Consider the following 144,179-nt stretch of genomic DNA (forward strand, 5'->3'; position numbering starts at 1 on the left):
TTGTCAGAACACAGCATTATAGCATGCAGGTAATGGAGACACAGAAGGCAGATTTGGTTAGTTCACAGTAATATTAAACCGGCAGATGGAGGTGTGCAGAGCCAGTTCAGAAGGCAGATTGGATCAGTACATGACATGGTAGTAGGACAATAGACAAGTGGAGCTGGGCAGAACAAGGTCAGTTCAGAGCAGATACACAGGTCAATCACTTAGCACTGACTGCTAGGTGAAGACCTACTACAAGCGCTTAGGGGACATGACTCATTGGTTTATTAGTAACAACCGCGCAGATTGTTTAACCGTATGATGAGAGCTATGTATCCACTTCAGCCTGTGCGCAACCTCAGAGAGTTATATCGCTGGGCTAATCTATTAAAGTGAGAGGCATAAATCCTAAACAAATGTTTAGGTAGTGCATTATATATAAATACAAAACAGGTACAACAGTCTACAGGTAAATATTATTTATTTATTAACAGTTTCTTATATAGCGCAGCATATTCCGTTGTGCTTTACAATTAGAACAACAGTAGTAGAACAAAAACAGACAGACACAGAGGTAGGAAGGCCCTGTTCGCAAGCTTACAATCTACAGTATATGTGTGTACCCTTAGCTACTCCAGAACAGATGGTGTCCCAACCTCCTAAATTGATATTATAATACAAGATTCTTGAAGAGTATTCATTAACACTTCACCTAAGAGAGATATCATTCAGCCACCAATGGATTAACTGAAAGATTTGTTCAGACATTCAGAAAGGCTATCAAGGCCATGTGGAAAGTACTTAACACAAAACTGACAATTTCTTATTTGTTTATTGAAAAGCTGAACATGCTACTACAGAGCAAACACCAGCAATGATCATCCTCAGCAGAACCTGCAATGTCATGGAGGGCCTGATTCAGAGATGTACACTAATGCCGCCACAGTTGCTAATGTGTATGCAGCGAATGTGGGAAAATATGCAAATGCCGCAGTGATTCTGTACCCATTGTATGGGCGAGCAGACAGCGTCAGAGTCACTGAAGGAGAGAATGAGGACAAAAACAAGGAGTGCACAGGTGGTAAAGATAGTGGGAAGAGGGCCCTGCCAACAGCTTACATTCTACAAGGATAGGGTAAACAATTGGAGGGCGAACTGGGAACTATACTAGGTGGGTAGGAGGAAATGAGAGGAATTAAGAGGAGGGATGATGGGCATTAAGGTGCGTCTTAAAGGAGTATTTAAAGCTGGAGAGACTGCAAGAAAGGCATGCATGAGGAGGAACAGACCAGAGTAGATATTATGTGGCACTCGGAGGAGGGTCAGAGAGTTTGGGAGGGAGTGTGGACAGAGATGAGGTTGGAGGTGTATATGGGGGAGGAGTGATTAAGGGTTTTATATGAAATTGTGTGGCGTTTGCATTGGATTCTTAAGGTGATAGGTGGCCGGCGAAGTTTCATAGGGGGAGGCAGATGCAGAGCAAAGACATTTCACAGCCTTAAGTATAATTTGGAGTGGGAAGAGGCCACATAGAGGGATACCTGAAGAGAGACGATTACAGTAGTCAAGATGGGAGATGATGAGTGCATGGAAGTTGCATCTGAGGTGAAGAAAGGCCGAGTCCTAGCGATGTAACAGAGATGGAAGCAGTAGGACTGAGAGATGGCCTGAATGTGGGGAGAGGAGAGAGTGCAGTTGAAGATGACGCTGAGGTAGTGGGTGCAGACGAAAGGGTGACGTAACTGACGTTATTAATCAAGAGGGAGAGAGGAGGTGGATAAATCCTGGAACAGGCAAAGGGGACAGTGTATTGATAAAGGGCCTAATTCAGGTTGGATTGCATTGTGCGATCCATTCGTAAATTTTGAGACACAGATGCGGGCACATGCGCAGCACCCGTCCTGCGCATATGCCCACATTTTCTGCAGGGAGTGCAGAAAATGCGATCACCTCTGCCTGTCAATCAGGCAAAGGTGGTAGCGGAGTGGGGGTCAGGCAATGTTCCATTACCAGGGAGGAGACGGAGCATTGCTAAGGCGGTGCAGCGCGAACGGGGGCGGGCAAATGGGGGCATGTTGGGGGGCGTGATCACGGTGGCTGCGTGACGTCACACACAGCCGCCGTGAACGGGAAGATGGCGGCAGGAGGCTTCCTTAGTTCCTGGTAACAAGCAGAAATTGCGATTTCACAATTTTTCACAATTTTTGCTTGTTCAACGGGCAGGGGCAAACGCAGGATTTATTCAGGGGGGTTTCCGTGGGTGTGTATTTATATGTATGTATGTATGTATGTATGCATGCATGCATGTATGTATGTATGTATGTATGTATATATATACACATACATATACACACACACATATATCAGATGCAGTTAAAATGCCGACTGTCGGGATCCTGCCATTCAGGAGACCGACGCCGGAATGTCGACAACCGGTGAAATATCGAACAAAATCCCGACATCCACAGGGTATTCCACTCGTTTGGTGGGTCCAAGCCACCAACCGAGTGGGAATATAGCATGTGGCGAGCGAATTGAGCCACCGGGTCCGAAGTGCGGCGACCGCATCGAGCCCACGAGGGGACTCGCTGCTTCGTTTCCAACAGACAGGATGGCGCTGACGGTATATCCCATGTGCCGGTAAAACATACAGGTTACATACACATATATATATATATATATATATGCATATATATATATATATCTATATCTATATATATCTATATATATATATATATACATACATACATACATACAGTATATATAACATACACATACATAGTACATACTTCATGTAAAGTATAAATGTATGGTGGTATACATACCACCAGGGGCTGGGTGCGGGAGTTCTGTGAGGAGGGAGGGAGCTGTTGTGGCTGAGCTTCCACAGCCAGCAGCTCCCCCCTGGACTTTCACTATGCAGAGAGCTCAGCTATGTAGTGTAGCTCTCCGCTGTAGCAGCTCCGATGGTCGCGAACGCGGCTTTTGCTGAGACGGAGACAATGCTGTCTCCGTCTCATTAGTAAAACTTTTGGCTCATCGGGGGGGGGGGGGGTTTCCAGGTACTCAGAAACCCCCCCTGCGTGCGCTACTGAACGGGGGGAGGTTCCGGTCAGCATGCTGGCGCGATCCAAAGGATTGCAAATTCTGCTTTTTAGCAGAATTTGCAATCCTTACTGAATTAGGCCCAAAGTGCAGCCATTTGTGTCTACTTTAATTACATTTTCATTGCATTGTAATTCTCACCTAAGAAGGGATGTTTGTTATATACAGTATGCAGACTGTTTCATACCTCTGGGGAGGTGTTTTCCTGTGATGTTCAGGCTCTCCCTATAAGTTTTCCATTGTATATTAAGCATCAAGCCTTATGGCACAGTCAATCTCTTGTTAACATGTTAACATACTGTGACATTATAGTGGTATTAAAGAAACCATAACATTTATACAATATAACATTGCAATAATGGCAAAACTGTGGGCCCTGTAAAAGTAGTCCCACAAGTCACAAGCACATTCCAAAATAATTATGTAAACACAAACTTCATTGCAACCATCTATTTCATACCCTCCAACTGTACCTTTGTGGCAGGTACAGTACCTTTTTTTTATGGTCTGTACCGATTTTTGGCTCTCCAAACTTCCATTGAAAGTATGGGAAAAGGGGCGTGGCCACTCCACTTTACCCGTGTCCACACCCATTATTCAAATTTGTACCGATTTTTATGTGTACATTTTTGTAGGGTATGCTATTTGTAATGGGCTGCGTCACACTCACAAGCAGGGACTGCTGGCAACTTTCAGCCTGGGGGGCAGACTAAAGCAAGTGGGCCAGCTTTTCAAAGGGAATGCAATGCAAAAATGGCCCTGGAATACTTAAATTACACTGGCCCGGGGGGCAGATGGCACTCTGCCCCCTGCCCAGCCAGCCCCTGCTCACGGGTGTAGTAGGGTATGCCGGTGGCCGGGCTCCCGGCGACCAGCATACCAGCGCCGGAATCCCGACCGCCGGCATACCGACAGCTGGGTGAGCGCAAATGAGCCCCTTGTGGACACGGTGGCGCGCTACGTGCGCCACGCTATCTATTCTCCCTCCAGGGGGGTCGTGGGAGAAAAGATGTCGGTATGCCGGCGGTCGGGATTCCGGCGCCGGTATGCTGGTCTTCGGGAGCCCGGCCGCCGGCAAACAGAAGACCACCCCCTGCTCACAAGCATCTATCATGACCCAAGTAAACACTCACTACCTGTAGAGATAACCCTATACATAAGCATACACTGCAAAGAACTACTTTTGATCTCAAGATGAATACTGATAACTTTGATCACCTCAGAGACTCAAGTCTGTACTGATAAAATGACATTACCACAGCAAGAAATGTGAGTGAGAATTTCTGTCTCAATATATACTTTATGACTCAATTCCCAATGAAACAAAGCTCTTGTTATGACTTGTATTTGTTTAGATGTAATTAACATGTATGTATGGAAGTACTTAGATCTCACAGGTATTTTTTTTTTTACACTTTAGTTTTACAGCTTATATTCATAGCAAGATCTTCTTTTTATCTTATTCTCACAATGCTCTTTGACATTATAGCAACAGGAGGACAGTATTACTAATAATATAATACAATGCCATGGTCATTTGTAAAACACCTGTTATATTCTTCGTAGATACAGCCCTTCCCTGCATTGAATACATACTGCTCCCTCCCCCACATGCTCCTCCAGCTCCCAAGTGGTGTTTTCATGGAGGAGCGCGCAAGGACAATGTATATTATATATATATATATATATGTATATAGTGTACAGATAAATATATACTATATATATATATATATATATATATATATATAATTTTTTTTTTTTTTTTTATTTTTTTTTGCTAAATAGTGCAATCACACTGCTGGGAACATTGGCAGTGTAATTACTGAAAGATGAATGGAAGGTGGACAGAGTTTCAGCCGGCTGCAGGGATTGGGTGGATCCCTCTGAGATGGCATTATATAATGTAGGCTTTTGCAGATTATTTTTTTATGTTTTCCTGCTACCTGAATAGCAGAAAATGTTAAAGTGCTGTAGAGAGTAAAGGCTAGCTTTCTACCGTGCAATATTGTAGAAGCGGGCTATTAACGGAGTAGATAATTGCATTATCTTCTCCGTCAACCCTTCACTAAATAGCGGGATTACTTAAATAATGTGGAAGCGCTCGTTTCGACATGATTTCAGTAGAAGTTTGCTTGCTGAATAGAGCCATTGAACTGATTCATACTGTAGTAACCTGCAGTGGAGTCTGCAAGGTGGTAGCTGGATAAGGATGCAAATTCAGGCACTTCTGACACATGTAATAAAATGTAACTGAATTGTTTGCTGATTTCTTTATTTGTTAGTTAAGATTTTTCTTGAATCAGTGACTAACAGCTTGAGCAGGCGGCATTTTTAATAGCTGCATGCTATACCTGGAATCACACAATTATCTGTCAGGACACAAAGCTGGAGGGACCAAAACAGCACATCTGCCTATCTATCACATCTTAAAGCTCTTCCTTTATATGACATACCACATGTGATGTAGGTGTCATAGATCAGTACCAATGAAGTTTTCTCTCTATGTGATTTCCATTTAGCTTGGTTAGACCTCCGACTTCTTGATAATGATTTATACTTGGAATGGAACATTACAAATCCCATGGTCATTTTCCAGATTACTATAATGACATGCCTGTGACTTGCCATTGTTAGATATTTATCAGTCTGATGTCCCTTGAGCAATGAACCCAATATCCCTGGTGTATCCCTGCAGTGTGACATGCAGTCACTGTCAGTGGAAGAACTTAAGCGGTTGTTGTACGACACATTCTGTGAGCACCTGTCCATGAGAGACATTGAGAACATCATCCTGACGGAGGAGGCTGGAAACCTGGGTAACAGAGGGGATTGTCCCGTCGATATGGAGAGTAAGTGTTATTAACATGTAGCTAAACCAGTGAACTGTGCCCTTAATTATTGACTGTTGCAATTTTCCAGAATCATAACTCTCAATATAATAAAAGTAAACCTGACTGAGATCTGTACAAAGAGTCACCCACTAGCTCTCAAAGGGGACATAACACATTTTAAAAGTCTAACCTCACATCTGCTAGTACCATTCCTAGTGTAAACATCATGCCACTTTGGATAATGAAACAGTCCATAAGCTCATCCATCCGAAGGTGATATTAGTGGTGGACGGGAGCATATACTTTTAAAATAGAAATTGATATAAATGCTTATTGTACAATATATTTACCTGAGATGCTCTATTAATGGGTATCTAATGAAAATGTGTCCACTAAATGCACAATTACTGTAGTCAACTTTCCTTTGACCTTGGTGCATATGCAATAATGCAGTAACACAATATCACCACTGTATCCTTTAGTCAGTATAAACCACTCTCAAGAGTTCACCTTGCACAGTTATTTCCAGAAGAGGGGATTTCTTTTGGTCCTTTGGTACACTCAAAAATAAAACAAAGAAGAAAGCCTCATAGTGTATCACACCTTCATGAGTTTCCCAATCAAGGTCACACACTGAGCCTCCCACCAGAAATGATAGTCCACAATCAATGTAAACAATATTACACTATTGGGAGTTTCTTTCTATTCTATAAATACAATGGAGGTATATTATGAATGTATTGAAGGAAGGCTGGTGACCATAATAGGATCTTATCTGCTCCCATGAATGCGATATTGTCTACATTGATTGTGGACCATCATTTCTGTTGGGAGGCTCAGTGTCTGACCTTGATTGGGAAACTCATGAAGGTGTGATACACTATGAGGCTTTCTTCTTTGTTTTGTTTTTGAGTGTACCGAAGGACCTAAAGAAATCCCCTCTTCTGGAAATAACTGTGCGATGTGGACTTTTAAGAGTATTTACTGACTAACAGCGCCAAAGGATACAGTAGCGATACTGTGTTACATTGTATGGTATTTTGGTAGTGTGAGGTGAAGCTACTGCACCTCTGTGTCCAAAGGGCTGCTGAGGAACGTGCACACTTATCTGTTTTTACATTTTGTTCGCAATAATGAAGTAGTTATAAATACTGATGGAACTTGCTTACCTTTGTTTCAGCTTCCCCAAATCAACAAATCCGCCAGACCTGTGTACGTAAGAGCCTGATCTGCGCCTTCGCCATCGCCTTCATTATCAGTGTGATGCTAATAGCAGCCAATCAGGTCTTGCGCAGTGGTATGAAGTGACCACGTGGGGATACCAAGCCATGAACTTTGATGTACTTTCAGGAGATTCTCCTGCCTTTTCCCCACCCATAAAACGACTACAACATACAGAGAGGGAACCACAAAGACCTTGAAAACTTTGGGATACCCCCTCCAGTGTCTGAATGTGCATGGGAGGATTTGCATGGAAAATGCATGGGCATTTAAATTGTCAGGTGACCATCTGTGCTTTCAAAATCTGTGACACGAAGGGACTCTCTCTATATATAATAGGTGTATATATGTATACGGATATATAACTCTATATTTATGAGCAATAACACTTTTGGTCGATAAAGGGTTAACTCTGGTTGCTGGGCACAGGGTCAGTCGGGTTAATAAGCTCCTGCTAATGTGTAAGCTTTTCTACACTGCAAAATGAGAGGCAGCATGAAGGTTAATTTGTCTTCCCTTCCCCCCCGTCATCCGCCTTAGCCCCTAATATGCTGAATGGTTTGATGTTAAATGTAGCTCTCCTTATTTTCCTTCCACACATCTCTATATTGAAATAACTGCTTAGAGTATAATTGGCCCAATACCCTGCTTGGACTTTATACCTTGTGACACAGGAAGGGGTGGGGGGGATTGCGGTGAAGCCCTGATCCCCTTTGCTGCAGTTACATTGGCTACTGATAAGCTGCAAGTGCTTCAAGAACAAGAGTTGATATTGTTATTTTTCAACCCAGGAATGTTCATCATAATGAGAAATTGTCTGTATGCAGAATATTCACCAGTTCTCTATTTTACTACTGATTTCCATCTCCACATTCCTTAAGAACTCACCCCACTGCATCTGTGTTACATTTTCCCTTCCATGTCTTAGATTAATTATGCATCTCTCGCTCATCTAATTTACCTCTATTAAGTTTTCTACATCTCTGTATCCTTCTACATCAATGTTGGTAATTTACTTCTGCATCTCCATCAAGTGTTTCATAATTATTGTTTTCTCTCAGCCATATGTCTTCCTTTTGTCTTCTGTATACTCCCTGAAATAAGTTTGTTACCTTATTTGATCGGGGATCCAAATTATGTCTTATGAATCACCTTCACAACGTGTAGATTTCTTGAATGTTGTACTTCTCATTGTCTACACATATGTATGGTATTGCTAATAATATACAATTAATAGGAAATTGGGTACAAAATACAATATTAAAACATGATTAATAATAATTTTATTAGTTGCTAATAATCCAATAGTGTGCAAAGAAGGGACCATAAAGGACTCACCAGGAATGGTCTGATGGCCCATGTTTTGGATCCTGACTCATAGGGGTAAGGTTTGGCCTTCATCTTACTCATTGTAGCTTGCCTCACCTTTTTCATGCCCACCTCTGTTTTTCACTTGCTACTCCCCATCTTGACGACATCTTCTTTCTCCTGTATTCCCTCATCTTCTATGTAAGTATTATTCATCACAGTGAATAGCCATTTTCTCCTCCTCTTACTTTGTACTCCCTCTCACCTAGCAGTAGTCATGTCCATGTCTATTTGATGTTCCTATATTGCTCTATGTTTGCTGTATGTAATCTCTTTAGTACACTTCCAACCCATGGCCCATGTTTCTATACCCAGACCACTCTTTTCTTCCATTTTGCCTTCTTCTGTGTTCTTTTTTTCACCACATGTCATCAGATTGTGGATTCTTTATTTTGTCTGAGTGATGGGTCTGCCTGCATAGTGTGAAAGCACAGAGTAAAAGGTTGGAGTTCTTGAGATTCCATACGCACATTTCGGTATCACATCGCACTGCAGGAGGTGACCATTTGACAAGCAGTCGAGTATATAAAAGGATTGCAATTTGATGTTCTTTTTATGCAAGGCACTTTGGTGGTTATGTCTCACTTCAGGGGTTATATAGCCTATATTTCAGTGCACATTATATGTGACATTGTAGATAGCCCCTCCAGCAGCTATGAGCCATTCTGATTCCCTGCACATAAGACTAATCTGCTCCCTTCACGCTCACTTCTTGGCGGAAGTTATTGTTTCATCACAATGAGAGACGGGATAATGAGATCTCAGAGTGACAGCCTGCAATAATCAGCTAATGCTGCATTCATCCCACAGCCCTCGCTCACCTCTGCTCTCACCACCTGTCTCTTTCATTACCACACCTCCTGTCCTCTTCATTCTCGCTCCCGCTTTTGTCCTTCTCGTTCCTTCTTTTCTTAAATATTTGGATGGCAAAGTCACAGGAAGATGTAAATCTCATTTTCATGTCTGCCAATAACATGAAGACAACCGATAATAAAGTTACACCTCTTCTTCCTGACTTACACACTTTCTACGCTCTCACATTTCATCACTGATATATCTTTTGCTAGGTCCCCCTCTGGACGTTATTTCTACTCTGCTGGCTTTCTCCTCCACTTACCATATATTTCTTGTTCAGACGCATACATTATTATACATCAGCTGCTACAGCCATATATGATGATTTAGAATATACCAAAGTAATGCATTACATGTTACCAGGGGGTGCAGCAAGAAATGCATGTCATTGATTTGCTTGGTACTGTACATTAAATGACACACAGACAGATGTAGCAGTGATTTGCGTAAGGTTGGAGATGCTCAGGTTTGTCATCTCCCCTAGGGACATCATTCTTTTGACTACCATATATCCATTATACATTGTACATAATAATCCATATTTATCTTTTCTTGTCATGGCTGATGCCAACATTGTCCACTTCATCTGATCTGACAAATGTTTGCACGTGGACCTCATGGTTTGCTGGCTGTGTTTGTCTAATGTCAGAAATGACATACCACAAGAGGTGTAGAGGTGTACATTCAAGAGTCCTTCAATGTTGCATTGGATAAATATATCTAATGATCTAGATCCCAAGCAACTTCTTTCATCAACTACCTTTTATTTTTAAATAACAATTCCGCCTGTGGCCCATGCAAGCATAACATTGTGCTATTTCTCTCTTAACATTAACATAATTAATGGTAAGTAATAGAGCCAGCTATTGTTACCCCCTTTGCCCCCCAAAGAACATGTTGTTATAGCTTTTATATTAGTTAAGAAGTAAAAAGACAAAATAATCTATATAGACCACAGGTTCTCAAACTCGGTCCTCATTACCCCACACAGTGCATGTTTTGCAGGTAACCCAGCAGGTGCACAGGTGTATTAATTACTCACTGACACATTTTAAAAGATCTACAGGTGGAGCTAATTATTTAACTTGTGATTCTGTGATGAGACCTGCAAAACATGCACTGTGTGGGGTCCTGGGGACCGAGTTTGAGAACCTATGATATAGACGATATATATATAAAAAAAAACTATGTGACTTTATATTTAAATAAATGAAAACTACAAAATATTTAAGGAAAAACAAGATTTGTTAATGATAATACTACTTTTTAGAATCTTTAGGGTCTACACACCAAAGGACAAGTGCAATTGCAAAAGACTATGGGGCTGATTCAGAAATGGGTGCCATCACACATCTCCATCTTTGTACACAGCGGCTGTGCAGAATTATGCTAAAACTGCTGCCGTATGGGCTCAATGGGCAGTTGCCCAAAGGCCCCAGAAGTATAAGGGCCCTAGGCTGATAGCTGAGGGTCCCTTTTCCCAGGGATACCAGATTTTTCAAAATTGGCCCTGGGGAACCAGAGATATCCAACTCAAAGCAGTGGCCCCTATCCGAGCCTGTTAATCGTTACCAGCCAAATATCTCGGGTTCTGTCTGACTTAGAGTTTTTCTGAGGGTATACTCCAAAAGTTAGGACTCTCCCCTTTCTGTGGACACTGGCAGAGTGTCTCTACTATAACCAGAACCAGAGATATCAGCCTTCCTGCAGCTGGTCCCTGCTCCAGCTCCTCATGCCTGGTATGTAGTTTTATATTTTCATTGGTGGATTGCTCTGGCTCCTGAACTCTGATCCCCAAATCCCCAATACCTTCTGAAAGGCGGGACTCTCTAATTTTTTTACCCAACTGAAAGCTAAGAAATCTATTTAGAGGACCTGGAGACATCTGCAGTCAAGCAAGCTGCCCTCCCACCGAAAAATGTTGACTATTAAGCCCACTCCACTATCCACCCCTCCCCTGTGTATTAAACACCCTATACCACCCTTGAAGTCATGTACCGGGGCCCCTTCATTTAGCCCAAATGCCCCCTTCTACAGTTTAGTGTTCTCCTTCCCGCCCCATCTCCCGCCATCTGTGCAGTAAAGCAGTAATTATCAGAAATTACTGTTCCAGGTCCTACATGCTCAGCGGAAGATAGAACAACCACTGACATGTCAGTCATGCTGCGGCTTTTAGGCACTATGACCAGATCCGCACATGCAGAGGCGTTACTAGAAGTGTGCGGACAGCACTGGGTGTGACTCCAAATGCCACTCCTTCTCAGCGACTAGGAGATGGGTGCTGTACTGTGACATTATCCTGCATTGCCCTGCTCCTGTCACTGAGGATGAGCCAGTAGTGTTTCTGGGACAGCCCAGTATCTCCGGAAATGCTGGGCACACCACTAAAGTGACAAAAGCAGGGTGTGTGGCATGAGGCCATACCACTTCCTGTAGGGCCACACCACTTTGGGGCATGCCCACCTCTAGTGATGCCACTAATGTGCAGTGTGGCTCCTGCACATGCGCAGATCAAAAACCATTGGCCATCTTCAAAATAGCCTCCACCGGGCATACGTCCACCTGCTGCTGCTGAGTATGGCAGTAAAATGGTGATTGTAAGGGACAGGAAGAGGAGATGGAACAACCTAGGACTTTTCAGTACTAGTCACGCCATTTGTCCCAGTCCATATGCGCCTACTATGCTTTGAGGTATATGTTTGTACATGTCATACAGGTGTATGATTAGGTTGAATTTATTAGTGCAGTGGTGGTAAGTAATGTTTTGTACTGAAGCAGTACAAAACAAGTTACCGAGCAGTTTTCAAATGAGTACCCCTACTGTGGGGTGGGTTATTTTATTTCTGTGCAGGGTAAATACTGGCTGCTTTATTTTTACACTGCAAATTAGATTGCAGATTGAACACACCACACCCAAATCTAACTATCTCTGCACATGTCATATCTGCCTCCCCTGCAGTGCACATGGTTTTGCCCAATTGCTAACAGAATTCCTGCTGCGATCAACTTGGAATTACCCCCCATGTGCACTGCAGGTGGGGCAGATATAACATGTGCAGAGAGAGTTAGATTTGGGTGGGGTGTGTTCAAACCGAAATCTAAATTGCAGTGTAAAAACCAAATCTAACTCTCTCTGCAAATGTTATATCTGCCCTCCCTGCAGTGCAGTGTGCACATGGTTTTGTCCATATGCTAACAAATTTAATGCTACGATCAACTCTGAATTACCCACAGAGACCATTGTACTGCCACCCATTGAACACTTTTGAATCCCTGGCCATCCCTTTCCATCTTAAGAGTGGAAGATTCTTATATAATATTCTGTCTGTTATCTAACAGGCTGTACCTTTCTACTGATTGGCTGGTTATTTGTCACCACGCATAGTGCACCATTCAAAGAAAGTACAGTATTCTTGTTTTACTGACAGCCCGCATGCACAGTAAAATATAATAAACTGAGAATCTAGCCGGGACAGGGAAAGCAAAATTGCACTCTTCCTCTCTCCAGCGCCTACTTCAAAGGAATAATGGCAGCTAATTTTTGCAGTAACTGTGTTAAGCCAAAGTTAACACAGTTTGGTAAATTGACTGCACATTGCAATCCCCATAACTTCCTATGGAGGCGGCAAACTCCAATGATGAAGGCACTACGTGAGAAATCTACCTGTTTTGGGAATAAACAGTGATAAAAAGGGGCTATCACTGCTTAGTAAATATACTCCACAGTATGTAAACCTTTGCCCTAACTAAATGACTTTCACTACCTCCATTAATGTCATTAAGTCTAATACATAAATGCCTTGTTGTCAACCCCGCAAAGCATAGCCATATAATGAAGCAGATTGGCCATAGGGCTCACCAGAAAGATTCCTGGTAGGCCGACGTGTCTGTGGAGCCTGTTTTGCGTGTTGTCATGTGGCTTCATCCCCCACATTACAGGTGGCCCACCACACTCATTACACTGCATTGTCCCTATTCATTCTGTTATTCCATCTCTGCAGTACTGCCATCCAGTGATGCTGCCATGGCTACACGGTATGTTATACTTCTTGTGCTGCCCATGTCGGCCCACTTTTAGTTCCCAATCTGTCCCTGGTCTCAGACACAACTGCAGCAAAAGACGCCAGGAAGGCCGCAGCTGCGTACAATCAGGCCCTATGAGGGATCCGGCCCCTCTCAACAGACCCCACCCCCTCAGACCGCACCCCCATTAGGGCTGCTTCCATACATTTCCCTGACTGGGTTTCCATCCTAATCCGCCCCTGGTATACGGTGCAGTAAGGTTAGATCTATACTGCAGTCATCTTAATACTAAATACTCTAGCCACTGGCACATGGGACATAGCTGTTTAACATAAAAAAAAATGATTAATGGTCCTTGAATGTTAAACAGCCGCAAATCAATGTATTCCTGGTATATTTCCGTTATTGTAGCTGAATAATTTATTTTGGTTCAGGTATAATTTCTTCTCCCTTTGCTTACAGCTGTAGATGCATTTTATTCTCCTACAGAAAATGTATTATCTATGCAAAATGGACGCTTATTTTTCATGTTGTTTGTATACTGTGGATATGTGTGAAACTGTCCTCTCCATTATATCCTTAATGGAAAACTACAGCTAAAGAACAAATTGAAATTGTCCGATGACCATCATGTTAATGAGCAGAAAAAGATCTATTCATGTGCATAGACTGTTTCCCGCACAGATGATGTGTACCCATCAGCTGCACACAATGGAGGCAGTCTATCAACTCATAAAGAGCTGCTGCAGGGATGGGCCACCAGATATACAGGACCGGCCATACAGGTATACAGAATGTATCCGCATCAGACCTAGAATCAAGTTATTTAATAGATTATATCAAGACTAGTTGTAGTAACAATACTGAGAATATATGGGGAGGGTGCCCTTTGGAATAAGACATGGTCCCATATAGAAAATAGAAGAAAACAGCATTCTAATATAGGTTCTTCATTGGAATACAGCTTTCCTCTCCTTTTCTTTGCCTTAAAGGTTGTAAGGGCAGGGGTTCAGCCTTCAAAATAGACTCACATTACACTTAATTCAAGAATGAAAAAACAGCCTCACATGCCACTCAGATCTCATACTGTCTCCACTATAGACTCACTTTCCTTCAGACTCTGCTTGCCATGAAATACTTCACCTGCCCTTCTCCCATTCCACTGACAGCGACACCCCTCCCACCCCCCAAGCCACTCTCTGGCTAATCTGCAAAATTACTTTTATGATTGGTGGAGCGCAAAGAGGTAGGAGTCAGAACACAAGGGGCAGAATGTGCTCCCTCCTCTTCCCCATTGATTGGTTGTGTTAAATATACTCCATACAGTGCACAGAAAAGGGCACACAATGCAGGAGTCTGCTGCTTCCAATCATTCTCATTCTCACTTTCAAAAGGAAGCAGAGAATAATTGAGATCTTGAGCAACATATTATGGGCCTCAGTTCAAGGCAAGTACTTCATAAATATTTGCTCATAAAAACTTCTATGAAAACGCTACTTCCTAGAGCATTCTCATGTTGGCTCAATACACAAATGGAAAATAAGAGATAGGTACGACTTATCCGGCGCTACTGTCTGGATGGCATCCTAATTTGGTTATCCTGGAATATCTCTCTGTGTGGCAGGTTTATATCCAAATAAACCCAAAAATAATAAAAAAAAGTAATATAGTGAAGTACAATTTTTATTTATTATCAGTATATCAATATATCACAATTAAAATCACAAATTTGCTCCACATATATGCAACTGTCGTCTAGGTGGCCGTGATAAATGAGAGGAATATGAACTGATGCATACAGTTCATAATCAGCATGTTAAAAGTGAGTCCCGGGCTCCCACAGATCTCAATCGCGCTGGTTTTAGTCCCCTGGGTCCACCAGTCACAGCCACTGCTGGCAGCCACTTGCAAAAACCTCCGACGCATTTCGACCCTGGCGCTGGGGTCTTTTTCAAGGAGTCCTTATTGTGTAGATATGGAGCTGTCTTCCGGAATGCATTTTAAAAGATGCATAATCCAATGGGGCAGCGCCAGTCACAGCTGATCTCTATACACTACAGCAATCTCCTACAAGTCCCATGATCCTTAACTGCGATCGGCATCCACTCCCATAGTAACACTGTGTCAAATCTGGTAACTTCTCCCAATATGTCATATCTGGTTATGTTTTCATAGTGATATGACGACACTGTTTATTCCCTTATATCCAGATCTATTAGTCCATCACTAGTTCCCGAATTGTCCAAATCTCATCTCCCCTCAATATCTTCAGTATATATAAGGATCCAAATAGCAAATAGTTTCGATTATATATATATATATATATATATATATATATATACACACACATATACACACACACGCTGGCATGATTTTAAATGCCTAAAGGGGAGGTTCCATATACACTAAAAACTAGTCATATAAATCAGTATCTACAGTGCATAAACTATACCAATAACAAGGAGAAAGATATTAACAAAGAATAAAGAAGAAGGGTATATAAATATAGATAGATAGATAGAGAGATAGATAGATAGATAGATAATAAAATCATGAATAAAAACGCTACTTATAAAAACCATTTGATCTCAAAATCGGAGTTTAACCCCCCTGGCTTAAAAGTTCCTAATTCAACGATTAACTTCATTTCAGCTTTTGCCAATTGGCTGGCTAGATCCCTTTGTCTCTAATGGCCTGATACCCATTTTAAACCAAAGAACCTTTTTATCTCATCGGGGTCGAAACGCGTAGGAGGTTTTTGCAAGTGGCCGCCGGTGGTGACTGTGACTGGTGGACCCAGGGGACTCAAAGCAGCGCGATTGAGATCTGTGGGAGCCCGGGACTCACTTTTAACACGCTTATTATGAACTGTATGCATCGGTTCATATTCCTCTGGTAATTTCATTTATCATGGCCATCTAGGTGACCTTTGCATATATGTGGAGCAAATTTATGATGTTAATTGTGATGTATCGATATACTGATAATAAATAAAAATTGTACTTCACTATATTACTTTTTTTATTATTTTGGGGTTCATCTGGATATAATCCTGCCACACAGAGGAATATTCCAGGATAACCAAATTAGGATGCCATCCAGACAGTAGCGCCAGATAAGTCATACCTATCTCTTATTTTCTGTATACTGTGGTGGAGGTTTGAGGAATCCTCTTTTTTTTGGTATAGAGCAATCTGGTTGCACACTGCTAAAAAGCGCACTTGTTTTAGTCTCATTCTTTCCTTCTCAATACAAAAATGGCGGCCTCCATTGTGTGTAGGAGACAGGTACACTTTAAATGTTAATTCCACCTTAATAGTAGATATTTTGAAAATATACTCATCACCTGCTTAACTCTTTATGGAGCTGTCCTATGAGACCACCTCCTCTGTGCTGTTGAGGTCCATTTTTCTTTTGAGTCTCTGCCACAAAGAAGTCGATATGAAAAGAGGCAGGAAGCCATCTTTTGGCTCCATCTGCTGGTTCATCATGGCACCACATTCGGTTGGCTCTAGGACCTCAAATCGACTGAACTTAAAGGAAGGAAACAACAACTGCTCTAGCAGAGGACAAAATAGGAATTAACTTGTGGCCTACTCACAAATCGGCTCTGCGTTGGGATCTGATAAAACCCTGGACCCCAACAACATAGGCAGAGGGGGAGTCTTGGGGGAGGCACATTCATAATTCAGTTAAAAGGAAGCAAGGGGTCACTTTTCAAAATTTCCATTGTAAGGTTGAAATTAACCTTTAAGCACAGAAGTCTGTTTAAAATAGACAAATGCAGTGCATTGAAACATTGGTCACATTAAAGGCTCCCTATGTGTCTTCTATTACTCTGTATAAAAACATGCTGGGACATTAATAAAAGTTGCAGAATAAAAGTGTCTAATAAAATGTCACAAATTTTCGCAGACAGTGAAGCATTTCTATATGGCGTAGCAAATTAAATCAACTGTGCTGCAACAACTGCAAAATTAAAAAGGGAATTGCTTATGTGTAAGGTGCTGCTCTAACTGTAGAGCATAAAAAACTATGCATGCAACACCTATAAAAGGGAGTACCATGGCCTAGATTTATCAAGCTTTGGAGAGTGAAAACTTGCACGGTGATAAAGTACCAACCAATCAAAGAATAGCTGCCATTTTACAGGCTGTGTTTGAAAAATGTCAGGAGCTGATTGGTTGGCACTTTATCACCGTTCAATTTATCACTCTACAAGGCTTGATAAATCTGGGCCAATATATGGGAAAAATATGTCTTATAGAAGGAATATGTATAAGAATACATAAATGATCCAGTCTATATGATAACTGAAATGCACTGGTCATACTCGTACATTGTTTTTATGACTACTCGTGGACCACTTGTAATACTACATACACCACTTTTATATTGAAGTAGTAAGAAAACAAAACAAGGGTTGCGAAAGCCAAAAATGTATCAGCATAGAGTGGTCAGTTTGGTCATACTCAGAAATGTGGCTTCATTCTTTCAGTCAACTCATTTTAATGGCAGGTCCAAACTCTGGGAAATGAGCCATAAGTGTGGCCAAACACTGACCATTATGGAGTTGAGCGTCGTCATCTTCTGGCCTTCTCTTAGCATATTACAACAAACAACACTCTTCCCCCTTCATTTGCACTCTATTAAGTCTTGTGTCTGCAGTTTCTTTTTTCTGTGATGCCAGTAAGCAAGGTCTTCCCTCCGGTTCTAAGTTTTTAGGTCACTGTGGTTCATCTGGTTGACAGCAGGTAGGACTTGGCCTTCAAATACTCAGCAGAAACTCATCATAGCACTATCATCACATCCGCTTTTAACGTGATTATGCAATTTATAACATCATTTCTCATTTTAATGGGGGCATGCCATATTGATTTCCTTAACAGCACTATTGTGAACAAAGACAACTTTCTCTAAAATATTTTTACTGTTTATGGAGATATGCCAATGTTTCCTGAAATTGTTAGAATAATATACGTAACCTTAGATGTCAAAAACAATATGATCAGTAATACCTTGAAAGTCACACTGTGTGTGATGTTTATTACAATGTCCTATAATAGCTAGGGCTAGTTTTCAAAATATACGTATTTGTATCCTTTTCTGTAAATGTAAGGGCTCCTACACAACTGGACATCCAGAAAGTATACTTTATTAATGCATGGTGTTCCTTCTTGTTTATAGCTGTCTAGCCATTGCCATATACCCCCATTATATTGTGAGCGCATGTGAAAATACCTAGTATGCAGAGGCGGAACTACCAACAGTGCAGGCAGTGCCTTGCACTGGGGCCCGCCACTGTCCAGGGGCCCAAAGCCAGAGTGGCATGTAATGAGTCAAACTGACTCATTACATGCCGCCTGGCTGCCGCTCTGTGCTGCCGCCAAAGAGCGCACCGATTACGGGGGGGGGAGAGGTGGAGGATGGAGCCGCAGCAGCGCTGTGTGATTGGTGGAGGCACTGCTGCTGCTGGCCCTCTCGTTCACCATAGGCTGCCCTCCGCCGCTGTGAATGCTGGGATGCGCTTCCCAGCATTCACAGCGGCGGAGGGCAGCCTATGATGAAGGAGAGGGCCAGCAGCAGCAGCGCCTCCACCAATTGCACAGCACTGCTGCCGCTCCCGAGTTCCCCTCCCTCCTCCTCCTCCTTCTTCTCCCTGGCTGCCCGGGATCTGCCAGAAGCTGCACGAGGAGCCTGAGCCGGCGGAAGCAGTAAGTATGTCTATTCTTTTCTATCTATCTATCTATCTATCTAGTCTGCCTTAATGTGTAAAAAGGGGGACTGTCTGCCGTAATGTGTAAAAAAGGGGACGCTGTCTGCCATAATGTGTAAAAAAGGGGGACGCTGTCTGCCGTAATGTGTAAAAAAGGGGGACGCTGTCTGCCGCAATGTTTCAAAAAGGGGACGCTGTCTGCCGTAATGTGTAAAAAAGGGGACGCCGTTTGTCGTAATGTGTAAAAAAGGGGACGGTGTCTGCCATAATGTGTAAAAAGAGGGACACTGTCTGCCGTAATGTGTGAAAAAAAGGGGACGCTGTCTGCCGTAATGTGTAAAAAGGGGGACGGTGTCTGCCGTAATGTGTAAAAAAGGGGATGCTGTCTGCCGTAATGTGTAAAAAGGCAGACGCTGTCTACCGTAATGTGTAAAAAGGGAGACGTTGTCTACCGTAATGTGTAAAAAGGGAGACGCTGTCTGCCGTAATGTGTAAAAAGGGAGTCAGTTTGACTCATTACAGCCCCATGGATGCAGCAACATTAAGGCAGCCTAAGCCCAAACAACCAAAGGATAGTGTCCACTCCAAGTAAGCCCCTATAAATAGGTTACATTCTCTTATGCATTTCAAATAGAAAAGTAGTAATAGACTGCCTTTCTCTGCATGGTTGTAATGCTGAGAGGACTCTGGTCTCTGGGCCTAATTCAGTTCTGATTGCAGCAGCACATTTGTTAGCTAATGGGCAAAACCATGTGCACTGCAGGGGGGGGGGGGGGCAGATATAACATGTGCAGAGAGAGTTAGATTTGGGTGGGGTGTGTTCAAACTGAAATCTTAATTGCAGTTTAAAAATAAAGCAGCCAGTATTACCCTGCACAGAAACAAAATAACCCACCCAAATCTAACTCTGCACATGCTATATCTGCCCCCCTTTCAGTGCACGTGGTTTTGGCCATTAGCTAACAAATTTGCTGCTGTGATCAGATCTGAATTAGGCCCTACATCTTCTTATAGGGTGTAGTATGGTATGCTGGCGGCCGGGCTCCCGGCGACCAGCATACCGGCGCCGGGAGCCCGACCGCCGGCATACAGACAGCGTGGCGAGCGCATAGGAGCCCCTTGCGGGCTCGCTGCGCTCGCAACGCTGCGGGCACGGTGGCGCTCTATGCGAGCGCGCCACGCTATTTATTCTCCTTCCAGGGGGGTCGTGGACCCCCACGAGGGAGAATATCTGTCGGTATGCCGGGTGTCGGGATTCCGGCGCCGGTATACTGTACGCCGGGATCCCGACATTCGGCATACTGAATACCACTTTTCTTATAGTATGTGTGCAATAAGTGATTTAAAATATTTGCAAGTAAAGGATGAAAATGTGTGCCACAAATGTGTTTCCCGGCTTAGACAAGTATTGAAAGTTTAGTTTCTCTAACGTCCTTGAGGATGCTGGGACTCCGTAAGGACCATGGGGAATAGACGGGCTCCGCAGGAGATAGGGCACATTAAGAAAGACTTTGGATTCTGGGTGTGCACTGGCTTTTCCCTCTATGCCCCTCCTCCAGACCTCAGTTTTACACTGTGCCCAGAGCAAGATGGGTGCACTGCAGAGAGCTCTCCAGAGTTCTCTGCCTAGAAGCATTTTTGTTTGGATTTTTTTCTACCTTTTACTACTTTTTCACAGGGAGCACTGCTGGCAACAGGCTCCCTGCATCGAGGGACTGAGGAGAGAGGAGCAGACCTTCTTGTCAAAGGGGGTAATTCCAAGTTGATCGCAGCAGGAAATTTTTTAGCAGTTGGGCAAAACCATGTGCACTGCAGGGGAGGCAGATATAACGTGCAGAAAGAGTTAGATTTGGGTGGGTTATTTTATTTCTGTGCAGGGTAAATACTGGATGCTTTATTTTTACACTGCAAATTAGATTGCAGATTGAACACACCACACCCAAATCTAACTCTCTCTGCACATGTTATATCTGTCCCCCCCTGCAGTGCACATGGTTTTGCCCAACTGCTAAAAAATTTCCTGCTGCGATCAACTTGGAATTACCCCCAAAGATAGGCTCTGCTTCCTCGGCTACTGGACACCATTAGCTCCAGAGGGGGTGAACGCAGGTTCTTACTGGGCGTCCACCCCCGGAGCCGCGCCGCCGTTCTCACAGAGCTAGAAGTACAGAAGACAGAAGTCGTCAGGCGGCAGAAGCCTTCAGCTTCACGGAGGTAACGCACAGCACTGCAGCTGTGCGTCATTGTTCCCATACACCTCACATACTCCGGTCACTGTAAGGGTGCAGGGCGCAGGGGGGGGGGGGGGGGGCGCCCTGGGCAGCAATATAAACCTCTGCATGGCAAAAAGACTATATACATGTACAGGTGGGCTCTGTACATGTATATAAAAGAGCCCCCGCCATATTTTACTAAGTTTGAGCGGGACAGAAGCCCGCCGCCGAGGGGGCGGGGCTTCTCCCTCAGCACTCACCAGCGCCATTTTCTCTCCACCGCACTGCTGAGAGGAAGCTCTCTGGACTCTCCCCTGCTTACACACGGTGAAAGGGTGCTTAAAAGAGAGGGGGGGGGGGGCACATAATTGGCGGTTTACATATTATACAGCGCTGCTGGGGAAAAACATTTTGTGTTGGTCTCCAGGGTTATTGCGCTGGGGTGTGTGCTGGCATACTCTCTCTCTGTCTCTCCAAAGGGCCTTGACAGGGATACTGTCTTCAGGAAAGGGGTTCCCTGTGTGTGTGTGAAGTGTGTCGGTACGCGTGTGTCGACATGTTTGACGAGGAAGGCTCGCTTAATGTGGAGGGGGAGTGCTTGAATGTCAGGTCGCCGTCGGCAACGCCGACACCGGAATGGGTGGATATGCTGAATGTCTTGAATGCAAATGTCAATCTATTGCATAAAAGATTAGACAAGGCAGAAGCTAGGGATCAGTCAGGTAGCCAGTCCATGCTCAGAAGCGCACCATATCCCAGATCGATGACACAGATACCGACACAGATACTGACTCTAGTGTCGACCATGAAGATGCAAAATTACAGCCGAAGGTGGCTAAGGGTATACGGTACATGATTATTGCCATTAAAGAGGTTTTGCATATTACTGAGGAACCCTCTGTCCCTGACACGAGGGTACACATGTATAAAGGGAAAAAGCCTGGAGTCACTTTTCCATCCTCATTTGAATTAAGTGACTTGTGCGAAAAGGCTTGGGAATCTCCGGATAGGAGACCACAAGTTCCCAAAAGGATTCTCATGGCGTATCCTTTTCCACAAACTGATAGGATACGCTGGGAATCTTCGCCAAAAGTTGACAAGGCGTTGACACGTTTGTCCAAAAAGGTGGCACTGCCTTCTCAGGATACGGCTTCCCTCAAGGAAGCTGATCGCTGATCGCAGGCAGGAAATTACCTAAAAGCACATTTACAATCATTCCGGTACTATTGCTCGACCGGCTATGGCGTCGGCCTGGGTTTGTAGTGCGGTTGTGGCGTGGGCAGATTCCTTATCTACGGAAATTGACACCTTAGATAGGGACGCCATTCAAATGACCATAGAGCATATCAGAGATGCTGCCTTGTATATGAGGGATGCTCAGAGAGACATTTGTTTATTAAGCTCCAGAATAAATGCTATGTCTATTTCTGCTAGGCGGCTCTTGTGGACCCGACAGTGGACGGGAGATGCCGATTCAAAGCGGCATATGGAGTCCTTGCCTTACAAAGGGGTGGAGTTGTTTGGAGACGGCCTCTCGGATCTTGTCTCTACGGCTACGGCTGGTAAGTCAAATTTCTTACCTTATGCATACAAAAAAGGCACCTCATTATCAAATGCAGTCCTTTCGTTCCAATAAAAACAAGAAGGTACGTGGATCATCCTTTGTTGCCAGAGGGAAAGGCAGGGGAAAAAAGCTGCACACAGCTAGTTCCCAAGAGCAGAAATCCTCCCCTGCGTCTTCAAAGTCCACCGCATGACGCTGGGGCTTTCCGAGGGGAGGCAGATCTGGTGGGGGCTCGTCTTCGGTTTTTCAGTCACGTCTGGCTTCACTCGCAGGTGGATCCCTGGGCATTAGAGATTGTTTCTCAGGGATACAGGCTGGAATTCGAAGACTTGCCTCCTCGACGATTTTTCAAAACGGCTCTGCCGGCTTCCCCGTCAGAGAGGGAGCTAGTGTTGGCAGCAATCCAAAAATTGTATATTCAACAGGTGATTGTCACAGTTCCTCATCTCCAGCAAGGAGAGGGATATTACTCAACCCTGTTTGTGGTCCCGAAACCGGACGGTTCGGTCAGACCCATTTTAAACCTGAAATCTCTGAACCTGTACTTGAAGAGGTTCAAGTTCAAAATGGAATCACTCAGGGCGGTCATCGCCAGCCTGGAGGGGGGGGATTGGATGGTGTCCCTGGACATAAAGGATGCTTACCTTCATGTTCCGATATTCCTCCCCCGCATCAGGCGTTCCTGAGATTTGCAGTGCAGGACTGTCACTACCAATTTCAGACGTTGCCGTTTGGGCTTTCCACGGCCCCGAGAATTTTCACCAAGGTAATGGCGGAAATGATGGTGCTCCTGCGCAGGCAGGGGGTCACAATTATCCCATACTTGGACGATCTCCTCATAAAGGCGAGATCTCGGGAGAGGTTGCTGGACAGCGTGTCTCTGTCCATGAAGACGTTGCAGATACACGGCTGGATTCTCAATAAACCGAAGTCCCAGCTAGTCCCTACAACGCGTCTGACCTTTTTGGGGCTGATTCTAGACACAGACCAGAAAAAGGTTTTTCTTCCGATCGAAAAGGTTCATAGCCATGGTCAGGAACCTATTAAAACCAAAAAAGGGTTCAGTGCATCATTGCACGCGGGTCCTGGGGAAGATGGGGGCTTCCTACGAGGCCATCCCTTTCGGCAGGTTCCATGCGAGGACTTTTCAATGGGACCTCTGGGACAAGTGGTCCGGGTCCCATTTACAAATGCATCAAAGGATCACCCTGTCTCCCAGGACCAGGGTATCTCTCCTCTGGTGGCTGAACAGTGCTCACCTACTAGAAGGTCGCAGGTTCGGCATTCAGGACTGGGTCCTGGTGACCACGGACGCAAGCCTCCGAGGCTGGGGAGCAGTGACACTGGGAAGAAATTTCCAAGGTCTCTGGTTAAGCCTGGAGTCTTGTCTCCACATCAACGTCCTGGAGTTGAGGGCCATATACAACGCCCTGCGTCAAGCGGAGGAATTGCTTCGGAGAAAACCGGTTCTGATTCAGTCAGACAATGTCACGGCAGTGGCTCATATAAACCGCCAAGGCGGGACAAGGAGCAGAATGGCCATGACAGAAGCGACCAGGATTCTACGCTGGGCGGAAGGCCATGTAAGCGCGCTATCAGCGGTGTTCATCCCGGGGGTGGACAACTGGGAGGCGGACTTCCTCAGCAGGCACGACCTGCATCCGGGAGAGTGGGGACTTCATCAAGAAGTCTTCGCACAGATCACGGATCGTTGGGGACTGCCTCAAATCGACATGATGGCATCCCGTCTCAACAAAAAGCTAAAGCGGTATTGCGCCAGGTCAAGGGACCCTCAGGCGGTAGCGGTAGACGCTCTGGTGACACTTTGGGTGTTCAGATCGGTCTATGTGTTTCCTCGTCTTCCTCTCATGGCGGTTGAACGCCGGATCCTAGCGGAAAAAGGGATTCCGGAGGAAGTCATTCCTACCCTGATCAAGGCTAGGAAAGATGTGACGTTAAAACATTATCACCGTATATGGCGGAAATATGTTTCTTGGTGTGAGGCCAGAGCTGCTCCTACGGAGGAGTTCCATTTGGGCCATCTACTTCACTTCCTTCAAACAGGAGTGACTTTGGGCTTAAAATTAGGGTCCATAAAGGTCCAGATTTCGGCCTTATCCATTTTCTTTCAAAGAGAATTGGCCTCTATTCCTGAAGTACAGACCTTTGTGAAGGGGGTGCTGCATATTCAGCCTCCCTTTGTGCCTCCGGTGGCGCCTTGGGTCTTAACGTGGTGTTACGTTTCCTCAAGTCACCTTGGTTTGAACCACTCAAAACTGTGGAGTTTAAATACCTCACATGGAAAGTGGTCATGTTGTTGGCGTAGGCTTCGGCAAGACGTGTTTCCGAATTGGCGGCTTTATCACATAAAAGCCCATACTTGGTTTTTCACGTGGATAGGGCAGAGTTGAGGACTCGCCCTCACTTTCTGCCAAAAAAAAGGTCTCATCTTTTCATGTGAACCAACCTATTGTCGTGCCTGTGGCTACACGGGACTTGGAGGATTCCGAGTCCCTGGATGTAGTCAGGGCTTTGAAGATTTATGTGACCAGAACGGCTAGAATCAGGAAGACTGAAGCTTTGTTCGTTCTGTATGCGGCCAACAAGGTTGGCGCTCCTGCTTCAAAGCAGACTATTGCTCGCTGGATCTGTAACACGATTCAGCAGGCGCATTCTACGGCAGGATTGCCGTTACCGAAATCGGTTAAGGCCCACTCCACTAGGAAAGTGAGCTCTTCTTGGGCGGCTGCCCGAGGGGTCTCGGCATTACAGTTGTGCCGAGCAGCTACTTGGTCGGGGACAAACACCTTTGCAAAGTTCTATAAGTTTGATACCCTGGCTGAGGAGGACCTCCTGTTTGCTCAATCGGTGCTGCAGAGCTATCCGCACTCTCCCGCCCGTTTGGGAGCTTTGGTATAATCCCCATGGTCCTTACGGAGTCCCAGCATCCTCAAGGACGTTAGAGAAAATAAGATTTTACTTACCGGTAAATCTATTTCTCGTAGTCCGTAGAGGATGCTGGGCGCCCGTCCCAAGTGCGGACTTCTTCTGCAAGACTTGTATATAGTTATTGCTTACATAAGGGTTATGTTATAGTTTTTCGGTTGAACCGTGGCTATGTTGTTGTTCATACTGTTAACTGGGTAAGTTTATCACAAGTTATATGGTGTGATTGGTGTGGCTGGTATGGATCTCGCCCTTAGATTTACAAAAATCCTTCCTCGTACTGTCCATCTCCTCTGGGCACAGTTTCCCTAACTGAGGTCTGGAGGAGGGGCATAGAGGGAGGAGCCAGTGCACACCCAGAGTCCAAAGCTTTCTTAAAGTGCCCTATCTTCTGCGGAACCCGTCTATTCCCCATGGTCCTTACGGAGTCCCAGCATCCTTTACGGACTACGAGAAATAGATTTACCGGTAAGTAAAATCTTATTTTCTCACACAAATTAAGGAGTTTATATCCTGGATAGTATATGTATTTTTTAATAACAGAAAACAAAATGCTAAAAAGGTTATGACCAAGGTGTTCAACACTGGCAGAGGATAACAATTAATGTTCTCACTATGGGGCCATAATTAACTTTTTGTGGGGGTCTATTTAATGTGCTTTTACCGAGAAATGAGTAAAAAATAAAAGGGATAGCTAGAGGATTATCTTACTTCCAGGTTCAGACCTGGCCATGCTGCTGTGCATGCTTGGCTATCTGGCCCGCATGTGCAGTGTGAAGTGGCTGCAATGGGCATTAGAGTCAACTACAGTCCAATAGGGAGGGCATGCAAGACCCCTCTCCAAGCAGGCTGCTCCATAGAGGTAAGCATAGTAATGCCATCTTCAGATGGAGTTACCTAACCAGATCAGCTCCAAGATGTTGTGGTTTTTGAAGCTTGATAAATTGAAGGCAAGCGTTTCATCTGTATTAGCTCATAAACCAATTCTATGGCAACACTACTTCTTGGAATTCTCATCAATATTGGTTTAATACAAAAATGGCTTTCTCATTTTGTGTAGGAGACAATTACACTTTAAATGTTAGTTCCATCTTTATAGTATATGCTGTATATTAAAAATATACCCACCACCTGATTACCAAATGACAGAGTTCTCCACAATATCAGCCCCCTAATACTGTTGAGGTCCTTGTTTCTATTGAGTCTCCGCAACAAAGAGGTGCAAATAGGCAGCAAGTCCTTCTTTGGCTCTATCTCCTGATTTCATTATTGCACCAGGCTATTTTAGGTCGCTGCAAGATACCCATTGTTGGTTCTAGGACCTCAAATATGTCGTACTTGCGCAATGATGGAAAGAAATTGTTCTAGCAGAAAACAACATAAGAATCAGCCTGTAGTCACTGTCTACTCACAAATCATCTCTGCATTAGGATCCAATAAAATCATAGACCGCAACAACAGGGAAAGGGGGAGTATTGGGGTCGGCACATTCATAATTCAGTTAAAAGGAAGCAAGAGGGTCACTTTGCGCAATATCCATTATAAAGCTGAAGTTAACCTTTAAGCACAGATGTCTGTGTAAAATAGACAAATGCAGAGCATGGAAGCATTGGTCACTTTAAAGGCTCCCTATGTGTCTTCTGTTATTTTATTCACCAACGTTCTGGGACATAAAAAATGTCAAATAAAATGTCACACATTTTCCCAGACAGTGAAGCATTTCTATAAGATCAACTGTGCTACAGCAACGGCAAATGCTAAAAGAGGGGATTGCTTATGTGTAATTTAGATTTTTAGAGCTTGTTAAATCGTACTACTGCAACATCCCCATACATTGCATGTGGAAAGTATTATGCTGCAATCTGCCTGTATGATTTCATATATATACCTCACATGCCTTACTTAGATCATTTGGAAACTGCTATTTCCGCATTGTGTTTGTGACTGAAGGGCTTGGTAACTAGACTCCCTAGAAGGAATTTTTTCAGACACAGTGAAAATTGTTTCTAGTGCAGAATCTGTGGAAAATGAGAAACTATCTAGAAAATGTGAGTTGGATAATGTAGACATCTCATTAAAACAAATATTAGGTTTAACTGTTACAGCTGCAGATACCTGACCAAAAATCTCTTTTGAGAAGTCTAGTCAAAAATACAGTGTTTTTTTCTCTCCCAGGGTCAGGGATGTAGTAAAAATGTCAATATTTACAATGGCAACATTTTGACATAGGTATGTCTAGAAATGTCGACATTCCGCATAATCCAGCAGCACAGAGAGAGTTAGGGTAAGGCTATGGTAGGGGTGGTTGAGATTAGGCACTAGGTGGAGGGTTAGGGTTAGAGTTTAGCCACACTTACCGCCAGAAGCGACACAGGATCCACCAGAAGTCACCCTGACGCCATCTTCATCATATTGACAGCGCCGACATGATGACTGTCGACAAAATAAACCACATCTGTTTTTCCATATACTGGAAAAATGGAAATTTATTTGAAAAAAAAACCAAAACATTTTTTAAGCTAAAGGCATTACATTAAAGTGTCAGTATCTAAAGCTCTTAGGTTACGTGAGGAGCAATTGCAGATGGAAATACAACCTACAGAAATTAAGTATTGTACAAAAAGGCATTGACTTCTTATGTAAGGCGTCTATGGACAACATTGCGTCTTCAGCTAAGATTCTGTATACATAACTATTGGAGCAAGCAACTCAGTATTGCTCCAGAGTAAGGACAGCTGCTCCGAAAAGCAGCCCTGGCCCTGCGATCCTTGACACTGCTACTGAAGTAGCAGTATACTTACCCCTACAGAACCAGCCTAATGCGCATACAAGACCTGACCGCAGGCAAGCTCTGATAACTTTCCGTTTCCTGTCTACTAGCCAGACACATCAGGTCTTTAATAATGAATGGGCTCATTTCTAAAAACATGCGTTTCCACATGTGTAATGGATGATTAATAGTCAAGTAGAGGAGCCCTTTGGCTACATCACTGGATGGTAGATGCTCAGTCTAATCTTCCTTATGTAGGGTTCTATTTTTTTATTGAAAGCTATATACTATGATGCAGAAATATTCCGGAGAAAGTTCTCATCCAATTGCATCACAGCAAAAAAAGATAGGTCCATTCAACCCTCTACCTCATGTCATCAGTTCAGCGATGTGCCCAGTTCTAATCTTGGAAGATGGTATAGTAGGCAGAAAAGGTCTCTGTCAGGCAGCGGTGTTGCACCTTCAAAAACACAAATGAAGCTACAACCAGGGACTCTCGCAATGACTATAGCCAGAATCAGAAAACTGTTTTACTAGGCAAAGGAGCTGTACAAAGGTATACGTAAGATAAAATACCAGTGTGTTGTCTTAAGCCCAGGATATCCCAGGGCTTATGTGCCATGTTATCCATTGGCAAGATGTCTTCAGTTATATTTTGCATTATGTTGATCCTAAGCAAACACAAGATGTAAATGTATACTTTCCCAGTAAGCCTTAGCATGGGTGGGGGGTGAAGTTAAAATGCAACCTGCAAATCACTGCCATGAGGCGGCAGCACTCCAATTATTGTCAGTCAAGGGGGGGGTTCTAGGTACTCAGAACCCTCCCCCCCCCCCCCCCCACCTTGCATACTTCTGCCTATGCAGAGTATTACCCATTGCCCCTGAGTGCATGGTTTCGTAGCTATCAACAATATCAGCATACAGTCCTATTCTTGTGGAATCAGGCATAGTTACATGTACACACAACTACATAGTGTGCAATTCTAGCTCTGCGTCCCCGTAGTTGTGCATGCTTGGTTCTTGCCCAGCCACAGAGTGAAAACACACATGGTAAATTCTGCAATGTACCTGTATGCAACTCTGTATCAGATCCATAGTATTAAAGGACCAAAGATCTTTATTGTTCAATCTTAGGTGCTTACTATACTACAGCACAGAATATTTATAACAGTCAGGGTCTTCTAACTCACTTTTTATCTAAACAGCTTTTCAATATCTCGAGATAGCAAAAATAGGAAAATGGAAATACAAGGTCTGATCAGATCTGCCCTGCAATCTGATATTGAAAGAACTACAACAAAGATAAAGAATCAGACTATCTCAGGTAAGAAGCATCTGAGAGAAATAAGTTAAGACTGCCAGTCTGAGCAGTAAGAGTCCTGAAATTAGTCTCTGTTCTGTTTATTGGGCAGGATGAATGGATCAACAGAATATCTGTTACAAAAGCAAGTAATCCAAACAAATGTGTTTCTAAATAAAAAGTTGCCACTGATTTATGTCATTATTCCGCCTCCGTTCTATCCTCCAAGTAGCAAGCCGGGGGAACAGTAAGAAGGTTTCTTCACTTTCTTCTGAAGCTCCTGCATTTCCCAATAACCAAGTGTTTGAGTCTTCAATCAATAGTCTTATGGAAGCAAGTAGGAAAAACTCCATAAAATATTACATGGTTTGGAAACGTCCATTTCATGGTGTGAACCCTGGACTGAATGAAAATGTATAGTTCTCAAATCTCTGATTTTCTGCAGGATGTACTCGGCATGGTACTTCCTTTATCCACTCTAAAGGTACAAGTATCAGAACTGAATATATTCTAACCAAAACTGGCTTCAGAAGAATTGATTAGGCTTTTTTTATCCAAGCAGTAGAAATAATTTGTCTTTCCATTAGATCATTTTGTAGCTCCTGGGGATCTCAACTTAGGTCAGATACACACTACACCAATATTGCCCCAATTTGTTGTTTGTGTGCAAACCCGGAATGAAATCGGGCATATCGGGCAGTGTGGTTACCAAATTTACGCACTTCCATGGTCATTAGCTATGTCCTCAAGTTGGCCCTGCTGCAGTGTCAACCAGAAGACATTGCTAACGATGGCATGCTGCTGTATGCAGCATGGCATCCTCCGTCTCTCCCCTGTATCGACAAGTGTGTATGAACTTGCCGATGCAGGGTCCCATCAACTGCTAGATCAGAACGATGTGTAGCTGGCTTAAATATTAAAATATCTGATGTTCCTGAAGTTTTTCTGAGATTGACTCAACAAGAGGTACCAAAAGTACTAAGGACACATTCAGCTACAGCGTAAGCAAAATCTTGAGTGAAGAAGGCTGTGGTCTCTGCAGTCTGGGCGTCATTACATACCTATTCATGTCATTATCAACTGGATCTGCTATCCTCTACTGAAATATTCTCCATGCTACCACAGCCTGGAAAGTACAGTGCATCTGGAAAGTATTCACAGCGCTTCACTTTTTCCACATTTTGATATGTTACAGCCTTATTTCAAAATGGAATAAATAAATTTTTTCCAACACAATACCCCATATAATTACAATGTAAAAAAAGTTTTTTTTAGATTTTTGCAAATGTATTTAAAATAAAAAAAATGAAGAATTCACATGTACATAAGTATTCACAGCCTTTGCTCAATACTTTGTTGATGCACCTTTGGCAGCACTTACAGTCTCAAGTCTTTTTGAATTTGATACCACAGGCTTGGCACACCTACCTTTGGGCAGTTTCGCCCATTCCTCTTTGCAGTACCTCTCAAGCTCCATCAGGTTGGATGGGAAGCAAGTAATTGTAAGGAGAAATTTACCCAAAGGTAATTTCACTCCTGGCGCTAGATGAGGGGGTTCACCACAGCTGCTATTATACACAAAGGGGTTGGTCAGACCCCCGAACAGCAATTAAAACACCAAAAAAAGAAAGTATTAGCGCTTGTAGGTCACAAATGAGAAGATAGGTCACAATGAATCACAATTTAATAAAACATGTTAAAAACTGCGTGCTAAGCACATATAAATGAAAAAACAATAATACATAAAGTGAGTAGTGCTCCTCCCGATTGTAAGGTTTTTATGGAAGAAAAGTTCAGAAAACCTGTTCCGATAATTAGTCCCCTTGGACTCTGAGAGCCCATGCAAATCACAACTGTGAATAATAGTTACCACCAGCGTCTCTCAAGGTTTTTAAGTGGAACTGCGTCCACATGTGGCTTTTCCTCGATTGGTGATGAAATGGAGCTTCCACGGTGTGAAAGGAACTCTCTTTATAAAAAGTCCATATGCTGTTACTTGGTGGGGACTTGGTCCACGTGAAGGTCTTCCAGTAGACAGATAGTGGGCACAAAGCGGCAGGACTCACCAACGCGTTTCGTTGCGTTTGAGCAACTTTTTCAAGGTGCTTACAGTCCTGCTGATCAGGGCCGTCTTTTCGTATGGGCTCAGTGGGCTCTTGCCCAAGGGCCCCATGAGTATAAGGGACCTAGGCTGATAGCTGAGTGTCCCCTCTTTCCAGGGGTACCAGATTTTTGAAAATCGGCCCTGGGGAACCGGAGATATCCGACTTGAAAGCAGTGGTCCCCATCCAAGCCTGTTAATTGTTCTTCCCAGCCAGATATCTCGGGTTCTAGCTGATTTCTGAGGGTATAGTCCAAAAGCTGTGACTCTCCCCTTTCACTGGACACTGGCAGTTTGTCTCTACCATGCCCAGAACCAGAGATATAAGCCTTCCAGCACCTGGTCCCCGCTCCAGCTCCACACGCTTTGTATGCAGTTTTATATTTTTGTTCGTGAATTGCTCTGGCGCCTGAACTCTGATCCCCAAGTCCCCAAATCCTCCTGAAAGGTGAGACTCTCTAGGTTTTTATCCCATTCAAAGCTAAGAAATATATTTTCAGGAACTTGAGATATCTGCAGTCAAGCAAGCTGCCCTCCCACTGGAAAATGATAAATATTAAGCCCACTCCACTATCCACCCCTTCTACAGTTTAGCCCCATCTGTGCAGTAAAGGAGTAATTAGCAGAAATTACTGCTCCAGGTCCTACATGCTGAGCGGAAGATAGAACACCCCATACCACCCCCGGGACATCAAAGCTGCCGCTGATAGCACCTCCCACCCCTACCGCTGGAGGATGGGTAGGGGGCCCAGTGCATTGCTGTGTCCAGGGGCCTACACTGCTGTTAAGACGGCCCTGCTGATGATGGTGGTTTATAAACCCTCTCAATATGGTTGCTCCTTTGCATATGTGATTGACTGTGACCATCTATTATCATTATGTGACCAAATAATGACAGACACTAGGGGTTAAAATAATATTATACCCCATATAATTACAATGTAAAAAAAAGTTTTTTTTAGATTTTTGCAAATTTATTTATAATAAAAAAATGAAGAATTCACATGTACATAAGTATTTACAGCCTTTGCTCAATACTTTGTTGATGCACCTTTGGCAGCAATTACAATCTCAAGTCTTTTTGAATTTGATACCACAGGCTTGGCACACCTACCTTTGGGCAGTTTCGCCCATTCCTCTTTGCAGTACCTCTCAAGCTCCATCAGGTTGGATGGGAAGCGTCGGTGCACAGCTATTTTTAGATCTCTCCAGAGATGTTCAATCAGATTCAAGTCTGGGCTCTGGATGGGTCACTCAAGGACATTCACAGAGTTGTCCTGAAGCCACTCCTTTGATATCTTGGCTGTGTGCTAAGGGTCATTGTCCTGCTGAAAGATGAACCATACCCCAGCCTGAGGTCAAGAGCGCTATGGAGCAGGTTTTCATCCAGAATGTCTCTGTACATTGCTGCATTCATCTTTCCCTTTATCCTGCCTAGTCTCCCAGTTCCTGCCACTGAAAAATATCCCCACAGCATGATGCTGCCACCACCATGCTTCACTGTAGGAATGGTATTGCCCTGGTGATGAGTGGTGCCTGGTTTCCTCCAAACATGATACCTGCAATTCATGCCAACGAGTTCAATCTTAGTCTCATCAGACCAGCGAATTTTGTTTCTCATGGTCTGAGAGTCCTTCAGATGCATTTTGGCAAACTCCAGACGGGGTGCCATGTGCTTTTTATTAAGGAATGGTTTCCGTCTGGCAACTCTACCATACAGGCCTGATTGGTATATTGCTGCAAAGATGGTTGTTCTAATGGAAGTTTCTCCTCTCTCCACAAAGGAATGCAGTAGCTTTGACAGAGTGACCATTGGGTTCTTGGTCACCTCCCTGACTAGGGCCTTCTCCCCATGATCGCTCAGTTTAGATGACCAGTAAGCTCTAGGAAGAGTCCTGGTGGTTCTGAACTTCTTCCATTTACGGATGATGGAGTCCACTGTGCTCATTGGGACCTTCAAAGCAGCAGATATTTTTTTGTACCCTTCCTGTTAGGTAACCCTGCACAGCAATATAATGTTAGGGGCACCACCAGTGTGGTACTAGGTGACGTTGTTGCTCTTGCGCAGCAGTCATTTAGCCTCCTGCAGCCAAAGACTTCGACTATAGCAGCTGCCTTTCCCAGGAGGATTAGGTCCGCCCAGTCCTCAGATGCCCCCAGGTTTTAATGATAGATAAGGCTGCTGTGGGAGGCTGGGCAAGGCAAGTAAGAACTTATAAAGCCAACAGGGAACCGCAGGATTTGCACAATGGTGTGAGGTGGCAGGATAAGGCAGATTTAGACTAATCCTGATGACTAACAGGGTACAGAAACTGATAGTAAACCACCAAATATAATGCGATTGCTAATGGTGCAATCACTGGATAGTGACTAGGATACCCACACCAATGGAAAGGATGGGTAATAGCCAGAGAGTGTAAACTAGACACAGTCACAATAATATGGCTTGGCGGACAGATAAATAAAATAATAACCAGGACTTAGCTTCACTGGATGACTGGGTTCCTGGGACAGACACGGGCAGCAGTTGATTTAAATCTGACAGGATGCACATGGACTGGGTCTGGGAACCAGAATGAATCTTTCCACTGGGACTTGATTGGGATCTTCCAGTATTGGTAATCCAAACGGAATCTTCCTAAAGCTGGTAACTAGGCAGTATATTCTGGCAGGGGAACAGAACAAGATCTTCCAACAGGGCCGGCAAGAGAAATCTTGGGGCCCGGTACACCAATTCCTCCGGGGCCCCCCACCCTGCCTTGACTCCCCCCCCCCCCCCCCTTATAAAGCACAAAGTCGCTGTAAAAAAATTATAAATATATATATATATATATATATACACACACACACACACACACATATACTGTATATATATATATATATATATATATATAAAATATACAGTATATATATTATAATTTATACATATATATATATATATACATATATATATATATATATATATATATGGTCCTTGTATGGGCGGCATACAAGGACCATATACACAGATGCAGATCTGAGGGGAGGGCACCGGAGCAAGGTGAACGGAAGTCCGGAGTGCCAGGGACATTTTTTGCATATACACACATTTATATAGAATAATATGGCAGTACCTTGACATAGTATACAGTATGACAGGCTGTGAGGGTGCCATCCAGGCACGTAGGGAGCAGGGTTGGACAGAGGTAGTGCTGCGGGCAGCTGCTATAAGGAGCCCTGACTCACACAGTCAGTGTAGCCTGTGTTTGCTGCTCTGCAGCCCGGCTCTTCAGCGGCAGCGGCAGCAGATCGTCAGACAGGGACGGGGCGGCAAAGAGGCATGCCGCAAGCATAATGAAGGGCAACAAAGCGAAGACCAACCAGACCAAGCAAGTGATGGGGCCCCCCTGAAGCTCGGGGCCCGGGAGGGTTGTCCCCTTTGACCCCCCCTGTCGCCGGGCCTGTCTTCCAAATAAGTCCACAAAGCAGAATCTTTCAACTGGCTTCCTTGGTCAAATGAAGGGCTCTGGATAAGCTACCACTAACACAGACTGCTCAGGAGGAGACCTATTTAAAGGGAGTTAATTATCAAACTGAAAACAGCTGAATGCTGCAAATACAGCCTGCTTGATAACAGCCAACCCCCTGTCACAGTGAAACTCAGCCCAATCTGCTGCAATTTCTAATAGTCCAGATCCAAACAGCAACCTGAAATAGCCGGCTAAAAATGCGACGTAACTGTCACTAAACAATGGCCGCAACGGCGACCTGTGACACTTCCACAGATTTGTCCCTCGAGACAATCCTGTTTCGTAGGTCTACAGACAATTCCTTTGACTTCATGCTTGGTTTGTGCTCAGACATGCGCTGTCAAGTGTGGGACCTTATATAGACAGGTGTGTGCCTTTCCAAATCATGTCCAATCAATTCAATTTACCACTCCAGTTAAGCTGTAGAAACATCTCAAGGATGATCATTGGAAACAGGATGCACCTGAGCTCAATTTTGAGCTTCATGGCAAAGGCTGTGAATACTTATGTAAATGTAGTTTTTTATTTTTAATAAATTGGCAAACATTTTTCACGTTGCCATTTTGGGGTACTGTGTGTAGAATTTTGAGGGGGAAAAATAATTTATTCCATTTTTGAATAAGGCTATAACATAACAAAATGTGGAAAAAGTGAAGCGCTGTGAATACTTTCCGTATGCACTGTAACTCAAAGACACTGGAACAAGAGGAGATCCTACATAATACATTCAAGTCATGTTTTGAAAACTACCTGTGTCTACCTATCTAGAATGTGGACCGTTAGGTCAACATTGTTAAAATGTCAACAAGCAGCATGTCGACATTTTCAAAATGTCAGCATGTGAAAGGTCAATATAAGGGTTATGCTGTGGGAGGGTTAGGTTTAGGCATAGAAGGGAGGTTATGGTTAGTCTGGGAGGGGGGGGGTTAGGCACTAGAGGGAGAGTTAGGGGTAGGGATAGGGAGGAATACTCAAAGTGATGATCACATGACCATTAGGACCCAGAAACCATGCTTGAGTCGCTGCAGCCGTCAGAAGCAGGTAAGGGCTGTTCGGCCAATATGTCGACTTATCACTGTCTACAAAGTGAATGTCTACATTATAACTGTCGACATATCATATCACACCCTTAAAATGGATGCTATGGGGTCTAAGATCCTAATAAAACAAGAAATTCTATCACTGCTCATTGTGGCAACAGAAAACCTTCATTCTGGCTCTACAGTGCTCATTTCCCTGGTTGACACTGCAGAGCCAGTTACAGTTTCACCCCTAATTGTAAAAAACAAAATGTAAAGTTTGTTTATAAAAAATGTAAGTAAACAAATGACAAAAAAAATGGAATATATGCTTTGTTTTAGTAATAAACACCCACAGGTAACACTGTTCTAACATGGCATTATGTATCTGTGGGGCCTGTTTTGTGTGTTGTCTAGTGGCCCCACCCCCCACATGACAGGCAGCCCTCTGCACTCAGTACACTGCATTGTCTCCTTTCATTCTATTACACCATCTCTGCAGTACAGTACAGCGACTCTGTCATCCAGCGATGCTGCCATGGCTACACAGTGTGTTGTACCTCCTCTTTTTCAAAATGTTACAGGGCCGCTTTTAGTTCCCAATCCGCCCATGGTCTCAGACAAATCTGCAGCAAAGACAAAGGAAGGCCACAATTGCGTACAATCAGGCCCTATGAGGAGGGATCCCACCCTCAATAGACATCACCCCCTCATCAAGTTGCACCGCCATTGTGGCTGCTTCTATAAATTTCCCAGGCTGGTCTTCCATCCCTATCTGCCCCTGGGTACTTGTACTACTACTGTTCATGATAAATAGGTTTCCCTATGCCAAGTAGAAGGCCCCACTGAAGCCTACTGCTGGTGATAACTGATATTTATCACCACGAGATGATTTGATAAATTGGAAGAAGCTCAAAATCCTGCAAAAACTCCAGGATTGTAGGACTTGTTTCATTCATAAATAGACCCCAATGTTTGTGCGGGATTCCCTTGTGTGCTGGTATTTCTCCCACCATCACAAAACAAACTGGTAAGTGGCTGCTGACTGAATTGAGCAAAATGAACGTGCGTGTATGTGTGTTTAGAGAATTTAGTCTGAGCTCTAATGGGGTAGTGACTGATGTGCGTAATTAACTATTCCCTGTGCAGTGCTGCATAATATAGTAATTCTACATAAATAAACAATAATAACAATAAAAGCATTTACATAGATCTCCCTGTCATACCATTTAACATTGCATCAGATTTCAGGGGGTGAATTTATATGCACCTTTATGTTTATTGTTTCTTTGTTACATATTAAAAGGATTGGAAGAGACCGAATACAAAGCTTCCAATTTGTTCCAAAAATAGGATCATTTTTTTCACCTATATTTGTTTGTAATTGTCTAGATGAGTATTAGATGCCCAATCCAATCCTGCCTAACTATAAAATGCACTTCATTTTCAAGACATATTTAATATTGAAGAGAATGGATTAGGATGTCTATTCATCAACCAGATTGATTCCCCCGAATGTCCCCCTTCCTCTCCAAACATCTAATATACCCTCTCAGCTATCATAAAATACAACTAATTACAAATTAGAAAATAGTAGCAAAATTCTTAATTACCATTAATAACTCATACTCATTAATTATTGGAAGACAAGTTGCTCATTTTCTGCTAATCTAAGCCCTGTCGAATACACATTATCCATGACTACACAACACAGATGTTCTTAGAAGAATCTTTTTATACAGTCTTCATAAATGTTTGCCTTCAAGAATGGCAACCCACAGACAAATTTAATAAAGGTAGAGTTTAAACTATTTAAAATTGCATAGTAAGTGTGCGTTTTAGCCACTGAAACACAACTTTACGTAAGATCTATTTAAAATTAATCTTTAGTGAATTTACCTGAGTTTCCACTTTATACCTAATGTAGCTCAATGTACATCTCTAAGCTAGCAAGGGGTGTATGTATACGGCCCAGCTACGCTTGACATACAGTGCATCCGGAAAGTATTCACAGCGCTTCACTTTTTCCACATTTTGTTATGTTACAGCCTTATTCCAAACTGGAATAACTTAATTTTTCCCTCCAAGTTCTACACACAATACCCCATAATGACAATGTGAAAAAAGTTTTTGGGAAATTTTTGCATATGTATTTAAAAAAAAAACCTAAGAAATAACATATACATAAGTATTCACAGCCATTGCCAGGAAGCTCAAAATTGAGCTCAGGTGCATCCTATTTCCACTGATCATTATTGAGATGTTCCTACAGCTTAATTGGAGTCCACCTGTGGTAAATTCAGTTGATTGGACATGATTTGGAAAGGCACACACCTGTCTATATAAGGTCCCACATTTGACAGTGCATGTCTGTGCACAAACCAAGCATGAAGTCAAAGGAATTGTCTGTAGACCTCCGAGACAGGATTCTCTCGAGGCACAAATCTGGGGAAGGGTACAGAAAAATATCTGCTGCTTTGAAGGTCTCAATGAGCACAGTGGACTCCATCATCCATAAATAGAAGTTCGGAACACCCAGGTGTTCCATCCGAATACTCGCCCTTGTGGCTGGCTGGCCCCTCCCCAGCCACCTTATTACAGATACCGTGCGATCTGTCACTCCCCTTGTGTCATGCACAGGCATTAAACTGGCTGCTGTTGAAGGAATCCAGGTTCAGGAAGCACTTGCAACGTAGTCGTCTCCCGCGGAACATGAAGGATGAGGGGATGTTCAGAGAATGGAAGGTCAGAGAGTTTATCACTTGGGGTGAAAGGGCAATACTTTTGGCAATACTGTTTTATCTGCTAAGTAGTAGACCTCCAGTTAAATGACCATGTCATGTTTGAGGCATAAAGTATGTCAATTGGGGATGCCCTATAATCATGTTCTAATCTTTAGATTATTTGTAAAAGTACATAGGACATTTAAAAAAAAAAAAAAAAACTATTTGCAAAGAGATCCTTCATGTAAGTAAAAAAGAAATCCTTTAGTGTTGGTTATTCAGTTGTGACACAGGTAAGAGCAAAACGTTATACAGTATATGTGAATGAAAGTATCTGTAAGCATAGCACAAATGGGTAGGGATTGAAATGCCAGTGAGCAGGATGCCGGCAGTCAGAATACCGACTGCAGCATCCCGCTATTCAGAATCCCGACAGGGGGAAGGTAAGTATAGTTACCTTTCCCCAATGGTCCCCTAACCCTCCCTTGCAGCAGCCTAAACCTACCCCCCCTCTCCACAGCCTAACCCTCCCCATGGGTGCCTAAACCTAATCCCCCCTTCCCGCTACCTAAACCTAACCCTCCCCCCCTTCCCACAGCCTAACCTTACCCCTCCCCGGGGGTGCCTAAACCTAACTCACCCTCTCCGCATCCTAACCCTAACCATCCTCCCGCAGCCTAAACCTAACCTTAATCCCCCCGATGGCTTACCTATCCTGCAGCCCGACATACGCTCGTCCGGGATTATGGCACCGGGCTTGTGACCCTATTCAGGATGCTGGTCTCAGTATATGTGTAGTTGGTCGGAAACTTGTGTGTTACATGGTATTACATACAGTATGATGGGGAAATTGATACACATGTAAGAGCAGGGGTTACATGTACAGTACAGGTAAAATAAAAACAAACTTCACATACAGTAAGGTGGTGGTGGTATCACTGCAGTGCAGAGTGCTATTTGGTAAAATATTTCTGGGGTGGTGGTGCTTGCAGTTTTCTACCCTCATCACCTGCCTTGGGGGGTAATTCTGAGTTGATTGCAGCAGGAACTTTGTTAGCAGTTGGGCAAAACCATGTGCACTGCAGGGGAGGCAGATATAACACGTGCAGAGAGAGTTAGATTTGGGTGTGGTGTGTTCAATCTGCAATCTAAATTGCAGTGTAAAAATAAAGCAGCCAGTATTTACCCTGCACAGAAACAAAATAACCCACCCAAATCTAACTCTCTCTGCACATGTTATATCTGCCTCCCCTGCAGTGCATATGGTTTTACCCAACTGCTAACAAAGTTCCTGCTGCGATCAACTCAGAATTACCCCCTTTGTCCCATTTAGTCTGTTTTATTGCAATGCAGTGTTTCTAGAATTGTCAATTTACATTATATTGTAGTTTTATCAGTGGTGGAGCTTTCTCCTAATAAACAGTACATTACTAACACTGATGGAGCACTGCAGAGAGAGGTGTCTCTCTAGAAGCTGTAGGGGGCCACTTCAAAATGTTGCTAAGGGGCCCGCAAAGTTCTAGTTCTAATCACACCCCATGACACATGCCACACCCCCACAATATTGGTCACACCTCCACAACAGTCATACCCCCACGGTGATGGTTACACCCACCGCGGCGGCATACAATAGGCCCTTCATATATTTCAGCTCCAGGCCCATGTGGCCCTTAATCTGGCACTGAGCATAGTGGTCGCACCATCATGCTGTGGGGATGTTTTTCAGTGGTAGGAACAGGGAGACTTGTCGGGATAGATGGAACGATGAATGCAGCAATGTACAGAGACATCCTGGATGAAAACCTGCCCCAGAGCACTCTTGACTTCATACTGGGGCGACGGCTTATCTTTCAGCAGGACAATGACCCTATTAACACAGCCAAGATATCAAAGGAGTGGCTTCAGGACAACTCTATGAATGTCCTTGAGTGGCCCAGCCAGAGCCAAGACTTGAATCCGATTGAACATCTCTGGAGAGATCTGAAAATGGCTGTGCACCAATGCTTCCCATACAAACTGATGGAGCTTGAGAGGTGCTGCAAAGAGGAATGGGCAAAACTGCCCAAAGATAGGGGTGCCAATCTTGTGGCATCATATTCAAAAAGACTTGAGGCTGTAATTGCTGCCAAAGGTGCATCAACAAAGTATTGAGCAAAGGCTGTGAATACTTATGTACATGTGATTTCTCAGTTTTTTATTTTTAATAAATTTCCAAAAATCTCAAAAACACTTTTTTCATGTTGTCATTATGGGGTATTGTGTGTAGAATTTTGAGGGAAAAAATTAATTTACTCCAGTTTGGAATAAGGTTGTAACATAACAAAATGTGGAAAAAGTTAAGCGCCGTGAATACTTTCTGGATGCACTGTAAGTCTGGTGCAAATACTACTTTTAAGCCAGACACATTGTTTATACAACTTGTATTTAAAAGTGAATTGTTGGCTCAGGGCACCTAAATGTAGTGCTAGTACATAAGTCCCAGAACCTAGTTTCATTGTTAATAAAGCCTCTTTGAGATGATTAGGAATTGTCTGCTGATAATGCTGATTATCTTTACAGGAATAAAAGCTATACCTTAAACACACCATAAATACACTTTAAACCTTTAGCCGCTGCGGCCGCTATACTTAATTCACACTACGCACCTTTTACGCTATTAGCGTAAAAGGGTTCCGTAGTGTACGGACTTTGTGTACACACGCCGCGCTGACGGTACAAAGTACTCACAGCGCATACACACCCAGAGATACACTTTAAACCTTCTACAGCAATGCTATGCAATAATAGTACACTTTAAACCTGACTAGGGCAATGAGGACACAACACCAATTGTGATTTTACCGCTGGGTTCCGACACCACAGTGGATTATTTCTGAAAGGGGGTTTACAATACAAATTATACACTACAATACAAAACAATATAACAGAATAATGGCTACAGTCAATGTACATACGTGAGTGGATTCGCTTGCGCAACCCGGCCGGTCCCCGGTCATCTGATAGATAACTTTGTGAGTCTTGTGTGTGGCCAGGCTGCAGCAGGCTTTATTTATACAATTCTTCCAAAAAGCAATACAATGGATACTGTAATCCCTTTGTCCATTGGACACACGAATGCACTTTTACAGTACAGGAGAGGTCATAGGTTGATAGGAAAAGGTAGGCGATGTCTTTCTCAACTGCTCTTGTGGGTGGTCTCCTCAGGATTCCCGCCGCATACATAATATACAGTAAATACAGTTTATATCTATATTCTGTTTCTGCACATAACTATCCGCAGGAACATGCGATCTTCCGCAGACCAACACCGGAATGTTACCCTTAAAATACCCTACAGCTGGGTACCAAATACCAGCTTATAACCTTAGTCTGTCCCCTCTTATCCTGTAAAGGTGAATCCCTTTGTTCTGCAACCATTTAAACAGCTATAACTTTCTGATGTGGTGCAAGGAGACTATGTGTACATTGTGCACTATTTGGATTAAATATGTAATGTGTTCTGATGGCCCTCCATGTGTACACAAACTCTGCCGTAAATACCCATACCACGCGCCGATGTGCAGGACCGCGGGAGCGACGATACGCAAAGTGCGTACATGTGCACGCACTGCAGAACAAGTGCACGCGCAGTGGGCATGTGTGTGCAGTTTGTACGTGATGTGTGTTCTGTAATATTTTTCGACTTTGACAGTCCACCCTTTGGCAGTCACCAATAACTGCCACTCTCTAATCACTAAACAGAAAAATATCAATACAATATCTACAGACGATTGGATGGTCGGAGGAGAGTTGTAGGCGGGAAATGTATGACCTAGTGGGATAGTAAAAAGCATGTATGTATGAATCCATGTCTGAGGGGCATGTATCATCGTGCCGTATATGTTCTAGATAAGCTTCGAGGTATTGCGAAGTATACATTAAATTCTTCTTATCCCGTATTAAGGGTCTGTAAGTGGGCCGACAAACACTACCGAGCTCTTATCGGCTTCTTGTTCCCACAAATGGGGTGCACATTTAGTTGATGATACATGGAGGGGGAACATATGTGAGTGCTAATATATGTGGATATCACCTGTCGACTATGTGTGTCATTAACTGAAGGTTGTAGAGATGAAGATAAGACACATATCTAAAATACATTCACATAACATTTACATAAACATTCTTGGGTAGGGCTGATGTCTTTTCCGGATGGGTGTATCTGGGCAGAGGGGGAAACAAAGGAAAAACGGGTGAAAGAAACAGGCCATGGAATTCATTTGCAATCCTTATCATAACACTGTCTCTATGGATAGGTCGTAAATTAAATCTGCTGCTATGACAATGCCCTCGCTCCTTAAACTCATCAAATTTGTGCCGTGCTTGCGCCGCGTCAGAATTCGAACACACCTAAATATCAAGCCAATAATTATGACGACTCCCAGGATACAAAGGAGAAACTTTACTACACTCATAATAACATTTTGAGCCCACTCTCCTAATCCTGAGAACCAATTTCGTGGGTTCAACCATGAGACCCAGCCGGTCAGCTCATTACCCACAGCGGTCAGGGTAAGGTTGTGTCTCCTTCGGAACTCCCACTTCAATTGCAAGATATCATCCATCTTTTGATCGATAATCTCTGTGGGGTTGTCAGTGCTGTTTGTAATATACGTACAGCACTTCACACCATACTGAGTTGCCAAAGTGACACAGTACCCACCCGTCACGGCTGTGATATAATTAAGGACCATCCTGTGCTGGATCAGTTCCATCTTGTAAGCTTGTAACTCCCTTCCCGTATACCTGAAGGTGTCGTCATACATCTCAGTGATATTATCTATCAAGTTCGCTAGCGCATGGATATACCTATAATTTATAATTCCTCTGGCAGTACGGGTGATGTCTAATGCAAGAAGGAATTGAATCCCGGTGGATTCGTGGATCAAATCAGAGGCTACGTGCTCTGTCCTCTCTATGAGGTGTCTCTTGACGATGTGTTCATAGTGAGTATGAGTATAAGGAGCCTGAGCACTGCGGTGAACGTCTTTCATCTTATCATGGGTAATGGTCATGACCTCTGGCAACACTCTTCCAACATAACACAATCCCTCTGAGCTCGGGGCAAGCCACTTGTACGCCTTCCTCCCACATATGAAATAGGCATCATCGGGGAGAACATAGGGGACAGAATATGACATTACCATATTACAAACTTTCCAAGTGAAAAACCCAGTCCCTAGTTCTCCCATCTGCTCAGTACAAGTATCGGGCTGGATGATATGAGCACAGTACCCTGGTGATACTTCTCCAACCCATATGGTCTTGCTTCCTCGAGTATACCTATACCGAAAATACCTTCCACTGTTGGCTATTTGGCATACAAGTTCAGAGTCCATGGGTATCCTATCAGCTCTGTGCGAAAAGGCCATTGTCTGGTTATTCCACGTCACTTCCCAATTTCCCGGTTTTCGGTAATTGGAAATATTGAAACATAATAAGGATCTATCTACATGATACTGGTGGAGCTTCAAACTAGGGGGCCTAGAAATATTGAATTTCTTGTCCACCGGTCTCCCACCCCGTAATTCGAGTACCTCATCTATTGCTAAAGGGTACGGTACTAATCCTGACTTGCTCTGACCTTGAGGTACTTGTGAGCACACCCAGCATTCTGTCTGGTTTAAGACCTTACCCACTAGTGAGTGGTAATCACTCAATGGATGACGGTTCATGTTGATATTAAGGCTGGACTGACATCTCTGGATGCACCCATCCTCGACTATGTTCTCACAATTCCTACAAATGCAATTTTCCTCAGCCAATAATCCTTCACAGTGCCTCCGAGCTCCCTGACTACCAGATCGCTTTCTGATACTCGCCTTTGCTCGAGTGATGTGTTGCTCTTGAGATTCTACAAATCCATCCTCGCCATCAGAACCCATTCCAGATCCTTTCTCGACCTCTCTGGGACCCTCACCGAAACAGACTGTCTTGGTCAACAACAGGATTAACAGGAAAACCCGAAACGCAGTCTCTTGGGGTAAGTCCATCTTGTTAAGGGAAGAGAAGGGAAACAAGAAGGGGTGGAGAAAGAGAAGAAGAGAAGGAGGGTAGTGGGGGATGGAGAAAATAAAAAAAAACTGGTGCGACAACCACCTCTGGTCTTGTTGTTCTCCGCGCTCAGGTGCCGTCTCAACAGTCCTGCCTCTCAACCTTCCCGGAACAGACACTCCAGTGATACGATGTTCTCTACACTCTGCTCTTTGTCACGGGTTCTCTCCGGGTCAGCGACCTTCTTACAGTGGGACGAGTGGACCCAAGTCTCTCTTTTGGCAACCTTTAATGCTGTCGTGCTGGTTAGCAAGACTTGGTACGGTCCTTCCAACCTGTCAATGAGGCAACCTGAGCGTAGAAAATTTCGAATCATTACATATTCCCCAGGTTCAATGTCACGACAATTACTGTTCGGTAGGTCAGGAATCACCAGCTTTAGATTTCTATTTTGATTCCTCAGCTGCTGGCTCATCCTAACCAAATATTTCAGTTACTTCGTTATTGCATTTCAAATCATCCTGGGGGTCTATCATTACATGAGGTTGTCGGCCAAAAAGAATCTCAAAGGGTGATAGGTTAAGGGGGGACCTGGGAGTGGTTCTGATGCTGTACAATACTAGTGGCAAAGCTTCTGGCCACAACAATCCAGTCTCAGCCATCACTTTGCTCAGCTTGTTCTTAATAGTGCTGTTCATTCTCTCCACCTTCGCACTCGCCTGTGGTCGGTACGGAATATGCAGCTTGCTATTAATTCCCATCAGTTTGCACATTACCTGAAAGACTTCACCTGTAAAATGGGTACCCCTATCGCTTTCAATTATTTGAGGGATACCATATCTACACACAAATTCCTGCACAATTTTCTTTGCAGTGAACGTAGCAGTATTTGTGGCAGCAGGGAACGCTTCTACCCAATTGGAAAACACATCAATACAGACTAACACATATTTTAAATTCCTACAGGGTGGTAACTGTATGAGATCAATTTGTATTACCTGAAAAAGGGCCGTCTGTCGGAGGGATATGGGATGGCTCTGTTGGTATTGACTTTCCAATATTCTTCCTCAAGCAAGTAAGACATGTCATTGCTCTCTTACCCGCATGAGAAGAGAATCCTGGCGCACACCAGTAGGCTCTCACCAGCTTACACATACCCTCTTTACCCAGATGAGTCAGACCGTGTGCCGCCTCAGCTAAGCTTGGAAGATATGCTCTGGGGGCCACTGGCTTACCGTGTCCACCTGTCCAGAGTCCTGAGGACTCCTGGCCCTACCCCTTTGACCTCCAGACCGCCTTTTCCTGGAGAGAACACAAATTGTGCATTTCAATTGTGTTTAACTGTTGTGCATTATCAGTTGTGTGGAGTAAACCATCTGTGGAAAGTGAAAAGAGAGGGGAAATAATAAAAAGAAAATTTGTCGGACTTGCGTTCACCATCAGGCTGTCACACCATCATGTATATCGGTATCTATGCACAGTCTCCCTTCACCAGTATTCCAATTCTCCACCCTTTGTGCATGACCAGGCACACTGATACTGGTGTCCCTATGCTGGTGAGATACTGGATTTGGGCAGAGCTCTGAAAGACCGAGTAGGCATGTGGCGTTTGAACTATAATCCTGTCAGTGAACGTAAGAAATGAAGGGGGAGCTTTTGAAAACCAATCACATAGAGTTTAGTAACAGGTAAGCTTGTAAAGGCAAAGAAGATTTTACAAAGTTTGACATCTGGATTGGGCACTACGGGGAATGATTCCCTAATCGGTCTGTTCCCCTTTAAAAAAATTCTATGTGTGTTATATCTCTACTGGGACTATCCCAGCCATCAATCCAGTGCCCTGTCCATTCTAAGTTCATAGGGAACCCGGTATCTTTGAGATAATTTCCTCTACCTGTGATGGACATGCATCTAAAACAGTGAAATGCAACATTAGTCTTCGTGGGTATCATCTAACATATTTTGTGCTTCCTGAGTGGGATGCACTCAATATGTTTACCATCTCTAACAAAACTCCTGTTAAGTTACTTAGAGGTCACTTCTGCTAGAGAGAGAAGCAGAAGTTTAGAGGCCTCCTCCTAACCCCAGTAAGTTCTGTCAAAAGGGTAAAGTTGCATTTATTCTGTTCTTCCCATTAACCGAATCTGTGTTTTTCTATACTGTATCGTGATTCCTTACTATATGTCCCTTGATCCCGTCTATGTGTTTAATAACGTGGCTTGTTTTCTCTGTCTAGGGGTCTATATTGGCTATGTGTTCTACTATACCTACAATCTCTGGCAAAATGCCCTTCCTTCCTACTAAAGTAGCATGTTCTCGGTCTTTTCAAAACAGCAGGGGTCTGGGGTTTAGGCTGATGAGACTTTGGTGTAAGTGCCTGTATACTTTCAATCCTCAGCCTCTCCTCCTGTTGTTTTCTGCGCCTAACAATATTCTTGTGGTGTACAATTGCACACTCTCTAAGGCAAGCTACTGTGACCCCTCTCGAATTAGGCAAAGATGTTTGTACTCTGTCCCTTACTGTCTTATCGAGTCCGTCCATTAGCACAGAGACAGCCACCTCCCTGTAATTCGTATCGTTCCCTGTATCTGATACCCCAATGTATCTATCCATTATTTGCAGGGCCCGATGGAAATATTCAGATGTCATTTCATTTTCCCTCTGCTTTATGGAGAAAATTCTTCTCCACTTAACAGTTGTGGGGAAATACAAATCTAGTTGCCTGTTAATTTGCTCTAAGTTCTCCTGATTGTGTTTGTCAGTCATAAGACTATCCGACTCTAATCTACAATCAGTGATACATTTTTGGGTGTCAATATTAGGGGGTAGGCACGCTTTCAAAAATATCCGCCAATGTTGGTTTGTCGGTTCATACGCATTACCCAGATCTCTGATAAAATTTCTGACATTTGGCTAAATGCTTCCGAGGGTCGGGGAATTCTGAAATGATTGATCGCAGCTCATCTCTGGGCCACGGGCAATACATTGCATTATTCCTGGTGAGGACTACTCCCTGACTATCGGTTCCCCCATTGGGAGTTACTATTTCCAAGACAGGGTGTAATCCTACCGTTCCGTTCCTAATCTGTTTACTGTGTGGTGTTGTTGTCTCTGTGCAACGAACTGTCTCATACTTACCGGTAGCTGTGACCTCACCAGTTCTTTCATTGGGGAATATTGTTACTGCACTACCTGGTTGGACAGGCCCCACCTGATTGTCCTGCAAAGTGACTGCTTGGAGGAGAGCTGCGATTTGGCTGAATCCTTCATCTTCCTGTGACCTATAACCTTGAAAAGACTTCAAAACAGGATACAATTTGCAAAAATTAGGGTTAATACATTGTTTTTGCATAATACTATCGTTTACGGATATACCATTGACTGTAGCCATCTCTTCCCCTTCGACCTGCGTCGACACTGGTGTGTTTGCGTTCTCATTCCCGCTAGGTTTTGAACCTGTTTTACGAATTTGTTCTCTTTGCATATCCCCCTCCTGTTGCCATAATTTTAAACAATCATTATGTCTAATCCTTTGTTTTCTGGATTTTAAAAGACATATTTTACTGCTTACATTCTGCAGTACCTCTGGTTCAAAGCTGCCCACCTTAGGGAATGGTTCCCTATCTTTGTCAGTCACACGTTCCCATTCAGACAAAAAGTCTTCAATACTTTTTCCTTTAAACTCCGCTGACCCCATGGGCCGCGGCTCTACAACCTGAACCCTGGTTAAACGTCCCTTACTTGAGCAACTGGCTCCCATAATTGTGGGCCTTTTCCCACAAACACCAAAATACTCAATATAAGGTAACGGTGAAAGTTCTCTGAGCGCTCTTCACCCGCTCACCGCCCACGTTGGCCAGTACTACCATACACTGTCGATAGCGAAGGCAATGTACCCAACTTAGGGCCCTATGTGACCTTTATTTACTGGAAGTTTTTAGGAATAACTTACCCTTTCCAGTAAAGTATCGGACGTTGGAGATTTTCCTGAGAGAGACCAGCGAAAACTCCCTATGCACTTTATTATACACAAATCACGCTTGCATATGCTCTATACAGCGCTGATGATACCGCGATTTTACGCAAAAGCTCGTAAAAAAGGATATCACGTTGCGCTATATATCGCACCCACAAACACGCGGTCCAATCGCACAGCGTATAGGTGCTTGTTACTTATCTGCCATACGACCACTGGAATCGATTTTCAGGCTGCGAAACCTCAGCCGGAGCGTCTAAAAAAAAAACTACATGGGTCACACAGTTCATAATTCACAATTCCCTACCACGCTCCTGTGTAAGTCTCCTCACGACTTACGTATTAAACCTTATACTAACGTGAGTCAGCCGCCTCACGCCACCAAGTCTCCACTCACTTGATGTACCACACGACGAGATTCCAAATTCCGGGGTTCAAATTTCCACTCGCTCCTACGTTCGCTCACTCAATTACACTTTGGTTTTTCTGTACAGAAAATTATCATTCATTCAGACAAGCAGCTTTACTCCCAGAGGCAATACAGTAAACAAGAGTTTTATACTAAACTTTGGAAACTGGGCAATCTTGTGTTATTGTAGCGTGGCTACTGTCCCACCTTTAAACTAAATGAACTATCGTGTGGTTTTATTATGCGCACACAACGCTACGCAAGCTTGCGTAATTACGCAACCGTGCGTACCTCTATGCCACGTGTGCGGCCTTGCGCTACGTGCACATTTTTGTACGCTGTCCTCACGTTCCGTACCATGTATACCAATGTGCGTATGCAATAAAACAGATCACACAACTTCTATAAATGTGAGCAATATTAACTATACTCGCTCACTTAACACGCCACACAGTTTCTTTCTGTATAAACCTTTATGCAGAACTGCGTTTGTGTCTTTACGCTTACTTACTCTAGCAATAATCAATAATTTAAATGATATGATTCAGATTGGATAGCTATCTTGCAGAACATACACTGATATAAATATACACATAATTATAATAATTATATATATACCATTTGATGGTCTCCTGAGACTCTTTTACCCATTCAGTGCTTCTAATTTGCATATGAAAGCTATGTGCTTTTGTCTGCCTGTAAAAGCAGTTACACAGGTTAATTTGCATTTCAATGGCTATCTTATAGCAAGCAGAGTTAACTGAATCCTAGAGGTAGAAGGGGGAAAAAAACTTTGTTTTTATCTGTGTGTAATTCTTACATCAAGTATTCATCTTACTATTAACTTTTACTAGGCCCCATTGAAACTATTTGTAATTGACTATGGCATGGGTTAAATAATGCATTGGTAACTCACAAATCGTGTTTCATGTGACCAAGGAAAGCTGATTATTCTTGAGCAGACTGAAAATCAGCCATTTAGAAAAATGACCTTCCCAAAATGGCCGCTGCTCCTCCCCCTTCCACATCCATGAGGGTTACACAAAATGGTGGACAGGCCATGTGGTTAGTCCAAAATGGAGGACAGACCATGCGGCTTCCTTTGTCACAAAGAAATCACACACCATGCAAGCACCTGAAGTTATTTTAGGCCTGAGTTAAACATAAAAACTATATCAATGCTATGCAGCAACTTTTAAATGTACTTTAAACCCGACTTAACAGATAAGCAATCCAGTCTGAATCAAACACAATATGACTTATTTGAACCTTGTTTTGCAACAATGTGAGAGAGTATGCAAAGAGTATGGGTGCTGTGTACGCTTTTTGGCGCCAAAAAAATTCACAGATTTTAAATAGCTTTTTTCCTGCTTACCGTACGAGTTCTACCAGCATCTCTACAAACCATACAGAGCAGACTCCATCTAATCAGCAATTAAGTAGGCTTTTCAGTGTCTCCACCGACCAAGAAAAGGATACGTAGGATCCCTGTCCACCCTTATGCTGATAGATTAAGTCTGCTTGTGACCTATTAAGCAGTAAAAAATGTGGAAAACCGGATGATGCCCCAATTGATAATGCTGATTATCTTTACAGGAATAAAAGCTATATATTAAACACACCGTAAATACACTTTAAACCTTTAGCCGCTGCGGCCGCTATACTTAATTCACACTACGCACCTTTTATGCTATTAGCGTAAAAGGGTTCCGTAGTGTACGGACTTTGCGTACACACGCCGCGCTGACGGTACAAAGTACTCACAGCGCATACACACCCAGAGATACACTTTAAACCTTCTACAGCAATGCTATGCAATAATAGTACACTTTAAACCTGACTAGGGCAATGAGGACACAACACCAATTGTGATTTTACCGCTGGGTTCCGACACCACAGTGGATTATTTCTGAAAGGGGGTTTACAATACAAATTATACACTACAATACAAAACAATATAACAGAATAATGGCTACAGTCAATGTACATACGTGAGTGGATTCGCTTGCGCAACCCGGCCGGTCCCCGGTCATCTGATAGATAACTTTGTGAGTCTTGTGTGTGGCCAGGCTGCAGCAGGCTTTATTTATACATTTCTTCCAAAAGCAATACAATGGATACTGTAATCTGTCACGATCCGGGTATCTGGACGCCATTACTTACCCTTCAGATGCCTCCTAAGGCTGGCTCAGCGTTCCAGGACCGGATCCCATCTGTTATACTGATGTCCACATTCCTGCCTCCTCTCCTGTCACTCTGAGACGCGGTCACCGCGACGCCTGTTACATCCGGAATGGCGTCTCCCGCGGCCTCCGCCGCTGTTCCTGAGTTTCTGCATGCAGAATGTCAGAGTGGTGGTTGCATCAGCCGCGGCCTCCGCTGTGCCCGCGTGGTTAAATGTGCGCTTGTCAGTCTGGCGTCTCCTGTCTCCTGTGGCCGGCGCCGCCATTACTGTTTTGATTCTCACATGGATTACAAACCAAACTTCCCTCCAAGTGTCTGCATGTGTGCAGCCATCTTGGATTCTGTCATCTATTCATTTCCACCAATCTGCTGTCTGCATTGTTAATCTGCATAATTGCCTAGCCAATCCCTTCCTTGCTGCAGGTATAAGTAATCTGTGCCTGAGCAAGGAAGGCGTCAGTGCTTTGGTTGTCAAACCTAGTTCCAGTTTGTCTCTCTCCTGTGGTTGTTTTCCAGGTTCCAGCTCCTATCTCCACACTTCCACTAAAGAGACCCGCACCAGCATTTCCACCTGCGGTGTAGCCTGACTCTCCTATCCATTTGGATTCATCTGCTTCCAGCTACAGATCCACCTGCTTTCAGCATCCAGCTTCCAGCAGAGGTCAGCTCTTCTTAAAGTGCCGGTACCCTTTTCTGCAGATTATTATTTATCACCGGCATTATTATTTCACCGCTCTCAAGCTCCAAACATCACTTTCATATTTTATCGCTCTCAAGCTACATTTATTATTTAACTGATCCCAGCCAGTATCCACTCCGTGCCAACATCAGTCTGGTTCCAGCCAGTACCCACAGCAGCCGTTTTATCCACAGTAGCCCAGCTTTTCCTGGACCACCAGCTGGTACGATCCTGGGCTATCTCCATTGCTACAGTCGGGCCTGGTAAGGACTTTCCAACTAGAAGATTATAAGAACTATCTCACACTACCAGAGCCCTGTGGTCCTTGCCATCCTGTAGTACCCAGGAACTGTATTTATCCTCTACTGCATGTGCGCAGCCATCTTGGATTCTGTCATCTGTTCATTTCCACCAATCTGCTGTCTGCATTGTTAATCTGCATAATTGCCTAGCCAATCCCTTCCTTGCTGCAGGTATAAGTAATCTGTGCCTGAGCAAGGAAGGCGTCAGTGCTTTGGTTGTCAAACCTAGTTCCAGTTTGTCTCTCTCCTGTGGTTGTTTTCCAGGTTCCAGCTCCTATCTCCACACTTCCACTAAAGAGACCCGCACCAGCATTTCCACCTGCGGTGTAGCCTGACTCTCCTATCCATTTGAATTCATCTGCTTCCAGCTACAGATCCACCTGCTTTCAGCATCCAGCTTCCAGCAGAGGTCAGCTCTTCTTAAAGTGCCGGTACCCTTTTCTGCAGATTATTATTTATCACCGGCATTATTATTTCACCGCTCTCAAGCTCCAAACATCACTTTCATATTTAATCGCTCTCAAGCTACATTTATTATTATGTTTTCTTTTTACTGCTGCTGTGTTACGGAGTATGTCATAATAAACATCATTGACTTTTATCCTGGTTGTCGTGGTTACGCCTTCGGGCAGTTATTCTGCATGTTACTTACATGTCTAGGGGTCTGATACAACCTCCCAGGTTCCGTTACATCTCAGCCCCTACAACTGAGGCTGCCTCCCGTCAGCTCCGGCCCTCAGTTGTGACATAATCCCTTTGTCCATTGGACACAGGAATGCACTTTTACAGTACAGGAGAGGTCATAGGTTGATAGAAAAAGGTAGGCGATGTCTTTCTCAACTGCTCTTGTGGGTGGTCTCCTCTGGATTCCCGCCGCATACATAATATACAGTAAATACAGTTTATATCTATATTCTGCTTCTGCACATAACTATCCGCAGGAACATGCGATCTTCCGCAGACCAACACCGGAATGTTACCCTTAAAATACCCTACAGCTGGATTCCAAATACCACTTTATAACCTTAGTCTGTCCCCTCTTATCCTGTAAAGGTGAATCCCTTTGTTCTGCAACCATTTAAACAGCTATAACTTTCTGATGTGGTGCAAGGAGACTATGTGTACATTGTGCACTATTTGGATTAAATATGTAATGTGTTCTGATGGCCCTCCATGCGTACACAAACTCTGCCATAAATACCCATACCACGCGCCGATGCGCAGGACCGCGGGAGCAATAAATACGCAAAGTGCGTACATGTGCACGCACTGCAGAACAAGTGCACGCGCAGTGGGCATGTGTGTGCAGTTTGTACGTGATGTGTGTTCTGTAATATTTTTCTACTTTGACGCTGCATAGGCAAATACAGGAGGGGTTTCCAGTTGCCCAGAAACCCCCCTCCTCTTGGCCAGCGATTCAAATTATGACCTAAATAACAAAAGTATATAATATGATTAATTGATCTACTGCCACAACTTGCAGTTTAAGGGACTAATAGGTACAGTACTAAGCAGTGATCAAAGTGGAGAAGTGAGCCAGTGCAGAAGTTGCCCATGGCAACCAATCAGCTGCTCTCTATACTTTTATACTAAGCAAATTATAAATGTTACGGCCGTGCTGATTGGTTGCCATGGGCAACTTCTCCACCGGCTCACTTCTCCACTTTTAGCACTGCTTAGTACATCTCCCCCAGAGTGGAGCGGCTGCACATACCCAGTGTAGCAGTTTCTACAAAGTTTGCTGTATGTGTGGCTCTTAGAACTCAATCAGTGTGCTGGACCAGAGAGTAGCTGCCAAAAAGAAGACCTTACCATGAGGTGGGAGAATGTGTTCTTAGAAAGTGCAGTCTGGTTCAATACTATCTATACTGTTAAGTCTTAATAAAGTAATCCATACACTATCCAGTGTATAAAAAGATCAATGCATACATATATGTCTAGGATTGGTACTAGATTCTTATACAACTCCCCCAGACTCCAGCACTTACTACAATGTTCCGAAGAACGCCAGATTGTAGATTGCATTTTGAAACCCTCTCTACAATCCTGCATTTGCCCTGGTCTGAACACAAAAAATAGTCCCAACATTGGTAATACATTTCTAACATCTATTGAGTAGTTCAGGAAATTACAAATGTTAAAGCTATGAAATTTATTTTCCTGTAATCCGCAAACCATCATTTGTTAATTGGTTGGTAAAGTTTGTGCTAAACTTAGTCAAAATTATTTTCCCACTCTGTTCTGACATTTTCAGATAAGTGCAGGCTGGTTAGGAGCAATATATCTCTAATGAGGGTAGTAAAAGAGGAGTACTAGCCAACCACATTTCTTTAATCGTTCATTCTGTTTTGCAATATTACTTAAGAGGACTACTTGTTCAAAGTTTGGAGAACGGAGGTAGCTGCCATGGTACACAGTATAACGTAAAGTGGGGAGAGGAGGTATGGGGTGGCAATATGCTTGGATTATGTAAATTCGTGTGACCCCAAATGGTTGTTACATGTATGTGGGAGAGACAAAGTATAATCCCTACTGTTATGAACAAGACAATCTCTCTGACTAATTAAATATATGTATATATTGCTGCTAATAAGGAACATATTATAAACTGTCATGATATAGTATGGGGTCAGTGGCAGTTGGTGTAGGAAGGGAATGGCAAATGTCTTCAGGTCCCAGCCACGAACCCAGTATTTCCCTCTGACTCACTACATACTTGGGGTAGCACGAGACTGTTCAACTGAGGGGTGTCTCGCGACCTGAGCGGAAAAAAGCCTGCTCTCGAGACCCTTGAAGACTAGTATAAAAAGGGGACCCCAGCACAGTTTAGACACACTGGTGCCCCTTCGGTGAGCATAACTTCTCTCTCCTCCTGCCCTGCTTCCAAGAGCTGTGCTGTAAACATTAAGCAGGAGCAGGGGAGAGGAAGGAGCCTCAGTCCATGGGGAAAAGCACCTGAAGATCGGGCAAGAAGAGCGGCCCGAAGAGAGTGGAGGCGATTTAGCGGTAGCCAGGTGAAGAGGACGTGAAGGTTGTAGCCTACGAGAGCGGAGAGATCAGCAAGAGCGGAGACAGAGAAGGCGAGCACAGCGGGAGCCAAACCAAAAAAGCAGTACATCTTGGTAAGATCACAAGCGGTACATCTTGGTAAGATCACCCACCTTCTGAGCTCTGGTGTCCAACGCTGCCCCACCACTAAAGCTTCCGCTGTCAGTACAGAAACTCTGCCTGTACAGCCACCTCTGCCGCTGATCCTGCCTGCCGGCTCCTCCCACCGCATATACATCAGGTTAGAAGCCATCTCCTTGGTGCCGCCTGTACAGCCGCCTCTACCGCTGATCCCACCTGCCGGCGCTGCCCACTGCATCTACCTCCGTGGGGAAGCCACCTCCTAAGCTCCGCCTGTCAGAGCCGCATCAGCTGCTATCCCCGCCTGCCGGAGCCGCCCACTGCATCTACCTCCGTGGGGAAGCCGCCTCCTAAGCCTCGCCTGTCAGAGCCGCATCAGCCGCTATCCCCGCCTGTTGGAGCCGCCCACCGCATCTGCCTCCGTGGGGAAGCCGCCTCCTAAGCTCTGCCTGTCAGCACTGCCTCCACCGGAGGTGTTACCTGATAGCGCTGCAGAAGGCTACCGCTCCACAGTACCGCCTATCCAGATGCCGCTCTCAAAGCTTCATTTGTAGTTTCCGCCCCCAGCTGCTGACTCCACCTGCTAAAGTGCAATTACAATGTCCAGCAATCTGGCCGCCAGTTATACCCAGTCACCACAAGCATCTATATAGTTTCAAAGTCCACCAATGAGATTCAAAGGGGTGTGTGGCTACTATAGAAGGATAAAGGCAATGGGCAGGAGCCTATTGTGAAGACATCTAAGGTCTGTGATATACCCACAATTGCACACTATTAATAGTCACTCACATTACACCCAGTCTCTACTTTATGGTACTGTGACTCTCTCTGCTTTATTAGTAAAGGAGAGATCTGTAAAATTCTTAGACAAGCCACAGGACTGGAGGTTAAGTTATAAATACTATCTCAAAGGCACTTATTCCATTTACTCTTTTGCTGATACCTACCTCACAAAAGTGAAAAGTATTAGTAGCAAGTTGAGAGATCAGACTATCTATTATTACGTGGCTGGGACAGGAGTATTCATATTACAGTACAGGCTACTTTAATATTTATGTCCTTCCTACAAAGGAATGTCAATATATATATATATATATATATATTGGAAACAAACGGGCGGCACTCCAAAGGATTTCCAAAAGTAACACGACAGCAAGCAGCTTGTTATATCAACGTTTCAGGCACGCTTTATTGGCGCCTTTCGTCAGCGTGCCTGAAACGTTGATATAACAAGCTGCTTGCTGTCGTGTTACTTTTGGAAATCCTTTGGATTGCCGCCCGTTTGTTTCCAGTACATGCAGTCCGTCAAAGGTCATTGGGAGGGCACCCAGGTGCTACTGTTTCTATTGTGGAGTGCCGGTCAAAAACACGTTTTCTATATATATATATATATATATATATATATATATATTTATATAGGAAGGCCCCCAGAAATCCAGCTCTGAGAGCGAATTTGCCACTTCTGAGACGAAGGATGGCTTGGCAATTGCGAATATCCCTTTAGGGGGCACTTTACGAGATTCCGCAACCCCCATAAAATCTCTGCCACCCGCAGGGGTGGCCAGAACAAAAGGGGTAAGAGCCGTAACACAATGCAAGAACCGTTGATTTTCAATCTGTCCAAACGTATATTGAGTACTACTGAGCTTGCGGTTCTCAATAAAGGACTCAGTTTTGTCCCCACTAATTTACATGATTTTTTCAACTGGTCTAGGGACTTGTATGCTTTTTCTCGCAGACTCCGCCTTAAAGAGCACTTTCAGGATAGTTCGGATAAGCCTGAGACGTCTATATTTTCAAGTTTCCTCAGAAAGTCTTCTAGATCCACCTATGATCCATATTCCACTAATGCCTCATTGAAATCGTTTCACAGACTCCTTGATGAGTCTATCATTAAATTTACCTCTGCTCCATCTAAGATTAAATTTAACCTTTCTAGAGAGGAGTCTCAAGCTTTGTCAGCATTGGGGTCCTATGAGGACATAGTGATTAGGCCCGCCGACAAGGGCGGTGCCATTGTGATTCTTGACCTGGAGGACTACAAGGCGGAGATCTATTCACAGCTGTCACAGGTGGAAGTGTACCGTAAGCTGACTATGGATCCTACGTCACAATATCAGTAGGAACTAGATTCTATCTTAAATTCGGCTGTGCAGGAAGGAAAATTACCACCTAGGATGTTGAAAGCATTATCTATACGATATCCTAAAGTTCCAGTCCTTTACACCTTGCCTAACTTGCACAAACACAGTTCGAACCCCCCTGGCAGGCCGATTATTTCGGCCCCTGATTCGCTTTACAGATCTGTGGCGCAATTTTTAGATTCAATCCTTCAGCCTCTTCTTCCTCTTCAATCAACATTTTTGAAAGATACCACTTCATTTCTGCTGAAACTACGGGGGATTGGTCACCTCCCCGAAGGGACGCTACTTTGTTGTTAAGACGTATGTAGCCTGTATACTGTGATTCCTCATGCAGGGGGTATGGTGCCATGACTATGTTGTGTTTGACCATGATCTTTTTTTGTCTCTGTTCGAATTGACTCTCCGTCGCAACTATTTTTTGTTCGACGGACAGTTTTATTTGCAACTTAGGGGGTGTGCGATGGGGTCCCCAGTGGCCCCATCGTATGCGAATGTATATATGTTTGCTCAAGAAAGTGAGATGTTTTTTCTGATCGTAGCATTACCGACAATATTTTATTATACTGTCGCTATATCGACGATATATTTCTATTGTGGACGGGTGGCGAAAGTGCCTTTAGAGATCTGATGGCAGCCATCAATGTCAGGGATTCTGCTACTAAATTTACTTTTTCTTGTAGCACCAGTCAGGCACATTTTCTGGATGTCGCCATTAAGGTCAATAATGGTATACTAACCACTGATCGGAATACCCTATTGATGGCATCTAGTCATCATCCGGAAGCCCTCAAGAATGGTTTACCCCGCTCACAGATGATGCGTCTAGCACGGATTATCAGTGATCCCCTTGTACTAAATAGTGAAGTAGACGTACTGATCTCTAAGTTTGTGGCTCGTGGGTATGACAGAGGGCCTTTAGTGGCCCAAAAGGAGGAGGTTTTGTTGATGTCTAGCCAAGCGCTACTTGAACCAGTTAGGAAGAAAGGTAATTCTAAGATCCCGTTTCCTTGTGATTTTTCCACCTCCAATCCAATTATGAGACGGGCCACCCGGGCACTATGGCCAATAGTAGCTACTGACTTGGACCTCAAGGGGTTAAAACAATCTGCTCCTATGATGGCCTTTAGATGGGGTAGGAATATTAGGGACAGAGTTGTTAGAACAGACATCACGGGCATGGGAGCTTCTAAAATCCCTAATGTACATTATAAAGCACCGGGATGCTACCGCTGCAGCGGATGTGCTACCTGTAGCTTTATGTTTAATTGTAAAGCTTTCCAACACGCCCACTGTCAAAAAAAAGTCAGGTTTGTTTTAACCTGTTCTACTACCCATGTCATATACATCATTATCTGTCCCTGTGTTTTACGTTGGGCAAACCATTCGGAAATTTTCTGAACGAATGGCTGCACACAGGTCGGCAATCAAATTGACCCTTGAGGGTAAACAGGTTGACCAACCTGTGGCCAAACATTTCAAGCAGGCAGGCCACTCTTTAGATTCTCTCCGCTACTTTATGATTGATCATGTCCCCTTGACATTACGGGGGGGAGATAGAGCCAAAACACTATTGATTAAAGAAGCTCGGTGGATTACCAGGCTGGGTACCACCTTTCCTGGTGGTCTTAATGAGAAAATCAATTGGAACACACTTGTATAACTATGTCTACCCCTTGATATGCTGCTATTGGTTTTCCTGTGTGTTTTTCTAAGTATAGATATGATATATGCATAGCCTTTGATATAATATGTATATTTAGGGCTCTTTTCGTTTGTTCTAAATTTTCTCTCTAGGTTATGTATTTGGTGCCCTTATATTTGAGTAGGTTTTTTATGTATTATGTTTTTTATGTATTATGTTTTGTGTATGTGTTTATGTTTTATTGCGGTGCCCTTCATCTCTTTCCCCCTCCGGCAGATCCCTCCCTAACTGAGAGCTGTACGTCCATCAGCTGTGGACCGCAGCGCAGGTCATGGGTGGAACGCACGCTACTGTTCCCTTGGCAACCGTTTACCCTGCGCCCGGATATGACGTGGCGATTTCAGTCGGGTGAAACGGGATGCGGCGGCGGAAGTGATGGACGGTGACACCGGCGGTGTGGGTCTCTATTTATTGGGGTAAGTTTGTTCACTTTGTTTTGATGTGGTGTGCATTCTGAGGACGGGGCTTGCTGCTCCGAAACGTTAATGATGTGAAATACACCTTTTTTACCTTCTGCATGGTCTCCGAGTGCTGTTACTGCTGGATTCCTACTTCTTTATTCTGAAATGCATCGGAGCAAGTTGATTCCTAGTATGTGAGTGCCGGTAAATACTGTATGGAGATATATATATATATATATATATATATATATATATTCAGTATGCCTAGGAGCTACTGGCATCACTCAGAGTGGAAAGTACATACTGTATAAATATATATGTATATATATAACTTTATTGAACTGATATATGGACTTCAGGGTATAGAATGTTCTACCTGGGACTGTAATATGAAATGTTATGTATAATTAAATGTAATATGATTTAAATGTAATATTATTACTAGGAGGTGTAATGCAGAGGATTTCATTGTAGAATGGTTTTAAGTTTTAGATTATAGACAGTACTAATATATCTCTATTTTATCTTAATTTATGGTATATAAGTAAAGTATAATACGTTTACTATCTTTATGCATCAGTAAATGAATATATATTATTTAATATAAAAACAAACATCTATTGAGTGGTGATTACTTACCTGAGGTATGGAATATAGAAGATCAGAGGAATATCAGGTACATAAGTAACTAATATATAAGATAAACCACAGAAAGTTAAGGGGTTCTTCTCAAATTTACCCATTAATGATATAGCAATATCTAACACAAAATTTGGGTGGAGGCACTATATAGAAGGTGACGATTTAGAAACTCCAAAACAACCTCCCGCTACTGAGGGTTACATTCGCAACAGCTAAAATAATTAGGTGTAGCTGTCTGACTTTAGCATTGGGAAAAGATGGATCTCCAGTGGGAAGTGGCACCATCTTTGCGGCATTATTCAAGAGTCTGACTTGAAACTTCCAGAATTTAGAAATAATGATGGTTATCGGATAGAGAGGCCAAAACTATGGACCTACCGTAACATCACTGCCAACAATATCAGTAGCTAATTTCATAATATTGCACCACTATGTGGCGATCCCCTGGCATTCCACCAAATGCGGGAGGGAGAACACAAAACCACGCGGCATCTCAAGCAGGAGCCAGAAATACCTGTGGACGTCTTACATAGCACTCCCAAGCCTATGTGTAACAGGATTAGGTTTCAGTTACTTTTATTGATTTAACAGGATTCCATGCACCGTTGGTGCAGTGGATGCGGCTGCTACGGGGTCCGGGCTGCCTCCATGTCTCACCACTCATCCTGCACCCAGTCAATCTGCAGCAGTCTGCAACACTCGCAAACCAAACTAGGAATCTGCTCATGCAGCGGGTGAGTAGGAATGAGCACATCAGACAAAGCTGGCCCTGACCATTGGTGAGGGTCTGTCTAGGCAGCAGTACGGTGCTTGTGAGGCCACTGATGGTGATCAGCAGTGGGGAGACCAGCGGTTATGCAAGGAGAGATGGGAGTGACTCCTTCGTCTTCCGCCTGCTCCGTCCTCCCAGGCAGCAGCATAACCAGGTCAGGGACACTCTCTCTCTCTCTCTGCGGTTCTCCCCTCTCCTTCGTGTTCCGCTGGCTCATTCCTCCCAGGCAGCAGCCTAACTCTCTGCGGCTCTCCCCTCTCCTTCGTGTTCCACTGGTTCCTTCCTCCCAGGCAGCAGCATAACCAGGTCGGGGACTCCCGCCGACTCTTTCCTCCCAGGTAGCAGCATAACCAAGAGAGGTCTCTCTCTCCTTTTCCCCTCCTGTGGATTAGAACAAAGTTTGTAAATATAATTTTCATTTTTACAGGTACCCCTATTGGATTCTACATGGACAAGTGGACGTGATCAGCGTGGGATGTAGGTAAGTATGTGTGAGTGTGTAAGTGTGTTTTAATAAATTTTTACTTTCACGGTGTGTGTGTGTGTGTGTTATGTTTTTATTTGGGTGTTTTTTGTTGTTGTAGAACTACAGGTACCAGCGAGCCGTTATTTCCCCGCATGCTGGTACTTGAGGTTCTCCAAGTACCAGCAAGCGGGGAAGGCTTGCTGGGCCTTGTAGTTCCACAAAAAAAAAACAATATTCATTTGTTTGAAACACTTATGGCTATCAGCCCGGCACCCACCGCCCAGGGGTGCTGGGGACAGCCTCGGGCTTCATCCTTGGCCCTTGGGTGCCTGGAGGGGGACCCCTTCATTTAAGGGGTCCCCACACCTCCAGAGAACCCCAGCCAGGGGTGACTAGTTGGGGGGTAATGCCATGGCCGCAGGGACCTACATAAATGTGTCCCCCGGCTATGGCAATATCTCCCTGGCTAGTGGAGCCCGATGCTGGTTACAGGGGTCCCCTACATCTTTTCTCTCCATATTTTTGGAACCAGGACCGGACTAAGAGCCCGGTGCTGGTTGTCTAAATATGGGGAAACCCTGTGCAATTTTTTTCACAGTATTTAAACAACCAGGACCGGTTCAAAGAGCCCGAGGCTGGTAATACTTAGGAGGGGGGACCTCACGCATTCTTTTAACATTTTTTAACCCATTCAGACCCTTTTCCATTAAGTTAATGGAAGCCCTGGACAGCAAAATTGCATTCATGTCCTCCTCCCACTCCCCTCCCAGTCCCAAACACTAATTTATATATTTTTTCTATAAAAATGTACAATATATCACAAGTATGATGTGCAGGCAGGCAGCGGGCATTGGCAGCATCAGACTGAGATGCAAATTAGTGGCAGAGGGCTGGGTCAGTTGATGGTGGGCGAGTTTGTAAGCCATTGGCAGTGGCAGCGGGCAGTGGCTCAGGGGCGGTAGCGGGCATTGGCTCGGTGGCGGTAGGGGTCATCGGCAGGATTCAGCAGACATTATGGCTGTAGTGCCTCACCAGTCACTGACATCACTGCATGCCACTGAGGTGTAGCCATGCTGATCATGGCTACAACTGAGGTAAACGTGCACCCTCGGCACAGCTATGTGCGCCTGCGCCTAGCCATGCCAAGCTGCGGCATTTGCCGCTACCATCCATGTGAATGGGGCACACACGTCTTAGACATCCAGACATATGCGGTGCGGTCGTGCCTAACAAGGCGCAATTGCGGTAAGATGTAGCCACGACGAGAATGGCTAAATTTGTACAGTTGTAATCCCTGTTAGCGTCAGAAATGAATGCTATGGTGGTTATGACTGCCCTCCCCCCCCCCCCTCACTCCCATTCATCTCTTGCTCTCTTTCTTCGCTCTCTCACCATTGACGTGTAGGTGCGTTTTTTCCGGCTGGGTAAATAGGTAAAAATAGCAGATTTGAGGTGACAGAAGGGTTGACTGGGTTAAGCAAGGTTAGTGGGTGGACGGGTGGTCTGGGCAAACTCTGCATAGTCTCTTAATGCCTAGAGGGACGGGCAGTCCTTCAGCCATGGGTCCCCAGAGGTTTCCTCCACAAGGGGGTTTTTCCTCTCCTGAGTGCTGAAGGATGACTCGTCATGAGTCATGAGGCTCCCGCCATTTTTTTCCTCTTATAGGACAAGTTTGTAAGATTACTGGACCAATCTTAGTCCGAAATTACCTATTTTAGAATACAGAGTAAATAATAATATGAATAATTACAAAATAATAATAATAATAATCATCATCATCATCATAATAAGACGAAAAAAAAGAAGTAGCTAAATTTTACTTAAAATAAAAATAGACATTTATTTTTCAAATATATTTTGCTTGAAGTTGTATTTATCAATAAATTATCTGAGTCAAAAGGTCAAGAAATTACACATATTTGGGGAGACAAATATATTAGGAGAGTTCAGAACCATGCATGGTTTATTCTACACAAAAGAGTACCAGACGAGGCAGCCATGTTGGGTGCACTACATAGGTTACACTGTGCGATAAGCAAAACATGGCAGCAAGGCATACAAGGGTAAAATAAAAAGCAACTAACAGGACACCTAGTTCTGTAGCTTATACAGTAAGGAAAATGGTCTTACTCTATAATTGCTTTTAGATAATTTTCTCTTTTATCAAAATTTTAAAGTGACAAAAGAGAGTCCAGTCACATTTTGAAATAATAATAATAAAAAAAACTATATCTGACCAAAAAATAAAAAATAAAAATGTAAAATAATTCTCCAACACTCCGAAGATGGTAAGCTCATATTGTGAATTGCATAAAATATTTATATGAATCCAACATAATCACTGTTACACACTGGTTCTCACTGAGCGGAGGTTGAGACGAGAGGGGTGTCATTCGGCTCCCCAGCTGATGAATGTATGCAACAGATAGCAGTGCAGGATCACTGGAAGTGTTGTGGATCTCTGATAATCTCAGGTCTCTGAGGAGTTAAGTGAAAAACTACTGTCTCCCACTGTGATGCTCTAAGACATTGACAAGATGGCGCCGCACTTATGTGCAGTATTTTGGGTCAGCAGCCATCTTGGTACAGGGAGTGAAGCCTCCCTGAAGGAACAGTATGAAATCTGCGCAGTAGCGCTTTCCCCTTTCAACACTTATTACATACAAATAGGATAATAATGATAAAACTCCCACATAGTCATCTAAATGGGATGTAGTCACCATCCCGGCGGTCAGCATACTGACACCGGGATCCCGGTCACCAGAATGCCGGCAGGGGGACAAGGACTAATCCCACTCATGAGTGTCCATGACACCCATTGAGTGGGAATAGAACCTGTGGCGAGCGCAGCAAGCCACTGAGCCCACAATGTGGAGAACGCTGCGAGCCCGCAAGGAGCTTCGTCGACCCCTGCCGGCATTCTGGCAGCCAGGAATCCTGACATTGGTATGCTGACCACCAGGATCCCGGCTGCCGGTTATACATACCCAACGCACCAGGGGTCAGGCAGGGGTCCTTTAGCAAACCGACCACCTTGCTTGCAGTGAGGGCAGGAGGGTGCAGCACACGCTTATCCTGCTCCTCAGTCTGGTCTCCAGCGGGTATCTTAAATCAGGCGCCAGTTCATGAGCCAATCAAAGATCGTGGACCGGCAGCCAATCAGGAGCTGTGCCAGAGTCTTTGCTTTGTATGTGCGGCGCCATCTTCCCGAAGAGATCAATGGGAAGATGGCGCCCCTTCCACTGGCTACTGATAGGGCATACTGGGGAGGGGTAGCAAACTGGCGCCCCTACCGGGCCCCTCCAGCAGCCCCTTCCCCAATGCACATCTTTTGGAGTTTTTGGGGTGTATTTATAACAACATGGTGATGACACTGTAGCACAGAGATTTTCAACCTTTTACAACTCGCAGTACACTGAACAAGATTTAAATATTGCCAAGGCACACTCAAATATAATGGTGATGAATGGTGCAGTTGCGTGTCCTAGGATGTCATGTCACAGCTTCTCCATAGGGGTTACAATACGTAGGAAAGACGTATCGGAATCTACAGACAAGAATTAATGAACATTTAAATAACATAAAGAACAATAAGGAAAACCATAGTGTTCCAGAACACTTTACAAAAATACATAACAGTGATCCTTCTGTATTGAAATTTATAGGTATAAAAAGAGTGGAAAGGCCATGGAGAGGGGGAAATTGGAATAACTTACTATTAAAAGAAGAAGCGAGAACAATTTTCAATCTGGGAACATTAATACCCAAAGGACTTAATGAGGAATGGGATCTCTGTCCGTTTTTGAAAGGAAGCTGAATTATACCACTCTCTCCTACTAATATAGAAGTACCACCATCAAAAACAAAATGATAAATATTAGAAAATAACTGTAGCAAAATATCCAATAGTACTATCATTTTTTAATTTTACTGTATCTTATTATTATTATTATTATTATTATTCATGAGTATTTAGTTACCAATAGTTTAAATTTTATTTATTCTATCAAATCACTGTCTTTATGTATGTATGTGATTGTCTGTGTTATATGTAATTTTTAATATAATTTATTATGTTATATATATTACCACTCTCTTTACGAGTCTGCAAAATGAATGAGTTACCACAAAGCAGACCCTTATGCATATAGAGAGTTTTTTGAAAAATCACCATAATGGGCAAGCTATACAATGAGGATATACATGGGAAGGATATGTAAACCAGTAAGTGAAGAAATAAATAAAGCGCCCGTCCTTTGGATAGAATTGCTGGTGACAGCTAATAAATGTGATAACCATGGCGACGCGGTAAACACGGCGCCGATAGCCGGAAGACGGAACTGACGCGGCCAGCGGGAGATTACCAGGACAGAAAGGGCGGAAGTGCTATGACGTAGATGGAGGGCGGAAATGCCCACACGTCAGTGCCCTGACTGATAAGAACCAAGGACGGAAGTACTAAGGAGAAAGGGCGGAAGCTCATAGACGGCAAGAAGGGCGGAAGTAAGATTCAGACGGAGGGCGGAAGTACCAGTCCGTCTCCGTGGCAACAAATGCCGGAGGGAGCCTTTAAAAGCAAAGGATATGGTGCATTCAGTTATCCTGATGAAGCCTGCGCAGTCAGGCGAAACTAGTCGATCTGAGAGCACCTCCACACGTCTGCCGGCAGACTCAGATTGCTCTGGCTCCCTTGAACAAACGGACTTACAAGTAAGTTATTCTGAGAGGAGGAATCAACTTGTTAAAGTCAAATTCTAACTTTGTGGCTAAAGAAGATTTGGAAGATCTATGGACCCTTTTTTCTGAATTTTTTACATTCCCATAAAGACATTTAAGATCAAACGACAAATACTCTATACCTCATAAGGGACATATCCAATTGGTATGAAACAAGGCACTGCCCTTTAAGGCAGTGGTTCCCAAACTTTTTTGAATCACGGCGCCCTAGAGCATCAGAATTTTTATCACGGCACCCCTAGTCCAAAAGTTTCTAATTGGGAAATTTATAAAAAAATATGAAATTAAGTAAATTATGTTTATATGTCATACTTAGGTTCAGTTATGTGGTGAGGGACAAGATTTGCTTCTGTTTGTACACATATTTTATGACTGGCAGCCACAAGTACTAGTTTTTACTATTACATGGATAATAAATAATTTGAATTGGTTCTGGACCACCAACCCGAGGCACCCCTGCAAGTGTCCCGCGGCACCCCAGGGTGCCACGGCACACAGTTTGGGAACCACTGCTTTAAGGTGAATAATTTGCCTAGGCACATCACCAATTAATATATGTTTAATGTTGTATTGTTTTTTATGTGTAGTATACCGGTATTAGGACTCACATCTCTTCTATATCTTAAATCTACGAATATATATTTCTCTGACGTCCTAGTGGATGCTGGGGACTCCGTAAGGACCATGGGGAATAGCGGCTCCGCAGGAGACTGGGCACAAAAGTAAAGCTTTAGAACTACCTGGTGTGTACTGGCTCCTCCCCCTATGACACTCCTCCAAGCCTCAGTTAGATTTTTGTGCCCGAACGAGAAGGGTGCACACTAGGTGGCTCTCCTGAGCTGCTTAGTGAAAAGTTTAGTTTTAGGTTTTTTATGTTCAGTGAGACCTGCTGGCAACAGGCTCACTGCATCGAGGGACTAAGGGGAGAAGAAGCGAACTCACCTGCGTGCAGAGTGGATTGGGCTTCTTAGGCTACTGGACATTAGCTCCAGAGGGACCGATCACAGGCCCAGCCATGGATAGGTCCCAGAGCCGCGCCGCCGGCCCCCTTACAGAGCCAAAAGACAGAAGAGGTCCGGAAAATCGGCGGCAGAAGACGTCCTGTCTTCAACAAGGTAGCGCACAGCACTGCAGCTGTGCGCCATTGCTCTCAGCACACTTCACACTCCGGTCACTGAGGGTGCAGGGCGCTGGGGGGGGGCGCCCTGAGACGCAATAAAAACACCTTGGATGGCAAAAAATGCATCACATATAGCTCCTGGGCTATATGGATGAATTTAACCCCTGCCAGAATACACAGAAAAACGGGAGATAAGGCCGCCGAGAAGGGGGCGGAGCCTATCTCCTCAGCACACTGGCGCCATTTTCCCTCACAGCTCCGTTGGAGGGAAGCTCCCTGGCTCTCCCCTGCAGTCACTACACTACAGAAAGGGTTAAAAAAGAGAGGGGGGCACTAATTACGCGCAGTATTAAAAATACAGCAGCTATAAGGGGAAAAACACTTATATAAGGTTATCCCTGTATATATATAGCGCTCTGGTGTGTGCTGGCAAACTCTCCCTCTGTCTCCCCAAAGGGCTAGTGGGGTCCTGTCCTCTATCAGAGCATTCCCTGTGTGTGTGCTGTGTGTCGGTACGTTTGTGTCGACATGTATGAGGAGAAAAATGATGTGGAGACGGAGCAGATTGCCTGTAATAGTGATGTCACCCCCTAGGGGGTCGACACCTGAGTGGATGAACTGTTGGAAGGAATTACGTGACAGTGTCAGCTCTGTATAAAAGACAGTGGTTGACATGAGACAGCCGGCTACTCAGCTTGTGCCTGTCCAGACGTCTCATAGGCCGTCAGGGGCTCTAAAGCGCCCGTTACCTCAGATGGCAGATATAGACGCCGACACGGATACTGACTCCAGTGTCGACGGTGAAGAGACAAATGTGACTTCCAGTAGTGCCACACGTTACATGATTGAGGCAATGAAAAATGTTTTACACATTTCTGATAATACGAGTACCACCAAAAAGGGGTATTATGTTCGGTGAGGAAAAACTACCTGTAGTTTTCCTGAATCTGAGAAATTAAATGAGGTGTGTGATGATGCGTGGGTTTCCCCCGATAACAACTGATAATTTCTAAAATGTTATTGGCATTATATCCTTTCCCGCCAGAGGTTAGGGTGCGTTGGGAAACACCCCCTAGGGTGGATAAAGCGCTCACACGCTTGTAAGAACAAGGGCTCTACCCTCTCCTGAGATGGCCGCCCTTAAGGATCCTGCTGATAGAAAGCAGGAGGGTATCCTAAAATGTATTTACATACATACTGGTGTTATACTGCGACCAGCAATCGCCTCAGCCTGGATGTGCAGTGCTGGGTTGGCGTGGTCGGATTCCCTGACTGAAAATATTGATACCCTAGATAGGGACAGTATATTATGCCTATAGAGCATTTAAAAGATGCATTTCTATATATGCGTGATGCACAGCGGAATATTTGCCGACTGGCATCAAGTCTAAGTGCGTTGTCCATTTCTGCCAGTAGAGGGTTATGGACACGACAGTGGTCAGGTGATGCGGATTCCAAACGGCATTTGGAAGTATTGCCTTATTAAGGGGAGGAGTTATTTGGGGTCGGTCTTTCAGACCTGGTGGCCACGGCAACAGCTGGGAAATCCACGTTTGTACCCCAGGTCGCCTCTCAACATAAGAAGACGCCGTATTATCAGGCGCAGTCCTTTCGTGGGCAAGCGGGCAAAAGGTTCCTCATTTCTGCCCCGTGACAGAGGGAGAGGAAAAAGGCTGCAGAAATCAGCCAGTTCCCAGGAACAGAAGCCCTCTCCCGCCTCTGCCAAGCCCTCAGTATGACGCTGGGGCTTTATAAGCAGAATCAGGCACGGTGGGGGCCCGTCTCAATGAATTTCAGCGCGCAGTGGGCTCACTCGCAATTAGACCCCTGGATCCTTCAGGTGATATCTCAGGGGTACAAATTGGAATTCGAGACGTCTCCCCCTCGCCGTTTCCTAAAGTCGGCTTTACCGATGTCTCCCTCTGACAGGGAGGCAGTTTTGGAAGCCATTCACAAGCTGTATTCCCAGCAGGTGATAATCAAGGTACCCCTCCTGCAACAGGGAACGGGGTATTATTCCACACTGTTGTGGTACCGAAGCCGGACGGCTCGGTGAGACCGATTCTAAATCTAAAATCTTGAACACTTACATACGGAGGTTCAAATTCAAGATTGAGTCACTCAGAGCAGTGATTGCGAACCTGGAAGAAGGGGACTACATGATGTCTCGGGACATCAAGGATGCTTACCTTCATGTCCCAATTTACCGTTCTCTCCAAGGGTACCTCAGGTTTGTGGTACAGAACTGTCACTATCAGTTTCAGACGCTGCCGTATGGATGGTCCACGGCACCCCGGGTCTTTACCAAGGTAATGGCCGAAATGATGATACTCTTTCGAAGGAAGGGAATTTTAGTTATCCCTTACTTGGACGATTCCCTGATAAGGGTAAGATCCAGGGAACAGTTGGAGGTCGGTGTAGCACTATCTCAGGTAGTGTTGCGGCAGCACGATTGGATTCTCAATATTCCAAAATCGCAGCTGATTCCGACGACTCGTCTTCTGTTCCTAGGGATGATCCTGGACACAGTCCAGAAAAAGGTGTTTCTCCCGGAGGAGAAAGTCAGGGAGTTATCCGAGCTAGTCGGGAACCTCCTATAACCGAGCCAAGTCTCAGTACATCAATGAAAGGGTTCTGGGAAAAATGGTGGCTTCCTACGAAGCAATCCCATTCGGCAGATTCCACGCAAGAACTTTCCAGTGGGACCTGCTGAACAAATGGTCCGGGTCGCATCTTCAGATGCATCAGCGGATAACCCTGTCACCAAGCACAAGGGTGTCTCTCCTGTGGTGGTTGCAGAGTGCTCATCTTCTAGAGGGCCGCAGATTCGACATTCAGGACTGGGTCCTGGTGACCACGGATGACAGCCTGCGAGGCTGGGGAGCAGTCACACAGGGAAGGAATTTCCAGAGCTTATGGTCAAGCCTGGAGACATCACTTCACATAAATATCCTGAAGCTAAGGGCCATTTACAATGCTCTAAGCTCAGCAAGACCTCTGCTTCAAGGTCACCCGGAGTTGATCCATTCGGACAACATCACGGCAGTCACCCACGTAAACAGACAGGGTGACACAAGAAGCAGGAGGGCAAGGCAGAAGCTGCAAGGATTCTTCGCTGGGCGGAAAATCATGTGATAGCACTGTCAGCAGTATTCATTCCGGGAGTGGACAACTGGAAAGCAGACTTCCTCAGCAGACACGACCCCCACCCGGGAGAGTGGGGACTTCACCCAGAAGTCTTCCACATGTTTATAAAACTCGACAAGTATTGCGCCAGGTCAAGGGACCCTCAGGCAATAGCTGTAGACGCTCTGGTAACACAGTGGGTGTACCAGTCAGTGTATGTGTTCCCTCCTCTGCCTCTCATACCCAAGGTACTGAGAATTATAAGATGGAGAGGAGTAAGCACTATATTCGTGGCTCCAGATTGGCCAAGAAGGACTTGGTAACCGGAACTTCAAGAGATGCTCACGGAGGATCCGTGGCCTCTACCTCTAAGAAGGGACCTGCTCCAGCAAGGACCCTGTCTGTTCCAAGACTTACCGCGGCTGCGTTTGACGGCATGGCGGTTGAACGCCGGATCCTGAAGGAGAAAGGCATTCCGGATGAAGTCATTCCTATCCTGATCAAAGCCAGGAAAGATATAACCGCAAAACATTATCACCGCATTTGGCGAAAATATGTTGCGTGGTGCGAGGCCAGTAAGGCCCCGACGGAGGAATTTTCAACTAGGTCGATTCCTACATTTCCTGCAAACAGGAGTGTCTATGGGCCTGAAATGGGGGTCCATTAAGGTTCAAATTTCGGCCCTGTCAATTTTCTTCCAAAAAGAACTAGCTTCAGTCCCTGAAGTTCAGACGTTTGTGAAAGGGGTACTGTATATACAGCCTCCTTTTGTGCCTCCAGTGGCACCTTGGGATCTAAATGTAGTTTTTGGGTTCCAAAAGTCACATTGGTTTGAACCACTTAAATATGTGGAGTTAAAATATCTCACATGGAAAGTGGTCATGCTGTTGGCCCTGGCCTGGGCCAGGTGCGTGTCAGAATTGGCGGCTTTATCCTGTAAAAGCCCTCATCTGATTTTCCATTCGGACAGGGCGGAATTGAGGACTTGTCCTCAGTTTCTCCCTAAGGTGGTTTTCAGCGTTTCACCTGAATCAACCTATTGTGGTGCCTGCGGCTACTAGGGACTTGGAGGACTCCAAGTTGCTAGACGTTGTCAGGGCCCTGGGAATATAGGTTTCCAGGACGGCTGGAGTCAGAAAATCTGACTCGTTGTTTATTCTGTATGCACCCAACAAGCTGGGTGCTCCTGCTTCTAAGCAGACTATTGCTCGTTGGATTTGTAGTACAATTCAGCTTGCACATTCTGTGGCAGGCCTGCCACAGCCAAAATCTGTAAAAGCCCATTCCACAAGGAAGGTGGGCTCATCTTGGGCGGCTGCCCGAGGGGTCTCGGCTTTACAACTTTGCCGAGCAGCTACTTGGTCAGGAGCAAATACGTTTGTAAAATTCTACAAATTTGATACCCTGGCTGAGGAGGACCTGGAGTTCTCTCATTTGGTGCTGCAGAGTCATCCGCACTCTCCCGCCCGTTTGGGAGCTTTGGTATAATCCCCATGGTCCTTACGGAGTCCCCAGCATCCACTAGGACGTCAGAGAAAATAAGAATTTACTTACCGATAATTCTATTTCTCGTAGTCCGTAGTGGATGCTGGGCGCCCATCCCAAGTGCGGATTGTCTGCAATACTGGTACATAGTTATTGTTACCAAAAAAATCGGGTTATTGCTGTAGTGAGCCATCTGTTCTAGAGGCTCCTCTGTTATCATGCTGTTAACTGGGTTTAGATCACAAGTTATATGGTGTGATTGGTGTGGCTGGTATGAGTCTTACCCGGGATTCAAAATCCTTCCTTATTGTGTACGCTCATCCGGGCACAGTATCCTAACTGAGGCTTGGAGGAGGGTCATAGGGGGAGGAGCCAGTGCACACCAGGTAGTTCTAAAGCTTTACTTTTGTGCCCAGTCTCCTGCGGAGCCGCTATTCCCCATGGTCCTTACGGAGTCCCCAGCATCCACTATTGACTACGAGAAATAGAATTATCGGTAAGTAAATTCTTATTTTTTTTAATTAATGCAATCTATATATCTATACAATAAATGAATTTCTGTATATATACGATAAAAACTTTTAAAATAATAAAAGAAATCCTAACTTAAAATCAAGAGTGCATAATTATTATAAGTACATTATTTGAGACTTTAGCGCTTGGAGGTTATTTCTGTGTATTGTATTGTTGTTGGGAAACGTGGATTCCCCCCCTTTTTTTACCCCCATAGCAGCTTGGATATCAAATAGCGTAAAGCGCAGTCCTTTCATTTGTTTTGTTGTTCTCCATAGGTAACGCCTGAACAGGCACGGCGACAGGGGGGGACAAAGGGGACACTTGTGCAGGGCCCCGAGGTTCAGGGGGGCCACAGGTATTAAGGACAGAAATAAAGGGGGTCACAGTGCCTATATTGCCTATATTGCTTTTTAAAGTGTATGCTCCAGCTGCTCAATTTAAGCAGGAAAACAATTAACAGGCCACCTAAACCCTCCCCACTTCTTTTACCACTTCTTTTACCCCATCCCTTTGTCCAGTCCCTGTGGTCCATATTGTATTGCCAACATTATGCATGTCGCAGAGCTCGGGCTTTTCTGTATGTCCCTGCCACCCCCACCAAATAGCCGGGTAGCCCAGTATGAAAACCAAGTCAAAGGCTCTATTTTTTTTAAAAGATCCCCTCTGCCAAGTTAAGGGAGGTTGAGGGGGCCCCAGAGATATCAGTGTACTGGGCCCCAAGATTTCTTTTGCTGGCCCTGACCTAAACCCATACCCCTAAACTAACCCTAATGGCTGCAGTAAAAATTGATGTTTCTATGTTTATAGTGTATTGGAAGAAATTATCTGCGAATCCAATGGTACCGTAAGTGCGATATATACTTGCACTTCGTTTTGGGGCGAGAACTTCTCCCCTAAGTGAATTCAGCTCTATGAATAGAGGTTTTGTGATCCCTGTGCAGCAGTCACCGAAAGGGTTCATCTCTGCAGTTTGTCGCACAAATTACATAGTTGCATTTTTTCCAGAAGTGGAGCTCGGAGCTGTAACCCACAGACCAGCTGCAATAATTATGCTGGGTACACACTAGACCAGTGGTTCTCAAACTGTACCCTGGGGTGCCTCAGGACACTTGAAGGGGTGCCTTGGATTGGTGGTCCAGGACCAATTCAAAATATTTATAGTTAGTGTTATAGGCAAAATCAGTGCTGGTGGCTGGCAATCATAACATATGTACACAAACAGATGCAAATCCTGTCCCCTACCACAGGGCCAGTGCTAGGGTGTTTGGCGCCTCCCTGCAAACTATAAATTTGCACCCTCTCTCTAATACTTAATAAAGGGACAGCGCGCACCTTCAAAAAGAAGGTGTGGTATCACAAGGAAGGGACATGGCCACACAATAGAAACCCAATTCAAAGTACACCACACAGTAACACAAAAAACACACTTATTGTCATTACACCGCATGTAGTAATAATAATAATGCCCATAGTAGAAGTACCCTTTATACACATGCCCACCATATCAGTGCGACTTATACACATAATAATGCCAACAGTAGCAGTGCCGGTTATACACATGCCCACAGTAGCAGTGCCACTTATACATATGCCCATGGTAACAGTTCCACTTATACACATGCTACGGTAGCAGTGTCGTTTATATACCGGCCCACGGTAGCAGTGCCGCTTATACACATGCCCACGGTAGCAGTGCTCCTTACACACATGCTCACGGTAGCAGTGCCACTTATACACATGCCCACGGTAGCAGTGACGCTTATACAAATGCCCACGGTAGCAGTGTTGCTTTATCTGTGCTGCTTATATACATGCCCACAATAGCAGTACGACTTATATACATGCCCACGATAGCAGTGCTGCTCACATACATGCCCACGGTAGCAGTGCCACTTATATACATGCCCACGGTAGCAGTGCCACTTATATATATGACTGTGGTAGCAGTGCCACTTATACTCATACCCACAGTAACTGTGCCACTTATATAAATGCCCACGGTAGCATGCCACTTATACACATACCCACAGTAATAGTGCCACTTATGTACATGCCCACGGTAGCAATGCCACTTATACTCATACCCACGGTATCTGTGCCGCTTATGTACATGCCCACGGTAGCAGTGCCACTTATACACATGCCCACGGTAGCAGTGCCACTTATACACATACCTACGGTAGCAGTGCCACTTATATTCATGCCCACAGTAGCAGTGCCAATTAAAAAAATATTCAGACAAAATTGGAAGCACACACTTGCAACAGAAAGATTCATAAAATTTCTGTAGAGGACAAGGTTTTCAAGGAGTTAAACTCACTGTTGTGTTGGGCTGCCCTGAACCCAGACAAGTGCATCAGCATGTAGAGGGGGAAGGGCTCAAAAACCCGAGTGCAGGGAGAATGGTTCCCTGCTTAAATCACCAGCAGCAGGAACAGAAACTGAAACTAGACAGCCCCTGCGGACAGAAGGAGTTTCAGACTGTTATGTAACCCCTCCTGCTACTGTGTGCTCTACTCTACTGGGAGGGAGGAACGGAGAGGAGATCAGTGGGTGGTCTGGACTGGAACTTCATTCTGCCGGCGCCGCTGAAGCGCTGCCTGTCACAGATTCTGACAGGTGCAGCGGAGCCAGCAGCAGCGCACAGCAGCAAGGTCGCAGATCAGGGAGAGCGCCTCTCATGCCCAGCGCCTCCCTGCTTTGCAGAATCTGCTGAGCGGGTAGCGCCGGCTTTGCCCTACCATCCGTATGACTGATACTAAGGATGACAGAGAGTGAGAGAGAGAAATATACTATTTTGTTTTAAAGCTCACCTCTGCCAAGTTAAGGGGGGTTGAGGGAGCCCCAGAGATATCAGTGTACTGAACCCCAAGATTTCTGTTGCTGGGCCTGCACCTGAGCCACATCTGAGAAAGCCAGAAGAGCCCAACAATGCCCAGGCCCAAAATTAGAACTGGCTCTGCAACCACTAAACCCACCAGTATTGATCATTCCAAGGCCTCAGAAGTGGCAAAACACTGACGGACCTGGCTCTGCTTTTATGACGGCACACCTGGAGACTGCTCCACGGCACAGTGGTTAAAAAACACTGCTGTAGCATATGCAGAATCAGACCAATCGGATTATGTTTGTGCTTTTCACAGATTTACTCCGATTTTTTCATTGTTTTGTCCATAAATGAGGTTATCACTGAAACACTGTAACAGTGATAAACAACATAACAACAGTGGAAATTGGGTTCATACAAAGCCTTACACAGCCAAAGATAAATAGGGAAACCCTACAATTAAAAGCTATACGTATAACAAACCGGTAATAGGCCCTACACACTACGCGATAACACTGAAAGATATGAACAATCTCGTTCATTAATGAACGAGATATTGTTCATATCTTTCAGTGTGTAGGCACCAATGATAAACGATGCGCGACCCCCGCGCTCGTTCATCGTTGGTGCTGGCTCATTTATACATGCATGACAATATGTATCTATAAAATAAGTCACCGCATAAATACACTGATGGCCTTCATTTAAAACATCATGATGCACAGACGTACCTTACTCACATAACAATATGTAGCTGTAATCCCGTAGCAGTTTCTTTGTTCCTTACAGATCCCTATTTCTGTATATTGTAAGGAAGGGAATGGACTTGCTTACTCTAAAACGGATGTTTTATTAAAACATTAAAAATCCACCAAAACGCCGGAATGAATGCATTAATGGCCTGTGTGATAGAATAACGGCCGATTACATACAAAACAAAGCCACCATATATAAGAACCAGCAGTGGTGAATGGACATACATAAAAACTAAAGGCAGATAGCTTTTTCTATTTTTTATGTATGTCCGTTCACCACTGCTGGTTTTTACATATGGTGGCTGTGTTTTAAAGATACCTTGATAAGTCTAAAGTACCCCACTGCAGTGTGAGTTTCGGTACGCTGTACCTATGCATATTGATATCCTGTGCACCTTTTGAGTGTAATCTTGCTGTGTTGTAAACGTACTACACCATATATCTTTTATCTTTTTTTTCTGAGTTTAACCATATCGGAAAGTGGGAACTTATACAAATATCAAAGACTAAAGAAACTGCTACGTGTTTTGAACCACTTCATCCTGTGTGAGTACGGTACGTCTTTCGTTTTGGGAAAGACGAAGTTGAAGTATCTGATTTTGTCGGTTCACACTGGGTGTTAAAGCTAAAGATACCTTTATGAGCCTAAGTGACCTCATCACTATGTGAGTTTAGGTAAGCTATACCTGTTATATGGATTCAGCATAATCATCACTATACTCTTTGGTGGAGGGTGTCTCCAGGAATATCAAATATATCACACTACATTTTTTGTTTTCTGGTTTTACTTTTGAGGATCTTCGTTTTGACGGATGATAGATTCCATATATGAATGAGAAACCGATAAAAAGAAAATTGGGTTACATCCTTGTATTTAATGGACTAAAGGACTAAGTATTCCCTCATTTTGATTGGAACAGAATCATGCGCTATTTCCTGTAAACTTTTTTCCATAACAGACAACAAGGACCTCAACCAGAAAAAAACAGTCTTAGTCGGTCTAGTGGGGTGTGTGAGGTCATGCTGTGATGTCATAATGGCAACTGCCTATACAGGGCTCTGCTGTTGCTGTCTCTTGCATATGCCTCAGAGGCCTGGCACGGCATAGAACACTGGTAGAAGGTTAGTGACTGGACAAAGATAAGAGCAGCTTAATTCCAATCGTCAGCAGACTTTTAGCATGACTATTATAATACAAAGAAGATACTTATGACACATTGGGGATAATTCTGAGTTGATCGCAGCAGGAACTTTGTTAGCAATTGGGCAAAACCATGTGCACTGCAGGGGAGGCAGATATAACATGTGCAGAGAGAGTTAGATTTGGGTGGGTTATTTTGTTTCTGTGCAGGGTAAATACTGGCTGCTTTATTTTTAACATGCAATTTAGATTTCAGTGTGAACACACCCCACCCAAATATCTCTCTCTCTGCACGTTATATATCTGCCCCCCTGCAGTGCACATGGTTTTGCCCAACTGCTAACAAATTTGATGCTGCGATCAACTCAGAATTAGGCCCATTATTCTGCGTCATAAGTATATTTTTTATATTATGTTAATTTTTTTAGATTGTAAATGGCTGTTTAAATACATTTGTGCGGCACTGGGAACGGTGCCTCCCGCTGTGCATTGTAATCGGCAGGGGGCGGGGCCAAGCAAAGGGCTGTAAAAGCCCATTGAAACAAGTAATGGAAGCACCACCTGCCCAAGTGCCGCAGATCAGCAGGGATGTGCTTTCAGCCTATCTGAAAGCACGCCCCTGTCACTGTGATTGGTCACTGGGCAGCAGCTGCAGCACTGACAGTGACTGCATCTGGCTGTCACTGGCAGTGCTGTACGGGGCAAAGGACGTGCATAGCAGTGGCAGTGTCTGAGTGCGGCTCTCCTCTCTCCTTCGTCTTCCGCCTGCTCCGTCCTCCCAGGCAACAGCATAAATAGGTCAGGGACACTCTCGCTCTCTCTCTGCGGCTCTCCCCTCTCCTTCGTGTTCCGCTGGCTCCTTCCTCCCAGGCAGCAGCATAACTCTCTGCGGCTCTCCCCTCTCCTTCATGTTCCGCCGGCTCCTTCCTCCCAGGCAGCAGCATAACCAGGTCGGGGACTCCCGTCGACTCCTTCCTCCCAGGCAGCAGCATAACCAGGTCTCTCTCTCTCTCCTTTTCCCCTCCTGTGGATTAGAACGAAGTTTGTAAATATAATTTTCATTTTTACAGATACCCCTATTGGATTCTACATGGACAAGTGGACGTGATCGGCGTGGGATGTAGGTAAGTATGTGTGAGTGTGTAAGTGTGTTTAATAAATTTTTACTTTCACGGTGTGTGTGTTGTGTTTTTATTTGGGTATTTTTTTCGTTGTAGAACTACAGGTACCAGCAAGCCCGTTATTTCCCTGCATGCTGGTACTTGAGGTTCTCCAAGTACCAGCAAGCGGGGGAGGCTTGCTGGGCCTTGTAGTTCCACAACAAAAAACAATATTCATTTGTTTAACACACTTATGGCTATCAGCCTGGCACCCACTGCCCAGGGGTGCTGGGGACAGCCTCAGGCTTCATCCTTGGCCCTTGGGTGCCTGGAGGGGGACCCCTTCATTTAAGGGGTCCCACACCTCAAGGGAACCCCAGCCAAGGGTGACTAGTTGGGGGGGGTACACAGGGACCTACATAAATGTGTCCCCCGGCTGTGGCAATATCTCCCCAGCTAGTGGAGCCCGGTGCTGGTTCCAGGGGACCCCTACATCTATTGTCCCTGTATTTTTGGAACCAGGACCGGACTAAGAGCCTGGTGCTGGTTGTCTAAATACGGGGAACCCCAGTCCAATTTTTTTCACAGTATTTAAACAACCAGGACCGGTTCAAAGAGCCCGAGGCTGGTTATACTTAGGAGGGGGACCTCACACATTCTTTTAAAAAATTTTTTAACCCATTCAGACCCTTTTCCATTAATTTAATGGAAGCCCTGGACAGCAAAATTGCATTCATGTCCTCCTCCCACTCCCTTCCCAGTCCCAAACACTAATTTTTATTTTTTTTCTATAAAAACGTACAATATATCACAAGTATGATGAGCAGGCAGCAGGCATTGGCGGCATCAGACTGAGATGCAAATTAGTGGCAGAGGGCTGGGTCAGTTGATGGTGGGCGAGTTTGTAAGCCATTGGCAGTGGCTCAGGGGCGGTAGCGGGCATTGGCTCGGCGGCAGTAGGGGTCATCAGCAGGATTCAGCAGACATTATGGCTGTAGTGCCTCACCAGCCACTGACCTCACCACACACCACTGAGGTGTAGCCATGCTGATCATGGCTACATCTGAGGTAAACGTGCATCCTCGGCACAGCTATGCGCGCCTGTGCCTAGCCATGCCGAGCTGCGCCATTTTCCGCTCCCATCCATGTGAATGGGGCACACAGATCTTAGACGTCCAGACATACGCGGTGCGGTTGCACCTAACAAGGCGAAATTGAAGTAAGATGTAGCCACGACGAGAATGGCTACATTTGTACAGTTGTAATCCCTGTTAGCGTCAGAAATGAATGCTATGGTGGTTATGACTGTCCCCCCCCCCCCCCCCTCACTCCCATTCATCTCTTGCTCTCTTTCTTTCTTCACTCTCTCACCATTGACGTGTAGGTGCGTTTTTCTCCGGCTGGGTGAATAGGTCAAAATAGCAGATTTGAGGCGACAGAAGGGATGACTGGGTTAGGCAAGGTTAGTGGGTGGGCGGGTGGTCTGGGCAAACTCTGCATAGTCTCTTATTGCCTAGAGGGATGGGCAGTCCTTCAGCCATGGGTCCCCAGAGGTTTCCTCCACAAGGGGGTTTTTCCTCTCCTGAGTGCTGAAGGATGACTCTTCATGAGTCATGAGGCTCCCGCCATCTTGTTCCTCTTATAGGACAAATTTGTAAGATTACTGGACCAATCTTAGTCCGAAATTACCTATTTTAGAATACAGAGTAAATAATAATATGAATAATTACAAAATAATAATAATAATAATCATCATCATAAGACAAAGAAGATGAAGAAGAAGAAGCAGAAGAAGAAGAAGAAGAAGAAGAAGAAGAAACAGAAGAAGAGGTGGCTAAATTTTACTTAAAATAAAAATAGACATTTATTTTTCAAATATATTTTGCTTGAAGTTGTCTTTATTAATAAATTCTCTCAAAAAGTGAAGAAATTACACATATTTGGGGAGACAAATATATTAGGAGAGTTCAGAACCATGCATTGTTTATTCTACACAAGAGAGTACCAGGCGAGGCAGCCATGTTGGGTGCACTACTTAGGTTACACTGTGCGATAAGCAAAACATGGCAGTAAGGCATACAGGGGTAAAATAAAAAGCAACTAACAGGACACCTAGTTCTGCAGCTTACACAGTAAGGAAAATGGTCTTACTCTATAATTACTTTTAGATCATTTTCTGTTTTATAAAAATTTTAAAGTGAGCTGAGGTGAAAATGACAAAAGAGGGTCCAGTCACATTTTGAAATAATAATAATAATAATAATAATAATAATAATAATAATAACAATAAAAAACTATATCTGACCAAAAAATAAAAATGTATAATAATTCTCCAACACTCCGAAGATGGTAAGCTCATATTGTGAATTGCATAAAATATTTATATGAATCCCACATAATTACTGTTACACACTGGTTCTCACTAAGCGGAGGTTGAGACGAGAGGGGTGTCATTCGGCTCCCCAGCTGATGACTGTATGCAACAGATAGCAGTGCAGGATCACTGGAAGTGTTGTGGATCTCTGATAATCTCAGGTCTCTGAGGAGATAAGATGGCGCAAAAATCTAAATGGGATGTAGTCACCATCCCGGCGGTCAGCATACTGCCGCCGGGATCCCGGCCACCAGGGGGCCGAGGACCATTCCCACTCGTGGGTGTCCATGACACCCATTGAGTGGGAATAGAACCTGTGCCAAGCACAGCAAGCACTGAGCCCACAATGTGGATAAGGCTGCGAGCCCGCAAGGAGCTTCACTTCGCTCGACCCCCTACCGGCATTCTGGCAGCCAGGGATCCCAACGTTGGTATGCTAACCACCAGGATCCCGGCTGCCGGTCAAACATACCCAACGCACCTGAATGACTACTTGTGCCTGGTGTAGGATTTTCAAATATGTGTAGTTTACTGTGTACAATGATTTAAAACCTTGTAGGAACTGAGATTTAAGGTGTATTACATGTAGTTAAAAACGAAGTTTATTTTATGGCAGTAGTTGCCAAACTGGGAGCCGTGACACCCTGGGGTGTCTCGGGAAAGGAGGGGGGGGGGGGTTGTTAGCAGGACCTTGCAGTAGTGCCATAGTTTGGTGATCCAGGACCAATTCAAATTATTTATACTTAATTAAATTGGCAAAATCAGTCCCTCACCACATAACTGAACCTAAGGATGACATATCATTAACAAAACTTACTTCATTTTATATTTTTTTCTGAATTTCTCAATAAGAAACTTTGGCCTAGAGGTGCCGTGAAGCTAATTCTGATACTCTAGTGCAGGGGTGTCACACCCGCGGCTCGCATGCCTCCCCTACCGCATCCTTTTGCGGCCCACGGGAAGGGTCGGGCAGGGGTCCTTTAGCGGCCCAACTACCTTGCTTGCAGCAAGGGCAGGAGAGTGCAGCACGCGCTTATCCTGCTGCTCAGTCCGGTCTCCACCAGAGGCGCGGGTATCTTAAATCAGGCGCCAGTTCATGAGCCAATCAGAGATCGTGGACCGACAGCCAGTCAGGAGCTGTGCCAGAGTCTTTGCTTTGTATGTGCGGCGCCATCTTCCCGAAGAGATCAATGGGAAGATGGCGCCCCTTACACTGGCTACAGCAAGGGCATACTGGGGATTGGTAGCAAACTGGGTTCCCTACTGGGTCCCTCCAACAGCCCCTCCCCCAATGCACGTCTTTCTGAGTTTTTGGGGCGTTTTTATAACAACATGGTGATGGCACTGTAGCACAGAGATTTTCAACCTTTTACAACTCGCAGTACACTGAACAAGATTTAAATATTGCCAAGGCACACTCAAATATAATGGTGATGCATGGTGCAGTTGCATGTCCTAGGATGTCATGTCACAGCTTCTCCATAGGTAAGGCCTGAACAGGCACGGTGACAGGGGGGGGGGGGGCAAAGGGGACACTTGTGCAGGGCCCCGAGGTTCAGGGGGGCCCCAAGTATTACGGACAGAAATAAAGGGAGCCACAGTGCCAATATTGATTTTTAAAGTGTATGCACCAGCTGCTCAATTTAAGCAGGAAAACAATTAACAGGCCACCTAAACCCTCCCCACTCTTTTTACCCCATCCCTTTGTCCACTCCCTGTGGTCCATACTGTATTGCCATCATTATGCATGTCGCTGCGCTCAGGCTTTTCTGTATGTCCCTGCCACCACCAACGAAGAGCCGGGTAGCCCAGTATGAAAACCACCTGCCGGGCTCACTGACAGGCTGAGTCAAAGGCTCTATTTTTTTTAAAAGATCCCCTCTGCCAAGTTAAGGGAGGTTGAGGGGGCCCCAGAGATATCAATGTACTAGGCCCCAAGATTTCTGTTGCTGGCCCTGACCCTAACCCATAGCCCTAAACTAACCCTATTGGCTGCAGTAAAAAATTGATTTTTCTATGTATATAGTGTATTGCAAGAAATTATCTGTGAATCCAATGGTACCGTAAGTGCAGTATATACTTGCACTTCTTTGTGGGGCAAGAACTTCTCCCCTAAGTGAATTCAGCCCTATGAATATAGGTTGTGTGATCCCTGTGCAGCAGTCACCGAAAGGGTTCATCTCTGCAGTTTGTCACACAAATTACATTGTTGCATTTTTTCCAGAAATGGAGCTCGGAGCTGTAACCCACAGACCAGCTGCAATAATTATGCTGGGTACACACTAGAACAGTGGTTCTCAAACTGTACCATGGAATGCCTCGGGACACTTGCAGGGGTGCCTTGGATTGGTGGTCCAGGACCAATTCAAAATATTTATAGTTAGTGTTATAGGCAAAACCAGTGGCTGGCAATCATAACATATGTACACAAACAGAAGCAAATCCTGTCCCCTACCACAGCGCTAGTGCTAGGGTGTTTGGCGCCTCCCTGCAAACTATAAATTTGCGCCCTCTCTCCAATACTTAATAAAGGGACAGTGCGCGTCTTCAAAAAGAAGGTGTGGTATCACAAGGAAGGGACATGGCCACACAAAAGAAACCCAATTCAAAGTACGCCACACTGTAGCACAATCTTATTGTCATTACACCGCATTTAGTAATAATAATTATTCCCACAGTAGAAGTGCCCTTTATACACATGGCCACCATATCAGTGCCGCTTATACACATAATAATGCCAACAGTAGCAGTGCCGCTTATATACATGTCCACGGTATCAGTGCCACTTATACACGTGCCCATGGTAGCAGTGGCACTTATGCACATACCACAGTAGCAGTGCCGCTTATACACATGCCCACGGTAGCAGTGCTCATTACACACATGCTCACGGTAGCAGTGCCACTTATACACAGGCCCACGGTAGCAGTGCCGCTTATACACATGCCCACAGTAGCAGTGTTGCTTTATCTGTACCGCTTATATACATGCGCACGATAGCAGTGCGACTTAAATACATGCCCATGATAGCAGTGCTGCTCACATACATGCCCACGATAGCAGTGCCACTTATATACATGCCTATGGTAGCAGCGCTGCTTATATTCATGCCCATAGTAGCAGTGCCACTTATACTCATACCCACGGTAATGGTGCCACTTATGTACATGCCCACAGTAGCAGTGCCACTTATACACATACCCACGGTCATAGTGCCACTTATGTACATGCCCACGGTAGCATTGCGACTTATACACATGCCCACAGTAGTAATGCCACTTATACTCATACCCACAGTATCTGTGCCACTTATGTACATGCCCACAGTAGCAGTGCCACTTATACACATGCCCACGGTAGCAGTGCCACTTATACACATACCCACGCTACCTTTGCTGCTTATGCACCCTTTTCCATTAAGTTAATGGAAGCCCTGGACAGCAAAATTGCATTCATGTCCTCCTCCCACTCCCTTCCCAGTCCCAAACACTAATCTTTTTTTTCGATAAAAATGTACAATATATCACAAGTATGATGAGCAGACAGGCAGCGGGCATTGGCGGCATCGGACTGAGATTCAAATTAGTTGCGGAGGGCTGGGTCAGTTGATGGTGGGCGAGTTAGTAAGGCAGTGGCAGCGGGCAGTGGATTCAGGGGCAGTAGCGGGCATTGGCTCGGCGGCGGTAGGGGTCATCGGCAGGATTCGGTGGACATTATGGCTGTAGTGCCTCACCAGCCACTGACCTCACCGCACGCCACTGGTGAGTACGACTCAGGACAATGCCAGCAGCTGAATGGAGATCAGAGGAGCAGTGGGAGCTGATGCAGTGTTGCCTGTTCTGCTGAAGGGGCTACCAAAATTGTGCTATGGGGCCCACAAAGGTTTAGTTACACCCCTGAGAGCAAGAACTTGCTATATAACATATCCAGATCACTGGTACATGCATATGCACACATTACAATGTCTGCCTTCAAAAGTCACATGTAGACCAGGGGATATATTTACTAAAGATTGATGTTAGGTCGGTTTAAAAATCGATCAACATTGATAGTGCTTCAGGGTCAAAATTCCATAGTTACTGAGAGTCAATTTTTAAGATCAATTTTAAAACTGATGTCGATGTTTGCCAATATATTTTATTTTATTTTCTTGTCTAAAGTCAGTCTGGTTTTTGTCGGTTCCATTTAAAATGGACTAGAAACATAAAAGTCAGTAAAAAAAAACTACCACTTCCTACTTATTTCCTATTGGATAAAACATACTACAAGCAAAAATCTGCTGTGGTTCCTCTAATTCTGGTTTGTGTATATCTCCATTGACGGGATACCTTGCATGCATCTCCGATGGTGAGGGCCCCATCAGCAGCACCATGTCACTGTTTGGAGGCAGGGAATCCACAGATGCCGCAGCTATGTCCATCTCTGAATGAGGCCGATAAATCCTACAGCCTGGGTCCCTTTTTATTAGAGATCTGCGCAGAGCCTCATATATTTCTTGATTTTTTTCCAGAAATTATAAAAACAGCTACAATTATGAAATTTAGACCTGTCACCTACAGCCTTTATGCCAGAAGCTTTGGCGATCGCAGCTGTAATTTAGCACGCCAAGTATGTGCAAATCTATGCAGACAACCCAGCAGCCATGAAAAGTAGAGAGACGCCCACAGGAACCATGGCAAAGGCACAGCAACTGCGTACATATTCCCAGTGTACACACAGATCCTTCGATAATCATAAGCTGAGGTAAATCAATGGCCATGCAGCATGGCAGCCTAAACAGAGATGCCAGAGGCACATTGCTTCAGTATGGATTTGCAAGATCAGCCAGCAACATGCCCCAAACAGGGCCTCCACGCGCCTGCATTTTTGCCACCACGTCCCCCATCAAGACCCACAATCGGTGCCTAACTTCAATCACTCTGTGTGAGGGTAAATGCTGTTAGCGGCATCGCCGTTAGACATTGTCGCATGCGCAGTGTGGAGCACATGTATGTACATATTAACAATAATCGCTCAATTGCAAAAACATCGGCATCATCTCTACTTTTATAGGCATCATAAAGAAGGTTTAGGCAATAGAATGTGTTTTAGAAGTGAAAAATGCCTGTCATACACAGTATTAGTTCATTGTTTGGTCGATTTTGTGGTTGATTTCCAATCAATTTTACAAACCAATTGTTAGTAAATCTCCGTTTTGCATTGAGTTCTATGAGCAAGTACTGATGTTTTTTCCGATGATCGGTTTTGGACACAAGTTGCTTATTCGGACAATTAGCAGAATCGACTAAAAATCAGTGGAAACACACATAAATGGTCAAAATTGAGCTTTAGTAAATAAACTTTCAGGAAACAGACACGTATACTGCAAGCCAGGAAGAACCACATTATTTGTGTGTGGTCAGGGGCTAAAGCAAATGGTAGACGCTGAAGATGGCTGTCCTAGCACCGTCACAAGCAACCAATACAGTATGTACTTAGCAGCTTGTACATGCTCTGCTGTCACTGCTTACCTTCTAACTAACTTATGATATTCATTTCCTGTGTGATATGAATCAGTGAGTAGTTATGTCACAGATTATGCACATGTCCCATGCAGTGCCAGATTAAGGGCCACATGGGCCTGGAGCTGAGGTTTAGAAAGGGCCTATTATGTGCCGTCACATTTAGTTCTTCCAGGTGGTTAGGGGGGGTGTGGTGACATACTATATCACTGCACTACCTCCCCACACTACATCACTAAGCTACCTCCTCACATTACATTACTGTGCTACTTCAACACTACATCACTATGATACTTATTCACACTACAACCCTGCAGTATATAACTATGGTACCGCCCCACACTATTTCACTACACTACTTCTCTAGACTACATTCCCGCACTACATCTACCACATTATTGCGCTACCTTCCAAAACCACACTACTGCGCTACCTTCCCACACCATAATACTGCGCTACCTTCTTGTATCACCGTACTGCACTACATTCCCACACCACCGTACTGCGCTATCTTCCCACACCAAATTGCGCTACCTTTCCACACCACTCTACTGTGCTACCTTCCCATACCACATTACTGCGCTATCTTCCCACACCATCGTACTGCGCTACCTTCCCACACCACACTACTGCATTACCTTTCCACACCACCATACTGTGCTACCTTCCCACACCACTGTACTGCGCTACCTTCCCAAACCACACTACTGCGTTACCTTCCCACACTACATTACTGCGCTACCTTCCCACACCACAATACTGCGCTATCTTCCCACACCACAATACTGTGCTACCTTCCCACACCACATTACTGCGCTACCTTCCCACACCACTGTACTGCGCTACCTTCCCACACCACTGTACTGCGCTACCTTCCCACACCACAATACTGCACTTCCTTCCAACACCACAATACTGCGCTACCTTCCCACACCACAATACTGTGCTACCTTCCCACACCACCATACTGCACTACCTTCCCACACAATAGAGGGGGAGGTTCGACATCTCCGAACTATCAAACCCGAACAAATTTGCCCGACTGGACGAGGAATCGGAGGATGATAGTGAAGAAATGACGGTGCCGGAGGAGACTGCTCCCTCTAGCATCCAGAGGAGCGGTCCCTATGGCGCAGTTGGGATAAAAGATACCTAGTCAGATGGTGGTTGTAGGGGATTCTATCATCAGGAAGGCAGATAGGGCAATCTGCTACCGGGACCGTGATCGCCGTACAGTCTGTTGTCTCCCGGGTGCTCGGGCACGGCACATCGCGGACCGGGTAGATAGATTGTTGGGAGGGGCTGGGAAAGACCCGTCGGTCTTGGTGCACGTTGGCACAAATGACAAAGTTAGCGGAAGGTGGGATGTCCTTAAGAAAGACTATAGGGACTTAGGAAAGAAACTGAAGGCATGGACATCTAAGGTAATATTCTCGGAATTATTACCCGTGTCACGTGCTAGTCCAGGGAGGCAGAGGGAGATTAGGGAGGTAAATGTGTGGCTTAGGGATTGGTGCAGGAAAGAGGGGTTTGTGTTCCTGGAACACTGGGCGGACTTCTCAGTCAGGCGCCATCTCTTTTGTCATGATGGATTGCACCTGACTGAGGAGGGGGCAGCGGTGCTGGGGGAAAGGATGGTTAGAAGGTTGGAGGAGATTTTAAACTAGGAGCCTGGGGGGAGGGTTTAGCTAAAAACTACGGGTCATGCAGTGAGAATAGTGGGGATGGCGGTAGTAAACGAAATGGGGGAGAAGTTGGGGGGAGGGTAAGAGCAGGCGGTAAGGTTACTAACATGGGTACTAAAAGAGATTTTACCAAAGCACTAACCAATGACGATTACAGGTCATCATTGCTACATAAGGTGAAAGATGTCCCTAACGCAAGGGAAAATACTTATCTTAGCTGTATGTATGTAAACGCCAGAAGCATTACTGGTAAAAAGGGTGAACTAGAAATACTTGCAGCAAGCAAACAGTATGATATTATAGGCATTACTGAAACTTGGTGGGACGGATCTCATGATTGGACAGTCAATCTAGAGGGCTATACAATGTTTAGGAGAGACAGACTAAATAAAAAGGGTGGAGTGGTGTGTCTTTACGTAAAGCCGTTTTTAAAACCTGATATACGGGAAGATATTCAGGAGGGGACTGTAGACACTGTCGAGACATTATGGGTAGAAATTGCATGCGGGGAAAAAGGATTAAAAAAGTTAGTATTGGGTGTATGCTATAGGCCGCCTGGTATCAACGCATTTGATGAGGAATTGTTACTAAAGCAAATTGAAAGAGCAGCAGGAGTAGGAGACACAGTAGTGATGGGAGATTTTAACTATCCAGAGATAAACTGGAAAAACGATTCATGTGATACTGCTAGGGGCAATATGTTTTTAAACACACTTAATGATAACTACTTAGTTCAACTAATTGAGGAACCAACTAGGTACAATGCAATCTTAGACCTGGTATTAACAAACAATGGGGATTTGGTATCAGGTATTATAGTAGGGGAACCCATAGGAAACAGCGACCACAATATGGTCACATTCAATACCAGTTTCCATAAACAGCCCTATACTGGCTCAACTAGGACTCTTAACTTTAGCAAAGCAAATTTTGATAAGGTGAGGGTATTTTTCAGGGATATTGAATGGGAAGGTTTGTTTTTAGGAAAAAATACTACGGAGAAATGGGAGGTACTAAAATTCCTGCTAGCTAAAAATACACTCAAATTTATTCCTACGAGCAGCAAAAAAAGGAATAAAAATCATAAACCGATGTGGCTTAACAAAAAGATTAAGGAACTTATGGGCAAGAAAAGGCGAGCATTTAAAAAATACAAATCTGACGGGGAAGCAGAGTCATTTCAGCACTATAAGGAATGTAACAAAATATGCAAAAAGGAAATAAGAGCGGCTAAAGTAGAAACTGAAAAACTAGTAGCAAAGGAAATCCCAAAAAATTCTTTAAATACATTAATGGCAAGAGATTAAAGAAGGAGAGTATAGGCCCTTTAAAAGACAAGTTGGGAGTCTTAAGCAAAAATGATAATGACATAGCGGACACACTAAATGAGTTTTTTTCAACAGTATTTACTAGAGAGGACCCAATTCAGGGACTAACATATAATCTCAATAATGAGAATATCCCACTGATAGGTACTTATTTAAGCGAGGAAGTAGTCTGTGACCGATTAAAACATTTAAAGATTAATAAGTCACCAGGTCCCGATGGTATTCACCCAAGGGTTCTAATGGAGCTTCATTCTGAACTTGCAAAACCGCTATTTTTGATCTTTAAGGATTCAGTAATATCAGGTATGGTTCCCAAAGACTGGCGTATAGCAGAAGTAGTGCCTATATTCAAAAAGGGAAGTAAAGCTGAAACAGGTAATTATAGACCAGTTAGTCTTACATCTATAGTGGGGAAAGTATTGGAAGGTATTCTAAGAGATAGTATTCAGAAGTTCCTTGAAGTCAATAAGGTCATTAAAAGGAATCAACATGGGTTTATGAAGGACAGATCCTGTCAAACCAACTTACTTGGCTTTTATGAAACAGTAAGCGCAAACCTAGATCAGGGTAAAGAGGTGGATGTAATCTTTTTAGATTTTGCCAAAGCGTTCGATACTGTACCACACATGAGACTTATCTACAAGCTACAAGAATCAGGGCTAGGAAGCACAATATGCACTTGGGTCAAAAACTGGTTAGATAATAGGGAGCAGCGCGTTGTGGTTAATGGATCTTTTTCAACTTGGACTGAAGTGCTAAGTGGTGTGCCGCAAGGCTCAGTATTAGGACCGCTATTGTTCAATATTTTCATTAACGACCTAACAGAAGGTCTAGAGAGCATGGTGTCAATTTTTGCAGATGATACCAAATTGTGTAAAGTTATAAATGCGGAGGGGGATGCTGAGTCGCTTCAGAATGACTTAGTTAAATTAGAAGCTTGGGCAGCGAAATGGAGAATGCGCTTCAATACAGACAAGTGTAAGGTAATGCATTGTGGTAACAAGAACAAAAATAACACCTACCTACTAAATGGGGTAAAATTAGGGGATTCTGTACTGGAAAAGGACTTAGGTGTCCTCATAGATAGCAAACTAAGCAGTAGTACCCAAAGTAGGACTGCAGCAAAGAAGGCTAATAAGATATTAGCATGCATAAAACGGGGAATTGATGCTAGGGACGAGAGTATTATACTCCCGTTATATAAATCACTTGTGAGGCCACACCTTGAATACTGTGTACAATTCTGGGCACCTTACTACAAAAAGGATATCCTGGAGCTAGAAAAGGTTCAAAGGCGGGCGACCAAACTAATTAAGTGTATGGAGACGCTGGAATATGAGGAAAGGCTTGCAAGACTAGGCATGTTTACACTGGAAAAGAGGAGATTAAGAGGGGACATGATCAACATTTACAAATATATAAAGGGACAATATACAGATCTTGCGCAGGACCTGTTTTTGGTTAGATCAACACAGAGAACTCGTGGACACTCGCTCAGGTTAGAGGAGAGGAGATTCCACACAAAACAGCGTAAAGGCTTTTTTACGGTAAGGACGATACGTGTTTGGAATTCCTTGCCTGAGGTAGTTGTAATGGCCAACTCAGTCAACACCTTTAAGAATGGGTTAGATAAATTAGTAATGGATAAGGATATCCAGGGTTATGGGGCATAGTCACGCAAAATGGTTAATATAAAAAAGAGGGGTTATTCGGAACGGCAGTCAGCAACTTCATCACAAAATTTTATACAAAATAATCGTGCATAGGAAACCACAAATAGGTTGAACCCGATGGACAATTGTCTTTTTTCAACCTTAGATACTATGTTTCTATGTTACTATGTTACTATGTAATACTGCGCTACAATCCCACACCACAATACTGCGTTACCTCACCACACCACTGTACTACCTTCCCATACCACCATACTGTGCTACCTTTCAACACTACCGTACTGCGCTACCTTACCACACCACCATACTGCGCTACCTTCCCACACCACCATACTGCACTACCTTTCCACACCACTGTACTGTGCTACCTTCCCACACCGCATTACTGCACAACATCTCCACACACTATCACTACACTACCTCCCCATACTACTTTCCAGCACTGCCTCCCCAAAGTACATAACAGCACTCTACTACCTCACCACTCTGCACCAGTATTCTACCTACCCCTACCCATACGACATCACTCAGTGCCCCTTCCTCTAAAGGTGGGTACACACCAGTGACGTGCGGTGGGGTGAGGCAGGTGAGGCAGAGCCTTTCCTGTCATACTTACGTTTAAACCAGAATTTTGTCTGAATAAAGTATATGAAAAATACTAATAATTTGTTGTAAATATCTTTTTTGCATTATTCTAATAATTTTTATAGCCCAAACTCTGGAGTAAAAAGTCTATGGCAGGGGAGGCAGTGCCTCACCTGTGTATCCTTTACGCACACCTCAGATCAAAACTCACCAAATTTCCAGTGATAAAGCTAAATATTTATCTTATTTAAAACCCTTTAAGAGGCCTAAGAACACTGTACGCTATTGACGTATGCAGTACTGTAAGGGTACGCACGTTGCGTAGTAATCGCTTAGCCGAGGTCGAGACGCTCAAGCGTCACGTTCGCTCACGGCCAAGAGATCACAGGCAGGCACACTATTGGCTGCCGACTAACGTAATGATTTGCTATAGCGATGCGAACGCTCGAGACCACAAGGAGATCACCAGCGGCGCAGACGCTCACAATGTTAAACCTTTGTAACTAAACCATAAACAGTGTATTATGCAGTAAGACCTTAGTGTAGTGATAGAGTGTAAATGCAGCACAGTATAACCTTATTAACTTAAAAGCTGTTCGAGCGTCACCGACGCTCTGAGAATACTTAACACTATAAGAAATACACAGATACCGTGCTTAGGGTCCAACGCCTTATATATATATTATGAATGTTATACTTGCAAAAGAATTAATACAATACAAGTCATACACTACAATATAACATAGACTAACTAACCAGATAACTACACAGTAAATACAATACAATACAATTACGTTTTAAGGGAAAATGAAAGAAAAAGGAGAAGAGAGAGAGAGAGAGATATGGCCCATAATAACAAGAAAGACAATATGATTGCGGAGAAAACTTACGCACAAGGGGAACGATCGCATGCGCCTCTGGACATCCAGCTCCCGATTTTCAGCAATGAGAACCGTTGAAGAGTGAGCTGGATGTGATCGGCTTGTCTATTTATGCCCCACACACAATACAATTCAATGGTCCCTACAATCTCATTGTTCATTGGACACAGGAATTCCTCCTCGCATCATAACAAAAGGTCATAGGTTGATTCATACAGGTGGGCTGTGACGATTTCCAACTGCTCAGGTGGGTGGGAAACTGGGTTTCCCGCCGCATGAATAAGTAAGTGCAAATAATAGTAAATGGACATAAACATCTTATGTCCATAACTATTCACACGAGCGATTAATCCGCTTCAAACCAACACCGGAATATTGCTAATTAAATACTCTTCCGATGGATACTAAACATCACTGTATGACCCCTGTTGGACCCTTCGTACAATACAAAGAGGGATCTCTCTGTCCAGGAACATGCTACATTAACTAAACTTTCAGAATCTATCAAAGGGACCATGATCTACAAAATACATTATATAGTGAAAATATGTAACGATTGAGTCGCACGCTACGATCACATAAACTCTACCGTAAATGCGCACATCGTGCGCCTGCGGGTGCACGCGACAGCGAGTATGCGCACGCACGGGAGAGTGTACGCATGCGCAGCACGGACCTGTATGAGGTGCAAATATGGTAGTGTGCATAGAGATATTTTTCTGACTTTGACAGTCCACCCTTTGGCAGTCAACAATAACTGCCACCTTCTAAAACATTTCAAAAAGAGAAAAATATATGTCAGGGGTTAATACATTTCCATGGTTGGGTAAGGGAGGAGAGGAGAAGGTAGGAAAAGGGTATGACCTAGTGAGATAGCAGAAGCATGTGTGTATGAATCCGTGTTTGGGGGTCATGTATCATCGTGCCGTACGTGTTTTAAATCAAGCTTCGAGGCATTGCGAAGTATACATTTGAATTCCTTCTTATCCCGTGGTACGGGTCTGTGGATGGGCTGTCAAACTTTACCGAGCTCTTTTCGGCTGTGGTTGTAACAAATGGGGAGCACATTTTAGTTGATGATACATGAATGGGGGAATATGTGATTGCTGATATCTGTGCCTGTATTCCCTATCGACTATGTGTGTAATTACCTGAAGGTTGTAGAGATGAAGAAAAGACATAATTACGGTAAATGCAGTGGTATTCTATGTCAGGTAAATGAACATTTGTCGGTTGAAGTCTTGTTCGGTGTCTGTTGAATGCAGTCTTCTTTGTGCTTTTGCCAAAAGGCGTGTGGGCAAAAAGCTTTGTCAATGTCCATAGGCTTACAAAAGTGTTGGGCTAGCGTAATTTTAAAATTTCTAGGGAAACTGGGGGTCTATGGCATTGTTCATCAAATATCTGTGTATAAGGTTGTCAAACTTCTTCTTTAATCCATCAGTTGTCTGTATACCGGATCATCAAATTCCTCGTCAAAAGTGGGTCTTTTTACCTTGGAAAAACCAGAAAAACAGGTGAAAGAAACGGACCGTATAATCGCATTTTCATCACATCATTGTTTCTACCGTTGGGTCATAAATCAAATCTATTGGAATTACAATTTCCTCACTCCTTAGACTCATTACCTCAGGTAGTACTTTTCCAATATAACACAATCCTTCAGAGTTTGGGGCAAGCCACTTTATACGCCTTCCTCCCGCATATGAAATATGCATCATCGGGGAGAACATATGGGACGGAGTAGGACATTACCATATTACACATCTTCCATGTGAAATCTCCTAACCCTAATTCTCCCATCTGTTTAGTACACGTATCAGTTTGTACGATATGTGCACAGTATCCTGGTGATACCTCTCCAACTCTCGTAATCCTACTTCCTAGGGTATACATATACCGGAAAGATTTTCCTCTACTGGCTATGTGGCGTATAAGTTCTGTATCTGTGGGCATTCTATCTGCTCTATATGAAAAGGTCATGGTTTGGTTGCTCCATGACACTTCCCAACTTCCCGGCTTTCGGGGATTGGTAATGTTAAAACATATTAGGGATCTATCCACATGATATTGGTGGAGCTTCAAACTAGGAGGACTGGAGATATTAAACCTCCTGTCCACCGGTCTCCCACCCTTTAGCTCAAGTACCTCCCCTACCGTTAAAGGAAATGGTACTAGTCCTGATTTGCTATGACCTTGAGGTACTTGAGAGCATACCCAACAATCTGTTTGATTTAGCACTCACTACCCACTAAGGAGTGATAGTCACTCAATGGATGCCGGTCCATGTGGATATTAAAACTGGATTGGCATTTCTTAATGCACCCATCCTCAACTACGTTATCACAGAGCCTACAGATACAGTTTTCTTCAGCTAACAATCCAAAAAAAAAATGTTTACAAATAACATGGCTGTTAGATTGTTTCCGGTACTCGCCTTTGTTCGGTGCTTGTGTTGCTATTGGAAATTTACACCTCCGTCTTAGTCATTGGAACCTTTCTGGTGTCAAAACTTCTTTCTCGACCTCACTGGTACTCTCACCGAAACAGACTGCTCTGGTCAACATCAGGGTCAACAGGAAAATCCATATCACAGTCTCTTGTGGCAAGTCCATCTTACAGGAGGAGAAAAGAAGAAATTTGTAATGGGGTACAGAAAAACAGTTTGAGGGGGAGAGAAACTTGTTACGATAATTAAGTTCTCTAGTCTTGTTGTTCTTCTTTGTCTGCTGTCATCTCAAAGGTGCTGTCTCTCAGTCTTCCAAACGAACATTCCGGTGATGCAATATTTCTTCCAAACCAGCGATCTTTCTGTAAGGAGCAAAAATCTTGCATTACCATTTGTCTAGCTGATGTATGACATACCATCTTTAAACCATGAAAACATGAGTGAGAAGAGAGGAAAATAAAAAAACAAAAGAGAGAGAACAATTCATATGCATATATATATTACATAAATCAACAATAACCAGCAATAGGAAAAGAGAAAAAAACATTTTTCGAACATTTTTTTTTTTAAACATTGTCAGATCATCAGGCTGTCATATCTACATGTCCAATGGTTTCCTTGCGCAGTCCCTCCCCACCAGCACCTGCATTACTCCACTGTCTGTATCTGGCCAGAATACATTGATGCGGATAGGTCATGCTGGGGTTTGGTAGACTTCTGCAAAGACCAAGTAGATATGCAATGTTTGAGTCCTATCAATAATTGTCAGAGATGGGGAGAGAGAAAGAGAGAAAAAAACATTTTCGCAAATACATTTACAACGTTTCACCTGGTCATTCCTGTGTCTTCAGTGAATGACCTCCCAATTTATTAACCGTTACCTCAGGCTTACCATCAGTCCTAATGATCACCTTTCCTGACTACATATCATGGGTGTGGCCCAAAATTCTTCCTAAAAGATCCCTGATTATAATTGTGTGTGTTATAATTTTGCTCATTTCTTGGTCTAGGGGGTCTGACTTTATGTGGGTTAATACAGTTGCTGGCATAATGCCCTTCTCTTCTACAATGATAACAAATCCTTGGCTTTCTCCATGTGCTAGGGGCCTGGGGTTCCGGTCGACTTGATGCCTCCTCTAGTGCTTGGATGCTCAGTACCATCAACCGCTCTCCCTGTGCTTCCCTGGTTCTTTGGATATTTTGGTCATGCTCGATAGCGGACTCTCTTAATGCAGCCACCGAGATACCTCTCCAATGAGGTATAGAGGTTTGTACCCTAATTTTTAGTGTGTCTTTTAAGCTGTCCATTAATACAGACACAGCTACCTCTCTGTGGTGTACGTTAGTTTCAATGTCATCTATACCAGTGTACCTAGCCATATCCTGCAGAGCCCGGTGAAAATACTTTGATGCGGATTCACCTTCTTTTTGTTTTATTGTAAAGATTTTATTCCACTTTACTACTGTAGGAAAATATACTCCTAACTGTAGATTGATTCTTTTTACATTATCTTGGTTATACTTGTCTGTTAGTGGTACTTCCTCATCTAGCTTACAATCAGCGATAAATTTCAATCAATCAACATCGGGGGGTAAACATGCCCTCAAAACTGTCCTCCAATCTTTGTTATTTGGCTCTGCAGTGTTTCCTAGCACTCTAATGTATTTTTGACAAGCAACTAAGTCTTTCCTGGGATCAGGAAATTCAGACAGAATTGTTCTTAATTCTGTTCGGGAAAAGGGGCAGTACATGGCGATGTTCCTGACAGGAGTGACTCCTGAAGAGTCAGTTTTCCCATTTGGTACTGCAATTACCTTGACAGGATTAAGTCCAGTAACGTCATTCTGAATTGATTCCACGATATGAGGTACATTTGTTTGTGCGTGATGTATAATACCATACGTACCTGTGGACACGACCTCACCTGACCCTCCGTTAGGGGGTTTGATTACAGTCTTTACCGATTTGGTCGCGTCCACCTGGATGTCTTGTGTGATGGCTGCTGGAAAAGGCTCCGACATTGTGCTGGGCTCACTTTCTTGTTGGTGTTCCTGAGGAAAGTTTAACAAGGGGTGCGACTTGCATGGGTTAATAGTTGTACATTTAACACTTTCATTTTTATAAACCTTATTACGTTTGTTACATTCATTCTTAATATAGTTACTAAGTGCACTTTTATCGCACCCCATCGTGCCTTTCTCCGCAACCATAATCCTCTCCATTGCCATGTCTCTCCTCTCAGGATGAAAGTTAGGTATGTAAGTTACATTTCTTTGCATGTCACTTTCCTGTAGCCATATCTGTAAACAATCATTATGTTTAACTCGTTGTTTCCAGGATTTTATGAGACAGATCCTTCGCCTTAAATTATGCAATACCTCTAAGTCAAAACTACCTATCCCGGGAAATGGTGCCTTATCCCCCGCAGTCATTCGTGTCCATTCATCACAAAAGGTCTCAGTGTGGGGACCATACCTCCTCCACATTACTAACCGAGCAGACCCTCGGGGTCTGCAAGCCTCTGCAGTCTGAACCCTGACTGCTGAACGTCCCTGTGTTGTGCACTTGGCTTCCATTGTGGACCTTTTTAACACAGAAAAACTTCCTAAAATGCACCAAACACAGAAGTCTACGGTGGAAATCCTTAAAGCTCTTCCACTGAACTCCTTCTGCTCCGAGTACAACGAATACGCCCCTTTTAGCAGACACGTGTAACCGTTACAGGCCCTATCTCTAGAGATTTTCCTGAGAGACCAGTGAAAATTCCCTTCTTTACACAAATCACGCTTGCATGTGCTCCCTACAACACGTATGAGGGCAAGATTTACGCATGGATATACTACCTCATATCACGTTGCGTTATTGGTCACACATACAACCGTGCGGTCCAATCGTACCACTTATAGACACTTGTTGCCCATAAATGGTAGGATCATTGGAGTCTCCCTACTGTGCTCCAAAACAGCCAGAGCGTAATACAACGAAAACTTTATCACACTCTGTTGCACGTTTTCACTCAGACCGTGCTCATCACGTTCCACCAAAGATCACCCAGATCACTCAGTTCACAAAGCGGGATTCAATACACTCATACCGTTTTCAACCCACTATCATTCTTATAGTTTTCTGATCAGAAAAATCATTTCCCGTAGTCTGATAGCTGTCCCCAGAGGCATTACAGTAAAGTAAGGTATTTAAACTAAGTTTTGGAAAAACTGAAATCAATTTGTGCTATTATCACGTGGCTATGCTATACCGCCCCCACTAAAACAATGCTATTGTGCGATTTGAGTTTCGGTGGGCGTACCCAGACGCTCCGTTGCGTAATATACGCTGCGTGCGTCGGCCTTTGTGTTGCGTTCGCGAGTCTCAGCCTTTTGTTAGAGACACGTGTACGCTGGCCATACAAAAATACAATTAGCACGTTTATCAATGTAGATGATCTTTAACTGTAATCATCTACCAAGCACCACACAGGTCTTTCCTTGTATCTCAGGCGAAGCTGTGCGTGTGTTTTACAAATTACCCCTTAATGTATCGTTTTTACTCTTTAACTACCAATAGCAACAAATCTTTCTCAGCACGTTTATCAATTATACAATGGCAAACAGGAGAGTGATATGAATATACACGAAAAAGAAATGCAGCTATATGCGTGTGTACGCAAAACAGAAATAAAACAGTTTTAAAAGATACTAGTGTGTTGTTCTTACCTCCGGTTCCCGGATTCCTTCAGCACCCTTTACTAAGCGAAGCAGACGCTTATCCCGTCAGCACTGCGAAGAATATGATCTCCCGCCCTTTGCTGATGGATAATGTCTGCTGAAATTACCTAGCAGAGATATGTGAAGGACTGGACGAGCAGCCAATTGATAAAGCTAAATATTTATCTTATTTAAAACCCTTTAAGAGGCCTAAGAACACTGTACGCTATTGACGTATGGAGTACCGTAAGGGTACGCACGTTGCGTAGCAATCGCTTAGCCGAGGTCGAGACGCTCAAGCGTCACGTTCGCTCACGGCCAAGAGATCACAGGCAGGCACACTATTGGCTGCCGACTAACGTAATGATTTGCTATAGCGATGCGAACGCTCGAGACCACAAGGAGATCACCAGCGGCGCAGACGCTCACAATGTTAAACCTTTGTAACTAAACCATAAACAGTGTATTATGCAGTAAGACCTTAGTGTAGTGATAGAGTGTAAATGCAGCACAGTATAACCTTATTAACTTAAAAGCTGTTCGAGCGTCACCGACGCTCTGAGAATACTTAACACTATAAGAAATACACAGATACCGTGCTTAGGGTCCAACGCCTTATATATATATTATGAATGTTATACTTGCAAAAGAATTAATACAATACAAGTCATACACTACAATATAACATAGACTAACTAACCAGATAACTACACAGTAAATACAATACAATACAATTACGTTTTAAGGGAAAATGAAAGAAAAAGGAGAAGAGAGAGAGAGAGAGATATGGCCCATAATAACAAGAAAGACAATATGATTGCGGAGAAAACTTACGCACAAGGGGAACGATCGCATGCGCCTCTGGACATCCAGCTCCCGATTTTCAGCAATGAGAACCGTTGAAGAGTGAGCTGGATGTGATCGGCTTGTCTATTTATGCCCCACACACAATACAATTCAATGGTCCCTACAATCTCATTGTTCATTGGACACAGGAATTCCTCCTCGCATCATAACAAAAGGTCATAGGTTGATTCATACAGGTGGGCTGTGACCATTTCCAACTGCTCAGGTGGGTGGGAAACTGGGTTTCCCGCCGCATGAATAAGTAAGTGCAAATAATAGTAAATGGACATAAACTTCTTATGTCCATAACTATTCGCACGAGCGATTAATCCGCTTCAAACCAACACCGGAATATTGCTAATTAAATACTCTTCCGATGGATACTAAACATCACTGTATGACCCCTGTTGGACCCTTCGTACAATACAAAGAGGGATCTCTCTGTCCAGGAACATGCTACATTAACTAAACTTTCAGAATCTATCAAAGGGACCATGATCTACAAAATACATTATATAGTGAAAATATGTAACGATTGAGTCGCACGCTACGATCACATAAACTCTACCGTAAATGCGCACATCGTGCGCCTGCGGGTGCACGTGACAGCGAGTATGCGCACGCACGGGAGAGTGTACGCATGCGCAGCACGGACCTGTATGAGGTGCAAATATGGTAGTGTGCATAGAGATATTTTTCTGACTTTGACACCAGGAGTTTATACTGCTGCACCTGTGTATAATGCCCAGATGTACCCTCCGGCTCATATATTTCATGGAATTCTGGCTCTAGGGTTAGCCAGTGCCTCCTGAGCTATTTAGCTCACCGCACATCCCTGGTACACACTGATAGATATATCTGCCGATCAATTGATCGGCAGATATATCTATGGACGGATCGGGAAGTGTGTTGAGCATACATACTGCCCGATCCGTCGGGGACTGACGTAATGAACTGGGCGGGCGTGTACACACGCCCACCCAGTTCAACTGTCAATCACCGCCGGCTGCCGCAGCATGTGTACAGGCTGTCGGCCGACCGGCCGTACACACACAGTGACGCGCCAGTATATCGGTTGATATAGTGGCTGTCGGCTGTGCTGCGGGGCCAACATGATATGTCTGTGAACGACAGAGTTCACAGACATATCACCCGTACACACTGGCCAACGGACCCGCGATATTTCGGCCGTTCAAGAAAACTGACGATATATCGGCCAGTGTGTACCCACCTTTAGACCCCTCACAGACCCCTGCCTGCCCTTCCCCCTGCCCCCCCCCCCCCCCACTTACCTCAATCCAGAGCAGGTGGGGAATGAGACTTGAGTCCAGACCGATCAGAGGGCTCCGCCTGGTCTTCACCATCTGGATTCTGTCAGGTAAGCAGTTAGGGTCCACTCCCTCCCTGGCTGCCAGTTGCTCCTGTCCACGATCTGTGCCCCGGCATGCATGGCCCCAGCGGCAGGCACCTCCGCATGATCTGTCTTTTCTCTCCTCCCCTCCATCACTACCACTGCTGACCGTGCACTATTTCCCTCGCTGGCAGGTGGGCGGCCGGGAGTTGCTGTGGGCGGGTGGTCAGCGGCACATGGGGGTGACCGGTCAGCATCTTCCAGCGGGAGCTGTCATGTGAATGGCAGACCATGACAGCTACCGTAATTGTCCGGCCGGCCCAGGGTGAGCAGTAGGGTGGGTGGGACATGGCGCGGGGGTAAAGGGGAGTGTTTGTTGATGTTGGAGGGGGCGGGGCCTAGGACACTGCAAGCTGCGGTGGAAGCAAACATTTGTTTCCTATCTACAGCTTCACAGAGATCTGCAGATGCAGTGGGCCTATTTTGGAGAGTGGCCTTGAGCTGCAGCTCCATCAGCCCCATTATTAATCCGGCCCTGGTCCCATGCATTGATCTCCATACATAGCACAGCTGGCAATACATTTCTTATATTTTGTTTTTTGATTCTTTACTGACAGTCATACAAGCTGGTGTACTGTGCTTACTCAGATCAAGGAATCAGCAGAATATGTATTGATGCCAAATGATAGCCAATGACTCCTCAATTACAGATAGTCTTCTTCCCATTTCCACAGTATTCTCAGTTAATAAAGAGACCAGTGTGTTATAACAAAGGGGGTAATATATCTGCAGATAGAAGGTGCCTTTGCCAGTAAAATAATACATCTAAAACAGCCATTACAGAATTCTGTTTCCCCCTTATTCATCTTATGATGTCCTTAGTCACATTTTATTTAAAGGATGATTGCTGATTAAAACTTATCCAGAAACCCATCTCTAGGTGACCTAGCCTGTACACATGCTTAGTCCCTTCCCTCCCTCCAGTGAAGAGCTCATAACATGGCACAAGGTACAACGAACAGAGGATACATTGAGAAGGTGAGGTCTTTGACACAATAAAGGAAAGAAGAGAGGGAGATGGTAACACCAGGGCCTAATGGAGACAGCTCCATTGAAGGCATGAAGGATTTGTCTACAGAAATGACTTAGTATTCAGTGAACTCTCTCTTTATTATGATCATTGAAAAGATAAGTACTATATAATAGTTTAGAACATTAGTAAGTAGATCAGAGGCTCCCAAACGCGGTCCTCAAGCAGGGCCATCTTAACAGCAGTGTAGGCCCCTGGGCACAGCAATGCACTGGGCCCCCTACCCATCCTCCAGCGGTAGGTGTGGGGGGTGCTATCAGTGGGCGGTAGGGGGTGTTCTATCTTCCGCTCAGCATGTAGGACCTGGAGCAGTAATTTCTGCTAATTACTCCTTTACTGCACAGATGGTGTAAGATGGGGCGGGAGAGAGAACACTAAACTGAAGAAGAGGCATTGGGCTGACTGACTGGGCCCTGGTACATGACTTCCTGGGTGGTGGGGGGGGGGGTGTAATACGCAGGGGAGGGGTGGATAGTGGAGTGGGCTAAATATTCATAATTTTCCGGTGGGAGGGCAGCTTGCTTGACTGCAGATATCTCCAGTTCCTGGAAAAAGATTTTTTAGCTTTGAATGTGATAAAAAAAAAACTAGAGAGTCCCACCTTTTAGGAGATACTGGGGACTTGGGGATCAGAGTTCAGGATCCATAGCAATCCACTGGTGAAAATATAAAACTGCAAACCAGATGTGTGGAGCTGGAGCAGGGACCAGCTGCTTGAAGGCTTATATCTCCAGTTCTGGGCATAGTAGAGTCAAGCTGCCAGTGTCCACTGAAAGGGAAGGGGTCCCATATTTTGTAGAGTCCCCTCAGAAAAGCTATAAGTCAGACAGAACCCAAGATATCTGGCTGGGAAGAGCAATTAACAGTCTTGGATGGGGACCACTGCTTCAAAGTTAGATATCTCTGGTTCTCCAGAGACGATTTTCAAAAATCTGGTACCGCTGGAAAGAGGAGACCCTCAGCTAACAGCCTAGGGCCCTTAGACTCATGGGGCCCTTGGTCAAGAGCCCACTGAGCCCATACAAAAAGATGGCCCTGTCCTCAAGACACCCCAATTGTCCCGGTTTTAAATTTACCCATGCTTGGCCACAGGTGACGTAATTAGCACCTAAGTCAATTTGATTTAACCATCTGTGCTAAGCCATGGATATACCTAAATCATGGACTGTTGGGGTGTCTTGAGGACCGCATTTGGGAACCTCTGAAGTAGATCAATAAAGAATCATGGAATTCATGCTAGATGACCTGAGCCACCACCAGATACAACTACACTCGTAAAAGCATTTCTAAGGATCTCAGATTCCTTGTTATGTACTGTATGCTAAAACCCAAAGCTATAATCAGGCCTACCCCAGATACTAGACACCATTTCCCACTATACACATTGTCACACTGATATCCTATTATCATTACCACCATGTAGCTGCGGAAACTCAAGTGGTCTTCAAGTTACAAATGTGGCGTATTTCAGGCCAATAATTCACAAGAGGTGTGAAATCAGCTAAAGAACAGAGATCGCCCTGGATAACGGAGTTAGAGGATAATGAAAAAAAAAAAAAGCAAGAGAAGAGATAAGCATCAGACAGCAGTGATAAGGATGGTATTGTATTTTCTGGGCACAATAACCAAAACCATCAGCCTTGATCTTTCCAACACACTTACCAAAGCTTTGTGAACACTGGCCAAGTGCCGACTTCTGGTAGTCTTCTCACAACCTTATTTTCTTTCAAGGGGAATGTAATAATCGTGAACTATATAGGTTACATGTTTAATGTTCTGGACGCCAAGTTTATTAAGTATTTTTTGCTACCATGCTATTAAATTCCATGTACTCTTGTAACACAGAATCGGATAACTGGACACATGCCTTTATCACCTGAGGGTTATCACTCTGCTTTATGTTTAACTTTCAATTACAGTCACTGTAGATTATGTGGTTCACAATATTACATCAAATCTGTTTTAAAGGTTCCGATAAATGTTATCAGTAAGGAATGTGATGGAACACTGCACAGGTCTTATCATCAGTTATCTGGTAAGCGGTGAGTAACAGCAAAGCTCCAAACTATAGTCTCAGATATAAAAGTTTCTTTTAATTTTAATAGTCTTAATGCCTTATAAGAAGCATGCACTGTAGAGTATGCCAAATGTAGCACAAATACTCATGTCTAATGAAGTAAAGCAAATCAAAATAAAGGGTGTGAGTATCACAATACACAACCTTATTCTTAGGAACTTCTAGCCACGGATACATTTGAAAGTTTTGTTTTTTTCCTAAGGAATACTCCTTTTACTTAAAGTCACCTTGGCATGTGTAAATGCTACAAACTGTAAACAGTAATCTTTCCTATTTAATGCTCTTTATGAGTCCCATACATAAGCAATGGATTGGGGCAATTCTGGATCCCCTGATGCATGGATCAGGGATTCGGGTATATCCGACATGTTGGATTTTCCCAATTTGCATATCCTAATTATAAAATGTTCGGAAATGGAAAATCTAGTTTTTTAACATGATAGCCACAGATCAGTGTTTTGATCGGCAGAAAGGATCGGGAAATCGGTACCCTGATGTATGGCACACATTTCCTCTGGAAGAGTGCTGTAAGGAGACTATTTCAATAACAGCCCCAGCCCATTACTAGATTGTTCCTGTGGAAAGCAAATATTGTCCTAATTAAACAAGCCCTTGTTGTCTCATATTTCGGTGGATTGATAAAGATTATTACACCCAGTTGAAAAAAAATCTACACATTTTACTTAGGAGTGTACAAATCATATAGCCAATGTGAAGCTGGATAATATACTTAATCTGTTAGGCTCCAATACTCTCCTTTAGGGAAAAATACTATTAAATGGCCCAAGTATTTTGAAACTCAAGTTGCCCTCTACAAATATGCACGTAATAGCAATGGAAACTATACAATTCATTATTAAAAAAGTTTTATAACAGAATTTGTAAAATTATGCTAAATTTCCTAGAGATTAATAGTATTCCTTGCATTGCAGAGTAAAGCATAAGGGAATGAAAAAAAGAATGATTAGGACCGAGTTGATAAAAATTAGATATTCTTACAGAAAATTAGTAGAAAGTTCTAAACTATTTTGGGAAATCCCAATAACACTTTACAATTCTTACAGTAAGACAAGATGAGGAAACAATTAAATTATTATTGCAATTTAATGCAGAATATTTAAAGCTTATAAACAAGGTTTTTAGGAGAACAGTAATAATCTCAGCAAGCTTTTAGCTAAATTTACCAAAGCAAAGAGGGTTAGCACCTTATGGCAGGAATGAGAAACGAGAATAGTATTATTCATAGGGATTAGGAATATTATAAATTTATTTAAAGATTGTTATGAAAAACTACCCAATTTACTACATTCTGTATCCCATCCTCCCGATAATTCTGCAGAAATCAGTACTTCTCTTCCTTGAAATTGCAAACCTTTACGCCAGCTCAGGTTAAATCCTTAATGAGCTTAATTTCCTCCATAAAAATGAAAGACGCTATAAAACAAAGCTCAGGTGGAAAAAGTTGCAGACCAGATGGCTTTAGTTTTAAATATTCTAGTTGAAGAGGAGCTTCTATCTTTACTGACATGCATGAAAATTTCTACAGATGTGAACATCTGGCAGAGACGCACATGACCTTTTTTTTTTAAATTCTTTATTTAAAAGGAGAATAATTTAGAAAGGACACTAACCGTTCCTTCTCTGTGTCTGCCTCTGGCACCACCTCACACCGTTCTATCCTTCCTGTTGGTGTTCCTCAGGGTTCTGTCCTAGGCCACCTTCTGTTCTCCCTGTACACCTCTTCCCTAGGTGTACTCATTAACTCCTTTGGCCTTCAATACCACCTCTATGCTGATGACACAAAACTCGACCTCTCCTCTCCTGATCTGTCTCCCTCTGTCCTCTCAGATTTCCTGCTGCCTCTCCACCATCTCATCCTGGATGTCTGAGTGCTCTCTGAAGCTCAACATGGACAAAACTGAACTCAATATCTTTCCCCCAGCCAGAGCAACACCCCCTACCAATATCTCTACCACTGTTGACAACACCATCATCCTGCCTGTTCCCCCAACTCCGCTGCCTGGGCGTCACTATTAACTCTTCCCTCTCCTTTGCACCCCACATCCAAGCTCTGGCGCAATCCTGTCGATTCCAGCTATGCAACTTTGCTCACATCAGGCCATTTCTCTCCCAGAGTGCAACAAAACTTATCATCTACTCACTGGTCATCTCACAACTCGACTACTGCAATGTTCTCCTCACTGGCCTCACTTGTTCCCATCTTGCTCCCTTCCAATCTGTCCTCAACTCCGCAGCTAGGCTTATCTTCCTCTCCCGCCGCTCCACTTCTGACACTCCCCTTCGACAAAATCTACACTGGCTCCCATTCCCCTACAGAATCCTCTTCAAATTCCTCACCATCACATACAAGGCCATCTCCAATTCCACTGCTCCCTACATCTCCAACCTCCTCTCTCTTCATACTCCTGCCCGCCCCCTACGGTCAGCCAATGACCATCACCTCTCCTCTGCCCTGGTAACTGTTTCCCATGCTCGAGTTCAAGATTTTGCCTGTGATGCACCCCTTCAGTGGCACACGCTCCCCCACTCCATTAGACTCTTCCTGACCTTGCAAAGCTTCAAACGGGCACTGAAAACCCACCTATTTACAAAGCATAACCTTCCGTTGCATAACCTAGTCCTGACCTCGTCTACTATGGCCGCTATATAGATGACTTATTTTTTATTTTTGCTGGGGATTTTTCACTTTTCACGGATTTCACTTCACAGCTTAATCAAAACGATTATAATTTACAATTCACGTGCACCATTGACCAGACCTCTGTCTCTTTCCTCGACATTGCTCTGTCTATAATATATTAAAAAATTGTTACAAAAACCTTTAGAAAAAAGGTAGACAATTATAATTTTTTACATTATAATAGTATGCATTTTAAACCCTGGGTAAAAAATATTCCGTATGGACAATTGCGTCGTATACGACGCAACTGTAGCAATTATACTGATTATAAATATCAAGCACATGAACTTACCTCATCATTGTTAGAGAGAGGGTATCCGGAACCCCTCATTGATTCAGCAATAGAGAGGGTTGATAAACTCAACAGGGAAGATATATTGACACATAAAACTAAAAACTCAGTCTTTAATAAAGGTAATCCGCACTTTGTTTGTAAATGTAATAATGCGGCTAAGAAGATAAAGAAAATAATGTTTAACAATTTTCCTATCCTCCTTTCAGACAAAGATTGGGGATTTACCTTCTGTGATTTTTAAGAAATACGAAAGTTTACAACAATACATCTCACCCAGTTTCTTTGTTGATAAAAGAATGGGTGATTCTGGAAATCAACATCCGTCCACACAGTGGCTCCAATAAAACCTATGGGTTGCTACAGGTGTGGACAGGGGAAATGTATTACCTGTTCCTTTATTAAAAATAAAACGCATACCTTTGAGTCATCTAGTCATGAGGAATTTGCAATTAAATCATTCATTAATTGCAATAGCACATATCTTGTCTATATTTTAGTTTTTATCTGTGGTCTTATTTATGTTGGTAGGACGACACGTAAATTAAGGGTCGGATTTCTGGAACACAAGCGTAATATTGAGAAGGGTTTTCTGTTCCACAGTGTCTCCAGACATTTTTTAGAACATCATGCAAAAAATACCAAGGATCTTACACTGATAGGTATAGAACATATCAATCCCACTAATACCCCTTTTACACTCGCACACCCGGGTCACTCCCGGGATGCTTCCCGGGATGCGTCCCAGGATGCATTCCCGGGACTGACCCCTTTCACACTGCACTAAGACCTGGGATCGACCCGGGACAGCCCCATTTACACTGATCCCGGGATATCCCTGCAAATGCATATGTATGTCATTAGAAATGGCCTTTTTCTGGCTCACATAGATGAGGTCACAGTAGTCAACAAAGGGAGGTGTGGTGCCTGCTCACACCATTGCTGCAGTCATGGCCGACGGAGTACCAGTGTGTATGCCGGAGCTCGTGATTCTTTCTGCTTTGCAGATGTTTCATACAGCCAGTGACAGCATGATACAGCTTGTCACACTGTGTAGTATACTGCACATATATTTTATGAGGAGGAGGAGGGCGCAATTTATGGTGGATAGGGCTACTAGTCGCCACCAATATTTGCGCAGGAGGAGAGCCCTCATATCATCCAGGATGAGTACCATCCTGAGCGTGAGTATGGGGCCTAACCGGTCATTTTGGTCCAGAGATCGCCGGCACGGAGAAGCCTTTATGAGGAGCGTGGAAACTTACCAGGATGAAGAGTGGATGGCTAACTTCCGTGTGTCTTGTGCAACCTTTAACTACATCCTGGAATTACTTACCCCAGCACTTGACATGCAGACCACCAGGCTTAGGAGACCCATCGAGGCATGCAGGAGGCTAGCTATTGCATTGTGGTGGTATGCTACCCCAGGAGAGTACCGCTCAGTCTCATGCTTGTTCGGTGTTGCGATCTCCACCTGCTGTGTCATAGTCCACCAGGTGACTAAAGCAATTGTATCTACCTTATACAAGCGCTTCATATCTCTACCACAAGGACAGCGCTTACAGGATATCAACAAAGGATTTGTGAAGCGAGGCTATCCGCAGTGTGGAGGAGCGATTGATGGGACACACATCCCCATTATTGCCCCACGTGACAACCATGCTGACTATTTTAATAGGAAGGGCTGGCACTCCATCATATTACAGGCTGTTGTGGACCACAAATATTGGTAAGTGTTTATTTTTGGGGTGGTGGGATGAGTTGCATGTGTGAGTTTTACATTCTAACTTGTTTAAATTTTACTGTTCTTTAGTTTCCTAGATGTGTTTATTGGCTGGCCAGGCCGATCTCATGACTCCCGAGTTCTTGCCAATTCTGACCTGTACAACATCGTAGAGGAGAAGCAGGGAGGCTGGCTGTACCCCAAAGAGTGTGCAAAGATTGTGAATGGGGTGGAGATTCCTGTCCACATCATCGGGGATGCTGCATACCCTTTACGCCCCTGGATTATGAAAGGCTACACCCAACAGGTCCAGTTAACCCCAGAGCAACAAACCTATACTCACACCCTGAGTTCAGCAAGGATGGTGGTTGAGAACGCCTTTGGCAGGTTAAAAGGAAGATGGCGTTGTTTGATGAAGCGCAATGATGTGGACCTAAAGAATATGCCTAATGTAGTAGCTGCGTGCTGTATACTGCACAACATCTGTGAACTGAAAAATGAGGTATTCCTTCCTGAGTGGACTGTGCTGGACCCTGAGGTTATGAACCCACATGTGGAAGGTGCTTTGTTTGGGACTGCCTCAAACTCCGCTGCAGAACAAATACGCCACACTATTACGTCCAACCTTGCAGCACTGGTACAATAGTGTTTAAGAATCAGCACAACATGTTTGGTGAATTACATTTTTTTTATTTTGTATTCCACCTTTGATCTTTGGTTTCAGTATTTATGATTTAAAAAAAAAAAAACACATTGCCAGCAACTGTGTATATATGGAGAAACAATGTAGAAAACACTGAAAACATGGTCTACTGTTACGCACAAGTGGGAATGTTATGCATAGATTTGCAATCAAGTTTTGATTGGCATAAAAAAAAAAAAAAAAACACTGGTAGGTTTGTAGATACAACACCATAAACCACAGTGTCCCTGGGTATATTATTACTGTGTAAAAAATAAATAAAAAGTGCTTTAATGTAGACACTATACAAAACAGAACATAGAAAAAAAATTAAAGAATGCACAAACAGTTGTGCATAAACACTGACCACACTGTGGTTATTTAACAACAAATAACAACAATAAGAAATTCACTGTGTTTCACGGCAAATTGCGCAATACAGTAAACTCTGTGCTTTGTGCGCTAGATGGTGCAGTATTTGGGGCATAGTATGGGCCAGGATTAAATGATGAAAAACCCTGCTCAGGGTATTGTGAGTTGTGGTGTTGGATTGGTGCTCTTGAGGTATTGCTCATACGCTCATAGAACGCCATGTTCATTTGGTGCAATTCCCTGTGCCGGTCATACTGCTCTCTACTCATGCGTTCCTGCATTGTCATGACTTGGGAAAGAAATGCATCATGCATTTGGCGTTCTGCCTCTAGAAACCTGTCGAGCCTTGCATCCTCCTGTGCGGACATTGTAGCGTCCATCTCTCGGAGTTGGTCGACAAGGACATTTGACATGGCTTTAGCCACTTGCTCCGCTCTGCTCAGTTTCTTCCTTCTAGGCGGTACGGTGTAAACTGTGAAGAGAAGAAATACAAAATGAGCGTATATAAAAATAGCAGCGTTAGCAACCATATGTTTGTGGCATTAATCCACCTACACACTAGCTACTCTGCAACATTGAACTATTTATAAAAATGCAAAGCCCCCCTGGGTGGGGGCAGAAATTGCAAAGCGTGCCACCGTGCCAGCAGCGTGCTGAGCGCAGTGATCCTGCAATGGGCTCATTTGCGCTCGCCACGCTGCTGCCACACTGGCCACTCATACTACACACATAACCGGATGATTAACAATTGTAGATTTGTGCTATGAGTGTTAATTTCTAAACATGTACTTACTGTTTTTCTGTAAAGTTGGGGTGACGGTGACGGCACTTTGTACAGTCCCACTGTCACTGGTCTGAGCATCCACGACGTCTTCAATGGTTGCAGTTATGCTGTCGTCGTTTCTGGATGTGTTTATGGACGGCTGGGAGGATGTGTCGCTGTCCTCAGGTGTGTCGTCAATTAACAACGGTGATGACGGACAGACGTCACTGCTTGTCTGTGTCTCTTCTGGAGTGCCTTCTGTAGCAGTGTACTGTGAACTGGAAGACAGACTCACCGGACTGCATATAGCTGTGTTTCCAAAGATATTGGCGCAGATGTCATAGTACTGCCAGTCGATACGGCCAACACCGCTCTTTTTCCTGTTGTTGTCATGCACCTTCAGGAACTGCTTTTTAAGAGTTTTCATTTTGTTTAACACTTGCTGCTGTGTGCGGATGATTCCTCTGGCTTCCAGCATCTTGGAGATGTTTTTTTAAATCACTGCATCTTTAACTGTGCCTGTGATCTGCCTCATTATTTCCTCCTCTCCCCTAATGCTCAGCAACTTTCTAACCTCCTGGTCTGTCCAGGTCGCCATGCTGCCTTCCTCACACGCATCCAGGATGCTCCCCAGGGCTCTGGAAGATGACATAATCTTTTCTGAGCCCATGAAAGCTCCAATCGGAGGCCTTTTAACAGTCCCGGGTAGTGAATCCCGGGACGGGCCCTTTCACACTACCCAGCTTCCCGGGACGGTCCCGGATTCAACCCTGGTCGAGACCTGGGTTGAAATCTTGGGATGCTCAACCCGGGAAATTGTCCCTGTACCCTTTCACACTGACAAAAAACCCGGGATGATGCGCGTTCACGTGCAATATCCCGGGATTTTCATGCGAGTGTAAAAGGGGTATAAGAGGGGTGGGGATAGATATAGAAAATTATGCATAAGAGAGAACTATTGGATACATAAACTAAAAACTCTTGTTCCTGAAGGATTAAATGAGTCCATAGAAATAGATCTTTAGATTTCCTATACTGAGCCCCTTGTTGTTAAATATAAACTGTCAATGGTCGTGTTTAGTCCAATCTTTCAGTTTCTGAATCTATATTATACATATGTATATTGGGGCTGTTTAAATACAGCTAAATTATCCACTAGGATATAGTAAATACTGTTTATCCTTTATTAGGGGTCTTTACTGAAAACATTTACCTTGGGATCTCTATTTGTTTAGTATAATCAGACTATGGGCATATTATGTTATCTGCTAGTGGTCTATAATGCGATGTGTAGATTTATGTGTAATCTCTATACTTCAGAGTGCTGCTCCTTTTGATCCAACGCATGTGCTTTCTATATATTTTTATTTTTTTATATCATTCTTAATTAAGTGTTTTTAGAATGTATATACTCTGTTGAGATAATAAATATATATAATTTTTATGCTAGATAGGTTATGTAACACCTGATGTAGATTCTCTTATAGAGCCGGTATAATGTTAGCAATCATGCATATTGTTTAAAAGGAAAAATCCCTGTGAGTCCCACAGCTGCGGGTATTAATGAAAGCCCTTTAAAAGTTACTCCGTTTGGGTGAGGAGGTATTACTTTGAAAAAGTCACGTGATTCCGTGACGAAACGCGTCAGTCTCCGCCCACTTGTTCGTAGCTGCAGCAGAGCCTTTGGCAAGCACGGAGGTGTACGACTCAGCAGAGCAGGTGTTTATCGGACACTGCCACCTGTCCATCCCGCTACGAGCGGTGCCATTTTGCGCTGGAACAAGCGTCAGTATCAAGGACTCGAATCCATACCTCCACCTGTGGAACAACCTGTAACAGGTAACAGTAGGTGAAAAGAAAAGGCAACCCCCGTGGACAAATTCAATTTATCCGAGGACGCTCGGTACTGGGGGGCAGGACCACACCGCTGTATCTAAAAAGGAGGTAATCGGATACATTGTAAACGCTTTCTACAGCTGTTACACCTTCATATCTCTTAATGTGCAACAGTTACCATTACTGACTGATATTAAGTTACAAACGTTGACAGCATCATAGTACAGTTTTTGGAAGTGCACGGACTCCTTACAGAGGGAAAATTTATACCACTGCCTATAAAAATCTGCTGGCCAGCAAATAAATTAACAATTTATATCACATAAGGTGCAATTAATTGATTTTATGTCGTAATATTTATTGATGTTAATACATTTTTTGATTGAATTTTTTTTTAACGGCTCTGAATATATACTAGGTAGTTAGTATGAACCCATGAGCGCTTTCTCTTTTTTTGTTGTTTTATAACCTAGTCCTGAGCCTGCTCCTCCATTCCCCTGCCTCATGCCTTGAACATCTCTGCTTTGCGTACGTACTGCCATTAGGCTACCTCCCGCTTGCTTGCACATCATGTCATCTGTCTGATGCCCCTCCCCACTAGATTGTTAGCTCTTCAGAGCAGGGCCCTCTTTCCTCTTGTTGTCAAAGCCCTCTTCTCGACACATTTCACTCACAGCTCTCTCCTACTCAGCGACCATCTTTACCCGCTTTTTCTCCTGCTGGTAATGGATCATCTCTATCTATGGCCGCCAGCCCCAAGTAGTACGATGATTACTCCCTCGCTACTTACATCTTAGCTGTATTATGTTTTGCTCTTTGTTACCTGTACTCTATTTTTGTTATTTATTTACTGTAATGATAAGTTTTGTCTCCCTGGGGGTCATTTCTGCTTTCGGTTGCGGTGCAGCGATCAGGCAAGAAATCGGCACTTCTGCGCATGCGTATGTGGCACAATGCGCACGCGCGAAGTACTTTTACAACGGCCGAAGTAGTTTAACACAGGGTCTAGCGAAGCCTTTCAGTTGCACTGCTGACCGCAGAGTGATTGACAGGAAGGGGGCGTTTCTGGGTGGCAACTGACCGTTTTCAGGGAGTGTTCGAAAAAACGCAGGCGTGCCAGGAAAAACGCAGGCATGGCTGGCTGAACGCAGGGCATGTTCGTGACGTCAAAACAGAAACTGAATAGTATGAAGTGATCGCAAGTGCTGAGTAGGTCTGAAGCTAATCTGAAACTGCACAAAATTATTTTGTAGCCGCTCTGCGATCCTTTCGTTCGCACTTCTGCTAAGCTAAAATACACTCCCAGTGGGAGGCGGCATAGCGTTTGCACGGCTGCTAAAAACTGCTAGTGAGCGAACAACTCGGAATGACCACCCCTGTACGGTGCTGCAAAACATTTGTGGCGCCTAATAAATAAAATTTAATAATAATAAAAAATCAGTGGCGGTTGCTGCCAATGGACTGCAGCGAAGACCACACATTGCATGAAAGGAAGGAGTGGGGTGGGGGCGGTTAAGACATATAAATATACATGTAATGTTGCATTTAATATATGTGCTGGCTGATTTACCCATGGATTAGCAGTGCTGCTCTGTTTCACTGACCTGGCACTGCACACGACACAGCACTGAGCTTGTCTATCCTCTATAAGCCCACCCCAGACTCCCATGAAACTAGCCAATGGGAGTCTGGGTGCGGGCTTATTGAGGAAAGAAAAGCTGAGTGCTGTGTCCCGTGCAGCAGACACTGGTCAAAACCCAAAGTTTCTCATATAAGGAAAGATGCACTATAGCTATTCCTGCTTCACCTCTTATCAAGGCAAAGCAGGAAAGATGTATCAATGTAACATCTACGTGCAGCCGGACCCCGACAGAAGCCGCCAGAGTTTTGTACACATACAGGCAGGTAATCCTGCAGATATGTGAAAAAATAGGATTTTGGTACTTACCAGGTAAATCCTTTTCTTTGAATCCATAGGGGGCACTGGAGTACTCTTGGATATGGACGGCTTCCGCAGGAACAAGGCACTGAATAATTAAATTTAGAACTCTCCTCCCCTCCATATCCCAGAGTACCTCAGTGTTTTTTACTGAGCCGAACAGGATCTATAGAGAGGTTGACAATGGAGAAGTACATATAACATAACGGACAATAATAAAGTTAACACATAATGTGACTGACAACTAAACAGTTGGCACTATAACCGATAGAACTTAAAACTTTGAACCAGTCTGTGAGAATGTGTTACCATAAGATCCCCTGAACTTACCACAAACCAGGTAAAACTGCTCTGGGTGGGCGTCCAGTGCCCCCTATGGATTCAAAGAAAAGGATTTACCTGGTAAGTACCAAAATCCTATTTTCTTTTTCATCCACTAGGGGTCACTGGAGTACTCTTGGGACGTACCAAATTTTCCCCTGTGGGCGGGGGAGCAGTTTGGCACCTGTAACACTAGGCGGCCAAAGCTAGATGCTGATGCCGCAAACGTATCAAACTTGTAAAAGCGCACAAACGTGTGCACTGATGACCACGTAGCCGCACGGCAAAGCTGCGTCGTAGAAGCCCCACGACCAGCTGCCCACGAAGTTCCCACAGAACGTGTGGAATGAGCTGTTACTGATGAAGGCGGCTGTAACCTAGCATGAAGGTAAGCCTGATGAATGGTCAGTTTAATCCATCTGGATAAGGTCTGCTTAGAAGCTGGCCAACCCATCTTGGCAGCATCATAGAGAATAAACAACGTATCCGTCTTACGAACTGTAGACGTTCGGGATACATAAACGCGTAATGCGCGTACCACATCCAAGGTTCCAGAATTTTCTGTCAACACAGGAACTACTATTGGTTGATTGATGTGAAAAGATGACACTACCTTTGGTAAGAAAGCGGGATTCGTCCGTAGCTCCGCTCTGTCATCATGAAACACCAAATACGGTGGCTTGCATGACAAGGCACCCAAATCTGAAACATGCCTTGCCGAAGCTAAGGCTAGTAGAAATTTTTTTTCCAAGTGAGAAACTTAATATCCACTTGTTGTAAGGGTTCAAAATATGAAGACTGTAAGAAATCTAAAACCAGATTCAAGTCCCATGGCGCTGTAGGTGGAATGAATGGAGGCTGTACTCTGAGGACACCTTGCAGAAAAGTGTGTACCGATGGCAATAGAGCCAATCGTCTTTGAAAGTAAATTGACAACGCAGATACCTGCACCTTTAGTGTAGATAAACGCAGTCCTCCATATAACCCCGTCTGTAGAAATAACAAAAGACTGGATAACTTGAAAGATGATGTCGGAAACTTCCAATCCTCACACCAAGCTACCGCGCTAAATCGGGGTAAAGGAACGGACCCTGTTGTAAAAGGTCCGGACATAGTGGGAGCGGCCAAGGATCGTCTGCCAGTAGTCCGCGGAGATCCGAGAACCAAGCTCTCGAGGCCAATGAGGCGCCATTAGTATGACTGTGACGGACTCTCTTTTGATCCGTTTTAGCAACAGAGGGAGCAGCGGAAACGGTGGAAACAGATAAACAAGGCTGTACGGCCACGCGATGGTGAGAGCATCCACCGCCACTGCCTTTGGATCTCGCGTTCTGGACACATACTGGGGCATTTGGTGATTGTGGCAAGATGCCATCAGGTCCACTTGAGGGTAACCCCACCTATGGACCAACATGTGAAACACTTCTGGATTTAATGCCCATTCTCCTGGATGAAAATCTTGACGGCAGAGATAATCCGCCTCCCAGTTGTCCACTCCCGGAATGAACACTGCCGACAATATAACTTGGTGATGCTCGGCCCAAATGAGGATTCGAGATACTTCCCGCATTGCCATGCGGCTTCTCGTTCCTCCTTGTTTGTTGATGTATGCGACCGCCGTCGCATTGTCTGACTGCACCTGAACAGTCTGAGACCGAAGCATGTGCACTGCTTGTCGTAGCGCATTGTAAATTGCCCGGAGTTCCAGGACATTTATAGACAGCAATCTTTCGTGATCCGCCCAGAGACCCTGGAGCTGACAATTTTGAACTACAGCTCCCCAACCTCTGAGACTCGCGTCCGTCGTTAGAATTATCCAATTCCAGGCGCCGAACCATTTCCCTGTGGTTAGATTGTGTACTTTGAGCCACCAGAGTAGAGACACTCTGGCCCGTGGTGACAACCTCACCCTGTGGTGAATCTGCAGATGCGAGCCCGACCACTGTGCGAGCACATCCAGTTGAAAAGGACGTGAGTGAAATCTCCCGAACTGAAGCGCTTCGAAAGCCGCCACCATTGTGCCTAAGAGGCGAATGCACAAATGTACCGAGACTGTGCGTGGCTTGAGCACTAATTGTACCAGAAGACGAATGACCTGTACTTTCTGTTCTGGTAGGTAAATTCTTTGATTTACCGTATCGAGAATCATACCTAGGAATTGAAGTCGTTGAGATGGAATCAGATGTGATTTCTTGAAGTTGACAATCCAACCTTGCTGAACCAGTACATTGTACGTTAGCAACGCATGTTGGAGGAGCATCTGTTGAGATGGAGCTTTGATGAGCAAATCGTCCAAGTACGGAACTATTATCACTCCCAGGGATCTGAGATGAGCTATCATCACAGACATCACCTTGGTGAATACCCGAGGCGCTGACGAGAGGCCAAACGGTAGAGCCTGAAACTGGTAATGGTTCTGCCGTATTGCAAACCGCAAGAACCTCTGATGAGGTGGCCAAATCGGAATGTGTAAGTACGCATCCTTGAGATCCAGTGTCAATCATGAATTCCTGTGGCTCTAAACCTGCAATTACTGACCGTAGAGATTCCATCTTGAATCTGTAGTAAGTGACGTACTGATTGAGACCCTTTAAGTTCAATATTGGCCTGACCGAGCCATCCAGCTTTGGTACCACAAACAGACTGGAATAATAACCCTGACCTTGTTGGTGTACAGGGACCGGAATCAAAACTGCTGCATCCAGCAGAGACTGAATGGCAATTTGCAGAACCGCCCTCTTGTCGTCCGACACAGGCAGTCCTGTCTTGAAAAACCGCAGTGGCGGGAGACAGTCGAACTCTATTTTGTAACCTTTTAACACTAAATTGCGGATCCACCTATCTGTGGACGTCTGGAGCCACGCCAACTGGAACGTCTGAAGGCGTGCTCCCACAATTGGAGATCCGAGATGGGCTGGGAGCCCGTCATGCCACTGGCTTGTCGGTGACCTCAGCGTCCTGGCGACTGGTGTTGGTTTGTTGGAAACCACGTCCTCGACCTCGTCTACCAGGCGTGGCTGTTCCTCTGCTACGCCCGCAAAAGGACTGAGGTCTAAAGGATTTGAATGCAGGTCCAGAGTATCTCCGTCTAGGTACCGTTGGAGGCAATGGTAAGAAAACAGACTTGAGTTCTGTTATCCATACCATTAGCGCCTTAGTTACCCAAATGCCAACCAACCCAGGTCTAAGCAACACTCCTGCTGCTATATACATGGACTTTAGCATAGCTTCTATTTTACGGTCCGAAGGGTCTTTAAGCGTAGTAGCAGTTGGTACTGGTATGGTTAATTTCTTTGTAAGTTTAGACACAGACGAATCCACCAATGGCGGATTCTCCCATGTAGCTGTCACAGACTCTGGAAACGGGTAACTAGACTTAAATCTGCGAGGTATAGAAAACCGTTTATCCGGATTCTTTTCGTGTTTCTAGTAACATCTTATTAAGAGATTCCGAAACAGGAAAACACATTGGAGTTCTCTGTCGTTTAGTAAAGACGACTTCATCATTTGTCAGAGGCTCCTCAGTTTCTGTAAACTTCAGAGACTGACGCACCGCTCTGATGAGATTATCAATGCCCGGGCTGTCAAAATCGTCACTATCTGACTGCTGGTCTACTTCGCCCTCCTCACCGTCATCTTGCGCAAAGAGGTCTGGCATAGAATCGTCAGAATGCAACATAGCAGAAACTGGTAAATCATAAGACAAATGAAATTTATCCCTTCTACCCAAAGTGGACTTGGACTTTTGGTAAGGCTGAGACCCCTCCGGTAGTTCTAGCGGTCTCACCCTAGACTCAGATCTTGCCGCTTCCCGCTCTTGTCGAGTGGCGGCCAATTCTGATTGCAATCCAGCCAGGACATCTGCTAGCATAACCCATGGAGGGTCCGGGGATGAAACCGGCTTTGAAACCGGAGCCGAACTTGTATTCGTAGCTGAATCCACAAAACATACTGTACATGTGGTAGATCCATCCGGTAACACACTCTTACAGACATGGCAGTGAAACAGCTTTTTTGTTTTTGCTGGTGCCTTACTCATTATGCAGACAGACAACACAAAATACAAAGACAGACAACTTGCACGACTCCGTAAAATAGTACTAAGGTGTCTCTCTCTCTCTCTCTATATATATATATATATATATATATATATATATCTGGCCAAGTGCAGTGCACGCCAGTCTATATAAAAATCTGATCCCAAATTCCCACTAACACCCCTGCGCCTCCGGTGGAGTAGAGATGTAGTACAGGAACGTTCTGGAATCACAACAGGAAGAAACAGGAAGCATGGTTAAAATGCCCCCCCATGCTTACAGTATAAAACAAAGTGCAGGTTATAACTTTTGCAAACAGATATAACTAGTGAATAATCCTGTTAAAAAAGGCGTAATAGCCTATCTATCTAATAACCCATGCAGCGTTCTGCTGCTGCTATGGGCACACTTCTCCCCCCTTGTGTGTGTGCTTGTGTAGTGAGCAGCTTGGCCAACAGTTGACATGTGAGACCTGGCGAGAGAAGTGCCTTGAGAGCCTTTGAGAGCCTTTGAAGTTCATCCGCTAAACCAGGTCAATGTAAAATCCTGATATTTATCTACAACAGAAAGGTGAATGTTATCTATTGTCACACAGAAATCCACCCTCTTACACAATCTTGGCAGGAGAACGTGAGCACCACTGTACTAGAACAATAGCCCTGGTGGCATTGTGGTTGAGGAGGAACTTTTTATAAAGACTCAAAAGGTATATCAGAGTATGATAGATGCCAAAAGGAAGGGCCTGAAGGGAAAGGGTGACCAGCAAAATCTGTAATTGCCAAACAGGGGGACAATGAGAGAACATGTGGTGAGACCACCACTCCATAACATCTTCAGCAGAGAGGGGAGAATCCTGCACACTTCATCAGTACTTTATACTGAATCTACGGCACCTCAGTGCTAGAGGAACAAATATTAGTAACCTGAATCACTTTATCCCAATCTTCCAGATCCTTATCCCAAACTTTGGTAAAATCAAAATAAAAAATAATAAATATTTAAGAAATGAGAATTGCAAATGAATCACTTATACCCCTTTCAAACAAACCCTGGCTTTAACCCGGCTCAGACACGGAGCATGGGTTGATGCCTGGGTTTCAGTACTTACAGCCTTTAACACATGGATGACAGATCCGGGTTATACTTGGGTCTGTCACCGTTCATGGATCTTATGGCTTACAGTTGACGCTTGGAGATGATATAATCTTCAAGTGCTACTGTGCCCACCAATCAGCCGTTTTAGGTGTGACCCGGGTCATGCCTTTCATACTACAGGTGACCTGGGTTTGTCCTGGGAATAATCCTGGAACCGAGCAGGGTTGCGGACCTGGGACACCCGACCCAGCTCAGGTCTGTTCACACTGGATTGAAAGGCTATGTGTGAAAGGATTATTCAAGAAACTTTTGGTAGATGCAAAGGACTACCTATTGGCCCTCATTCCGAGTTGATCGGTCGCAAGGCGAATTTAGCAGAGTTACACACGCTAAGCCGCCGCCTACTGGGAGTGTATCTTAGCTTCTTAAAATTGCGACCGATGTATTCGCAATATTGCGATTACTAACTACTTAGCAGTTTCAGAGTAGCTCCAGACTTACTCTGCCTGTGCGATCAGTTCAGTGCTTGTCGTTCCTGGTTGACGTCACAAACACACCCAGCGTTCGCCCAGGCACTCCCACCGTTTCCCCGGCCACTCCTGCGTTTTTTCCGGAAACGGTAGAGTTTTCAGCCACACGCCCCTGAAACGCCGTGTTTCCGCCCAGTAACACCCATTTCCTGTCAATCACATTACGATCGCCGGAGCGAAGAAAAAGCCGTGAGTAAAATTACTTTCTTCATAGTAAAGTTACTTGGCGCAGTCGCAGTGCGAACTTTGCGCATGCGTACTAAGCGGATTTTCACTGCGATGCGATGAAAAAGAACGAGCGAACAACTCGGAATGAGGGCCATTGTTAGATACTCAGCAGGGTAGATTACCGTGGATACCAATAGCTGCAAAACCAGATTAGGTAAAAACATTGGCCCCAGTATTGCAAGTATGAGATAACTGAAACAATCAGGCTCTCTCACCAATTTCTAATCACTCTTAAGGGGTTATTCGGGTTTGTTAGCAAACAAAAAAAGTAGGCGATTGGGCAAATTCATGCTGCACTGCAGGTGGGGCAGATATAACATGTGCAGAAAGATTTAGAGTTGGGTGGATTATATGGTTTCTGTGCAGGGTAAATACTGGCTGCTTTATTTTTACACTGCAAATGTTTGAACACACCCCACCCAACTCTAACTCTCTGTGCATGTTACAACTGCTCCGCCTGCAGTGCAACATGGTTTTGCCCAACTGCTTACTTTTTTGGTTTCCTAACAAACCTGAATAAGGCTCTTAAACCTTTTACCCCAATTTTTCACAATGTTGAAACTCGTGACTATCGAGAGCATTTAAAAATAAATTAGTTAGAATATGTGTATCAGGAGTGATAAAAATATAAGTTTCACTGTTTTTATTCCCATGTTACAATGCTTTCAGGTTTTGCATTTTAGCACCAAATACAAAGTACAGAATGAGTAAACATACTGATGACAATACTAGTTACCCATTACATGTCAGGTTGCATGCTGACTAAACACAATTCAGTTTATTTCATGTTTTTAACTTTATTTGATTATTATATTAATACTTTATTTTATATCTTTCAAAAGGTAGTTGGTGTTTGTTATGCATATAATATGGGTTTTTTAATAGGATAAGAAGGGAAATTTTATATATATATATTACAAACTGATCTTATTTCTGTGTTTGTCAGTGTTTCTGACAGAGGTATATTTTACAAGCAAGGGCAATGACCATTGTCTGGTTATATGAGACCAAACAAGACAAGTGTTTTAAGTTGGACATACGTCAACATTAGAATATCTTGACACAATGGTGTTTCACCTTGTGTATTAATCCATATAATCCATGTTAATCATTGTATATATGTTATTTCTTACACTCACTATTTAGGCAACAGTGTCCCCTACCGTTTCTTAGCATTTATGTATATTTCCTAATTTGACCTTTGTACATATGAAATTGCTTATTCAGGAGTTTTCCCGCCTATATAAAATAGAAATTGTGAGTGTTAAATTAGCATGATCTGCCTGGATTAACAATTGACTGCAGAAAATGCTGGGATGATCTGAATATAACTCAGCCTCTAGACGCAGAGGGCGGGGCACCTGAGTTTACGGATGTGATTGCTATATTGAACATCTGCTGAATTGATCAATAACCTTAGCTAAAGATAAATAAATTCATATTTATATATTCAAGTTATTTGTTGAAGTACTTTTCTGGAAATCCACCTATCTGGGTCTCCTCGAACTTAACCCACCTGTAACAATATGCCATATGCTTAATAATGTCTCCTACACACCGTGTAATATACTTGAGGATAGCTAGAATCACCAAAATAAAAATATTGTCCCACACCACAAAAAATGATGATAGCAAAACTGCAAAGTTATAAAACTGGTTTACCAATTCCCTACTAGGAAATTTGCAGTCTGTAGCAATTGCAAAAACAAGAGCTGTTAAAGGAATGGACACTATGGTGTCTATTTACTAAAGTGCTGATTTAGAAAAGTGGATGCCAGTCAGCTATTACCTTCTAGAAGGTGCTGCATAAACGATAAAGGGATTTTTGTCTTACCTGTAAAACCCTTTTCTTCGAGTCCATGGGGGACACAGGTTTAACCATGAGTATAGGGTGATGAGCTGAGCCGAGCACCAAACAGTTAAATTCTCTGAGCAGCCCAGGCTCCCTCCACCCCTATGCACTGCCCCCAACCCGAGGCCGCCAGTTAGCTTAGCAAGCCCAAGATGAGGAATAGCAAGAGGGAGAAGGAAGAACAGCAAATACAGTGTACAACACACATTAAAAGAAAAAACATGTCAACAAACCACAACAGTGCAACACTAGTCCACATACCAGGTGCGTCAGCGTGGGCACCCTGTGTCCCCCATGGACTTGAGGAAAAGGATTTTACTGGTAAGACGAAATCCATTTTTCCCTCTCAACCATGGAGGACACAGGCTTAAACATGGAATGTCCCAAAGCAGGCCCGCTAAGGGCGGGGACGCTCCTGAGCTGCACTAAGAACCATTCACCCAAAGGCTTCATCCAGCAAAGCAAAAGTATCAAATGAATAAAAACGGAGCAGAATACCACGTGGTTGCCTTGCACAGCTGTTCCGCAGATGCGCCACACCTAGCTGCCCATCAGATCAGATACCAGCCTAGCTGAGACTATGGCAAGGAGGTAGGCTGCTTTCTAGGAAAGTAAACAGATGTCTAGCTTGTCCAGGGGCTCCAGGGATGCCGACTGGAGAGTGTGCAGTACTAACAAAAAATTCCAAGGAGCTACAGTAGGAACAAAGGGTGGATGAATATGACGGACCACCTGCAATGGAGGTATGGACATTAGGCAAAAAGCACAATCTGCTGCTGAAAAAGGATAGACAGGGCTAAGACCTGTACCTTCAAGGAGGAAAGACCTAAATTCAAACCTGCTTGCAGGAAGGACAGAAAACGTGACAGGCGGAATGAGCTTGGGTTTAAGCCTCGCGTTGAACACCAATCTAAATAAGTCCACGCAACTCTGTGATAGATTCTGGCCGAAGAAGATTTTCAGGCTTGAAGCATGGTGCGAATGACCAACCCTGAAAAATGTTTAGCTCTTCAGACAGATGTCTCAAGAGCCACCCTGTCAAATCTAGGTGGTGTAGATCCAGATGGAAGCAGGGACCCTGAGACAGGAGATCCCGCCTGAGAGGAAGAGGCAACAGTGTGTCTATGAAGAAGCCCTACAGGTCCGCGTACCAAGCTCTGTGTGGCCAATCTGGAGCCACGAGTATTATGGTGTTGCCTTCCAATTTCAATCTGCTTTCAAACTGCTGAAGAACTGTGGAAGACCCACGGAATTAGGGAGATCAGAGGAAATACGTAGATGAGCAGAAACGTCCATCAAACGGACAGGGCATCAAGTAGAAGAGCTCCCGGATGGTTGGTGCATGAGCAGTATGTTGGAAGCTAGGCGTTGTGACCAGATGTCTAGCGTGCCCCAGCAGCTCACTAAAAGTTGAAAGACATCCGGATGGAAGACCCCAATGAACGTCTTGACGGCTGAGAAAGTCTGCCTTCAGTACTCGGAATATATAACGTACCAGTGCAGGAAGATGACGCTCTGCCCACCTAAGGATCCAACCTACTTACAGCATGGCAGCACAACTGCATGTGCCTCCTTGGTGGTTTATGTAAGTGACAGTCGTTGCATTGTACGATTGAACCTTTACTGGTTGTTGTTGAAGAAGAGGCTGCGCTAGGCAGAGAGTCCGGTATACTGCCCTGAGCTCCAGGACGTTGACCAGAAGTCTGCTCTCCTGAGCTATCCATTGACCCTCGAACGTCCTTTGGCAAGTGACCACCTCATATCCCTGAAGACTCGCATCCATGGTAAGAAGGACCCAATCTTGGACCCAAAAGGGACGGCCCTGTCCAGGTGTGTGCAATGGAGCCACCAGAGGAAGGAATGATGGACCTCCTCTAGAAGAAAAATCTCATCTGTGATTTCTGATGATGTGCGTGTGTGTGTGTGTGGGGGGGGGGGGCAGTGTTCCCACTGTGCCAGGATCTCCCGCAGCAAGCTTCGAAAGTGAATCTGGGCATACTCTACCATGTCGAATATCGACACTATGAATTCCAGGACCTGCATGCAGGAGTGGACCGGCACCCGCTCATGGCCTAAGAAGGCACAAATTTTGGTCTGTAAGGACTGCAGTTTGTCGCTGGGAAGGAACACGCGCTGGACCTTGGAGTTCAGTAAGGCTCCCACATGTAACATCTCTTATGACGCAGTCAGGGATGATTTCCACCAACTGATGATCCAGCCGTGACTCTGGAGAAGGTTGACCTTGATATAAATATGAACCTGTAGAACCGCCGAAGACTGAGCCAATAATTAGAGATTGTCCAAATAAGGGACGATTTGTATCCCCTGGTGATGAAGCCGAGCAGCTATGACTGCCATGACTTTCGAGAAGACACGGGGAGCTGGGAAAGTCCAAATGACAGCACTCTGAATTGGAAATGGTAATTCTGCATCGCGAACCTCAATAAACTAACCTCTGGCCTTGTCTTGCAGGTGAAAGGAACGAAAGGTAGATGTGCACGACTGCGGTGTTGCCACTGTGGCTACAAACTTATCCAGCTCCGTTCAGAAAAGCACATCACCAGATAAAGGAAGAGCCTCAAGAGCCTTCTTGGTATCGGCGCCTGCACGCCAGGTACGGAGGCAAAGGGCTCGTCTGGCCACTGGCGGTGATGCCGATACTTTGGATGTCAGGACATCCGCAACAATGGGCGCTATACCCAAATAAGAGCTTGTCTCCCGAATAAGGTCCATTTGAGATAACGTCTAAAGAATCCACCCATCGTCCAATGGCTTTAGCCACCCATGCAGATGCGAGAACCAGGCATACAACTGCGCCAGCATTAGAATAAATGGACTTTAGAAAAGTCTCCAGTTTCCTGTCTGTCAGGTCCTTTAACTAGCCCGTATTTGGAATAGGCAGGGTAGACGATTTGATTACCTTGGCAATATGTGGATCCACAGGAGGCGGAGACTCCCATTTGCCCCATTCGGCAGCAGGAAGTGGGTAGAAGGGGAATATACATTTGGAAATTACAAAAAGTTTGTTAGGATGGGCCCATGCCTCTGCTAAAAGAGCCACAGTTGAGCAGACATAGGGAATTGAAAGGCCGCATTCTTATGTTGTTTGAAGACCAGGACATCAGACTAAGGGGCTTGGTCAGGGTCCTTAAGCAGAAGTACAGCCCTAACCGCCTTTATAAGGGCCTCAACATCTACCTGCGGTTGAGTCCTCTGGTACAGAGGAGGAGGAGCCAGCCTCAGAAGTAACGAAGATATTATCCTCCTGACAGAGTAAACTTCCGAGTCAGATTTCTCTCCAGAGCGAGGCATAAAGCTGTACTTCCTGGTGGCTCTGCGTTTAGGACGATCCCTTTCCAGTGTCCTTTGAAAAGGATGTGGACACCTGTGCCAATCCCTGTACGGACTGCGACATTGTTTGAAGCCAGGGTGGGTCAGCGTAGGTTGTGTACAAAGTCGCTTGGGGGCGGAATCACCGTGGCTGACTGGCCCACCACAGGAGGAAGACTGGCAGATGGGAGAGATCTTGGTGAGGCAAGTTGTTGAACAAGATGTAGCGAGGAGGCCCATGCTAGTTCCTGCAAAGAAACTGTAGCTGAAGGCCCGTCTCTGCATTGCAGCAAAACACCTGACATAGATCTGGGAGGAGAGAACCTCCATACAAGTGCGACAGGTGTGCAGCACAGGAGCACCCCCCTTCCTGGGTGTTCTTGCTCTTGGAAGACAAAACAATAAATCCAGGAAAATCCAACAAATACAAAAAGACAGACATGTATTAAGTGTAGAATATAGGGTAGAGCACTAAATGTTAGAGTCCCACCAATAGACTAATTAGTGGGGCTATGCAGAAACATGTAGACCCCAATAAACAAAAAGGTTTATGCTGTGAGACAGAGATATGAAAAACAGTACCGACGGGCTCTGGTCACTGGGACGGACGCTGTACACGCTGACGACAGACGAGCGGGTGTAAGTGAGGACGAGCGGGTGGAAGTGACGAGCGGGCATTCACAAGCGGGCGCGTAATGTGAAGGACGGGTGCCGGGAGTGGGCTGAGTACTGTGGATTGCAGCGGAGCAGGCAGCAGGAGGATCGCTGCTGCCGCCGGTGCTGAGTGTGTGAGGCAGCTGCTGGTTGTGTGCTGTGTGTGTGTGCTATCGCTGCTGTGTGTGAGCTCACGCTACTGTGTGAGCTGTGTGTGTGCCGACGCTGCTGTGAGGGAGAGTGAGTGGGCGCTGTTGTGGGGTGAGAGTGTGAGTGCTGTTGCAGGGTGAGAGTGAGTGAGAGTGTGTTGCTAGGGAAGAGAAAGGGTGTGAGGGCTGCTGCTGGGTGTGAGGGTGTGCTGCGGCACTGTGAACTGTGGACAAAGCAGGTGCCGGGTGCACGGCATCAAGCGAGAAGGAAGTGCGGTAAAAAGGAGGTGTGGTGAGCTGAGCATCTGCGAGGAGGAGTATCGGTGACTCAGGAGAGGGCCCACTCAGATAAGGATTGAATAACTACTGTATTGTGTATGTGATTGAATTTACTGTTTTCTGCTGTATTGTGAATATTGATTCTCTTCACAGGCAGGTCATAGTCAATATCATATTGAATAGTTTTGTATTGTTTGCATTGTTCTTCTGAAGGTAATAGGGAGTTGAGTTTTTCAAACAATGGGAGGGGCCGTGATTGAGAATCTCACTCAGTGCGTTTTGTGTAAGATGTATGCACACCTGGAGCAGCCGTCCCAGTGCGAATACATTTGCGCAAGATGTGTGCGAACGGTTGCCCTGGAAGCCCAGGTAACTGATCTAGAGCAAACCATTTCGCGACTGAGGGATATTCATAATCTCGAGCAAGGTTTAGATAGAATGGTGGAGGAGTTGCAGGAGGGGTCACCAGTAGATGAGGAAAATCAGGTAGCCAGCTGGGTCACTGTTAGAAGGAAGAAAAAGAGGGGGAGGCACGACATCTCTGATCTATCAAACCCGAACAAATTTGCCTGATTGGACGAAGATTCGGTGGATGATAGCGAGGAAATGACGGAGCCGGAGGAGACTGCTCCCTTAAGCAACCGGAGGAGTGGTTCCTCTGGCTCAGATGGGATGAAAGATAGAGAGGCACCCAGGCAGATGGTGGTGGTAGGGGATTATATTATCAGGAAGACAGATAGGGCAATCTGCTACCGGGATCGTGATCGCCGTATGGTTTGTTGTCTCCCGGGTGCTCCGGTATGGCACATTGCTGACCAGGTAGATTGTTGGGAGGGGCTGGGAAAGACCCGGCAGTCTTGGTGCATGTTGGCACCAACGACAAAGTTAGCGGCAGGTGGGATGTCCTTAAAAAGACTATAGGGACCTAGGCCAGAAACTAAAAAAAAAGGACATCTAAGGTAATATTCTCCGAAATATTACCGGTGCCACGCGTTAGCCAGGGAGGCAGAGGGAGAATAGGGAGGTAAATGTATGGCTGAGAGACTGGTGTAGGAAGGAGGGGTTTGTGTTCTTGTAACACTGGGCGGACTTCTCAGTCAGGCGCCATCTTTTATGTCGCGATGGATTGCACCTGAATGAGGAAGAGGCTGCGGTGCTGGGGGGAAGGATGGTTAGTAGGTTGGAGGAGCTTTTAAACTAGGAGCCTGGGGGAGGGTTCAGTTAGAAAATACAGGTCATGCAGCGAGAATAGTAAAGATGGTGGTAGTGAGCTAAATGGGGGATGAGAAGGGAGGGTGAAAGAGCAGCCGGCAAGGGTAAGGGTATTAGCATGGTTCCTAAAAAGGGTATTAACAAATGTAGTACAAAAGCATTAACCAACAACATCTATGTGTCATCTTTACAGCATATAGAAAAAGATGTGCGTAGCATAAGGGATAATACTTATGTCAGGGCAGAGAATTTAGGCCGAAACACCGGGATGATCAAAGAGATGAGTAAGGTGGGCAGTATTAAGTATGATGGGGGTGTGGGGGTGGTAATGGAGCGAGAAGGACAGTCCGTAAGAGTAACTCTAGGGAGGCTCTAGTAAACAATTATAGGATACCTTTAAGAAAACAAGCAGATAAGGGAACCACTAAACTAAAATGTATGCTCACAAACGCAAGAAGTCTAGCAGGTGAAATGGGCGAATTGGAATTGTTAGCATCAAAGGCTGAGTATGATATTATAGGTATTACGGAAACATGGTGGGACGACTCTCACAACTGGGTTGCAAACTTGGAGGGGTATTCTCTTTTCAGGAGGGACAGGTTAAACAAAAGAAGAGGTATATGTCTTTATGTGAAACCGTCTCTTAAACCGCACTTAAAGGAGGTTATTTATGAGGGGACAGGTGATAACGTGGAGTCATTATGGGTTGAAATCTCAAGTGGGCGTATAGATGCATAAAAATTAGTTATAGGCACGTGCTACAAACAGCCAGATATTAGCATACTTGAGGAAGAACAACTCTTGCAGCAAATCGAAAGGGCTGCGGGATTGGGGGACATCCTAGTGATTGGGGATTTAAACTATCCTGATATTAATTGGAGTAACGATTCATGTGTTAAAGCTAGGGGTAACAGGTTCTTAAATTTGTTAAAAGATCACTACTTGTCTCAATTAGTCGAGGACCCAACTAGGGGTACAACTATTCTAGATCTAGTAATTACTAATAATGTGGACATCATATCGGATACTAAAGTTGGGGAGACCTTGGGTAACAGTGATCACTATATGATCACTTTCGATATCAGTTTCAGGAAACATTGCTATAAGGGTTCAACAAAAACATTTAACTTTAAGGTTAACTTCAGTATGCTGAGATCTGCATTAAACGACATTGAGTGGGAAGTTTTGTTTCATGGTAAGAACACTTCGGAAATGTGGGATGCTTTAAAAGGGTTGCTGGATAGCAATATTCACAAATTTATCCCATGGGCAGTAAGCACAGGAGTACCAAACTCAAACCGATGTGGCTTAACAAGAAGGTCAAGGCCGAAATCAATAAAAAGAGGCGTGCTTTCAAGGCATTTAAATCTAATGGAAAGGAGGATTCCAGTACTACAAGGAATGCAATAAAAGATGCAAAAATGCAATAAAAGCAGCTAAAATTGACAACGAAAGGCTAATTGCTTTAGAGAGTAAAACTAATCCTAATTTTTTTATTAAATACATAAACAGTAAAAGGTTAATAAAGGATAAGATAGGTCCATTAAAAGATGAATTTGGAGTATTGTTAAATTATGATGAATCAAAAGCAGAAATACTGAACACATTTTTTTCATCAGTGTTCACCAGTGAAGAACTGACGGTGGGAGTAGTCCATAGCAATAGTGACAGTAATGTTTCGTGGTTAGATGCTTATTAAAGTGAAGTAGTGAAGGAGAGATTACGCAAAATAAAGATTAATAAAGCACCTGGCCCGGACGGACTTCATCTGAAGGTTCTTATGGAGCTTAGGTCACAATTAGCAAGACCCCTGTACTTGATTTTCAATATAGTTCAAATAGATCTGGCACGGTACCAATTGGATTGGCGTATAACGGAGGTAGTGCCATTATTTAAAAAGGGATCCAAAAATCATCCGGGTAACTACAGGCCGATAAGTTTGACATCTATAGTGTGGAAAATATTGGAAGGAATTCTAAGGGACAGTATACAGGAGTATCTGCAGACCACTAAGATTATTAGCAAGAACCAGCACGGGTTTGTGAGGGACAGATCATGTCAAACTAACTTAGTTAACTTCTACAAGGAAGTGAGCGACAATCTTGACCAATGAAAAGCAGTGGATGTGGTCTACTTAGATTTTGCAAAAGCCTTCGATACAGTGCCTCACAGGAGATTAATCATTAAATTAAAAGAGCTTGGTCTAGGAAATACTGTTTGCACATGGATAAGCAACTGGCTGGAAAACGGTACAGCGAGTAGTGGTCAACGGGAAGTCCTCAATCTGGACACTGGTTTTCAGCGGAATACCACAGGGGTCTGTACTCGGGCCACTACTGTTCAACATATTAATCAATGACCTAGAAATAGGCCTGGAAAGCACAGTGTCAATCTTTGCAGATGATACTAAACTGTGTAGTGTAATAAATTCAGAAAAGGATGTGGAATTTCTGAAGAATGACTTCTATAAACTTGAAATATGGGCGTCTAAATGGAGAATGAGGTTCAATATAGAAAAATGCAAGGTTATGCATTTTGGGACTAAAAACAAACTTGCATCCTACATATTAAACGGGGAAAGTCTAGGGCTAACAGTTTTGGAAAAGGATTTTGGGGTATTCATTGATAATAAACGTAATAACCATATACAATGTCAAAGCGCAGTAAAGAAGGCAAGTAAGGTGTTAGCGTGCATAAAACGGGGAATTGAGACAAGGGACGAGGATGCAATTCTGCCGCTGTACAAATCATTGGTACGACCGCACCTGGAATATTGTGTTGAGTTTTGGGCACCACTGTATAAAAAAGATATCAGTGAACTAGAGAGGGTTCAAAGGCAAGCTACTAAATTGATTAAAGGGCTTGAGGGACTGGATTACGAGGAAAGGCTTACTAGGTTGAACATGTATACGCTGGAAAAGAGGCGTCTAAGAGAAGACATTATTAAGGTCTTCAAATATGTAAAGGGGCACTACAAAGAGTTATCAGAGGAATTATTTATTAAAAGAACTGTTTAGGACACGCGGGCACTCGCTGAGGCTGGAGGAGAGAAAATTCTGCACGCAATGGAGGAAAGGGTTCTTCACGGTTAGGGCAATAAGGATTTGGAATTCCTTGCCAGGGAAGGTGGTAATGGCAGACTCTGTAAATGCATTTAAAAGGGGATTGGATGAATTTCTGATTGAAAAGGATATCCAAGGCTACATTTAAAATATTGAAGATGTTAATCCGGGTATAACGTCATTGTAGTTGTTAACTAGTCATAAAACATTCTTCCGTAGGTACATTAAAATCAACTCAACTTAATTCAATAAACAGGTTGAACGCGATGGGCATTTTGCCTCTTTTCAACCTCAATTACTATGTTATTATGTTACTATGTATGTAACATTGGTATAACAATTCCCTTTATTCTGCATAAGGAAAAACAAAAAAAAGGAGAACAGACAGAAAATACTCCTATACAGTTATAGAGAACCAGGCCCACAGAAACATCCAATGCAATGAAATATGGGCAAATAGTGCGCAACAATCCAACCCCAACAGGGGAGTAAGGTGCTTTATGTATACAAGGAGGCTTGAGCACAAGCTTCTCTTCTAGTAGTTGCAGGCTAAAGGAGCACACATGTAAAATGGGATCCAAACTATTGGTCGGCAATCATTAGATGAACCACGTGGTCGACAGACCCAATGTCGACATGGACAAAAGGTCGACATGGACAAAACATCAACAGGTTCATAATATGTTCGGCATGACAATGGTCATTTTTTTAACTTTTTCCTTCTTTGACTATTCATGTATCATAACCTTTAGTAACCTTGTGGTGAGTGAAACGGAGCAAGACGCTGTACCCAAAGTGCAGCAAGTCTGCGTGGGGACACGTTTCTACAATTGGTGGCCCCAGATACCAAAACTTACCACACTGACCCCAAAAATGCAAAAAAAATGTAAGTGTCGTCAACCTTTTCCAATGTCGACCTCTTGCCCAGGTCGACCATATGGGGTCGACCTAATGCATGCAAATTTTTGTCCTCTAAAAAAGAATTAATTTTGAACTAATATAGGGGAGACAGTTACATTCACTGAATATAAGCTACAATTGCCTGAGTGCTTTGTTGTATATATTTCTATTACTGTCCTTTTTTCTTCCCCTTATATATTATATAGGTAAGAAATAAAACTTACATTTTAATAATATACATCATTTCTCTTCAAATTCTATTATTATATATATCACAAAATAGTGCTCCTAAGGATTTTTCTCCGGGGCTAGTCCCCACAAATCGTGTTTATGAGAAGTTTTTCATATTTCTAGGAGCACCTCCAGCCGTAGCAATGAATATATAGAATTTACTACTGGATTAAAAATAGCTGGTTCTAGTAAAATGACATCATTGAATATCATGGATTAATAAGTCTGCTGTAGGATACAATTTTACTTGATTAAAACACGAGGCTGAAGTACTTGGACTTTGAAGAAATAAAGACTGTGGTTTGTGATTGAAAGACGAGGCTGAAGAACTTGGACTTTGCAGAAATAAAGACGTCTGCGGGAACCGCCGTTAGCACCTGGAGCTCCTCTACGACCTGGGACCCCGTGAGTGCTTCCACGAGTGGCAACGGACTTAAGACAGCAGGACTGCAGCAGCGTTTAGGTAACCGATGGATGAGAGCAACCAGGACCAGGGAACCAGAAGTAACCTGGGAGCACAGAGCTGGAGAACCTTTCACAAGGAGGTAACTTGTAACACTGGCACTCTCCCTCTGAGCAAGCCCCCTTTTGTAAGGGAAGAAAACGCAGGACTGGCTGGACACAGATTGGGAACTTCATTGGTAATACTCTGGTCTCCATCATAGCTGCCCCCAGCACAGGAGGCAAACTTAGCTGTTCGCACACAGCTTTAGCCAGCTTCTGTCTCTGACACTATACTGTGTCACCACTAGAGGACCTTACCGTAGCGATCCCCGCCGCAGCGCCCGGCTCCCCAGACCCTTGGCAGCCGCACATCCGTCCAGGAGGGCCGCCGCCAGCAGCTCCCTGCCTCCGCAGCCGCGCCAACCAGTGGGACGGTAACCCACGGGAGCACCCGCCGGAGGTAAGGCTCCGGAGCCTGACATGTCCTCATGGAAAATTTAGTAGGCACTCTTGTGATACAACACCCCCAGTTCTGACATACGTCTTGCTGAGGCCAAGGCAAACAGTGTGACAGTATCCACGTAAGAAACTTTACGTCAAACTCCTGTAACGGTTCAAACCAGTCCGATTGGAGGAACTGCAGCACCAAATTGAGATCCCAAGGTGCCGTGGGAGGCACAAAGGGAGGCTGGATGTTGATACCACCTTTCAAGAATGACTGGACCTCAGAGAGAGAAGCCAATTGTTTCTGAAAGACTATAAACAAAGCCGAAATCTGGAATTTAACAGAACCTAAGCATAGGCCCATATCCACTCCCGACTGCAGAAAAAGCAGGAAACGTCCGAGATGAAATTCCACCGCTGAATATTGTCTGGTCTCGCACTAAGAGACATACTTCGTCCATATACGGTGGTAATGTTTAGACGTTATCCCTTTCCTGGCTTGGATCAGCCATTCAACCTCCATGCCGTTAAACAAAGCCACGGTAAGTCCTGATAGAGGAACAGGCCCTGTTGCAGAAGATCCTCGCGAAGAGGCAGATGCCACGGATCTTCGAGGAGCATCTCCAGAAGGTCCACGTACCATGCCCTTCTTAGCCAGCCCGGAGCAATGAATATTGCTTGAACCTTTTCCCTTCTTATTCTTTTTAGAATTCTTGGGATCAGAGGAAGTGAAGGAAACACGTACACCATCTGGTAGATCCACGGAGTTGTCAGAGCGTCTACTGCCACTGCTTGTGGGTCTCTCGACCTGGAACAATACCGCTTGAGTTTCTTGTTGAGACTAGAGGCCATCATGTCGATTTGTGGATATCCTCACTGACGTGTCAAGCACCTGAACACCTCCGGGTGAAGTTTCCACTCCCCCCGGGACAGGTCGTGTCTGCTGAGGAAGTCTGCTTCCCAGTTGTCTACTCCTGGAATTAAGACTGCTGACAATGCCACAGCGTGTTTTTCCGCCCAGAGGAGAATTCTTGACTCCTTTGACATTGGTGCTCTGCTTTTCATTCCGCCCTGTCAGTTTATGTACGTTACTGCCGTTACATTGTCCGACTGGACCTGAATAGCCTGATTTCGAAGTAGAGATGAGGCCTGCAGAATGGCGTTGTAGACAGCTTTGAGTTCCAGAATGTTTATTGGAAGGACGACTTCCTGACTTGACCATCTTCCTTGAAACTGTAGCCCCTAGGTGACTGCCCCCCAACCTCTGAGGCTTGCATCCGTGGTTAGCAGAATCCAATTCTGAATCCCGAACCTCCAACCCTCGACGAGGTGAGAAGTCTGTAGCCACCACAGAAGGGAGATCATGTCTCTTGATGACAGACAGATCCTCTGGTGCATGTAAAGATGCGATCCGGACCATTTGTCCAATAGATCTAGCTGGAAGGGCCTCGCATGAAACCTTCCGTACTGAAGCGCCTAGTAAGAGGCCACCATTTTCCCCAGAAGGCGAATGCACAGATGCCCCGAGATCCGGGTTTGCTTCAGAACAGCCCAAACCATCGACTGGATTTCCATAGCCTTCTCCACAGGAAGGAACACTCTCTGAGATTCTGTGTCCACTATCATTCCCAGAAAAGAAAGCCTCTGCGTCAGTTCCAGGTGAGATTTTGATAAGTTCAGAATCCACCCGTGATCCAGGAGTAGTCTGGTTGAGAGGCGAATACTGCCCATCAAACGTTCCCTGGGCGGTGCCTTTATCAGAAGATCGTCCAGGTATGGAATTATGTTCACTCCATGTTTGCGGAGTAGAAACATCATCTCTGCCATCACCTTGGTAAAAACTCTGTGCCGTGGAGAGACCAAATGGCAGGGCCTGTAATTGGTAGTGGCAGTCCTGCAGTGCAAACCGTAGATAAGCCTGTTCAGGAGGCCAGATCGGAATGTGAAGGTACACATCCTTGATATCCAGACACACTAGGAATTCCCCTTACTCTTAAGTACAGGTTCAATGACTTGAGGTTCAAAATCGTCCTTACCGAACCGTCCGGTTTCAGTACTACAAACAGGTTGGAATAATGGGGGTCATTCCGAGTTGATTGCTCGCTAGCTAGTTTTAGCAGCTGTGCAAACGCTATGCCGCCTCCCACTGGGGAGTGTATTTTAGCTTAGCAAAAGTGCGAACGCATGTGCAGTCGAGCTCTACAAAAACAGTTTGTGCAGTTTCAGAGTAGCTCTGAACCTACTCAGCGCTTGCGATCACTTCAGCCTATTCGTGTCCGGATTTGACGTCATACACCCGCCCAGCCACGCCTGCGTTTTTGCAAACACTCCCTGAAAACGGTCAGTTGACACCCAGTAACGCCCCCTTCCTGTCAATTTTCTTGCGGCCACCAGTGCGAAGGAAAACTTCGCTAGAACCTGAGCACAACCACAAAGAGCTTTGTACCCGTACGTCGCATGTGCGCATTGCGGGGCATACGCATGCGCAGAAATGCTGTTTTTTCACCTGATGGCTGCGCTGCAAAAATCGGCAGCGAGCAATCAGCTCGGAATGACCCCCAATATCCCTTGTTTGCAGATGAGGTGGAACTGAAACAATGACCTGAGTCTGTACCAGTTTTTGAATGGCGTCCTGTAAGGTTATACTTGCATCCTGTGAAACTGGTAAGCCCGATTTGAAGAATCTGTGAGGTGGGAGCTCCTGAAACTCCAGTCTGTAACCCTGGGAAATAAAATCTATGACCCAGGGATCCTGGCATGATGTTGTCTAGATGTGACTGAAAAATTTTAGTCGGGCTCCAACCTGTTGGTCTTCCAGGCATCACGGTCCACCATCATGCTGAAGGCTTTGAGGAAGCAGAACTTGAGCTCTGTTCCTGTGAACTTGCAGTTGTTTGTTTTTGTGGTTTACCTCTAGCGCCTCTGGTGGCTATAGAAGAACCTCTGGTTTTGCCCTTAAACTTGGCAGTCTGAAAGGACTGTAGATTAGGTCCTAAGTAAGCCTTCCTGGCTAGGGCAGCTGCAGAAGGAAGATACGTTGACTTAGCCGCAGTAGCTTTGGAGATCCATTGTCTAGTTCATCTCCAAATAAGGCCTCACCTGTGAAGGGTAGGCCTTCCACACCTTTCCTGGAGTCCATGTCGGCAGTCCACTGGCGTAGCCATAAGCCTCTGCGTGCTGACACTGCCATAGCAGTGGTGCATGCATTAAGTAAGCCTATTTCTTTTATGGCTTCCACCATAAAATTTGCAGTCCTGTATATGTTGCAGGAGTAAAATAATCTCCTCCTTAGGAAAGGTACCTAACCGCTCAAATAGGTTACCGGACCATTTTGCGATGTCCTTAGTAATCCACCCACATGCTAGAGTGGGTCTTTGTGCCACCACGGCCGCTGTATACAAAGATTTGAGTGTATTCTCAACTCTGCGATCAGCCGTGTCTTTTAGGGAGGCTGCACCAGGGACAGGCAATACAATTTTCAGTGACAGCCTGGATACTGATGCATCCACTATCGGTGGATTGTCCCATTTTTCTATCCTCAGGGGGAAAGGGAAAAGATATCAACCTTTTAGGGATCTGAAATTTTCTATAAGGCTTAACCCATGTTTCTTCAAATAGGGTATTTAGTTCCTTTGACACAGGAAAAGTGGCTGAGAATTTATTTTTTTTACATTAAAATAAGACTCCTCAGTCTCCTCTGTTACCATATCAGGGATAGGCAGAACATCTCGGATAGATTCTATGAGAGCCTCTATTCCCTGTGACAGAGTAGGCCTCAACCACCTCCGAGTCCACCTCCTCCATGTCTGACCCATCACCATCAGAGTCAGACTGCAGGATAGAGGCAAAGGACGTTTTTGCGGACAAATGGCAGGGGACTGAGACGCTGGTTTGTGTACGGAGTTTCTGTTCATAAACTCAGTCATCGACTGTCTTAAGTATTGAGTCTTTCTCATTGCGGGACAATTTAGAAGAGATATTGGAAATCATTCCCCTAAATGTTATCCAGCCAAGCTGGCTCTGCTCCACTAGCCTGGGAGGGTACACTGCACTGAACCCCCTGGAGAAGAGGAACACTGTGCCTTACATGAAACACATCCTTTGTCTGACATACTGTGAGTGACAGCACACAGGAACAGGTTAAATGCATAATTAACCCACAAAGAACCCTTCAAGAGAGACACAGAGATAGCATGGAGCCAGCACACAGCGCCCTTACTGCTAATCAGAGCCGGCCATAGGCATAGGCAAACTAGGCAATTGCCTAGGGCATTTGATATGCCTAGGGGCATCAGCAGCTTCTGCTGATTAAAATGATATGCAGCATGCCTATATTCTGTGTGTAGCATTTCATATGTAGATATAGCCACATTCTCACACAGTATATATGCATGCTGCATATCATTTTAATCAGCAGAAGCTGCTTGTGCATCCTAGCCACATAGCAATGCAAATAAGATGCATTTTAATAAATAAAAAAAAGGTGCCCAACGTTAGCATTGAGGCAAGATTTATGAGGACACATCTGTATCCAAGCAGAGGCAGAGGTCACATTGTTAGTGGCAGTGTGAGTGCTGTGTGCATGTGAGTGGGTTGGTTGTGCAGTAGTGTTCGGAATATGTGTAAGGAGTATTATGTGCGTCATGTAAAAATGCATTAATAATGTGCAACATATGTGTAAGGGGCACTATGTGTGTCATTATGTGTATAAGGGCATTAATAATGTGCAGCTAATGTGTAGGGGGCACTGTGTGTGTCATTATGTGTATAAGGGCATTAATAATGTGTGGCATATGTGTAACAGGGTACTACTGTATGTGTGTCATTATGTGTATAGGGGCACTAATAATGTGCAGCAAATGTGTAGGGGGCACTGTGTGTGTCATATGTATAAGGGCATTAATAATGTGCGGCATATGTGTAAGGGACATTATGTGTAAAAGGGCATTAATAAAGGTTGTCATAATGTGTAAGACGCATTATGTTTATGTGTCTCATGTGTAAGGGGCATTACTGTGTGGAATTATGTGTATAAATGCATTACTAATGTGTGGCATTATGTGTATAAGGTGCTCTACTATGTGGCGTTGCGTATAGAAAGGGCATTACTGTGTCGTCTAATGTGATAAAGAGCAATAGGGTGTGGTGTAATGTAAATAAGGAGCAATTCAGTGTGATGTAATACTAATAAGGAGCTCTACTGTGAGGAGTAACGTTTATAAGGTGAAGTGATACTACTGTGGGATGTAATGTGAATTATGGACACTATCGCATGATCAAATGTGAATAAAGTTGCAGTACTGTGTGGCATAATTTGAATTGGGGGTACTATTGTGTGGCCATGCCCCTTGCCAGCAAAAACACACCCCTTTTTGGGCTGTGCGCCAAATGTGCGAACTGTTTCTATTTAAAATATAGGGGGTACACACTAAAATAAGGACTGTTATGGGTGAGGGGTGATGGTGCTGGGAAAGAGGTGCAAGGTCAAAGGCAGGAACCAGCGGTGGTGCTAGGGGGCACCAGCCAAAATCTTGCCTAGGGCATCATATTGGCTAGGGCCGGCCCTGCTGCTAATGCCAAGCTTAGCCGAGTTGCAGACTAAGTACCCAGATTGGGGACTTAGTACACTAATAATCGCTCCCCCCCTGCTATGACCCCCTGGTACCGCTGAGGTAATTTGGAGTCTTCCAGAGGAGCTGCGCGTCCCTGTCAGTGTCCACTGCAGAGGGAAAATGGCGCTGGTGAGCTGCTGGATCCGCTCATAGTGAAGACCTGCTCAGTCATTAGCTCGCAGTCTTCCCGCTTTTTTTATACTGGCTGAGGTAATTTTTAGTGCTTAAAATGGAGTCAGTCACCTTTTAAGTCTGTAATGCCAGTCTGGGTACTTTGTGCACCCTTAGTGTACTTTGACTCAGTTCGCTCCCTCAGAAGCGGTGCGTTCGCACTGTGTACTAAGTCTGTAGACTCCGCCGCCCCCGTAGAAGCCATGCGTCTCTGCACACTCATGCCGCCATAATGGCCTGCGATCCGCTAACCGGGACACCAGCTTAGTACTCACCACCCTTCTATCTTCTGGCTTGTAGGAGTGGCGGTATGCTGCGGGAATGTATGCTTGCCGTGGTGGGGTGTGCGAATAGTTCCCTCAGGAGCTAGTGTCCTGTCAGCGGGGAACGGGACCATTAACCCTTCAAGAGTCCCACGACGCAGGCAGGCTGGTGCTATCCAGTTCTGCCTGAAAATAACAAACAGAAAAAAATAAATGCAAAATACTCTTCAGGAGCTTCCATGCGACGTGACCGGCTCCCCCACGCACATTTTCTAAACTGAGTCTAGTAAGAGAAGCATAGAGGGAGGAGCCAGCGCACACTATCAAATTCTTAAAGTGCCCAAGGCTCCTAGTGGACCTGTCTATACCCCATGGTACTAAATGGGTCCCCAGTATCCTCTAGGACGTAAGAGAAATAACCTGGCCCCCTCCCTGGGAGAAGATATATCTCTGAAACTCCCCGCAAGCAGGGAGCCAGCTTACCCCAATGTGCCAGCTGTGTCTCCTGCGTGTCTGTGTTGGAGTCCCGCCCGAGGTCACTGACCTTGTTACAGGTGCTCCGGCTGCCGGGTTGGTGGAGTGGTGGGGAGAGGCATGCCCGCTCACGTGAAAAATAGAATAAAATAATAAGAATTAAAAACGGGGGCAGGAGCCCTCACAAAACGTGTCCGGCTCTTCGGCACCAAACTGGTGGCCTGAGGTATAGGGGTTATAGATAGCTTGGGCTGCAGAGAGAAGAATTTTACTGTTTGGTGCCCGGCTCTGCTCACCAGCCTATACCCATAGTTAATCCTGTGTCCCCCATGGGTGAGAGGGAGAAGTAGATTCTGTACCAACACTTTAGTCTATATACCCCTTGGTCTTTCATAACATTACCAGCTGCGATTACAAATTAAAAAAAGCATTGATATCACATTAAATAACCGGAGCGCAGCCAAAAAGCAGCCTGGGGTTCAATAACTCAAGGTGACCGATAGGCGAGTGGTTAAAAAAAACAAAAAAACACAAAAAACAAAAAAAAAACCCCACCTTTGGTGCTAGGATGCTAGGGGGTCCAGTGTTACGGAGATCCAAAACTCTTCAAATGATTAACTCTTATTGCTGGTATCGAAAATCTCACTCTCTGGACAAATACCACAAGGGGTGGTCTTCAGTATGCCGAATGTCAGGATCCCGGCGCACAGTATACCGGCGCCGGAATCCCGACACCCAGCATACCGACAGATATTCTCCCTCGTGGGGGTCCACGACCCCCCTGGAGGGAGAATAAATAGCGTGGCGAGCGTAGCGCGCCCGCAAGGGGCTCATTTGCGCTCGCCACGCTGTCGGCATGCCGGCGGTCGGGCTCCCGGCGCCGGTATGTTGGTCGCCGGGAGCCCGGCCGCCGGCATACCATACTACACCCACCACAAAAGTTGGCAATGGTCCATAAAGTTGGCAATGGTCCATAAAGTTATTTACTGCCCGATTATAGAGTTATACTGGTCACAATTATCAACAAAAATGATCACAATAGGAATCACAAATTAGGGACACGGTACATGTTATAAGAGGGACCCTAGCAATGTACCTTTAGCCCACCATTAACCACTAGGTTTGTGTTTAGGCCTTATTTATGTTCTTTGTCTGGATCCTACTTTCTGTTTAGTTTGTTTAAAAAATAAAATAAATAAATAATAATAATTATTATAAATGATTACAAATGACCTCAGAGTTCTGTATAACAAATAATTATCGAGTATCAGTGACTTCTAATAGTCCTGTAATCCTTAGTACAGGATACATTGTTTCCTATACTTCCATTAAAAGGTCATTCCACACAGCGGTAAAAACGATTATTTGTATTTATTGTCAAATGCCTGCTAAAAACAAATTTAAACATTTGGATGTCCCGTTACATCTTTTCTACTTCAAATGAACAGACTTGTTGGCGCAAACCTAGATCAGGGTAAAGAGGTGGATGTAATCTTTTTAGATTTTGCCAAAGCGTTCGATACTGTACCACACATGAGACTTATCTACAAGCTACAAGAATCAGGGCTAGGAAGCACAATATGCACTTGGGTCAAAAACTGGTTAGATAATAGTGAGTAGCTGAAGTGCTAAGTGGTGTGCCACAAGGCTCAGTATTAGGACCGCTATTGTTCAATATTTTCATTAACGACCTAACAGAAGGTCTAGAGAGCATGGTGTCAATTTTTGCAGATGATACCAAATTGTGTAAAGTTATAAATGCGGAGGGGGATGCTGAGTCGCTTCAGAATGACTTAGTTAAATTAGAAGCTTGGGCAGCGAGGTAATGCACTGTGGTAACAAGAACAAAAATAACACCTACCTACTAAATGGGGTAAAATTAGGGGATTCTGTACTGGAAAAGGACTTAGGTGTCCTCATAGATAGCAAACTAAGCAGTAGTACCCAAAGTAGGACTGCAGCAAAGAAGGCTAATAAGATATTAGCATGCATAAAACAGGGAATTGATGCTAGGGACGAGAGTATTATACTCCCGTTATATAAATCACTTGTGAGGCCACACCTTGAATACTGTGTTCAATTCTGGGCACCTTACTACAAAAAGGATATCCTGGAGCTAGAAAAGGTTCAAAGACCAAACTAATTAAGGGTATGGAGACGCTGAAATACGAGGAAAGGCTTGCAAGACTAGGCATATTTACACTGGAAAAGATGAGATTAAGAGGGGACATGATCAACATTTACAAATATATAAGGGGATAATATACAGATCTTGCGCAGGACCTGTTTTTGGTTAGATCAACACAGAGAACTCGTGGACACTCGCTCAGGTTAGAGGAGAGGAGATTCCACACAATACGGCGAAAAGGCTTTTTTACGGTAAGGACGATACGTGTTTGGAATTCCCTGCCTGAGGGAGTTGTAATGGCCAACTCAGTCAACACCTTTAAGAATGGGTTAGATAAATTCCTAATGGATAAGGATATCCAGGGTTACGGGGCATAGTCACGCACTATGGTTATTATAAAAAAAGGAGGGGTTAATCGGAACGGCAGTCAGCAACTTCAGTCAAAATTTTATACAGAATAATCGTGCATAGGAGACCACAAATAGGTTGATCCCGATGGACAATTGGCTTTTTTCAACCTTAGATATTATGTTACTATGTAGATCTGGCAATGAGCAGGCCATTTTGGAAATATCAGGATAGTAAGATAAGGATACCAGTTAACTTCAAAGTTTTTTGGTTTCTTTGTTTTAATATCATCAATTGGAAAATCAGTCTAAAATGAAAAATTAAATTGTCACACATTGGATGCCTTATGCAGACACTTTCCAGAACGGTTTATTGTGTTTATGAGTAAAAACGGGAACATTCTACTAAACTCAAACATACATAAATAAAAATAAGAATTTACTTACCGATAATTCTATTTCTCGTAGTCCGTAGTGGATGCTGGGGACTCAGTCAGGACCATGGGGATTAGCGGCTCCGCAGGAGACAGGGCACAAAAATAAAGCTTTAGGATCAGGTGGTGTGCACTGGCTCCTCCCCCTATGACCCTCCTCCAAGCCTCAGTTAGGATACTGTGCCCGGACGAGCGTACACAATAAGGAAGGATCTTGAATCCCGGGTAAGACTCATACCAGCCACACCAATTACACCGTACAACTTGTGATCTGAACCCAGTTAACAGTATGACAAAACGTAGGAGCCTCTGAACAGACGGCTCACAACAATAACAACCCGATTTTTTTGTAACAATAACTATGTACAAGTATTGCAGACAATCCGCACTTGGGATGGGCGCCCAGCATCCACTACGGACTACGAGAAATAGAATTATCGGTAAGTAAATTCTTATTTTCTCTAACGTCCTAAGTGGATGCTGGGGACTCCGTCAGGACCATGGGGATTATACCAAAGCTCCCAAACGGGCGGGAGAGTGCGGATGACCCTGCAGCACCGAATGAGAGACTCCATGTCCTCCTCAGCCAGGGTATCAAATTTGTAGAATTTAGCAAACGTGTTTGCCCCTGACCAAGTAAATGCTCAGCAAAGTTGTAAAGCCGAGACCCCTCAGGCAGTCGCCCAAGATGAGCCCACTTCCTTGTGGAATGGGCTTTTTCTGATTTTGTCTGTGGCAAGCCTGCCACAGAATGAGCAAGCTGAATTGTACTACAAATCCAGCGAGCAATTGTCTGTTTAGAAGCAGGAGCACCCATCTTGTTGGGTGCATACAGGCTAAACAGCGAGTCAGATTTTCTGACTCCAGTCGTCCTGGAAACATATATTTTCAGGGCCCTGACAACGTCAAGTAACTTGGAGTCCTCCAAGTCCCTAGTAGCCGCAGGTACCACAATAGGTTGGTTCATGTGAAAAACAGAAAACACCTTAAGGAGAAATTGAGGACGAGTCCTCAATTCTGCCCTGTCAGAATGAAAAATTAAGTAAGGGCTTTTATATGATAAAGCCGCCCATTCTGACACACGCCTGGCTGAAGCCAGGGCTAATAAAATATTTCACATGGAAGGTGAAGATTCTAAGTCCACAGTGGTGAGTGGATCAAACCAATGTGACTTTAGGAAACTCAAAACAACATTGAGATCCCAAGGTGCCACTGGGGGCACAAAAGGAGGCTG

At 44.4% G+C, this 144,179-nt stretch overlaps 1 protein-coding gene across 1 annotated transcript in view; it reads left to right on the forward strand.

Annotated features, from left to right (window-relative positions):
* The window catches only part of CABP7 (calcium binding protein 7), a 193,144-nt gene extending 185,102 nt beyond the window's left edge, over positions 1–8,042 (forward strand). Inside the window, exons 4-5 of the mRNA XM_063913359.1 lie at positions 5,786–5,939; positions 7,102–8,042. Of these exons, the coding sequence (XP_063769429.1) occupies positions 5,786–5,939; positions 7,102–7,229 (282 nt within the window). The 3' untranslated portion in view covers positions 7,230–8,042. The remainder of the gene's footprint in view (positions 1–5,785; positions 5,940–7,101) is intronic.
* The last annotated feature ends 136,137 nt before the right edge of the window (positions 8,043–144,179 follow it).

This window comes from Pseudophryne corroboree, chromosome 1 (assembly GCF_028390025.1).
Source record: "Pseudophryne corroboree isolate aPseCor3 chromosome 1, aPseCor3.hap2, whole genome shotgun sequence".
Taxonomy (NCBI): Eukaryota; Metazoa; Chordata; class Amphibia; order Anura; family Myobatrachidae; genus Pseudophryne; species Pseudophryne corroboree.